Source organism: Arachis hypogaea, chromosome 3 (genome assembly GCF_003086295.3).
Source record: "Arachis hypogaea cultivar Tifrunner chromosome 3, arahy.Tifrunner.gnm2.J5K5, whole genome shotgun sequence".
Classification (NCBI taxonomy): Eukaryota; Viridiplantae; Streptophyta; class Magnoliopsida; order Fabales; family Fabaceae; genus Arachis; species Arachis hypogaea.
The window spans coordinates 126,483,921-126,624,139 of NC_092038.1; the positions used below are offsets into that span (position 1 = coordinate 126,483,921).

Sequence of the window (140,219 nt, forward strand, 5' to 3'; positions counted from 1 at the left end):
GACTAGTAGCTGGAAATTCTGACTCTAATATACATTGACGATCATGCCCCTATTTATAATTAGTTTTCAATTTATTTTTCTCCGTTGACCATTGGCTTACGAGAAAAAATAATTAAGGTTCCTTTATCTAAACATGAAAATATTGAGACATGAATGTTTGTGATGAGAAAAGGAATATGTATGTCATTTGTCACCACTCAATTAGAGGTTATTGAGGACAATTCAATAATTTTGATTTTTCCAAGTCCTCCAAAATACAACTAGCTAAGTTACAATGTCTAAGCGGACACAAATAGTATTGTTTGAGTTATTTAAACATCATATCTCGAATTCGATTTTTAAGATTGTCTCTGTGCAATAGGTTTTATAATCAGTTCACTTTTGATTAGAGTTTTTATTTTTAAAAATTTTTCGTATTTTCTATCACTCTTGAGATTTTGTAAGAAAATAAAAATAATCTCTCCATGTATTAATTTATTAAATTTTCTTTCAATACATCTAGAATTCCTTTTAACCTTATTCGTTAGGATAAGATTTTAATTATAAATACTGTTTATTTTGAATTTGGTATCCTCACTCACACTATTGTGATGAGTATGGCTACAAAACGGGGCTTTATGGGACAAATTGATGCAATTTCAATCGAAAACGATTATGATTGCATTCCAAAGGACAATCTCACAATTTGATGATGTATTCCAATGTCGTATGCATGCAAAATTAAATACTATCTTCCAATAGTTCAATCAAAATAATATTCAAACGTTATCACTCTGCCTTATGGTGCTTACTTCTATGTTGTCTTTTCATATTAGAGGGCCGCTGAAGTTACGTATATGTTTAGGGTAAATGATCAAACTCATATTCAAAAAAATATTTATTTTTTAAATTAATCCCTAAATTTTTTTTAATCAAATTTATCCTTCATACCACTTTTTAAACACTTCGTTTTGTTTATTCTCTTCCCCATAATTAATTTACATAACTGAATATCTAATAGTACCACTAGGTGTGAAGATAACGTTATTTTAATACTAGTTATCCACCATAATCATAATATATGCAAAGTTGAGAAATAAATCTTTGGATGTTAACCTCCTTCCACATGGTCTCATCAGCTGGCATATTAATAATTAAACAATTGTTGTGCGGTTTTCAAGGTTTAGTTTGCTGTTGTTTCATAGCATAAAATAAAACCTAAAGTCCACATGCAAATAATACTAGCTATGGTTATAGATTTATAGTATTAAAAAGTTTTTTAAATATATCGATATACCGGTATTTCAGTGATTTTTAATTGTTGATTTTAATTATATATATTATATATATTTTTTATAATTAAAATCAACAGTTAAAAATTACTGAAGTACCGATCAATACATTTAAAAATCTTTTTATAATATTAGGGTCCGTTTGGAAAACTTTAAAAGTAACTTTTTTTAACTTTTGATTTATGAAAAGTAATAGTATTAATGTCTGGTGCAATTTTCAAAACCAAATTGTAATTTTTTAAGAAGTTATTTAAGAGTTTATAAAGAAATTAAAAAAAATGACTTCTCTCATAATATTTCTATTTTTCATCACATTTCTATAAAATAAATACTTTTAGAGTTAAAAATCAAAATACAAAATAATTTATTTATAAGTTATTTTTAAAAAGAGTCATTTATTGTTTAAGTTATTTTATCAAAAAGAGCTTAATTAAATTAATTAACCAATCTGAGTCTTAGTATTTTCAAATTAAAATGATTAGTTTTAATTTTTTAAGAAAAATGTTACCGTATGAAATAAAACAGGGGATATAGTATGTATAGCAGAGTACACCATGAGATTTGCTTTAACTATGATTAGTTATTGATTCTATTAGTTTGTTTTTTTTCTTTTACCTTGTTGTCCATTAATTTTCTCTGAAACATGTTCAGTGGATTTTATATGTTGAAATATTCAACTAACTTTGATAAAATATTCAAACATGTTCAGCGGCAAATGATGTATTTTCAGAATATCTGCTGCATAAGACCTGATGATAATAATATATTAAAATCTTAGTTTTAGCTGGCTGATCTTCGCTAGTCCTAATCATAAAATAATTGTATATTGCATAATTTAATCTCCTTAATAATTAATTGGATATAAACTGCAACATGAATATTAATCTGCTCCTTCACCCAATCATTATAGGTCATACAAAAAGGAAAAACAAAGAACAGTTTTGAATAAGACAACCGTTTGTATGATGGATGACAAGCAGAAATTATATCATTGTAATTATTGAATGATAATGGTAGAGGGACAAAAAAATAAAGTCTAAGTTTGTTTAGAATTAATAAATATTAAATAAATTAAGTTTTAAACTACTTTTAGTTATTTTTTTTTTTGTTACCAAATATTTTTGTTACTAAAATGCAGAGAACTAAATGCTGCCTAATTATTCAATTCGTTATTGATTAACAATCTTAGACAGTGAGACAAAAGCACGATGCTGTAAACATTCTCTTTATTTGGTGATAATAAAAATCTTTCATCTGCAAACATATATACTAATATGTAAACAGAGCAGGTTTTAGTTAGCAAGATATAATTAAAATGTAGAAGAGATGGGAACAACATAATGTCATAAATTGAGTGAAAAGGAGCGAACTTGGATTCCAATACCATGTGCTTAGCAGGAAAGGACCATTCCAAGTATTTAAGAATTAAGTACCATGCAATGTTGTAATCAATGGTGATATACTCATATGTATATGCACAATTTGACGTTGACAAAGTTAATATATAAGTGCATATAGTTTTTCCTGGTAAATCATTATATAGCATTTACTACACACACTCTTGGGGAGCATTTACATGTTACAATGATGTTAGGTGAAGGACCAAGGGTCCCATGAAAGCATGTACATCGGTACATGTTACAAGGTTTGGTGTGCAGAGGCTCTTGATTGGTATCTAAACCGAATCTGATATAAATACAGAGATAAAAACGTAAAAATTTGTATTCTAGAATAGTTTCAAACTCGAAACATATTTTTGTGTATTCCGATTTATATATCTTCTTATGGTCTTTTATATTTGGACTACCAAATACAGTAATTTACGAGAATTAATTTGCACTGGACCATCACAAGAATCTTTGAAAATTCAATTCTAAAATAAGATTGAGACAACCATATGGTCTTCCATTGTCGCTTGTCTAAGAGAAGAACACCGTTTTTGACTGCAGAAATTGCAGTGATGTTAAAGCCAATAATGCAATCTACTGATGGAATTCAATAAGTGGTTTGCCTTTAATTTCTTCTGTGTTCATACGGTTGACGTTGACGTTGACTGGAAAAGTCTGCCAACTTATACGTACACATTCACTTGACTTGGAAAATTTGCAAGTGAAGACGACCCATTATAATATTAAGTTAATTAAATACGAGAAATGTTAAAGGATTATCAAAATTTATTACTTTTGATCATTCATTAATACTGTGTTTAGTAGTATAGTTGTGCTTGATGTGAGGGAAAAAAGAAAGTAAAAATAAGTTCCTATGGCGTATATAGTCCAATTCTGAGTCATAAAGAATCCAATAGTACTTTGGATTGTATATAATATGGAGGGTCCAAGTGGGAAATATAATTACGACATAAAAAATGAAGGTGACAAATGAGAATTGATAGGCTGATCATAAACAAACACACACCAAGCAACCCTATCATCATCGATTCTTCAATCCCGCACTTTCACATGCTTTTAATTAATTATTTTATTATTAGTCCAATATAACAAATTAACATAACCAAACAACTTACATCAAGATTTTTTGTTCTTAGAGGGATCGAATGTGGGACATATATAAAAGGGATTATTTGGAGATTGCGATTCTTAACTAAATCACCCAGGTGCGATTAAAAATTGGATAGCAAGTAGCAACGGTTGCTTATGAATAATTCAATTCTCGTTTTCTACAAGAGTGACATAAAAGCAGCAAACTTTTTTGTTGTTATCTCAGCTAGGTCTATATCATCTTGCATGGTTGGACCCACCCACTGTGATTCTCAAAGAAAGAAACACACAAGTTGGAGGAAGCTTCTTCCAAGTCCCCACACTATATACTGACGTTGTTGGACCCAATCACCTAAACTATTTACGTGAGGTAGATGTATATATATTGTAACAGATAGAATCACATGTACAAGTCATTTTCCCACAAACCTTACATAATGTATCATACGTGTTAATAATACTATGCTATTATGCATATATTGATAGATCAGAGAGCAGTTTTATTATGCAAGCACATACATACTGGATTTACCCTGTTTTTCTCCTAGGATCACAATAAGGATTATTATTGAATTAGCGGTCTCATGTGACATCACACATAATAATTAATTAGAACCTTGGTTTTATTGTTAGAAGATTTTAGATTTCGTACCGTGGTTCCATAAGCCAGTGATTGTTTGTGATCATTGACAACAATATCTCCGGTTTGACTTTTGTTTGAACCCAATCTACCTGAATTATTGTATGAATTTCAAGGCATGGTTCAAGTGTGAAGCCCTTTAAATATTTTATTAAATAATTAGCTAAAATTCATTTATAACTAATATACAGAAACACAATTGCATTTGCTAGCTGTTTTTCTAGAAGTACTGTATATAAAAGTTAATTAATATAATGTCAAATGTAAATATTTTCAAAAGTAGTAAAACGTTGTAAACGAATCTCTGAAGATATACCTGCTAAAGTATCAAGAAGTGTTGACTTTGCCACATCATATGTACATATTACATATGTATTATTAAAGGTATGTATGAATATTATTAGGGGTTTTTAAATTGATTTGGTTTTTTATTTAAAATGATCGATTCTAAATTGTAATTAATTGCATTGTAAACACCCAGCAGCCCAACACTCATTTGAAGTAGCTATTTTCAGATTTAAATATTTATATGGCTTAAAAATTTACTTAAAAGATGATGAAAGTATTATTTTAGTTTTTTTTTTTTGGAACACGAATGCCTGGTTTTGATTTTTTTGTTGTCATGTCTGGTTTTGATTTAACCCGGTAAATTGATTCCATTCTGATTTTGATTTTAATCCAAGTCTGGACATGGTTCAATATTGGTCCGTCTTAGGAATTATTGGGTTATGGGAAATCAAAGCCCAGTTCAGCCCATTTTCGTAAAAATCAAAACCTGTTCTCTATTGGTAGAGATGAGTTTTGTGGGACAAATAGTCTAATTACAAAAGTAAAAGAACATTTTGGAAACATAGTTAAATTATTTGTAACGACCAAAAAAAAAAATTTATTTGATCAAGATATGCATAAAGATTAGCCAAGACAGTGGATACCGGATACAATTATAAAAAATCAAACATATTACTATTTTCAAGTTGTATTGAAGACTCTCATTAGTTAAATTGAATCAAATATGCATCATTTTGTTAATATTTTTTTTAGGACTTATTTTGTTTTATTTTGTTTTTATTGTTTTAGGCTCAATTATAATTTGATCCATTTTATTTTAGTAAACTTATGAATTAGGATTTTGAAATTAAGAAATATAAAAACTTCTAAATTTTGTAGTATTTTTTCAATTTTGATGAATGAAATTTCTTTGAATTTCTTGAGAAATTTGGATATGAATATGAGAGGTAAAGTGATTCTCTTAATTGTTACATCTACTTAATATACTAAAACTGGGTTTTCACCCGACTGCTAAAGGTGACATGTCGATCTCTCATGCCTCCGTTTTCCCTCCAAAACGAAATTTTTTTTCTATTCTAAATTATTTTATTGTAATTATATTATTATAATTAATACTAAATGAATAGTATATAATTATACTAATTTAGTAACATATCTTTATTATAATTATATCAAATTAATATTTAATGCACTATTAAACTACTTATCAATTATCAATTATAAATACTTTTAATAATTTTAATGATAATAATAATATCAATAATAGTAATAATAATCTTTGTTACCCGTATATCAAATAATTTTTCTAAATTATTTTATAAAATAGATCTTTAATATAATTATATTATAATTACTGCTAAATAAATAATATATAATTATACTAATTTAGTAACATATTTTCATTATAATTATATCAAATTAATATTTAATACACTGTTAAACTACTTATCAGTTATCAATTAAAAATACTTTTAATAATTTTAATGATAATAATAATATCAATAATAGTAATAATAATAAAAAAATATTTGTTATTCGATTCAACGTATATCAAATAATTTTTTTAAATTATTTTATAAATAAGATTTTTAATATCATTATATTGTAATTAATATTTAATTAATAATATATAATTATATTAATTTAAAAACATATTTTCATTATAATTGTATCAAATCAAATTTAATACACTACTAAACTACTTATCAATTATCAATTAAAAATACTTTTTATTCAAATTATATTCCATTAAATTATTTTTGATACATAACAAAGATTAGGAACATATGTTCACTATACTAATTGATTATGGTTAATAATTTCATTAAAATTATTCATTATTGTTCCTAACTGTATTTATCATATATTTCAATCTATTTTGATTCACATTCAAATTATTGTACTAATCTTCGTTCCGGGATATGATGAAATTAATATATAATTATACTAATTTAAGAATATATATTTATTATAATTGTATTAAATTAATATTTAATGCATTATTAAAAAATTATTTTAATAATAGGTAATTTACATATTTATTTTTGTTTTACTAAATTCTATATATAGTGTTTTTCTATTGTACACGAATCTAAATTTGAGAGTCAATTCATAATTTTATATTTAGTGTTTTTTTTACTACTTCATAGAATAAGAATGTATTCTTCGATTTTTATTGAAGTTGATCCTTTTAAAGTACAATTTATATTTTTTATAATATTTTTCATATACTCATTATATGATATTATTCTTTTGATAATTTTTTATTTGTTGTTATTCTAAGTTATTCTTATCGTCTAATATTTCAGTTCGATTGTCTTTTGCCACAATCGTTTACAATGCATCACATCCATGAAATACCTCATCGAGTTGTCTTCACTGATTCGGGTTCCAACTACATGGATGTAAGTGTTCAAAGAAGAGGCAATAGTCTCTACTTTACCGAAAGATGGTTGGATCTACTCACCTATTATGACCAACCCAATGGAATGTGGTTAAAGTTAGATTTCTTAGGAGGAGCTCGATTTTTTATTGAGGAATTGCATCCACGGAACTTTATAGGGCAAGTTCAAGTTCCATCCCCTCCATGCTTTTTACGTCTGCCTGAAAATCTTCGAAGTGGAGCACATAATGAAATTGAATTCCCTCAGTTTCAGTTCAGTTTTGCTAAATTCGTGACAAATTCAGATATGCAATTTTAACGATTGATAGTATATTTAAAATTTCTTAGTTTAAACTATTCATTATTAGAATAATTTTTTAACATATTTTGATTTTTTTTTTCAGAAATTACCAACTTTCTTTTGCATGCATGCAATGCCATTGAGGGGAATAAGAGTTAGTTTGGTTTCTCGGTGTGGAAATTCTATACCTTGTCGCATTGCATGGATAGCGGATGATGAAGCTTATCTAACAAGAGGATGGTCTGAATTTGCACGAATTCTAAATATTGAAACTTACGATGTTATTTCAGTTGGTTGTCGTTACACGAATGATTCTATACTATACGTGACTAAGAACTAGAATAGGTTCAATATTGTTTAGATAATTTAGTTTTACTATTAGTATTTGATTAAATTATAATTATAGAATTTTAAATTATTGTATCAATTTATATATTACGATTATTTTTTGTGGATGTGCTATTTTTAAATAATTTAATACAATGAAGTAGTGTCCAATATTATTAAGTTTATTTTTATCCTTTATTTCTTTATTTGTATTTTCATTATATTTGACACAAAATAAATCTACACATATATTAAATCGTTGACCTAAAGACAATTTATTTGTCAATAAAAACAAATTTTATTTATAATTGGAATAAAATTTATTTACCAATAATCGGTGACAAAAGTTGAAATTCACCCGTGTTTTAAATTGTAATTTATCGAGAATTTATTTAAGACAGCATGTGATAACATATTTTGAAAATAAGATAAATTATAATGTTAAGATAATTTTATGGGCAATTTACTTATTTAAATAAAATGACAGAATTCTTTACCCAAATGTGCAAAACGGATTGTTGTTACGTGTTTGTGCAAAAATCCTATTCTATGTAATCCGTGATAACCCATCACGGTTTCTGAATTGTGCATAAACCGGCTGGGACGGTTTATGGGAAAACTTAGTTGCTTGTAAACTGTGAGAGGTTCCAGCGGTTTATGAAGGTGGCGTGGAAAGCATAAACCGTGGTAGGTCACCACGGTTTATAAAGAAGGTGAATTGGTCATAAACCCTTGTGGGTTACAACGGTTTATGTAGGTTCAATTATGGCCAGAAAACACACCGTTTATAGAGCTACAAATAGTATATAGGAGTACATAAAAAATACACAGACAGCAAGCATAGCTTCTTCAAAGATTTTTTTAATTATGAATTAAAAGAAAAGTCATATTTAATAATGGCAACCATTATTATCGTCTCCAAAAATACATAGGTACATCGGAATAAGTCATATTTAACAAGAATTTTTTAATTATAAATTAAAAAAATAACTATTTTCTAAAAATAATCCACTTCAAATATGTCAGATTGAAAAGTTAACAATAGTAACTATTATCATAGTCTCCAGAGTACATAAGAGTACCCAGTAATAAGTTGTATTTTATTTTTGGGAAATAGTTATTTTTTTAATTTATAATTAAAAAAATCCTTGTTAAATATTTATTTCGGTGTACCTGTATATTTTTTTGAGACTATAATAATGGTTGTCATTGTTAAATATGGCTTGTTTTTTTAATTTATAATTAAAAAAATACTTGAAGAAACCATGCTTATTGTCTGTGTATTTTTTGTGTATTCTTATATATTATTTGTAGATCTATATACTATTTTGGAGACAAAGATATGCATTTTAAAAATTTTGAGTGAAGCTTGCCGAGAATTAAAGTGAACTTGCTTATTTTTATAGAGTTCGCCGAACTCCAAATAAAAAAAAAGATAAATCTAAAAAATTAAAGTTAAAAAATCGTTTTTTGGAATTAATTAAAATTATAGAAAAAAAACTGGTAAGGCGCTTGTGTGATTTTTGTCATCATTCCTAGAAGCCACCTTTAATTCTCTACTGTTATAAAATTAAAATAAGGCACTTATTAACCCATGATGCCTTCTTTTCTTCACAAAAGGATCATTTTCTGGGTGGGATTTTATTAGAATCATTGTCACATAATCCATTGTTAGGAATAGTGAGGCACTTTTGGTTTTAAAATCAAAATTGTTATATTTATTTTTTTGTATTTTTTATATACCTTTTTTATTTTAAAAACAATTGGTAGAAATATTTGTTTTTTCTTTTCTAATACTCCATTTAAACACAGTCATGCCTAAATCGTTGTAACCCATAAGGGTTTATTACAAGCAACTCAGTTTTTCTATAAATCGTCCTAGCCTGCCACGGTTTATGCACACTTCAAAAACCGTGGTGGGTTGCCACGGATTACATAGAATAGGGTTTTTGCACATGCACGTAACAACAATCCGTTTTGCATATTTAGGTAAAGGTTTCGACTATTTTATTTAAATAAGTAAATTGCCCTAATTTTATATTTATAATTATTGTTTTAGATAATTATAATAAATTTAGATAATATAAAAATGCAATATAATCGAATATAAAATAAATCTAATTGAATTTTATATTGTTTTATATTACTTATCTCCCTAATAGTTTCTAATTTTACATTTTAAATTGAAATTCTAATTATAATATTAGTTTTAGAGAAATTTAATTAACCATATAGAAAATAATATACTAATAGTTTTAGTATATTATCTATGGCAAGCAAAATGATTTCGTCAGATTTTTTATTAAAATTGAAATTATAAATTGTTTAAAAAAAGGTTTATTAATAAAATTATTAATAGTCATATTTTTATACATATGATATATGTTTTTTATATATTATTTTAAAAATATAATGAAACATGAATAATGAATGAGTATGTTATTTTTTCGACCAGCTAATTAATGCAAAATTGAGTACCCTTTTTTATTTGATTGAGGCCATATTCTGATTGGTGAAAGTTTCAATCACCTTAATTAAATCCTGTCTTTGTGCCTTAACTTATACAGGTAGTAATATGTTACATATTATTTGGTATATCTAAGTAATTATTTTCCATAGTGGAGATGTAAAAAATCATATTAAGATTTATTGCCAAATAATTAGTTGATGAATAATAGTAGATTATATTATTTTGGGAAAGTATTTTCATTATAATTATATCAAATCAATATTTAAGTAAGATAAAATATGTTAATTATAATTATATCATAGAATTATAATAATTACGATATTTATGTTATATATTTTAATTATTTATGTATGTAAATAAAATAGAAATCAATCAAATTAAATTATCACGGTAAATAATATGTTGTATATTCTTATAATAAATAATTCGTAGATAAAATTTAAATTACACCTGTATCATATAATTATAATTTATTAATTGGTATAAAATAAAATTAGTAATAATCTAAATAATTATATCTTAACAAAATATAATTTAAAGTAATAGAATATTTTGTTAAAGGTAAATCAAATGAATAAGATTGAAAATTATATACCAATGAATAAGATTGAATAAATCAATGATTTTGTACTTTAATTAAGTAATTAATGCACGTGATAATGTTGTACTTTAATTTCGATAATGATTTCTAATAAAATCATTGATTAATTACGATAATGATTTGTAATAAAATTATAATTTCGATAATGATTTTGTTACATTTGCTAATACACGTTCATTATTTAGTAAATCAATAATTTTGTGGCATAAGGCAAGATATAATTTTACCTGTGATTCTTAGAGGCTCAAGGCAAGATATAATTCAGTCTTCTATTAATTCTTCATATTTGTAGCATAACTGTAAGGTTTTAAAGCTTAAAAAAAATATGAGATTGTCACTAGATGAAAACAACAACATACAAGAACATAGAAATTTTGCAGAATGGCTACTCAAAATTGGTGATGGTTTGGCTGGTGATACAACAGATGGTGAATCGATCGTTCATATACCATCTGACATTTTGATTAAGAACTCTGAGACAGCTTTGGATGACCTCATTGATTTCGTGTATCCAGATATGTTATCCAATTTATCCGTTGAAAATTATTTCAATGATAGAGCAATTCTTGCACCAATTTTGGATTGTGTCAGTGATGTCAACAACAAGATGACTGCAGGATTACTTGGACATGAAAGAGTCTACTTAAGTTCAGATTCTGTGTGTGCTGAAGAGGGAAATATGAAATTTGAGTTAGATGCTTTCTCGCTGGAGATTTTAAATGGAATAAATTGTTCAGGTCTACCACCACACAAGTTGGTTCTAAAGGTTGGCGCTCCTGTTATGTTGCTGCGGAATATAGACCAAACTAATGGTTTGTGCAATGGAACGAGGATGCAAGTTAGAAGAATGGGAAATCATGTGATAGAATGCAAGACTTTAACTGGTAACAAAGCTGGAAGTATTGTCCTTATCCCAAGACTGAATCTAATTCCAAATAATGAAACATTGCCGGTCAGATTTCAAAGAAGACAATTCCCAATTATTATGTCATTTGCAATGACAATAAATAAGTCTCAGGGACAAACTCTATCGAAAGTTGGAATTTACCTTCCAAGGCCAGTTTTCACCCATGGTCAATTGTATGTTGCGTTATCAAGAGTAACGAGTAAAGATGGTCTGCAAGTGCTGTTGCAAGATCATGGACACTTAGAAGATAACTGCACGATGAATGTGGTATATAGAAAAGTTTTTGAGAGCCTATAATAAAAAGGTAATAACAAAATGTCTTACTAAATCTATTTATTTATTAAACTTTATTACTATCACTTAAAAAAATTTAGAAATTCTAGGAACTAATAGATGAATTTTTATTGTATATTAATAGTTTGAGAATATTAAAATTATCCTAAAAATTCGTATAATTTTATTCTCTTGACAAATAATTTTATAATTACGTTAATCATATAATTTTATATACAAACATTGATACAGTGTTGTTTCATGTATATATTTTGCAGGTATCAAAGGATAGCATTGAATTGTTATTCATTAGATTTAAACTATTTATTGTTTATTACAAAACTTTCTGCATCAGGATTCCCTATTAATTTGTTCTTCATTTTAAGCTGATTTTGATATTTTCTTACTTCACAGTAAACTAACATATAAAATTTTGTTGGTAGATTTAAGTATTACTAGATTATTTATGGTCATATTGAGTATATATACCTGATTTATTGAAAAAAGTAGATTAAATAACTATTTTATAGTTAATACAATTAACACTATATTAAAAAAAGAAAAACAATGCATACAAGTTATTTTTTTATTAATTAAATTATTATAATTAAAATAAAATTTAACATAACAACTTAAAATTATAATTTCAATCTTATCACGTGCATGGCACGGATGATTAAGTTTGTTAAAAAATAAAATTGAGATAAAATGAGTCACTCTCTTTGATTTTTATCTTATCATAGATTCTGTTTCGTATTAGGTAGTTTGATCATAATCCCTTAAAAATTGAAACCAACATGACTTAGTCTAAGTAATTAGTTAATCCACTTTAACAAATTTCAGGATTTGAATTCTGCAGAGCAACTCATTCAATTCGCAACGGATTAATCCATGTTCTCTTTGGCCGCGTTCTCCAATCTCCGCAATCTTGTTTATAGTTGTAGGCGTGGAGATACAAACTCTACGCTCACTTGACCAAAGTAAAAAGTAAAAAAGAAACTCTACTCTCTCATCATCTCATGTTCTCTTTGAAAAGGAAAACATCCGAATCCAGGGGCCCGATTTGATACGCCCTGCTTCAATGGAGTTTCAATACTCCAAAAACAAAAGACAATGTAAAAGTATATATTTGGAGTTTTAAAGCTCCATAAATGGGAAAGAAGAGGAGAGTTTTTTTTGGGCTATAACTAGTGGACCTATGTTAAGTTGAATGGCCTTTTTTGTTAGTATTTCATATTATAGCGAGAAAAAAAATTTGGGCTAAGAGTTTTTTTTATTTGGTATATTTTATTTTTTCTTGGACTATTATACAATTAACCAAAAACATGAAAAAAAATTGAAAGACCTGAAATTATAATGACAACCTTTTAGAGTTAATTTTAAAAATTAAAATCTCTTTTAAAATCAGAGTAATTTATATTGAATTAGAAATATGATATAATTTTAAAAAGGAGTAAACTATAAAAATAAATATATATATTTAAAAAATTTGAAATGACAATTATATTGCTGTAAAGTTAATTTTAAAATTTAAAATCTATTATATATCTCTAATTTTATAATCAAAACGTGCTACATATTATTTTTTTATTGCAATTGGAATTAAATCTTTTCCTCTAAAATTAAGAAATTTTCTTTTTTTTTTACTAATTTTACAACCAAAATATGCCACATGTTACTCTCATTGTAGTTGAAATTAAATTTTTTCCTCCAAAATTAAAGAATTATTCCCTCATCCTTACTAATTTTACAACCAAAATGTGTCACATCTTACTCCCTCATTGCAATTGAAATCAAATCTTTCCCTCCAAAATTAAACAAATTTCTCCTCTTCCCTCTTTCCTCTTCCTTTCTCTATTTCTCTTATTCCGCCAACCACTCTATCTATTTTATATATCATTATCAATATCATTATATCAATGACTAATTACTAATTTGATAATCAAAATGTGCAACATGACATTCTTTAATTGCATTAAAATTAAAATTGAAATTGAAATACACCTATATTATGTATCATATGTTACTATCTAATTTAATAATCAAATGTGTGATATGACACTCTCTTGTTAAAATTGAGAAACATGTTTTTTTTTTCAAAATTAATAAACTACCTTCCTAAATTCTCTCATCTACCTCTCTCTATTTTTCAATTTCTCTCTACTATTTTTACTTTATATATAATTTATATTTTATATTATTAATTTGACAAATCAAAATATGTCATTCGATATTTTGTTACCGTTAAAATAAATTTTTTTCATCCAAAATTAACAAACTCTCACTCTCACGCTTACTCTCATTCTTCATCTTTATCTTTCTTTCTCTTTTCTCTCATTCTCTATTTTTTCTATCTTTCTATTTTACAGAAAACAAAATTAAAAAATAATATAATTTAAATAAAAAATATTATTATTGTTATTATATACATAGTTATTTAGTTTTTTTTATTTAGTTTTAAATTTTTACCGCTTCTCTTTTTAATTTATATTTTTATTTTTCTTCTTTCAAATATTTATTACATATAATTTGAATGTTATAATTAAAAGTTAGAATCAAGATTCAATTGTTTTAAAAAAAATAATTTTGAGTTAATTTTATAGCTATCAGTATAATTTTTTATGCGAATATCTAATTATATTTTTATATACACAAGGAGAAAAAATATTATTTTTAAATAGTAAGTATAAAAATTAATTATTTCTATTTGTGCAATAGATTTAATAGTTAATACCTAATTAAATGTAAAAGTATACACATTAAATTGCTTTAAATTTTAGATAACGAATGTTAAAATTAATTATTAATAAAAAATTAGACTTTTTCATATAAAAATAATAACTAAAAATTTTATTATTTAATTTTTAATCTACAGATACCTTGGTCTTCTTATTTAGAGATTTTTGTCAACCTACAACTTTTTTTTGTAAGAGTAGTTTGATTTTATAACTCTTGTGTGCCATGCATAATCTATACTATCAAAATAAAGTAGACCGTAATTTTAAAAAAAAAATTATATTCTCGTAATGTTATTACGTGTAAAAATACTAGTTTCTTTTAAAGTTATAATATTAAAGTTTAAATTTGAAACGAACAAAATTTGATAAAAACAAAATTCCTTCCATATCTAATACGTCACCCATGGTAGCCTAAGAACGTCATGTGTTTTTGATTACTTTAATTAAGTATTAGCGTTTTATAGTGAATTTAATTATAATATTTTTTAAATTTTTAAATTTAATTAGCTTAAGTATTTTGAGGTTTAAATTTAACTATTTATATTTAATTTATTCTATTATATAAAAATCTATTCTTATTATACATACTAAAGTTTAAGCTTAAATAATTAACTTATTGTGCTAATTCTCATTTTATTCATTTTACTTTAATTTGTATCATTCTTTTTCATGGTTACTTAATGAATGATAACATGTTATCTTAGTGCTTGTTCAGTTCATGTTATTAAAAAAATTAATCGAGAGTAATAATTTAAAAAATTGAAGAAAAAAAAGATAGAGCAAATAAACTGCATTTAATTATTTAAAAACTAACACACTTTTTTAAAATAAAATAAAAATTTCTTATTTATAACAAATTTTTTAGGATTCACTTGTTTTTACTTTTATAAAGTATTATGTGTTTGTTGGTCTAAAAATTGGTATTAAATTTTCATTTCTAAAATTTTAGTATTTCAGTATCTCCAAAAATTAGGATCACAAGAGACTGAAATTTTTAGAGACAGTGACTGCTACTTTAATAATATTTTGAGAAAAATGACAAATAGATCCTTGACCATCTTTTCTGCGGATATTTTTCCCCCCAAGGAGTGGAAAATACATTCATGTCCTTGACCCCACCAAAACGTGAACAACTTTACCCGTCCATTGTAGTGGCTCGGTTGGACCCGATGAAAAAGTCTGACGTGACTCCCGTGGTGCTGACCAAGCCATTACGGGAGCCTACGTGACATGTAGCTTTTGAAAATATGACTGAAGGTTGTGGTAGGTTTAGAGAATGGGGGTTGAATCTATACCTTTCTTTTAATTACTGAAATGACCTTTTAAAACAAACTTTTAATTCTGATTCTGTTTGAACTCAGCAGCGAAAATTTATGAGACAATTTTTTTTTGTCTCATGAATATCAGAAAATAGAACACAGCAGAGAAGAGAAAAGCTAACACCAGCATGTATCCTGGTTCGGTTGCCTTGTGCAATGCAACCTACGTCCAGTCTCCTCCACAACAATGGAAGAATTTCCACTATACTTAAAAGTATTACATACATCAATTCTACAGGATTGACACAATCCTTTCACACTCAAGTTCTAACCTAACTTGACATTGGCTATGCTAATACAGAAATAATGTGTTCACAGGAAATGCCAAAAGATTCCATACGCATGCATGAACAAGTGATTGCATTACCATTATCCACCCACTCAACCTCCCATACGTTGGCTAGTTTGGCATACCTACAAACATAATAAATTACACTATTGTCTCTGGTTTGGTAATCCACGACTCTCATTGCACCCGACCGAATAAGAATAGGCCTAAATAAAAAGAATACCTCCCTTGTGTAAGTATCAGCAGCACACATCTCAAGGGGTTCAATACAAGTTTGCATAACTGGAACTCCACGAGCAGATTCATATTCAGCATAAAATTTCCTAAACTGCATATGGCCCAACATTCGTTGGAAGTGCTCAATAAACTCGGATAAGTCATAATGAGGCTTAGTATACTTTCCAATTAATGAATGCAAACCCTCACAGTGTGATGTAGTCCTAAATCCAGCAAAAAACTTCCCTCGGATGTAACATGTTGCCCATGATCGATATTTCTCATAAATTTTATTTAGCCATTCCTTTTCCTCAACCCCAAATTTCTCTACCAATGTTTGCCACTTGTTACGGAACACTGAAATCTCGTAATCTCCTAACATGCAATCCTTAAACTTAGATGTGAAACGAGGACTACACATATTTGTCGTTGCATTACGCAGGAGATGCCAAGCACACAATCTGTGGTGAGTACCAGGCAATACTTCCTCAATCGCATTCTTCATTGTCCTTGCCCATCAGTTATCACAGAGGATGGGGTTTTACCATTCATTGCCTCCAAAAACTGTTGCAACACCCATATATAAGTATCATCGTCTCATCTGTTACAATGCATGCAGCAAAGACAACAATTTGGTTGTGATGGTTGACACCTGTGAATACAACAAAAGGACACTTATGTTTATTCTTATTGTATGTAGCATCAAACGCAACATTTTCAAACAATTCATAGTCCTCTCTGTATAAACCATCACACCAAAAGAGATTTAGTAACCTTCCATCCGTTGCCCGAAGCTTTTCGTAGTATAAAGATTTATCCTTTGCAGCCATCTCCTCCAAATACTTTAATGCTCTACCCACATTCTCTGGAATCTCACACCTCATCTTAGCTATCTGATTGTACATGTCTCTAGGGTCATAGTTCAACTTGTCAAAACCCCCCACTTTGACTTGCTAGCAAAGCATAAACCTAGGATGTGCTAATTTCCGACTTGCGCATGTTGTTCATGAGTGCAATTTCGGCTTTAGATATACTCCGATGACCTGGCAATAACCTGCTCAACCGGCCTTCCAATAGTTCGTGATTATGGATATTTGAAAATCGGGTTACATGCCATCTTCTAGTTACCCCTACAAACTTGACTTAGAATTGAGCTTCATACCCATTCTTGTCTCAGTCTTTGGTTCCCTTTTTCTGTTTGGCAAAGTGTACCACTTCTCTAATCGATATCCTTACCGAAAACACACAAATATCTGAATGTAGGTCTCGTCATTTGAGTTCTTCCAATTTTTGTCTTTTCTTGCACTGAAATCCTGGCTCTTTGCAAATTTGTTGTAAAATTCAAAAGCAATTGGTACGGTTCCAAAGTGAAACTTGTCAACTTCAACCTCACCAATGCTTAAAAAATCAAGTTTCAATAAATTCTCAATTGAATCCAATCCATATGCATCATCATAATCATAATCTGTCAATTCTTTAAATATCTCCTTATCGTCTAACTCATCACCAAATTTTTCTTCCTGCTGCAACTCATCTAAGTATGACTCATCACCTGAATACTTCTCATTATAAAAAATACTATCCTCATGCTCATACTCACATTTGTCCATGATCTCGTCCTCTCCCATGAATGAAATTCGCAAAGAAAAAATTCGTAATAAAAATTAAGATATGAGTACTAAGTACTACAAGACAAAATGCTTTCGGAAAAAGCTCCAAAAATTAAACTTACAAATAAAGAAATCAAACAACACCAAAATATGTGTTATTTATTTTTTGCCTAGTAAATTAAATACTACACAGTGATAATTAGGCATAAATTATTAACAAATCTTAATAATAAGTTGGTATCAGTTTACATAACATTATCTTTACAGACAAAAATTACTTATCAAATGACTAAAATTCATTATAGAAAAAGTCATATTTCTCGACCTCAAAGAAAAGCAATCAAATGAAAAAAGGAGTACAAAATTTTCATTACAAAAAATGCCGAGTTTAAATAATTTTGAGTCTATTCGATTAACAAACTTACAAATTTAGCGATCATGAATGAATGTCATATCATCACAATAGCTTACAACAACAGTAGGTTATGTGCCAGTTAAAAATCATTCTAAGTTTTAATTTTTATTTACATACTAGGAGAATAAAATTCAACATAACAAATATGACCATATAATAACCACAAATCAATACCAATACCAATATCACATTTAAAGTAGCATCAATTTACAAGCAAGACAAAATTTTAAAACATGCATTACTATCAAAATAATAGAACTAGTATCAACTAAGACAAATTGCCAAATCCCAAATGAAACAAGTATAAAACGAGTAAATAGGTATTACAATGCAAAAAATTTTATTTAACAATATTTAAAAATAAAAAAGCAGATAGACTATTGAAAAATTATTACACTTTAAAAAAAAAAAGAAGATAAAGTTTAAATTTTTTCCGATTCATCAGGTCTTCCAGATGCAAAACGGCATATATGGAACTCAATTTTGAACCTATGACGGCAAGAATATGATTAGCGGTGTCTTGTCGAAGCTCTCGATGACCATCGAAATATCACGACCGGAGAAGAAAACGCGTCAGGTATTGTAGTGGTACAGCAGTGGTCAGAGACTGACGGTGTCCTGGAAGAGTTGCGTGCAGTGATAGGCAGTGGCTTGGAACTCCCCTGCGGCAGGGATTTTGAACCTTGAGGTTATTGGGGAGGGAGTCTGCTTCAACATAGTGGTTGAAAAAGAAGTAGATTTACTGTTCAGATTTTGTTGTTGTATTTGGATCCGGTAGGTTTAGATTTTTTTGGGCTTTGCCCATGTCAAAAAAGAAAAACTGGTTAAATTTAAAATAATAATTAATTATAATATTAATAATATAAAAAAATTTTAAAATTCCAAATATTAGGGGAGTATTGTAGCATGTACCGAATCCAAGCTAACTGATGTAACAAAGATAATTTGTAACTCTAAATGGCTTTATCATGTTTTCTTAACCGCATTTAGGAACAAGTGACATCACTAGGAAACCGACACAATATGCTTATATATATGCACACCAATCTTGAAAACATAGTTAAGAAATTAAATGTGAACCGTGTTCTCCATGCATTGGATTCTATTGAATAATGTTGATCCAATATTATAAAATAACACAAATCTTTGAACCTTGAAAGCCTTCAGTAAGTGAAATAATAAATTCGGAATGAGAGCTTCAAATCTTTTGAGCTTTCTGTGCCTTCCAGGATGAGCCTATTGGATATGCAAATTCACATGTTTCCCATTGTGTAGCCATATCTACCTTTGGTTTTATTGACCCAACACCTTCACATCTTCACATAACACAAGGTTATAGATTTCCACCATTCACACCTTTAAAGTTTAAACCATTTATTTATTTACATCAAGTGGCTGAATCTTTAACCAACATAAAAGAGTAAAATCTACATCCTTAGCCACCCACTCGCGTGAAAATTAAGTGAAATAATCAATACATGTTTACAAGATGGTTATGCGTGTCTTTGACAAAATTTTAAATCATTGATTTCACCAATCACCGATTATACCTAAACACACTTTACTCTAGATAAGACAAATGTGTTATTTTAGAACTTGAAAAGCAAATAGTAATTAATAAAAGGAAGAAAACAAAAAAGTATATGCATCAATAAAAGAAAATGTTGGTGTATACATTCTTCATCAGCAGCAAGGAATTTACTATAAAGTATAAACAAAAAATCAGTAAAAGCCAAGAGCAAGCATTGCTAGAGACAAATAATGCAGATGGAAACTTCATCTATCGCTATCTTCTTTGCATACTCACATGCTTCCCACGGATTGAAGTGTCTGTCTTTCCCATGTGGTCACACACACTCATCCACAAATTCATAACAATAAAATATTTCTCAAGAATAATTCCAACAACACATCAAAATAGATATCTGTAATTAGTAATTAATTAACATTATTTGTTTGTCATATCATATAATATAATAATATAATAACTCTTTAAAAATCTACAACAAAGCTTTTATGGTATCATCACTACATCTTGTTACAAATCTCAACACGAAGCTGTGCTATTCTTGTCATGAAATGAAAACAGAAGAAACCAATTAGCAAAACTTGTAAGTCACTTATGTAAATATACAGTTAAAAAGAAAAGAAAAAAAAGAATCAGATTCATTCATGAATGCCAGATTCCACTGAACAAGCTGCGGAACCTGTTTGTGGATAGCTTCTTTGCAAGTTTCTTGGCATCAGAAGAAACTTGAGCATCTGCAAGCTTCTCAATGCTCTTTGCATAACCAGAACTAACAATCTTTTTCCTCCCACTATTGCAACTTGTCAATGACATTAAGATTGAGATTAAGTACTTTTTGTTACCTGAATTCCCCTCTTCAGGATCAAGCAATTGAAGGATAAGTGCAATGTTATGGTCATCCTGCACAAACCTCTTTCTGTTCTTAGGCAACATAACCAACCCAGAGAGTGCCTCAGCTGCCATTTCGCGAACCTCGAACGATTTCGCATTCAGGAATTTCACAAGCTCAGCCATGAAACCTGCATCCCCCATTGATTTCTTGGCCTCCTCGGACGTTCCAGACAATCGAAATGCCACTTTCAGCGCCAATTCTTGAATGGAAACCTCGCCATTTCGAACATAATACAGCAAACTATCCACAAAACCGTAACTAATCAAAGCACTCACAGAGCTAAGCGGAGAGAAAAACAAATTCTCAATAGCCCTTATTGAAATCTCCCTTGTTTTGTAAGAACAGGGCCATTTAGGATCAAGAACACGCAACAGAGCACGGATTCCACCTTCTCTAATCACCATCTGCTTAACCAATTCATCACCAGAGGCAATGTTCTGAATGAAGCCTATTGAATTCACTTGAATGGCTTCATCCCTGGACCTCACAAGCCTTATAAACGTAGAAACCGCACCTTCCTCAATCATAAACCTCTTAATCTCTTCAACACTAACAAGATTGCTTAACACACCGCACGCATGACCAATCAAATCTCCGTCACAACCACCATCATCACCATCACAAATTCTAAGCAACGCAGTGACACCACCATGTGCAGAAACACACCAAGCGTTATCAGAATTCTCAGTGAGCTTCACCAAACACCTCGCTGCAGCAACTTTCCCTTCTTCGCTCCCACAATCCAGCACCCTAACCAACGGCGCAACCACTCCTGAATTTACCAAATTGCCCTTGTAGCAACCAAATCCTGCAATCACAGAAACAACCTTTGCACTCTCCTCTTGGAGTCCCGATTCAGTTGAACCAAGAAACCCAACCAGCACATGAACCACGTCACCAACGTCCACAACGGCCTTAACGTACCTCTCATCCTCGACGACAACCTCGTACAGGTTCCTGAGAGCCACTTTCTTCATACCCAAATCCCCAATCTTCATCCTCGTTAATAGGTCCCTCACGTAGAACCTTATGTCTTCTCTTGAAGCGCCAAGACTCGGTTTTGAAACGACGAGGGCAGACCCATTCGCCAATATTCCCTTTTTGTAAATCTCCGAGAGGGTGCTGACGTGGCCGTCCAGCTTTGCGATCGCCACGTCCAAATCGCTCTGCATAAGGAGCTTCCCGCTGTAGGAGAGGTCGGAGCAACGGCGCGCCAAGTCGCGGCACTCTCCGGCGGTCGAAATCACCGATGGGAGGATGCCCGTGAGCTGTGGGTTCTCGCCGGAGTCGCAGTTCTCGGCGGCGATTAGGCCGGAGTGGAGCTCCTCGAGCTTGGTCCGGATGAGTTGCCATTTGGTGGCGAAGGCCCTGATCGAGAGGGAGAGGGAGAGCACGGTGGCAATGAGCTCCGCTGCTCGCCGGAGGAGGTTGGAAGTTCCGGCGGGTGCCTCCTTCCTAAAGGAGTTGGGTTCTCCGGCGAAGTCTTCTTCGTTACCCATATTCCCTATTAAATATTTTCAGAGTTATCAGTGGCTGTGGTGGAAACCCATTTCCGGTGAAAATATTGCGGCCAGGTCACGATGGTTAGAATCCGAGCAACGATCTTATCATAAAAGAAAACAAAGAGAGTCAGAGAAATAGAAAGAAGTTCTTTTTTTTTTCCGGCAGATCTGTGCTTATCCCTTAGATTGCAGCTGATACAGACTTGGATACTAGTAACTGATTACCGAAATACCCTCCTAGAATTCTCCCTAGAAAATGTAATCTTGTGCTTCAGTGGGGTAGTTGTGTCATTTAATGGTGAGTTGTTTCGTTGGAAGTTGAAGGGCAAATGGAAAAGAAAACCGAAATGAGACAGATGAGAGTGCCCTGTTTGGATTGACTTAAATTGGGAGATGGTTTTGTCCATATTACATTTGGAAACACACATAACATTACTATATTATAATAAAATTCTTAAAACATAGGACCCGAAAGGGAACTTAATTATGAAAAAAAAAAGCAACCAAACGAATAGGTAAGGTAAGCTACAAGCAAACAGAGCATGCATTACAAAATCTTGCACCTTTTTATAATTAATCTTATTTTTGTGATGGAAATGGAAGTTAGCAGTTAACAGTTATTTAGTAGCAGGATTAATCAGTTTACTGTTACTGAAGACGTAGTAGGTAGCTTAATAACCCCACTATTTTACTTGTCTAATTAAAAAGTTAGACACCAGTAAAGTGATTCTGATTCTGATTCTTCAGGGCATGGAAACATAAAGCGTTAGTATCTCTATCAAGACTAAAATTGTATTTAAAATTTGCATAATTATGAGATGCATATGTAGAAATTGCATCAGCCATATATTAAAGGGGTGATTATAAATAAGAGCGAGGATTGTGAATCAGTAGATAGGAAAGTGCAAGTGATGGACCACAGCTTAATATATAAGATGAGAAAAAGAAGTAGAAATGGGAAATGAGAGGGCCACCCATGTGAATCCCTTTGTTGGGTTGGATGCCTTGAGCAAGCAGAGACCTCCTTTTGAGTGAAATAACAATAACAAGAACTAATTCACACAAAAGTTTCTTTCTTTTCCACCCACTTTTCTTGTTCTCCCTTCTAAACCCTAGACAGTAAAACAAGAGTCCAAGGAAAGCCAAAGGAGTCTATAGCCGCATGCTCACCTCAGTCAAATTTTTAATTAAATTAAGAATATGATTTCGATCATCTTTATAAGTACATAATTCACACCCTTTGAATTAGCTTTTATGGTTGAGTTAAGTTTGTATAAGTTGAGTATAATACCAGAGTCTATCTTCTTGTAGTTGCTATACTTGAGCATACATAGATATCAGATCATTGTTTTTGGTGTAAAATAATATTTACTATTTAACCTAGCTTGGATTATCACTATAACACATAGTTTAAAGCGACAAAAGTAGGGTTCACGAGATATCATGAATAGAAGGGACCAAACGGTAATAGCATAGGGAGCAGGCTCAAAGCAAATTAGCAAAAGAGTAAATTAAAGCTGCCCCCGTGGTCATGACAATCCCGAATAAAAAAGCATTAAGATATTGACCATATCCCCACCAAGAATAGAAGATCACTTTTTATTTGCAGAATTTATGGGGGTTAGTTAGGGAATTATCTGAAGGGTAAAGGATGAAGCTGCATTTTTTCTTTTAATGACACGATATAACGAGACAATTAAGGTAAAACAAATTTGGATGACCCATCATGTCATTTGATGTCTAATTATTCACAAGCACTTATAGATTAAAGTCCAAAATAGCATTATTCTTTGCTGGTCACGGATTCTTATAGTCTTACATATAAATATAACGTGACAATAAAACTATGCTTTGACTAAACCCTTTAATTAATTAAGCTTAGTACCTTATAACATAACTTCTTCCAAAGCAATTCAGCATGGTTCTTTTTGTAAGCTAAGTAGTAATTTGTGATCATATATAGGTCCAACCTTGCTGGTTGAACGAAAACATCAACAGGTTGTCTCAAAAAAAAAAAAATAATAATAATAATAAATGTATTGCAAAATATTATTATACATATTTTATATACATTGATCCCCATAGAGTATAATTGCAATTTTCGCAAGTGTAGTGTACACATGCCTAAATGAAGGGGTCAGCGACCCTATATTGCATGTAAGTGACTCCATATCATGGAAGCAAAATGTGGGGTCTTTTTTTGCTCTAATTGATTTCATTGTGTCTTAGATCTGTGCACCACTACTCCTAAGTCACTTCATATATATAATAAAGCAGAACTGAATCTAGCTAGCTTATGATTCAATCTTAGATGCTTATTAAGGCTTCTAGCTACCACTAGGCACTGCTCACTGGATTGTGCTTTGTAACTAGTAATCATGCATGATCACTTTCTATAATTCATATAGGTTTGGTCTCAGATTTACTATTGAACCAAAAAGGGTTAATTTACTTACTGACTAAGCCCTTATTCGTTTGAGTCCAAAAGCAATGTGTTATTTTTGTTGTGTGATATGTATATGTTAGGTGGAGATGGCCATTCATATGTAAAAGCCATAAAACGCTACCTTTGAGTAGGGAAGAAGCGAAATTCAAGGCAGTAGAAAAAGTCTGAAAATGTCTTAGCTTTCAAGAGAAAAGTAGCTATATATAAATAAAAACAATAACACCTAATCTAATCTAATGTTCATCATCAACTCAAACAACTTCAATACCGGAGATTGCATGATATGACAATGTGGATTTGGTATTAATTCTTGTATAATACGAACAATATATTTAGTAATAAATATGTCACATAATGACTCCACCTATCATAAAGATGTGTTACATGGAAAATACATTAATTATTGTCATATGAATTTGTTGTGGGGTTTAAGCAATCAAATTGGTTTGAAGGAAACGCCAAGGGTTGTGTGATAAAATTAATATCAAACAAAGTACCTTTTCTTAAGTATGTTACTCAAAGATCCATAATAAGTATATAGTTTGAGAATAACATTTTTTTTGTCTTTAGGACCAATACAATTGACGTAACCTTAGCAAGAATTGAGAAGATACCAACCACGCTGTATCATCTGTTTGGTATATAACATTTTCTGTATCCCATCACTTTCACGTACGTCTCATTAACCATTCATGGGACTATAGCCAATAGCGTCTAACCAACAATATTATTATTAAGATAATAATACGTAATTTTTAATTAGACTATGCTATATATATACTAAAATCAGTTACCAGTATAAAATACATGTTAGAAGATAAATACATATTAAAAATAAATTAAATTATACATGTATTTATATATAAATATATTAGTGGCTGATTTTAATGTACGAATAGTATTTTTTGTTTTAATTAATAAAATTATTATTAGCTATTCTAATTTCTAGCGGTTGTAAAATTACCTTAACAATTTGAAATAAAAAGAATAATATTTTTTTCCAAAAAAAAAAAAGAAATCAAGAGTAGTAGTCTTCTTTTTCTTTAATTTTTCTAATAATATATATTTTGGCATATGCCTCAAGCTAAGCAAGAATGATGTCTCTACCACTACCACTATGGAAGCTGAGAAAATAGTGACTTGATGGGTAGAAACACATAGTAATGCAAATCAGACACCAAATAATATCCTTTTCACAATCTTGACCAAAATAAACATTAACATACATGATGATAATGGCTATATATGGAGTTATGGACTAGCTTGAGTGCCTTATTTTGCGACCACTACTATTAGCTACAAATTTTGAATATGATGCCTTACCAAAACTCTGTGCAGTTCCATGCCCTCTAATAATTCACTGATCAATTTGGATTGTTCAAGGGAATAACGCACGTTATTAATCATTACATTAGCTAAAAAGAAAGGGTAGAATTATAGTATAGATGAGAAAGATATATACATAAATTATATATTTCAATTTTTGGCAGACTTGTGAAGAAATTAAAATTTACATGTAATTACATATGATCATTGACTAGTACAACATTCTTTATAGATAATTAGTTAATTAATTAATTGCTACCTGATCAAATATTAAACATGTAATAGAAAAAAAAGATGTTTGAACAAACATCACTTTCAAGTTATCATAACTTTAATTGGAGTTAGAGAATGCGACTTGTGAAGTGAAATGATAACGGGTAACTTAGCTTAGCTTGATTACAATCAGATCTTTCATATATTATTAACAATCATTGTAGTATGAAAAGTACTTCTTTAAAACGGTGATTAGAGTATATTATGTTAGACACAGTTGAATTGACATTGGTTCATGACTAGAATCTATTTCATTGTTAATGATAAACTTCTGTAATTAAAAGGGAATGAATCATCAACTCATACCTATATGTTAAAAGACAATACACACATTTTTCACACGAAAAAGAAGAATACTAATATTACAAATTACTTTTCTAATGAATTTAATTATATATAATATAGTAAGCGTTTTTGTTTGAAGTAAATGTATGCTCAAGATAAATGTTTATCTTTTTAATTTAATTTTAAATTATCTCTATTATTAATTTATTATCATACTAACATATGCTTAACTACTAGACATGTTGAGTCACCAAAAAAAAAAAACTACTAGACATGTTGGGCCTTTCAAACCAAAAAAGATAACACAGTGTGACTTAACATGGAATAGAAAATTATTGAAATCCAATTTTTTTTTACTGTTTGAAGCTTTATGCTTTGTTATCTAGATTATTTTTTATTAATATAATATTAATAATAATTAATTATAGTAGGAGTACATAAGATTTTTTAAAATAAAAAAAATTAATTTTTTTTTCTTAACTTTCACTCCACCTAATCAAACTATTAACATCATAGCTTGAATAGTTTAGTATATAAGGTTTGGAAAATTATAATGTACAGATCTCCAATCTTTAAAGATTTACAGATTTTGGATGGGAAGAAAGCAATAACAATACGTGTCCATGAGCCATGCAAGTGGATGCAGCGTGGAATTGTGTGGAGAATGATTTGTGTCCACCAGAGAGCCGAGCTTCCTACGTTGAGGCAGGGGAAGGCTCCGTTTGGTTTAAAAAAAATTTTTTGGACAAGCTTTATATACATAAGTGGACCAATGCAAGCCTTTGCAATGAATGGATCTGAAGACCAAAAAAATGATCAAATGATGTTATATGAAGAACATATAATTGAAGGATTTCTGACCCAAATAAAAAAAATAAATATATATATATATAGAATAAAAATTTATTAATTTAATATAATAAATGTGAGTTAAACAATATTTAATATGTGGTTGGGCACGTTATATTAAAAAGAAAAGTATAAGTAACCAACAACAGTTTTGAATAATGTGTGAATAATGTGAATTAATAAAGTTAAAAGAGTAAATTAATCTTAAATTTAATTAGTAGTATTAAATTAGGGTGTAGTGTATTTTTATTTGATTAATGGTTGTTCATGTTGTTTAAGATGGTCATTGTTTACCTAGTCAATTTTGTCAAAAAAATTATAATGAAACATTTTAAAATTCTTTCTAAGTATTAATGTTAATTAAAAGAAGGACAAAGAAAAAATGAGCTTGGTTAGTATGGATGTGGCTATGCTTCCGATGTGAAAATAAAATTGTTGACGCGTGGAATGTAAAATAAAAAAACAGTCGGTCTTTAGTGTATTTTAAGTAGAGGTGATGAAATAGTGGTAGTTATGAAATAGTGAAAGAAGTAAGGACGAGACAAAAAATGAAGATGAGATTCATGATTAACGCAAACGAGTTGTTAATTTGTTGTGGTGAAAATAAAATGTCACATTAAACCGCAAATAGGAGAGCGTAAACACTCAACTATAAACTTGAGTCCAGAAACTTCAACCATGAGCCCTGAACCCCAAACAGAAAAAATCAAAAGAACGGAACTCGTATTCCCACTCCACAAAACACGATTTGTATACCCGTGAGAGACGAAATGATGTATACAAATTCTTAGAAGACGAATCTTGAACCGTAAAAAGTCAATTGATTTGCTTATTTCTTTTGGGGACAGAACACGGTAAGACTAATTCTGCCAGTTGAACCCCACATGCGCAACCCAAAAACTCCTTACCGCAAAAATGGTAACCAAATTCTATGAACACCATATCCAAAATCGTAAATCGCAGTTAATTTGTGTATCTCGTTTGGTGAAATAACACCGTAACACTGTATTAATACCAATAACAATATTAATTAGTTAAGACAAAAAATATTAATTAACTAAAATATGAATTTAATTTTAATTGTGAAGAGTTTGGAAAATTTCAAATTAATTTGATGATGATCAAATATTATTAAAATGTTTAATTATAAAATTATTAAGTTGAATTTTAATTCTTTTGTTGTGCAGATTTTGTTTTGAGCTGAAAAATGACAAGCCCAATATGAAGTTAATTTTCAGCCTTGTGCGAAAATGTTTAAATATAAGTGACTGAATTAATGCTATACTTGTTGGACTAGAAAAACTAATTTGAAGCCCAACAAAATGAGTGGTTCGAAATAAAAAAGGAAATGGAGCAAAGTGTTTCGATTACCCATTTAACATGGTGAAATCTAATTTTTAATTAAATGAAAAGCATGCCTTCCACGGATGCTTTTCTTAATGGGTTGTGAAATTCAAATTTGGATTAACTTGGATTTATTGCATGCTTTGGTAATATGAGAGAGAAAGCTCACATTAATTTGATTGCCATCATTACTCTCACACGTTACTAAGCAAGGGAAAGTGGGAAATTAATTCATTTTTAATTTCATTTCTCAATTACATTGAAAGTTTTCTCTCTTCTCTCTTATTGTTTCGGTCATGTCATAGAGAAGAAGAGGAAGCAAGTTATCAGAGATGATGCACTGTAGTAGTGAAGTTATGTGCAAGCAAGAGGTCATTGTGATGATGGTATTAGCAAAAAGAAAATCTACAGTATGGTGTAGCTGAGATCTTTGCCACTAATGGTAAGATGTGGTGAAGAAGTCTCAAGCTCTCCATACCCAAAAATGGAAGAAATTCATTTCGGTCAGAAAAAAAGATTCCTTGGGTATGGCTCGTCTCTACTTTCTGATCATCCATCACAGGAGGTAGCTACTGTAGCTACGTAGAGGAAGAAGCAGAAGATAGAGCAGATGGAGCTGTCAAGCATCAAGAACTCATCAAGAGTCAAAAATCCTTCTTGGGGAGTAAGTCAAGATGGAAGGCCCGGATTGATGAAGTTTGGTAAGAAGTGATGAAAAAGAGGTAACTGTATGTTGGATTTTGCATTCGATTCTCTCTCTTCTCTATCTGTCCGAACCGGTTTGATGTTTGAAAAAGAAGAAGTTGGCTCGATTCAACCGTTTCAACTTTGGAGGCTTCCCCTTAAAATTGTTAATAATAATACTAATAACATTTTATTTATTCAATTATGAAGTATATTTAAAAATTGGCATTATGTTTTCAATTATTTACAAACTTATTTAACTATTTTTTCTATTAATCTGCTAAATACTTTTAAAAGTCTAATAGTATTTAATTTATATATTGGTACATGTATTAAAATGGCTAAAAATACAAACAAAGAAAAATTTTATAATAAGAGTCTAATTATACAATGTTTATATACAAATGGTCTTTGGCTGTGACGGGCAGGAAAATTGACTTGATTTTTTTTATTTTAATTTGCAATTAAGTGAAATAATTACATGAGCGACAAAATTTAGAATAAAAAATTGGAGAGTTATGTATTTATAATGTACATCGTCTTTTATTCCTAGATTAAAAAATATAATTCAACTCCCTTATAATATTTTTTAATCGTATGTAAATTAATTAAAAAAGTATTTTAATTTTTTAAATTAAATTCAAAATTATAATTTTTATTATAATTAAAAAACTTTAATCCTAAAAATAATTACTTTAGGATATAAAAATTAAATATGAAGATCATGAACTCACCTTTGAATCAATACTCTGTTATTTTGATTTTATTTAATTAATAAATATTACATATTAGCTAATATGTACAATTTAGATACTGTGACAATAATTAATACAAGGGTAAATTATATTTTTTGTCTCTGAATTTTGACAAAAATACCTTTAAGTTTTATTTTGTTTTAATTTTGTCTTAAAAGTTTTCGATTTGCATCAAATATACCCCTATTAGCTAAATTTTCAAAAAAATTAAGACCAATCTAACAATAATGCATAAAAATTATGCTTGATTTGCTTGTATTGAGGGTTGTTCTTATGAAATTGTTATTGAATTAGTCTTAAATTTTTTAAAAAATTAGCCATTAGGGGTATGTTTGATGCAAATCAAAAACTTTTGGAATAAAATTGAGACAAAATAAAACTTAAGGATATTTTTAATTTTTGTTAAACTTTAGGGACAAAAAATATACTTTACCCTTAACACAAACAACTTAAAATGAGTTAAAGATAAAGTTTTTTAAAAGTTATAACAGAGAAAAGTGTATATTTTATAAATAGAAGAAAAAAAATATCATTTTAGTATCTTTTAAAGAAAAAAATAAATTTTTCTCTTAAATTTTATTAAACATATTTTTTAAATTTCTTAAATTTAATAATATCTTGAAGTTAAATATTGGATTTTTATGTGTAGTTCAAGAATAAAATTATTGAACTTGTATACCTGATTAACTAGTGATCAAGCTTAGTTTGAGAAAAGACTATATACTTGACGCAATAATAATATCTAATATTTTTGTATTTTTTAATAATTTAAATAATTGTTTAGGGTGAAAATTGTTGAAAAAATAATATGGTGTAACACTATTTTATAAAAAAATGATTTACAATGTACTATTAATTACAAGCTTCAACCAAAATGTATAGACCACCTCTAATATTGATTTATACTAAAGGAGCAAGTCAACCATTAAGAAATATAAACATAACGGGCCTGCTACACATACAAGTTTCCAAGTTTACAAGTTGGTCCAACCCAAATAGAAGTCACGCGCATGAAGAGAAATAACATGGCGCGTCAAAATCACGCGCTCAACACTCGAACGGTTACGTATGGCAGACTCTTCCACTTCTTCCACTTCTTCCACTTCTCAAAGCGCTTCAAAAAAAACAAGGAAACCCTCCCATTTTCGAGCGAAAATCAAAGTTCAAAATATACAAATCGTTCTTCGAAACCTCCATCAAAACACCATCAAACTCTCCGTGAAGAATCTGAAGAGAAAACAAAGCAACAATACTCAACATAAGTTCATTAAGATTCCTGTATATTTTACTTTTCTTCTACGTCGTTCTTCTAGGGTTTACTATTATTCTTGCTTCTTTGTTATACTGTTCTAAGTTCTACGTCGTTGTTCTAAGTTCTACGTCATTCTACGTTGTTGTTCTAAGTTCTCCTGCTATTTTTGTTGATTTTTAGGGGTTTATTCCGTAGATTGGGGAGTGTATACTGCTTAACCTTGTAATGTGGCTTGATATTGAAGCATGGTTGAGTGATATCTGACTGATATCTATATGGATGTATCTGAATAATATCTATGGGTGTATCTCACTGTAATCAATGGGTGTATCTTGTTGATATCTTTGGGTGTATCTGACTCATATATATGGGTGTATCTTACTGTTATCAATGGGTGTATCTTATTGTTATTAATGGGTGTATCTGAGTCATATATATATGGGTGTATCTTACTATATCTTTGGGTGTATTTTTAGTTTCAGAAAAAATGGCAGCAAGAAACCAAACAAAAGACCTTAAATGTGCTACACATCTCCTGAATGAGAAGTTTAGAAACATGACTGAGGAGAAGAAGGCCATTGTGAGGGATCTTGGATTCGGTGGGTTGATGCACATCCCACCACTAAGGGTGGATCACCAACTCTTAAGGGAGCTGGCAAACAACTTCAAACTTGGGGAGAACAAACTGAAGACAGGATATGGTTCTTTCCAAATAACAAAAAAAAAAAAATAGGTCATGCGCTTGGCATCAATGCAACAGGTAATTAGCTCAAAATTATAGGTGTATATTAAGTTGTTTCTTGGGTGTATATTAAGTTGATGCTTGGGTGTATTTGAACCAACTTGGATACTTTGTTGTCTTCCTTTTTGTAGGAGATCTATTTCCTGAGAAAGTTGAATATAAGAAACTTTCTGATGATGAGAAAATAATTTATAGAAGATTCTAGGGTAGGACCCTTAAAAGTCTTACCGATGAAATGATGAAAATTGGCGTTGGCAACGAAGAGGAACGCCTGATGTTCAAGAGGATATTCATCCTCTACATACAAATGGCATTCCTTTTGCCAACGACGATAAGCAAAATATCGCCCGTGCACCTGGCCCCAATTTTTAAGATGGACGGCATATCGGAGAGAAACTTGGGGGGGGGCATGTTTTGACCTTCATGATCAAGGGCATCACAGACTACAAGGAGAAGAAGAAGAAGGCAATTAATGGCTGCCTCTTCGCCCTGATGATAATCTACTTTCATCTTTCAAAAAATAAAGGCAAGAACAGGACTGAAAGACCACCAAAGCCCTGGATTGCCAACTGGACTAAGGAGCAGTTGGTGAAAAGAATGACTGCAGAAAGAGAGGAAATTTTGGTAAGTAAACATAATAAGTTGGGTGTATTTTATTTACCCGAATGCTGCTAACTAAAATATCTCATGTTTCAGGGGATTGTGAAGATGGCAGAGACAAGAGAAAAAATGAAAAAAAAAGAAAAAAGAAAAAAAAACAAGAAATCAAAAAAACAAAAAAAAGGAAGGCGAGCCCAACATCGTCTTCGGAGACAGAAATTACTGACAGTGACACTTCTACCTCTGAGTTTGAGGCTCAAGAAGACTCAGAGGATTCAGGAAGAAAACACCCCAGCAAAAAGGAGAAAAAGTAAGTACCATACTTGGGTGTAATTTCTTTTTCGGGTTGGGTGTATTTTGTTTGTTCACGTTGGGTGTATGTAGCATATTAAGCAGGATGTGTTTCGTTTGCTGCGTTGGGTGTATATTGTATATTCAGTTGGGTGTATCTCGTGAATTCATTTGGGTGTATTTTTAGTATGTTCTAAATGACAATTGTTTGCCTTCCAGAATGGACTCCAGAAAAAGAAAGCAGAGGCAAGAGGAGTCAGATTCTGATTCAGAATCTGAATTTGAACCAAATGATGAGTAATGTCCTGAAATTATTACTCCTTTCTTTTGGCTTCATTATAAAGATTTCGTGTATTAACTGAAGTGTCTATTATTGACTTATAGGAGCGAAGAATCATCACCTGTGGAGAAGGAGAAGAAAAAGAAAAAAACAAAAACAACACCAAAAAAGTAAGCACTTCTTTGGATAATATTCTGTGATAAAATTAATTTTTTATTTCTGATTGGTACTCTTTTTTTTCCACCCAGAACACAACAAAAAAAGAAAAAAGTTGTTGTGGAGGATTCACCTCCTGAAGAAGATCAATACTTTGATGGGTACAGTACCTCGTAAGCTATATTACGGTCTATCATCGTAATTATTTTTGTTAACGTCTTATTTTATGAATGTAGTGAGAGATATGAAATATCAAGTGACGAACTCGATGAATGGCTAAGGGAAAACGTTGATAAATCTGCTGCAGAGGGGTATGTCTTACTGGGCTGTGTATTTGAGATTTTGGTGTGTTTTGTTTGCTAATAATTGTATCTTGTTTCGCAGGGAGAACCAACCTGACCTGCGATCGACAGAAGGTTGCTATGTGTCCTCTGAAACGTAAGAAGCTTTATTATTTAATAAAATCTTGTTATTATTTGAGATTTAGATGTATTTTGTGAACCATTTGGGTGTATTTTGTGGATCAAGTTGGGTGTATGTCGTTTGTTTTGTTGGTGTATATTGTCCATTCGGTTGGTTGTGTCTCGTGCATTCATTTTGGTGTATTTTATACCTGTATCTTAATTTGTCTGAATAACATGAAATCTGTTTAGACTACCGGCTGTGAACTTGGGAAGTGATGATCCTTCCTCTCAAGGACGCACAGAACAGAGTAGTGTAAACCAGCCGTCACAGAGCATGTAATTTCTCTTTCAAATAACCGTTACTTTTGTTCTTCTATTACCTTCTACTTCTAATTCTGTATATATTTTTTTTTAGAAAAAAAAGCCCTTTATTATTTTATTCAAGAAAAAAAGGCAGCAAAAAAAAGCAAAAACTGCAAGTATGTAAGTTCTCAAAAAACAAAGCCCGTCTTCTTTTTGAATTGTTCGGGTGTATTTTTTGACCTTGTTTGGGTGTATTTTAGGTTGACTCCGACTGATTCGAATATGATGGTTGTTAGGGAACAAACACCGTCGGAAGCGCTTGCAATGTGAGTTTTCCAAGAATATTTCAACCTTATAACCTTATTATTTTCAAATACGTTGTTAACCTTTCATTTTTATTCTTGTTTAGAGTCCTGATCTAGGTTTTTGTGCCGGCATCCCAACAAACAACCACTGACACAGATTTCGAACCAACCCCTATGCTACAGATTGAAGGACTAGAGAAACGTAAGAAAATAATATTGGGTGTATATTTATTTAGAGTTTGGGTGTATATTTGCTAACAGTTTGGGTGTATATTGTTCCTGACCAATTTTTTTTTACGCCATGATTAATTTTGTGTAACTGTGCAGCACTCCTGAAACCCCCAAACAACTTCAAGAAACCACACCCATGATTCCCCCAGCTCCAACTAAAATGTAAGTTCATCAGACTAAAATCAATCTTTGCTTATCATCCGTATATTCTTATTCTTACTCTTATTGTTATACATCATGACGCAGTCATCCAGCCGCAGAAGACGCTGCTGCCCTGTTGATGATGGCACGGACAACAACCTATGTTCCTAAAACAGATCCAGGGATGCCATCATTCAGCCTTGGATTGACTGATTCAAGCCAGGAGGGGGCGTCAACGCAGGAGACAGAAAGGGAAAATCTCCAGAAACTGAAAGTATGCTAGAACAATTAGACAGTTTGGTCCAAAAATTAGCAAGCAGTGCGGCGAAGGGAAAAGACGAAAGTCCACAAATTCAGAGGGAGACTGGGGGAGAAAGTTCTGCAAAGTTTGAAACTCCTGGGGGAATAAATCGAATTCCAGATTATATGAAACAAAAGTGCTACATCTGGGGGACGAGACTGAAGGAAGACGCAAATGGCGATACTGACGAGTATGAGGAGATTTGCACTCTGATTGGACAAGGAGAATACATTTTGATGAGAATGCACCTTGCATCCCTCCAGGCAAAAAGTGATATAGAATCTCAGGTAATATTAGACTAACATTAATGTTTTTACACAAAAGTCAACTGCAATGTTTATTAATTTAAAATTGATTTCGGCATATATTTCTAGATTGTATCTGCCATCTGCCTCATCCTAAACCAGAAAAATGAAAAGAGGTTTCAGGAACAAATATACTATCTCCCCCCCGATATTGTGGTAAGTGTTACTTCTATGAACTTTGGGTGTATTTTTTGTATTGATGTGGGTGTATTTTTTAGGTTCGATTGGGTGTAAGTTCTGTATTTTCAGTATTTCATTTCTTGTTTCGCAATTCTTGCAGAGCATGGCACTTTCGGATCACCCATGGGGGGAATTCATATCCCCGAAAATGAAAAAGGAATTCAGGGTGGAAGCCTACCCGAGTTTCATTCACTTCATAGATAGAAAAAAATTAAGTTCGCATCCATATGTAAGTTTTCGTTTGCTAAATTTGTTAGTTCGCTTATTTACTTATATGCCAAATAAAATAACACACTGTTGAAATGTGGCAATCCTTCAGATTTTTGCTCCTGTTTGCCACTCGGGGCATTGGTGGTTATGGCTGATAAATACAACAAAGCGAAAATGTCAAATACTTGACCCGCTACACAAAAAAGCTCCAAGTGATGAGAGAAAGGACATTAATAAATTCACTGTAAGTTGCCTCTGTCTTTTTTACTTTAATAGATGGGTCTATTTCGTTAGTTGTGTTGGGTGTATATTGTGCACTCAGTTGGGTGTATCTTGTCCATTCATTGGGGTGTATTACTGATTTGTTTTGGTATTTAAGGGATATGTATTTTCAAGATTGATAACATATGCTGGCGGGGAACCTCTGGCAAAAGGGGAGAACGAGAAGAAAATTAAAGCATCATATGTTAAAATATCAGGGCAAAAAACAAGGTATAAATTTGTGACTCTGAACATTAAACTTTCCTAAATGAGATTTGTAATTTATTTTCTTCGTTTTCAGCTATGACTGCGCTATCTACGTAATGAAGTGGCTTGAGTTAATTGAGCCGGAAAACATTAAAAAGGGGAAGTATGAATGGGATAATTGGCCACAGGTAACTGTCTTTAGAACTATATAACTCTGTATTACTTTACTGAATTAATATTTCTGTTTAAACATAACATACTTTTTAATTGTAGGAGGAGGTGGACCACTATAGAGTGGAGTATGCTTCCCGGATACTATTTAGTGAGATGAATAAACAGAGAGATCGGGCAATTAGAGAGAGTAGTGCTATAAGGCTGTCGAAGCCATCCTCTGTATTATTGAGTCCGTTTTGTCAGATTAATTCTGCTGATATAGAAACTGGGTAATCCAACTGCTGGGTAGTTTGTAAATTGAACAAATAATGTAAATATTTGCCATTTATCAACAACTTCTATTCCATGTATATTTTTTCCCATAGTTAAACTATCTGTGCTAGTAAACTGCCTGTGATGTATTCAAAAGCTGTATTACAGGTGGTAAAATATGAAGCAAAAAATCAAGGCATATATAAACGTAAATTATAAACTGTTACACCCAAGGCAAGTCTAATAATACACCCAAGATTGAATAAAATATACACCCAACTGTCTGTGCTGTATTCAAAATGTATGAATTACATGTACTAAAATATGAAGAAAAATATCAAATGAAATATACGCCCATAACCTGCGAATTTTTACAGCTTTTGTTCTATATGTATCTATATAACTGTTACACCCAACGCAAGTCTAATAATACACCCAAGATTGAATAAAATATACACCCAACTGTCTGTGCTGTATTTAAAATGAATGAATTACATGTACTAAAATATGAAGAAAAACATCAAATGAAATATACGCCCATAACCTGTGAATTTTTACAGCTTTTGTTCTATATGTATCTATATATGTGTCTATATATTAATTGTGAATTATAAAAATACACCCAAAAAGAACAGTGCTTTTACACCCATATTCTATATAACTATACACCCAAAGAGTTATCCCCTGCTGCTGGTACCCTGAACTGATAATTTATAAGGTGTCCTTGATATTGGCTGCAATTTGAATGCGCCGCTGATGCAGCATCAAACATGTTTATCTGAATATAACACTCACACATTAGCTAAACTATTAACGAGAAAAATAAACTCAATCGCCACAAATTTAAAGAACATTACATTTACCTCACTTAAAACTTTCGTCTTCTTCTTCTTTGTGGCATTTGCAATCTGTTTCTCCAGCTTTGAACCTAGCCTGTTTTTTGGACGTCCTCTTGTTCGAATCCTTGGCGGGCTTTGAAGCTCGTTAACGGATTCCAAGTTGGCGTCTTCGTGGGATAAAGAAGATGTCCCCTTCCTTTTGGCTTTTAATGCTTCCATCTCGGCCATGACATTATCATACGCACGGTGCAGAATTGCAGTCAGCTCCTCCGATTCGGAGGCAAATTCGCAAATATTTTGCGAACGAAAAATCAATTGGTCGAACCTCTTGCTTCTTGGCTCCATTAGTGGCTCGTCGTGGCTGCTCTTGATGTGTGTGTGTCGCCTCTTTACCTTCTTGCTCTATCGTTCCAGTATATATCTAGGAGAAACTTGGCTTACTTGTTCGAAGCTTAACACGCTTAGTGCGTGACGGCACAGTATCCCTCTCGACTCGAATAATAAGCATTGGCATTTTACCTCGGCTGCAACTGAGTCGTAGGTAACCGAAAACTTGTTGAATATTGAGCTGGAAACTTGTTTCACGACTTCGTATACTGAATAGCCTAGAGCGGAATTCTTTAATCTGGTGATGCAATTCGCCTTTCCTCTGAATTGCGCTTGGACTTCTCTAAACTTTGCGTGAGTGTACGCATCTTGAAACTGAGTTTCAATGGAGGATTTGGTTGCACACGGTATGACCGTATGAAAATCTGCAGCATCTGATTCTCTCTCTGCTTGCTCCCTGCTTCCGAGGCAATTATCGTACTGTTTGACGAACTGAATAAGCGAGCTGTTCCGGGTGATGTACTTGTTAAAAAATGAATGCATGCTCTCGCTCCTTTGTGTGCTTCTCATCCCTGCCCAGAAGTGGTGATCCAGATAGATAGGAACCCATATGTGACGGTCTTCGTACAGATCTGCATAATACACCCAAACACAGACTGTAAAATACACCCGAGAGATCATACAATTTACACCTCTGCTGCAGATTTTAAAAACACATTACCTGAAAGCCACTTGTTGTCCGCAAGACCAAAATTCAGCAGAAAATCGTTCCAATTCCTATCGAATGAGTCTTTGCTATGAGAGTTCCAAACAACATGGCTCATTTATTGTTCGATATCGGCATGTCCCTTGTACCCGTTTAACTTGCTTGGAATCTTCTTCATGATGTGCCAAATACACCAGCGGTGAACTGTTGTTGGCATACAGGCCTCTAAAGCCCTTTTCATTGATGCGCACTGATCGGTGAGAAACCCTTTCGGAGCGTTTCCTCCCATGCAACGAAGCCAGCATTGAAATAACCATTTGAATGATTCAATTTCTTCGTTCTTCATCAAAGAGCATCCGAGAAGTGTTGACTGACCGTGGTGATTCACCCCGACAAAAGAACCACAGACCAAATTATACCTGAAACAAATTACCATGGTCCAGAATACAAAATCATTAGGTACACCCCAACAAATGCTTCTAATACACCCAATGAAACAGCCAATATACACCTCTGCCGCGGATTCGTAAAAATAAATTAATTTAGCATCATAAACAGGGACAGTTTGTTACCTGTTTGTATTGTAGGTGGTGTCGAATGAAATGACGTCTCCGAAATACTCAAAGGCGGCTCTGCTTCTTGCATCGGCCCAAAAAGCCAGCTTAATGATTGATCCTCCTCGAGTTCGAGCTCAAAAAAAAAATTCGGATTCTTCTCTTTCATTCTTAAGAAATATTTCCCGAATTCCTTTGCATCTTCTTGTTCGAAAACATTCCGCACTTCCCTGGTAATGTAATTCCTCACGTAATTTAACTCGCGGTGACCCCCGGCAGCCGCAACAAATGATTGGTAGGTTTTGCTTGGTCTGATACCGGCCTCATCGTTATTCTCTATCGTACGACGAATGGACATGCTTAGTTCCCTGTGCTGTTTGAGCATCTCTGCTTTGCTTGGACAGCAGGGGTGTGAATGATCCAGCACAACATTTGAAATGATCCAAGCACCGACATCCTTCAATGTGTGTATATAAATTCTTGCAGGACAGTTTAAACCGGCTGTCGGATTGGTCTTCTCGGTTGGAGATATTTTAGATTTCCATTTTCCCTCTCTGCTACATGTAATCAGTTGATTCTTAATCTCGTTTCCCTTCCTATTTGTGCACCGAACTCTTGTAGAGAAACCTGCAGCCTTGGTGTAGTTCCTGTAAAATTTTCCGGCATCTTCAAGGGTGGTAAAGGTCATTCCGACTTTCGGAACAAGCTCGTCATCAACAACTGAGAGAGGCTGCACAATACACCGTGTCAGAACTGTGAATACTCCCATAGATATGATTCAAATACACCCAATCATGTCTAATATGATACACCCGAACCACAACAACTCAACTACAGAATGACCTTTAAAGCCATAAACTGTCAATACACAGGCTGCAGAATACACCATGTCAAAAACTAAAAACACACCCAATCATGTCTGATATAATACACCTGAACAACAACAACTCAATTAAAAATAACAAAAAACCAGTAAAGTGTATATACACCCACACTTCTAGCTAAAATACACCCAAAGAAGAATTGATCTACACCCGAGCATCTGCTATAAATTCCAGGTAATTAATCACAACTAATACATTGAATCGACAGATTCATGTTAACGTGTTACTTTCACAGTCAATGTTCAGCAATTTTTAAACTACACAATGCTATACAAATTACTGTAAATCAAACCTCAGGAACTTCGTTAGATTCAAATTCATAATCCACTTCGCCTGGATTCAGCAGACAATCTGAGCTTGAATGATCCATTATCTTCAAAACGAGTTCAAACTTTGATTTCAGAAAACAACAAATCAAAAGAGAAAACGAAGCTCGAGTTGCAGAAAGAGAAAAAGGTAACGTAAACGAAGAACATACCAGTGAGAAAAGGAGAGGAAAAGATCGATGGAGAAGAATGAGGGAAGACGCGCGAGAAGAAGAACAACCAAATCTCAAAATAATGAAAACGAAGAAGGAAACAAATATTTTAAATTTGGAAGTTAGATATACGCGGGATGTTATATAGCGCGTGTAATCAACGTACGTGGAGCAGCGCATATTTTGATTTTATTGTTTAATAAACTTGTAAAGCATACAAGCCCTAATGGCTTGTATGCAGAGCTTTTCCGTAAACATAAATGATCATTAAAAAAAATAAGACACTCTTTTCGCAATAAATATTTAATCAATAATTTTGTGCTGAATAAAATTATATATTCAACTACCACTCAAAAATTAAAACAGTAATTTATATGTTTTCAAGCTCTAGATGTACATTCAACTACCACTCTTTTCCTTATAATAACATGCATCACACAACTGCATACTGTAACCAACGAAATGTGTGATGTTTTAGAACCCGTTTGATTTGACTTCACGCCACCAAGCCAGTTCCGTTGCACCTTTTATAAGCTTTGGTCATTTTCTCTGAGCCAACTGCATAGTGCAACATAGGACCAATTCGTGTCAACATATAAAATAAAATGACAAAAAATCTGTATATCTGTATGTACTTTAATCTGTACACTAGTACGACCCATAAGGTTTTTCTTCATGCACGAATATTAATTGCTCATAGCATGAAATCAAAAGAAAAGCCTATTATGCTTTCGGCCATCACAAAAACAAAGGCCTACAGCCTGCCCAATACAGAAGTAAAAAAAAAAAAAAAAACTAGAAAGAGAGCTTGCAAATGGGAAAAGCCCAAATGTGGTACACAGAACTAGCAGAAACTTTAATAAGAAATCCTAGTTTAACAGATTAAGCAAGAGTTCCACTATGTATCAGGATACTATTAAATATAAAATTCACTGGGTACGTACAATGTATTGTTAGTTATGAAAATCGTTTACCATATAACTAACTAGTACATGCATGCAGGGAAATCATACTAAGGATTAATAAAGAATCAATAACTAAATCAAGCACTGATTCATTTTAGTATGAATATATTACGGTAATTATTGATAATTATAATTTTTTTATTAATGTTTCTTTTATAAATATTATTTAAAAAAGTATAACAAAAATATAAAAAAATATAATTATGTTTTTAACAACACTTATATAGTCATCATAGTTAGTATAATATAGTCATATTAAGTTCGAGCAGTGCTATATTACTAACAAATATTTTTTTTGCCAGTACTTACATTTATATTTATATAGGTTTTATATACACGAAATATATAATTTATATTCATATTTATTAGAATTTTACGCACATGAATCAATACGGTTTATTCCTATAATTTTTCAAAATTTATACTTATTAATTAATAAAATTTATTTATTAAATATAATTTAATATTTATATTGATAACAAAAAAATATTAAAAATTATTGACCCTTCTTAAAATCCACCTCAAATAAGTTAAACAATACATATTAAAAATATACAGAATTATTCTAGTTATTAATTTTTTTTGTTATGCTCGTAGTATTTTTGAGTGAGCACCTAACCCTAAAACAATGCTCTAAAATAAATTTTTTTAGACATGTAATAGTTAAATCTTTTTATAAATATCAAAGAAACTTTACATAAGTAACTATTTTGATAGAAAAAGTTAGGGGCAGCAATTTTATTGCATTTTGCCCAGCATGTAACTAGTAGAAAAAAGTGAGTCATTGGATGAAATCTCACACCATCAAATCATCATTGATGGCTAGTTAATGGCTACCAATCACAAATATTGCTGGCCCTAGCATTGCTCATTTTGATAAAACACTCGTTATTACGTCATATACTATATTTATATAAAAGCGTCTTTTTATTCTTAGGTTTTGTGGTTGTTTGGGCCATTATTTTGTTAAAAAAAAGATCTTAACGTATTTGATAAATTTTTAGTAATAAAAATAAAAGTATTAAAAAAATAAAAAATATATTTTTTAAAAAACTGTAATTTACATTTTTTTAAATTTTTTTTAAAAAAAGATATTTTTTATGTAATAAATAAACAAAAAAGTACTTTTATATTGTTATACATACCCAAATATAATTGATAGATAAAAATATCTTTTTGCATGAGATATCCAAATATAAAATTACTTTTACTTTTCTATAAGATCTTTTAAAAAAAGATAACTCGAAAAAAGATTTTTACATGGAAGCTCACCCAAACAAACTCTTTATATATCTATAACCTTTTTTAGCATTTTTCAAAGGTAAGATGGAAAAAAAATCATAAATTTATATAAATAAAAAATGTTAAAAAATTTTTAATTTATTTTATTTAATATTAATTTTAATAATAATTAATAAATACCAAATAAAATAAATTTTGGTTGATTTTAATTTTTTTGGTATCAAATATTTTAATATTAGATATTACTTTATGTAATATTATATTGTAACACATGATTTTGGTTAAGTTATAGAGAGTACAATGGTTTAGGCCTTTAGTTACAATACTGGCCACCTATAAATTCATGATGAAATGAAATTCCCAATGCAGAAGCGACAACACTCACTCATGCTATAAATAAGTTCCAACAAATTTAAAAATACTACCAAAAAAAATTATATATTAAATATATTTTAAAAACTAATTTGAGATTAATTTTTGATAAAAAATTTTGTAATCATTATTAAAAAATTAAATTTTTTATTTTTAAAATTTAGTAATTTTTGTCAAGTGAATTGAAAAATATTGTGAATAATCATATTTTTTTAAAAAATAAAAAAATTTAAAGATCAAATTTTATCTTAATTTTTTCTGTATAATTTCTAAATATTTATTCAAATATTGCCACAAAAATTTAAATTTAGTGAATAAGTCATTTGCAAAATATAAAAGTTTTTTTTTGTTAGTTACATAAATTATAATATGTATTAGTTCCTTTTTATCCTATTTTTAAATAATTCATAGACTATTTTGTCCTATCAAAAATTTTTGTTGTGAGTGACTGAATCTTTCGTATACCAAATTAATAATTAACTCGAAAATAAAAATTAATAAAAAAAAGTAGGCTTTAATGCTCACGCTGTATAAACGTTTTGTGGTTTATATATTAATATTTTTATTTATATATAATAGCAATATGGAAATAAATAGGTATAAACAAGTGTATTAACCTGTGCCATGCACGCGAGAAAATTAAAATTATAATTTTAAATTATTTTGTTAAGATTAATTTAAATGATAATAATTTGATTAATAAAAATATAACATGTTATGTATTATTTATTTTTTTTTAATCTAGTGTTAAATATATTAACTCTAAAATAGTTATTAATTGGTTTTAGTAATCTACTTTTTTCAATAAATCAAACATATATACTCAATGTGACCATAAATAACTTAATAATATTTAGACCTATCAACAAATTTTTATATGTTGTTTTACAGTCAAGTAAGACCATATCAAAATTAGCTCAAAATAAATAATAAATTATTAGAGAATTCTAATGCACAAAATTTTCTAATAAATAATAAATAATTTAAATCTACTAAAAAATAACTCAACACTTTTCTTTGATGCCTGCAAAACAGATACTTGAAATAATATTATATCAATGTTAGTATACAGTTTTACAATCATCGACCGTATTTACTATACATGACTCCTTCTTAAAAGTTATTCTACACACGTGTACAGTCGGAAGATAAATTACTGGACTTTATTTTATTTTTTTAAATTATTATAATTATGCATTATTCATTAAATGCTAATTGTAATATTGTAATATAATTATTAATAAAGATATTTTTCTAAAATAAATTTAGAAGAGAGAATAGTACTTTCATTTTGGAGGAAAAATGAATTCATGAGAAATTGACACCTCACTTTTATTAGTTGATAATGTATTAAATATTGATTTTATATAATTATAATAAAAATATTTTTCTAAATTAGTATAATCATGCATTATTCGTTAAATGTTAATTGTAATATAATTATAATAAATATATTTTTCTAAAATAAATTTAGAAAAAATAGTGATTTCATTTTAGAGAAAAAATAAATTTATAAGGAATTAACACCTCACTTTTATTAGTCGGAGAAAAAATCCGGTTTTAGTATATTTTGTCATTATTATACATTTTTCTCTAATTATATATCCACTGTTTTCTTTTCTTTGTTTCAGCATTTTGAACCTGGGTTTAACTTCTCGTAGTTCTCACTTCTTAGTCATTCTATTAGATGTAGTTAATAACTATTGAAATTCTTCGATTAATATAGGAGACAAATATATTATTATATGATAGAATTAATATGAGTATATTTTATTATTAAATAAACAAAGTTAATATAAAATAAAATTATACATAAAAAAGCAAAGAAAATAAAATTAAAATAGAAAAGTGATAAAAAGATTATTTTTATAATTTTGTTTTATCATTTTTATGTATAGAAGATTAGAAAATAGTAAATTTTTAACTAAATTAATTTATATTTGTTGTATTCAATTTAAATAAGTAATAAATTATCTTATTTTAATTTATTCCTTAAATTTATATATCATAAAAATTAAATCAAATAATTAATATACATAATTTTAAATTGTGTGATACTTAAATATCTATTCAAATCAATTAGTTGATATAATTAATTCATCATAATGAATTGTCTTTAATGAGTTAAACAAAATAAAGCAGAAGCATGCTACGTTGATTCTATTGTTAAAGGTAAAAATTCGATTTTTATATAATATAATAGATAGAACAGATAATATAATAGACGGCAAGAAAGAGAAAGATAAACATTTTAGATCCTAAGTTGTTTCATTTGGATGTTGCAATGTGGGTATCACATTATTTTACTTATTCTACCCTATGGACTCTTTTGTAATTTTATTTCAGTATCAATGGAATTTCACTACCTTTGAGTACTAAATTAAAATTCAAAATGAAACTAAAAAAAAAAGTAAAGAGTATAAAATTATTGATTGAAAAACACTCTAAATAATGAAAAGTCAAATTAAATTTAATATTAAATTCATTAATATGAATTTAATTTTATATAATAGTTAGATAATAGATTAGTAAAAACAAAAGAAAGAATGGCTTTAATTAGTATTTGATAACATATTCATTTAGAATAACTAAAAAATATAAAATTATGATATTATTAAAAATAATACATTTTTATGTTAAAAGAATTATATTTAAATAAAATATTTATAAAATATAAAATTTAGAGTAACATAGCTTCATGAATATTAATCATTAATCAATTATGAACAAACATAAAATTATAATATAATTTATTTATAAAAAAAAATCAATAATTAATATTAATAAATATAAAAATCATCCAAACAATTTGATTAAAAATATGAGTGGTTAATTATTATTCATTATTAATAATATTTTGTTCATAACAAAAACTGAAAATATAATTATTCATATTTAGATTTTAGAAAAATAAACGTATAAGTAACAAATGATCTATTTTATCGTGTATATTATAAATTAATAAATTAAACTAAGTGATGTAATGAATTATAATCAATTAATTGGTATAAATTATAATAAATTATATGATATTTAAAAAGAAAATAAAATGAATAAAAAATAAAAAATAGAAGAATAGAAGACTACAATAAAATAAATTGAATGTGAGTTTTTTTTTTACAAATTTTATATCACATCCACTTCAATAATAATAAATAAAAATACATCAACTTAATATCTAAGAGAAAATGATGAGATAAAATCATAACACAATTTTAAAATAAAAGCTTAAATTAAACCATAATATCATTGCACAACACAAATTGAAAGTAATTTTACACTACAATATACCACACAAATAGGTAAATGACTTAAGCTTAATTACGAATTTTTTTTATTTATGCATACATGATAATACCATGGTCTATAAATGCTTGATGGATAACATATCATATATTGCTTTGAATGATGAGCACGGGAGTTGAAGAGTGTGTGTTAATTTGTGTCCATGATAGTTGCCTTCTTGTGACGACTCCTCATAGGAAGAAAAAAAAATTGTTGTAAAAGCTACTCAATAAAAGAGTAATTGGTAAATAAATGATATTTTCTTCTAGCCTATATGATCTTTTATTGTGGTAAAATAAAAATGGAAGGAATAAAATTTTGTATTTTTATATTAGAAATAAAATTTGATATTTATCCTAATAAAATTAAATAACTAATTAGTTATATTTAAATAAATAAAATAAAAATATTTTTAAGAATTAATCAAATCAATTAGTCAATACAAATAATTAGTATAATTAATTTTATTTGATTTATTGAATTCAAAAAATAAATTAGAAAATAATTGATTGAATTAATTAGTTGATATAATTAATTTATTATAATTGATTGGATTTAATGAATTAAAAAAATAAATAGAAAAACATAGGAGATAATGATTTTTGTTAACTAAATTAATATGTATTTATTGTATTTAATCAGTATAAGTAACAAATCATCTATGTTATTATGTATCTTATAAATTAATGAATTAAAATAATTGATATAATAAATTACAATTATTTGATTGACATAAATTATAATAAATCATGTGATATTTAAATACCTAATTAAATTAATTAGTTGATATAATTAATTTACTGTAATAAATTGTATTCAATGAGTTATAAAAAATAAATTAAGAAACACGCTAAGAAGTATGCTATGCCCATCATGAAGTGCAAAAATTCAATTTTTATATAATAAAAATATACATTCTTATATATGTTATAGAAATATGATTTGATTCCATTAACTTGCTTATTTTTTTTAACTTGCCACTTATATTTAGCATGAAATTTTAATTTTTCTAAAATAAATTTAGAAGAGATAATATTACTTTCATTTTGGATAGAAAATAAATTCATGAAGAATTGACACCTCCCTTTCATTAGTTGATAATGCATTAAATATTAATTTTATATAATTATAATAAATATATTTTTCTAAATTAGCATAATCATACATTATTCATTAAATGTTAATTGTAATATAAATATAATAAAGATATTTTTCTAAAATAAATTTAGAAGAGAGAATAGTGTTTTTATTTTAGAAGAAAAATGAATTTATGAAAAATTGACACCTCACTTCAATTAGTCAGAAAAAAAATACAATTTTAGTATATTAAGTAGAAGTATGTTATTATTATTGTTGTTGTTGTTGTTGTTGTTGTTGTTGTTGTTGTTGTTGTTGTTGTTATTATTATTATTAAAATAATTAAAAATATTTCCGATTGATAATTGATAAGTAGTTTAATAATGTATTAAATATGGATTTTATATACTTATAATAAAGATATTTTTCTAAATTAGTATAATTATGCATTATTTATTAAATGCATTCATTTTGGAGGGCAAATGAATTCATGAGAAATTCACACCTCACTCTCGGAGAAAAATTTTAATTTTAATATATTAAGTAAATTATATAAATAGAAATACTTGCTAAGTATATATAAAAGAGGAGATATATAATTATATATAATATAATTGCTATATATGTAACAGATATAAATTGTTATAATTATAGAGACTTACTATAATTATATTAAATTTAATTATGAATGTAAATAAATAAAAGTGATAATAATTAATATTATTTTTTTCTTTTTATATTTAATATTTACTGTAAATACAAAAAATATTGAGAAAAAAGTAGATACTGACTTTATTTTATTTTATTTTACTTCATTGATTTCTTTACTAAAATTAATGGAGAAAAAAATCTTTATGATTATATATCAATCTCAATCACAATATATAAGATGAATCGGTTGAGCAACTAACAAATTTAACGAGTAAATGTTATTTTTTATTTATGAAAAAAATGAGGTAACATGCATGCGTATATTAATATAAGAAAAATATATACTCACAGCTTTAAAATCTTCAAAAATATTTGATTGTATTATCTTTCAAGGCAAAAAATTCATCTTTTATTTTTATTAAATATTTATATTAATTCAATTAAATGAATATTTTAATAAAATAAAAGATTATTATTATTATTATTATTATTATTATTATTATTATTATTATTGAATAATAACAATAATTATTGTTATTAATATTAAATTGGTTATTAATATATATATTGAATTATCATTAATATTAAATTAGTTATATATATATATATATATATATATATATATATATATATATATATATATATATATATATATATATTGTTCCTTCTACAATCGTGCAATAATATTTCCTTTTATTTGTTAATTAATTAAACTTAATTATTTATATTAAATATATTTAATGATTACTAAAAATTAATCGTATAATTATTATTATTAATAATTAATTTATATTTCTCTAAAATATAATTTTTTATCTTTTTTTATTATTATTATTATTAATATATAGGTCACTATTAAGATAATAACTTGTTACTAATAAAATTTTAGGATAATGAATAAAAAATAAAATTATATTAATATAAATAAAATTAATATAATTAAAATAGTTAAAAATATTTCTGATTGATAATTAGGTTAATAATGCATTAATTATTGATTTTATATAATTATAATAGAGATATTTTTTAAATTAGTATAATTATGAATTATTCATTAAATGCTAAGTATAATATTATTATATAATTATAATTAAGATAATTTTCTGAAATAAATTTAAAAGAGATTATTATAGTTATAATAAAGAGATTATCTTAAATTAGTATAATTATGGATCATTCATGAAATACTAATTATAATATAATTATATCAATTAAAGATAATTTTTAAAAATAAATTTAAAAGAGAGAAATAGTGCAATCATTTTGGAGGAAAAATATATTCACGAGAAAATGATATCTCACCATCATAAGTTGGGGGAAAACTCAGTTTAGTATATTAAGTAGATTTGTATAAATTATAATAAATTATATAACATTTAAAAAGAAAATAAAATGAATAAGAAGAAAATAAAAATAAATAGAAGACTACAATAAAATAAATTGAATGTGGGAATTTTTTTTGGTATATTTTATATCACATCCGTTTCAATAATAATAAAAAAAAATACGTCAACTTGATATCTAAGAAAAAATGATGAGATAAAATCATAATACAGTTATGAAGTAAAAGCTTAAATTAAAACACAATATCATTACACAACACATATTGAAAGTAATTTCACACTACAATATACCACAAACAGATAAATGACTTAAATTTAAATACGAAACATTTTTTATTTATGTATACATGATAACACCATGGTCTATAAATACTTCATAGATAGCATATCTTATATAACTCCGAATGATAAGCACGAAAGTTGGAGAGTGTGGTAGTTTGTATCCACGATAGTTGCCTTCTTGTAATGACGCCTCATAGGAAGAAAAAGAATTGTTAGAAAAGCTATCAAATGAAAGAGTAATTGGCAAAGGAATGATATTTTCTTCTAGCATACATAGTCTTTTATAGTGAAAAAAATAAAAATGGAAAGAATTAAATTTTATATTTTTATATTAGTAATAGAATTTGATATTTATCCTAATAAAATTATTATTATTATTATCAATATAAATGGGTTAACAACTTGCCACTAATAAAATCATTGGATAATGAATAAGAATTAGAAGGATATCAATATAATTAAAATATTTAAAAATATTTTTGATTGATAAGTAGTTTAATAATGCATTAAATTTTGATTTTATATAATTATAATAAAGATATTTTTCTAAATTAGTATAATTATGTATTATTCATTAAAATAATTAAAAATATTTTTTATTAATAATTGATAAATAGTTTAATAATGAATTAAATATTGATTTTATATAATTATAATAAAGATATTTTCTTAAATTAGTATAATTATACATTATTTATTAAATGCATTCATTTTGGAGGAAAAATGAGTTCACGAGGAAGTGACACTTCACTTTCATTAGTCGGGAAAAAATCCAGTTTTAATATATTAAGTAGATAAGTAGATTTATTATATATTATTAAAATCAGTTTTCTTTAATTAATAGTATAGCTGAAGGGTTGATGTGGTATATTTGTGAAAGTATTTTCTGTTTATTTTATTTAATTTATTTAAATATATTAATTAATTAATTACTTAATTTAATTTGATTGAGATAAATATTTTATTTGTTCATATTAATTATAATTATGGACAATTTACTCATTTAAATTGTTTGAAAAAATACGTTACTATATTGCACGTACACTCTGTCGTGATTTACGTTAAATAGTGTACGTGCAGAAATTGCTGCATCCTGTGGTGATTTATCTTGTGGTGATTTATGAAGAAATTGGTGTGCGAAGAAACCAAATTTTATTAATATATATCTATTGTAAATTAATTATTGGAACGTCAAACTAAAAGATAATATTATAAAAAATAATAAAAAATAGTTTATTTTAGAATTGATATACATATATTTGTTTTATTTAATTTTTTTAAATATATATTAATTGATATATATTAATAAAAAATAGTTTATTAATATATATTTGTTTTATTTAATTTTTTTAAATAAAATTTTTTAATAAATGTTGTATTGTACTTTTTAAAGTACTAAATATACATTTTCTAAATTAAATACTTCAACAAGGTTAAGCTTTTAATATTTTGCAGTATATTTATTAAAAAATTTTAAATAAGGTTAAGCTTTTAATATTTTATAGTATATTTATTAAAATTTTTTAAATATTTATTTTAAATAATAGTGACGAGTGTGTTTAGAAAACATAATCTTAGTAAGATCCATCCATAAATAATATTTTTAGCAATTTCATTTAAAAAAAATCTCACTAAGAAAATTATAGAGATAATTAACGTGGTTCTTTTCCAAAATTTTAAGAAGCTCCTCAATTTAAAATTGTAAATCAAATATATAATTGTTTTGGGGTTTAGGATTTACTTGAAATTGGGTGATTGGGATCAAATGGAAGGCCCAAACGTTAAAGGATGGTGATTTCCGATTTGTTCGCGTCCAGAAGCCGACGTCCGAGTTGTATGAATACGGTTGAATATGTGGGGGTGGTACCGGCAAGGTACTCCGATATTTAAGTTAGCAAATGATTAAATAGGTTTTGTGTATTGGAACTTATCTTTACCTAAGTGTGTCAGTGTATTTATAGGGGATGAACCAATAACTACCGTTGAAATAGTTCCACATCTGAGGGTGGATAACCGTCCCTTTATTTTAGGGTTGTTGAGATCTCTCTTTTAGAAGTAGGCGAGAGATTCTGGCAGCCAGTTACTCACGTAGTTAAGTGTGAGTTGCTTGTTTAATATGTTCCGACCTCGTAGAAGAGCTCGGATATGTGGACGAGGCCGTCCTACTGGATCGAGCCTTTTATTCGCATTGGGTCTGGCTTACATTTTGGGTCAAGGTATGAACAATGCCCATACTTGAGTCCGATCTCTTTATTTGAGTCGGATTCGAGTATTAGATAAGGTCAGAGAGTCGTAAATCGACAGTTCTTTTTCAAGTTATAAAACCAACGTGATTTGTATTAAAAACTGATGTGATCTCATGTTGTGAACCCTGTAGGCTTTTCAGCTTTGACACGTGGAGGACAGTAACATTGGTAACGGCTCATCTCTTTAATGAGTGGGTTATTTTACGACTTGCCCCTGACATCTTATAAATACTTTCCCCCTCTTTCTCTTTCTTCTTTTTCATCTTCTCTTCGAACTTTCACGCTTTCTTCATCCATACATCTTGGTGCTTTGGTGTTTCGCTCGCTCCATTTCTGCATACAACTTCCTTTTCTACAAAAAGGTTAGTTTCTTGCTGTATTTCTTCCTTCTTGGCTTTTACAGCATTTTCTTTGTTTCTGTTAAGTGAACTGAATGATTGAGAGGGAGACTCTGAGTAGGCTTTATTGTTCACAGTAGGAGACTTTGAGATTTTTATTCACAAGAATCGTTTCTTTTGTGGTTGTTGACTGTTCTTTTGCTTTATTTGGAGAGGACTGTTTTGTTTCGAACTTGTTTTTGATGATTTCTTTCCTCTACGTTGCAGGTATATCCCCTTATATATCTTTTCTTGTTTCTGAAAAAAATGTCTTCTCGAGTTTCTGAGGCTCTATTGGGATGGGTAGACTCCTCAGTCCTTTCTAAACATCCTATAGTAGATGGCGTCTTTATAACCGAACTCCGTAAACAACATAGGATTTGTAGTTCCGATGCTGACGAAATCAAGTACGAAATAGTGGCTCTTGACCCAGAGGACCGAGTTTGTTGTGGGAGAATTAACGACTCTGATATGCATTTTTTCTTTATGTATGACTGTCTGTTTACCTGTTTGGGAGTTACCTTTCCTTTCTCTGATTTTGAGATAGAGGTGTTGTCCCATTGTAGGGTAGCTCTTTCCTAACTTTATCCCAATTCCTGGGATTTTCTCAAAATTTATCGACTCGTCAGCCATGAACTCGGATTTTTTGTTTCTTTAAAAATCTTTTTCTATCTTTTTCATTTGACAAAGTCTTTTAGTGCTAAAAATAAGCAACAGTGGGTTTCTTTATGAGTTATTCAAGGCCGGAAAGTTTTTCCTATTTTCAACGAGTCGTTCCACGACTTTAAGAATTTCTTTTTAAAAATCCAAGCTGTTGAAGGTTATCATCTCTTTTTCTTGAATGAGAACAATGAACCTTTCTTTCCCTTGCACTGGGTAGAGATAGCCCCCGTGGAAAAATACAACCTAGTAGACTTGGAGGAGGTAGAGGAGGCGGTAGTTGAGTTTTTCCGAGAGGTTTGGGGCAGGCTCCAAACCTTGACACTAAGAGATTTCTTCTTGGATCTCCGAGCTTTATCCGGACCGAGCTAGGTAGCTTTTTTTTATTTTATAGGTTTTTTGTATTTTTTCGATTTGTTCTCCCAACTTGTGTGCTAATTGTTTCTCATTTTTTCTGAGAAAAAATGAAAAGTGGGTCAAAGACAGCCTATCTTAAAGTGTAGGAGGCAAAAAAGAATGCACGCGTCCGAGCTGCTCAGGTGCAGGAGGGCGGGATGTCGGCTACTTCTTCTCCTCCCAAGTCGGAGGCGGGGACGGCTTTTCTGGCTAGGTCGGTAAATTTTCTCACTCCTCCTCCTCATCCTCCTCCTCCTCCTCCTCCTCCTCCTCCTCCTTTTGTGCCTACTCCTCCCGTTCTTCCCTCCTCGGATCCTATTTCCAAGAAGCGTAAGACCTTGGAAGCTGGTGCCTCTAATGTTGGCGACACCAGCATTGATGGGGTGAAGTTCAGTAAGAAGCACATCATCCCCTATTGTTCTTTTGGAATGGATGATGATTCTATCCAAACTCACCTCCAGGTTTTGATCCGGGGAGGGATTCAGACTACGGGGGTTTACACCTCTCTTCTCGAGGAGTTGGAGAAGACTCTTTTGAGAGCGACTCAGCACTCTTTGAAGAATCTCCACGGGAGAATTGCCATGTATCAAGAAGATGAGAAGAGGCTGCAGGAGAAGAATGTTCGATTGAAGGAAGAACTCTCCCGAGCTCGGGAAAGAGAGAAGCAGTTAATAGGCTCCTGTGCAATGGCTGAGGGCTTGAAGGAGAAGGCTGAACAGAACTACATCAGGATTTTTTCGGCCAATATTGATTTGAAAAAAAAGAGATGGAACAACTTTGGGAGGGTTATCAGGACTTGGAGGACTCCATTGTTAAGGGCACTGAAGAGGGGTTCAGGGTGCTGAAACAACAGGTCGGAGTTATTGCTCCCGACTTGGACCTGTCACCTCTTCATCCTGACAAGGTTGTCAATAGAGAGATAGTTTTTCCACCTCGTCCTGAAATAGACTCCGAGTTGAAGACGGTGGGGCAACGTATAATTGAGTCCCCCCTCGTGAAGTAAAATTGCCGAGTTCTTCGGCAGCTCCTGAGGTGGTTCCAACTTCTAATGCCAAAGAGATCTCGCCGACCCCTCCGAGTCCTGCAGCTGAACCGATCTTCTCTCCTACTGACGACTCAAATCCTCTCCTTGGTCCAAAATGATGATGTTACTAAGGCCCGACTTGTGGGCTCTTTTATGAACACTTTATGCATTTTTGTTGATGGTTTCTAACACTTGGTCCTTTTTAATAGGATCTTTTAACAATAACTTAATCGTTTTTTGGTCCTTTTTGAATAGGACTTTTTAACAAAGTAGCTGTTTTTTGTTCATGCGGTGAAGCTTTTGTTGAGCTTTACTTTTACGAAGCTTTTGAGAAAGCTTTTGCCAGATGGTCTCTAATTAATTTCGCTATTATCCAGTGCAAGGCTTTTGAGAAAAACTTTTTGCTAAACAATCTCTATTTTGATAAGGCGTTTATGAGAACACCTTTACCTCCGATCCTCTAAGGGACTTTCGTATTTCTTGCTTTCCATTATTTTGTTCGCATACGTTCAACTTTGCTTTGCTTATTGAATTGTTTTCATAACATAAGTTATTTTTGCAATGCATTTTGCTCTGTTCGAGGCTTTTCGACTTATAAGTCAATTGCCTTTCATTGCTGAGTTGTTATGCTTGTCTTTTTACAACCTCTTTACATTTGTACCTCGTCATTTTATCTTGCCGACCACCTAGGTCGGGCAACGGATTTTTGCGCTTTTTCGAGCTTAAGTCGGTGCGTATCGTAGTAATGGTAAATGGAAATTCAAAAGAAAAAGATAATAAAGGGAGGGATATTATTGATGAAATGTAACTTTACAAGGATGCTTTGGCTACTAAGGGAATAAATTTCATTCCCTTAACCCTCGTTTTGATGCCTCGTTAAAACCCCTCCAGGAAAACCCTCTTTAGAAAAAAACCATGAAGTCGAAAAAAGGAGTATATCAGGGAGTGATGTTCGCTTCTAGTTGTAATATCTCTTCATATTGCAAGCGTGCCATGACCTTGGGAGCTCGGAACCTTCTAGGTCGGATACTTTATAGTAGCCCTTGCCCAAGACCTCAACTATCTTGTATGGTCCCTTCCAGTTTGCAGCGACTTTTCCTTCTTCCGACTTGTTCACCCCGATGTCATTACGGATGAGAACTAAGTCGTCTGAGGCAAAACTTCTTCGAATGACTCTTTGGTTGTACCTTGTTGCCATCCTTTGTTTTAACGCTACTTCTCTTATCCAGGCTTGCTTGGACTTCTAGGAGTAGTTCGAGTTTTCTTTGTGGGCTTGAACGTTTCCGACCTCATCGTAGAATCTCACCCTTGGACTTTGCTCATTGACCTCAACAAGAATCATGACTTCTATGTCATAAGCAAGTTAGAAAGGTGTTTCACCAGTGGTTGAATGAGGTGTAGTTCGGTAAGCCCATAGCACTTGAGGGAGCTCTTCCGCCCAGGCCCCCTTTACTTCTTGAAGTATTTTCTTTAATCCTGTCAATATAACCTTATTGGCTGCCTCAGCTTGTCCATTTGCTCGGGGATGCTCAATCGAAGTGAATTGGTGCTTGATTTTCATACTAGCCACCAAGTTCTTGAATGTAGAATCAATAAATTGTGTGCCATTATCTGTGGTGAAAGAGTGATCCCAAACCAGGTGATTATGTTCTTGTAGAGGAACCTCCGACTTCTCTGTGCTGTTATAGTGGCCAGCGGCTCTGCTTCTATCCACTTGGTGAAGTAATACTCTCCTACAATCAGGTATTTGACCTAATCTGGTGCTTAGGGAAACGCTCTGAGTAGGTCCAATCTCCATTTTGCAAATGGCCACGGAGAGGTTACACTAATGAGCTTTTCGAGGGGAGCGACGTGGAAGTTTGCATGTATTTGACCAGGCTGGAACTTTTTAACGAAGTCGGTAGCATCCTTTTGCAAAGTCAGCCAAAAGAACTCGACTCGTATCACCTTTCTGGCTAAAGACCTTGCTCCGAGGTGATTTCCACAAATCCCATTATGTACCTCTTCCAGGACTTCTTTTGTTTTAGAGGTCGGGACGCCCTTCAGTAATGGTGTAGATATCCCTCTTCTATAAAGGACATTCCGTACCAAAGTATAGTTCTGTGCTTTCCTTCGGAGTTTTTGGGCCTTCTTTTGCTCCTCGGGAAGGATGTCGAATTTCAGATATTTGACTAGGGGGGTTATCCATCCGAGGTCTAAGCCGGAGATAGGGAAGACGTTTGGCTTGCTATCCGTCTTTATGACTAAAGGCTCCTGGAGAGTTTCTTGTATCAGACTCATATTATTTCCCCTGGCTTGGTACTTGCTAGTTTGGAAAGAGCATCGGCTCTGCTGTTGAGCTCTCTTGCTATATGTCTAACTTCAGTTTCAAGGAACTGCCTAAGATGCTCAAGTGTTTTTTCTAAGTACCTTTTCATGTTGGGATCTTTTGACTGGTACTCTCCATTAATTTGGGAAGTTACTACTTGAGAGTCGCTGAAGAATATCACCTTGGTAGCACCAACCTCTTTGGCCAACTTTAGCCCGTCAATCAGAGCTTCATATTTAGCCTGGTTATTAGAAGTAAGAAACTCGAATTTCAAGAATACTTCTATTTGGGTTCCCTCTTAGTAGAACAATATTATACCAGCTCCGCTCCCAACCTTATTGGAGGATCCATCCACGTACAACTCCCATGTTGTGGAAGTTTCCACTTGGTCGCCTGTGTATTCTGCTATGAAGTCAGCAAGACATTGAGCTTTGATGCGTGAGCATCCTTTCTATCTTTTCCTAGTGAATTTACATTTGAATTACTAAGTTTAATCAAGATTTAATTACTTTTAGCCACTTTGATTGCTACTTTGAGTTGTTTGCAATTTCTGTTTATTTCAGGTAGCATTTGGATGGATTTGACAGAATTTTGTAGCAGAAAAGAAAGAAAGCGAATGATGCTGTCAACCCTGACCTCCTTTCACTCAAACAAAAATAACTTAAGCTATAGAGGTCCAATTGATGTGATTATAGTGGCATTGAAAAGCTAACTTTCAGAGCTTTCCAACGATATATAATAGTATACCCTTTTCTTTCATTTTGTTCAGCCATCTCCACGCCGAACTTGGCTCCTTCAAAGGGGAAATGCGCACACCATTCCACGCTGAACTTGGCTCCTTCCAAGTTCTGCGCCAGCTTGAAGACTCCAAAGGGGAAATGCACACACCATTCCATGCTGAACTTAGTTTAATCCAAGTTTGGCATGGATTCAAGGAAAACAAATGAAACACACTGCCTCATCCACGCTGAACTTGAGAATTTCCAAGTTCAGCATGGACCCTAATGAATCAAGTGGTCCCCAATTCGTCCAAAGGCTGCACGGTTCAATTTGAAATAGTTTTGATTTAAAATTTTATTTTATTTATATTTAGGAAAATATATTATTTAGTTTAGGAATTATATTTTACATTAATTAGGATTAGATATAAAAGGGAAAAGAATCAGCCCTTCGGGCTCTTCTCTTCTCTTCTACCTCATTCCGCATTTTATAGTTTTTACCTGAATCCTAGTTTTCTCTCTGAAACATGAGTAACTAAACCTCCACTGTTAAGGTTAGGAGCTTTGTCTATTGTATGGATTGATACTATTATTTTTCTATTTTAATTCATGTACTGATTTATAATTCAAAAATTGTTTTCGTTCTTTATCTTATGAATTGGGGTGGAATAGAAGTACGACCCTTGTTCTAATTGAGTTCTTGTATAACTTGGGAAAGTTCTTTACTTGAACAACAGCTTGAAAACATATTCTCCTAAATTTCTAATTATCTGGACTTAACGGGATACGTGACATATAATCCTCTTGTATTTGGGTAATTAGGGTTTTTGTGGCATATAAACTAGAATTGAACTTCAACCTCTAGCTGAAATTAAGTGACCAAGGAATTGGCGGTTGATGAATTTTAGAGTTGACTAAAAAGGTCTAAGAAATTAGGGTTTAGTCACATATAGTTTGCCATGAATTAAATCTTGCATGATTAAAATAGTTAGTGAAAAAAGTCAATCCGGAAAATAGATATTTCTGAAGCCTTAACTGTTTCTCTATATATTATTCACAACTTGTTTACTGCTTGCTTTCTGATATTCTGAACTACTATTTAGTGCTTTTGAACTCTCAAACACCATTTTCTATTCGTCTAACTAAGTAAATCACTTAACCATTATTGCTCAGTCCATCAATCCTCGTGGGATCGACCCTCATTCATCTGAGGTACTACTTGGTACCATTGTTGTCAGAACCGCACCGATCCGGCCGCTTGGACCGAAAAACCAGTGAATCGGTCCGGGTAGAACAAGGGACCGGACAAGGAAAAAAACCAATGTGAACCGGTTTAACCCGGTCGTTTCTAAGAAAAACAGCTGAATCGGCGAGTTTAAAAAACCGAACCGGTTCGATTTTTATTTTTTTTAAACGCCTTCCACGAAAACGACGCCGTTACCCCACTCTTTTTTTTTTTTTTTGGAAAAATTAAACCCCTAACGGATCCCCATTCTCCTTCACTCTCTCTGACTCAATCTCACAACTCACAAGTCACAGAGGCAAAGGTCTTAGCATCTCATTCTCTTACTCAGTTTGTCACTGCCACCGCACGTCGTTGGTTTCTTTGCATAGTCTTGTCGTCTCCTGTGCATCTCATCCACTGCGCCGTCACCTATGTCTGTGGTTTGCCTTCACCGCGTTGGCGCATCTCCTTGCTCTTATGCGTCTCTGTCATCATCGCTGCGTCATCGTTCGGCGTGCTCTCTGTTGCTTCTGCCTCCCCCTTGCCAGTTTTTGCTTTGTCGTGCTTGGTTGCCCTATTCTTTGCGCGTGTTCTGCCTCTGCCTTATGCCTGTCTTGTGCCTTCTCTATTTCTGCTTCTGGCCCTCTCCATCTCATGCCTCCTCTGACTTTGGCTCTATGATGGGAACAGATTGAAACACTGTGAGATAGTTCTGATTTTGGACTTATATTTTTTTGTTATTGTATATTGATTTTTAAAACTTGATTGTTGTTGTTTAATTGTAGATTTAGAATAAATAAATTAATGTTTATTAGAATTTATATAGAGTGACATTTTAAAGCAAATTTGAAAGCAATTGGAATTTGATGCTGGTGTTGTCGTTTTAAACTTTTGATGCTAATTGGAATTTGTATAGAATACTTGATTGTTGTTGGATTAAAACTTGATTGTTGCTTGTTTAATGTAAATTTAATACTTAATTGTTATTGTATAGAATACTTGATACTTGATTGTTGCTGGTTTAATATTTGATTGTTACTGATTTATTGTAAATTTAATACTTAATTGTTACCATATTAATATTTGATTATTGTTGTTTTAATGTAGATTTAATATTTGATTGTTATTCTTATTGCTACAGTTGCATGAGTGTTTAAATATAGATTTAATGTTAATCAGAATTCTTTTATTAGCTATTTTTAGAAATTAAAATTTGTTGGTAGAATGTTAGTGGAGATCTTTTTTTAATATAGATTTAATGTTTATTAATTGATTATTTTATATTTTTATTTAAATGGGACCGGGTTAATCGGTTCAACCAGTGACTCAACGGTTGAACCACTAATTGTTCTTACCCTAGGTCGAGCTGTCTGACCCGAGATGTTCTACAGACAAAGCGACCAACCTCTTTAGGTCAAGCGGACCGACTTCTTCGCAAAGAACTCGGTCCAAATCGACAGGAAAGCCCAAAGAAGGGCCCAACTCAAGGAATACGATTCCGATCCAAGGGCAGCCCAAGCCTATAGAGATAAGGGCGGTTCCATGGAAGATAAGCTGACCTCGACAAAAGATAAGATAAGATAAGATAACTAACTTATCTTATCTAAAGAAGGTCACATCTCACCATTATAAATACACTGGAGCACCCAGGTATAACTGATACTCTGATTCTACTCAATACCTGTTTAATACCCATGCTAACTTAAGCATCGGAGTCCCTTACAGGTACCCCCACCCTTCGGTGACAAGGGATCAGCAGCATTCTTAGTTCCACAAGTCGGACACACCAGCTCCGGCTGCTACACACCTGCCAGACACGTCGGCTCCGACCAGCACAGAAGTTATCGTCCGAGATCAACCTACAGTTTCAGGTAAACCCTCGGAACATTGGCCATGGAAGATAAGCTGACCTCGACAAAAGATAAGATAAGATAAGATAACTAACTTATCTTATCTAAAGAAGGTCACATCTCACCATTATAAATACACTGGAGCACCCAGGTATAACTGATACTCTGATTCTACTCAATACCTGTTTAATACCCTTGCTAATTTAAGCATCAGAGTCCCTTGTAGGTACCCCCACCCTTCGATGACAAGAGATCAGCAACATTCTTAGTTCCACAAGTCGAACACACCAGCTCTGGCTGCTACACACCTGCCGGACACGTCGGCTCCGACCAGCACAGAAGATATCATCCGAGATCGACCTACAGTTTCAGGTAAACCCTTGGAACATTGGCGCCATTGCCGGGGATCCTGGAAGTCATCCCATCACCATGGCGGATGACCATGACAACGACCATGATTCAGGTTTGGAAGATAGAAAGCCGCACAAGAACGTGGATGTTACACTCAAAGATACTCTGGAGCCCAACGGGGACAAAAATTCATCAAATCCAGGAGTGATAGAGGTGCTTCAAGATCGATTAAAGCAACTCGAGAAAGAAGCCCAACACCAACGCGAAAAAGAAGAGGATCTGCATCGGGAGATAAGGCGACGCCGAGAATTAGAAGATAAACTTGTAAAACTCGAAGCCGATCTCAAAACTAAAGCTACTCGATCCACTCCAGAGGATAGCTCTTGCAAGGATCAAGATCCATTCACCAAGGAAATTATGAAGACCAAAATCCCAAAGGACTTCAAACTTCCGGATATGAATCTGTATGACGGCACTTCAGACCCCAACCATCATCTTAGCAATTTCATAAGTAGAATGTACCTCACTGATGCCTCGGATGCAGTTTTCTGCAAGGCCTTTCCAACAACTCTTACCAAGACAGCCATTAGATGGTTCGACAGCCTACCTCCAAAGTCCATCTCAAGCTTCGACGACCTGGTCAAAAAGTTCTTGGCCAGATTTTCCATACAAAAAGATAAGGCTAAACACGCACCCAGCCTACTAGGAATCAAGCAAGGAGATCGGGAGAGTCTTCATAACTACATGGAAAGATTCAACAAAACATGCATGGGCATACAAAGTCTACCAACAGAAGCTGCCATTATGGGCCTTATAAATGGCCTACGAGAAGGACCGTTTAGCCAATCTATATCAAAGAAGTACCATGCATCCCTGGACGGAGTACAAGAACGGGCGCAGAAGTACATCAAGATGGAGGAGAATTCTCGACTTGGGGAAGCCTCGAGGTTTGGTTCCGCCTACCGAGATAAAAATAAAAAATCCAAGAAAAAGGAAGATCGCTCCGGGGAAAAAATCAAAAAATATCATAACTACACCCCTCTTAGGGTATCCTTGGTAGGTGTTTACAAAGAAGTCTGCCATACAGAAAAAATACCCCCAACTCGGCCACTCAAAGGCAAAAGAGGAGGAGGAAATCGGAACGAATACTGTGAGTATCATCGAGTCCAAGGACATTCCACTAACGAATGCTTTGACTTGAAAAATGTCATAGAAAAATTAGTAAGAGAAGGAAAACTAGATCGGTTTTTGGCCAACCGGGACGAAGAGCCAAGAAAAAGAAGAAGGGATGAAGATGTCGGACGGTCTGAGCGATCACCTCGCACACCGGAGAGACACGTCCACGTGATACACGGCAGATTTGCGGGAGGAGGAATCTCCAAATCATCTCGCAAGCGACACCTCAAAGAAGCATACCATGTCAAAGGAAAGAAGGAGGCGCCAGACATCCCAGCAATCACGTTTACCAAAAAAGACGCATCCGGAATCATCTCAGGACACGACGACTCTATGGTCATCACTATCATACTGGCAAACGCCAACCTCCACCGTACATTAATTGACCAAGGAAGCTCCGCCGACATCTTATTCAAAACTGCCTTCGACAAGCTCGGCTTAGAAGAAAAAGAGCTAAGAGCATACCCGTACAGCCAGTTCGGACTTGGGGATACCCCAGTACAACCACTGGGATACGTATCGCTACATACAACCTTTAGAAAGGGGAACCAATCCAGAACACTCAAGATAGACTACATTGTGGTCGACATAAGCTCAGCCTACAATACCTTAATAGGTCAGACAACGTTAAACCAACTCGGTACAATAGTTTCAACTCCACATCTATGTATGAAATTCCCAACTGCAGAAGGAATAGCTACAATAAAAGCAGATCAAAAGATGGTGCGTCGCTGTTATAACGAAAGTCTAAACCTCAGAGGCGAAGGAGGAGAGTTCCACACAATCGAACTTGGTGGAGTTCAGAGGCAAGAAGAACTCTGTCCACAACCCGAAGGTGAAGTAAAGAAAGTTCAGATCGGAGACAACTCGAATAAGACAACTAATATTGGCATGATCTTGAAAGGAGATGCAAAGGAATCACTCATACAGTTCCTACGAGATAATGTTGATCTCTTCGCATGGAAAGCTGCCGACATGCCAGGCATAGATCCCGAACTGATGAGCCACAAGTTGGCAGTCTATCCGGGATCCCGGCCAGTACCACAAAAACGAAGAAAACTCGGGCCAGAACAGTCTCAGACTGTAGCAGAACAGGTGCAAGCACTACTAGAGGCAGGGTTCATAAGAGAAGTTAAGTTCCCACTATGGCTAGCAAATGTCGTCTTGGTGAGAAAGTCAAATGGGAAGTGGCGAATGTGCACCGACTACACCGACCTCAGCAAAGCCTGCCTAAAAGACCCTTATCCACTCCCAAGCATCGATGCTCTACTAGATGCCTCATCGGGATATAAGTATCTCTCGTTTATGGACGCATACTCGGGGTACAACCAGATCCCAATGTATCCACCGGATCAAGAAAAAACCTCATTTTTAACACCCAAAGCAAACTATTGTTACATCGTAATGCCTTTCAGCCTTAAGAACGTGGGAGCTACTTATCAGAGGCTAATGAATAAGGTCTTCACAGATCACATCGGAAAAATCATGGAGGTCTACGTGGATGACATGCTGATAAAGACACAAAGTGAAGAAACATTACTGTCCAACTTGGTTCAAGTATTCGACACCATACGGAAGCATGGCATGCGACTTAACCCAGCTAAATGCACCTTCGCCTTGGAAGCAGGTAAGTTCTTGGGCTTCATGCTCACACAAAGAGGAATCGAGGCAAATCCAGATAAATGCCAGGCCATACTCAACATGAAGAGCCCAACCTGCGTCAAAGAGGTACAACAACTCAATGGGAGATTGGCGGCCTTGTCCAGATTCCTAGCAGGGTCAGCGATAAGATCCCTCCCTTTCTACGCTACTTTAAGGAAGGGAAAGAACTTCGAGTGGACAACGGAATGTGAGCAAGCCTTCCGAGACTTCAAAGAATTCTTGGAACTGCCACCTATCCTATCTCGACGACGAGAAGGAGAACCACTCATATTGTACCTCGCAGTAAGAAGCCGGGCAATAGCCTCAGCACTAATTAGAGAAGACGAGGGTGGGCAACAACCTGTTTACTTCATTAACAAAGCACTGCAGGGGTCAGAACTGAACTACCAGAAAATAGAGAAGTTTGCATACGCTCTCATACTCACATCCCGACGACTTCACCCGTACTTCCAAGCGCATACCATTAAGGTTCGGACCAACCAGTCCATAAAGGGGATATTGCAGAAAACAGATCTAGCAGAAAGAATCTTACAGTGGGCAATCGAGTTGTCCGAGTTTGACCTCCAATACGAGGCGCGAACAGCCATTAAATCACAATACCTAGATGACTTCATTGCAGAATTCACAGACACCCCGGAGATCCCCATAGAGTGGAATATATACGTGGACGGCTCCTCGAATAAAATCAGAAGTAGTGCAGGTGTGATAATCGAAAGCAACCAAGGAACCCAACTTGAGCTTTCCCTCAAATTCGGATTCTCGGCCTCAAACAACCAGGCAAAATATGAAGCGTTATTAGCTGGTTTGAAGCTGGCTAGAGAAGTTGGAGCTCGGAAACTCAACATCTACAGCGATTCATAAGTCGTTACCTCACAAATAACAGGGAGCTACTAAGCCAAAGATCCTACAATGAAAAAGTATTTGGATAAAACTAAGGAACAGCTCAGACAACTCGGGGAATATAGGATCTGCTACATACCCCACGAGCAAAACGTCCGAGCTGACGCACTCTCAAAACTAGCCAGCACCAAACCAGGGGGCAACAATAGAAGCCTCATCCAGGAAATACTGCAGAACCCATCAATATCGGGAGAAGAAAAAGTCCTAGCCATAACAGGTCGGGATCAAGGATGGATGACCCCCATAATTAATTACCTCAAAACAGAAGCTCTCCCTACAGATGAAAAAGAGGCAAAGAGGTTAAAAAGGGAGGCACAGTACTACACCATCATAAACAACACCATGTACAAAAGAGGGATCTCAATACCATTGTTAAAGTGCGTACCGACCTCCAAAACAAAGGAAGTCTTGGAGGAAGTACACAGCGGCATTTGCGGCAATCATCTTGGAGCGTAAGCTCTCATCAAAAAGGTACTTCGGGCGGGATTCTATTGGCCAAATCTACGAAAGGAAGCTACAGAATTTGTAAAGACATGTCGACCATGCCAGAAGTATGCCAACTTTAACATCGCCCCGTCGGAAAAACTCATCAGTGTAACCTCACCCTGGCCATTTGCAAAGTGGGGACTCGATCTTCTCGGACCCTTTCCACAGGGATCGGGACAAGTAAAATTCCTCATAGTAGGGGTAGATTATTTCACAAAATGGATCGAGGCAGAACCCCTAGCCAACGCCACTGCTCAAAGAAGTCGGAAATTCCTATATAGGAACATCGTTACAAGGTTTAAGGGTCCCATACTCCATCACCACACACAATGGCACCCAATTCACAGATGCAGGCTTCAGAAAACTAGTGGCCGACTTGAATATAAAACACCAGTTCACCTCCGTCGAACATCCCCAAGCCAATGGACAAGCCGAAGCGGCCAACAAAGTCATATTGGCCGGGCTGAAGCGGAGACTGCAAGAAGCAAATGGAACTTAGGCCGAGGAACTTCCACAAGTCCTATGGGCGTATCGAACAACCCCCCATTCTATTACAAACGAATCACCATTTCGATTAGCATACGGAGTGGAGGCAATGATTCCAATAGAAGTCGAGGAAGGGTCTCCCCGAGCAGTCCACTACAGTGAAAAAACCAACTCTCAACTTCAAAGAGAAGAGCTCGACTTACTTCCAGAAATCCAAGAAAGAGCTCGGATCAGAGAAGAAGCACTAAAGCGGCGAATGGCTTCCAGGTATAATCAAAAGGTAGTGCCAAGAGGTTTTGCTGAGAATGATCTCATCTTAATCCGAAATGATATTGGAACAATCGACCTGGAGAAGGAAAGCTGGTAGCCAACTGGAAAGGACCCTACCGAGTCACAGAAGTGCTCGGGAAGGGCTACTACAGACTGTCCAAACTCGAGGGACGAGAACTCCCCAGATCATGGCACGCCTGTAACCTAAGAAGGTACTATAGCTAGGACAGGTAAAAGATCTCATCACAAGATGCATTCTTTTTCCTAAAAAAGTTTTTTAATGAGGCGTCAAGATTGAGATTTAATCCGACTTAAGGGTACGGAAAACTCCCGCATGTATATATTTGCACTTTCTTTGAATAAAATACATTTCAGATATTCTACAAATTCCCAAGACGCATTAATCTAAAGCATTCATCATCCGATTATAAAGCAACGGATCAACAGAAAGTGAAGAACAGATTCACTGTACAATCTTGATAGGAATGATCGACTGACAAAGGTGAAAATGCGATTCACCTAAATGACGATCAAACCGGGACAAAAACCACCATCTACAAATCGGCAAAGATGAACACAGAATAATGCAAGAAGTTATCGAAAGTGATCCCAAAAAGAACCTGACGAGGTCTTATGGATTGCTATATAATAACTTAAAAAGACTGGCCGACACTAAAAAGTCAGACCAAGTCAACCCAAGTTATCAGTAAATCCCTGGAAAGAGGTCTGGCCAACCCTATTAAAGAGGAATTGCCATAACTTAGAAGAGATCGACCTAACGAAGTCGGTCCCCTACAAGACAAGTTATAAAAGTAATTCCTGAAAGAGACCTGACAAAGGTCCAAGAAAGAGGATTACAAAAATAACTTAGAAGAGATCGACCTAACGAAGTCGGTCTCCTACAAGACAAGTTATTAAAGTAATCCCTGAAAGAGACCTGACAAAGGTCTAAGAAAGAGGATTACAAAAATAACTTAGAAGAGATCGACCTAACGAAGTCGGTCTCCTACAAGACAAGTTATAAAAGTAATCCCTTAAAGAGACCTGACAAAGGTCCAAGAAAGAGGATTACAAAAATAACTTAGAAGAGATCGACCTAACGAAGTCGGTCTCCTACAAGACAAGTTATAAAAGTAATCCCTTAAAGAGACCTGACAAAGGTCCAAGAAAGAGGATTACAAAAATAACTTAGAAGAGATCGACCTAACGAAGTCGGTCTCCTACAAGACAAGTTATAAAAGTAATCCCTGAAAGAGACCTGACGAAGGTCCAAGAAAGAGGATTACAAAAATAACTTAGAAGAGATCGACCTAACGAAGTCGGTCTCCTACAAGACAAGTTATAAAAGTAATTCCTGAAAGAGACCTGACAAAGGTCCAAGAAAGAGGATTACAAAAATAACTTAGAAGGGGACCAACATAAAGAAATCGGTTATGTGACGCTAAAAATACAAGCAAAAGCGAGAAAACCGAGAAACAAGTTGGACCCATACAGTCACGGCCTCAAAGGATCCAAGTTACAAACAATAAGTGCAAAAGCAATCCAAAGAGGTCAAGCAGCAAGATTCTAACACTCTCAGAAGCCAGAAGAGATACCATGTTAAAGCGCAATGGAAGCATAGTATAATAAAGCTTCAAGAGGCTACCAAAATCTACCTCAGAAAGCTACTTTTGTTTTTCAAAGTAAAAGTTGCCAGGTAGGAAACTAAAAAGCGTCAGCAGTTAAACAAAACAATAAAGTTCAAAAGCCCACAAACCGGGCTATTTACACAAATACTTAAAAAGAAGATCAGCAAAGATCGGGAGCCTTCCCGGTAGCATCAGTACGGGGAGAAGGAGGGCGAGTCTGAATAGGCACAGCATCTACAGTTCCATCATCCCGGTTCAGAATCTGACAATCCGGATCAGACATAACTAGAGGAACCGAGGAGGTCAACACCTTGATAGAAGGCACTGGGGGAGGTTCAACATCATCATCGGGATCATCTGGGACAATCTTGCCATCCTTTACTACGTTATCAAGACTAACCAGAGTCAAATTGGCATCAGGAGCAACAATCCGGAACTGCTCCATCAGGTTCTCAGAGGCGGCAGTCACGCTGCCCACAAGGTGACCCTGAAGCTCGGCATAATTAACCCGAGCAGTTTCCAAATCATCCCGGAGATGCATCAACTCCCTATAAGCTAAGACATAGCTATCCTTGTGCTTCAGTGCCATGTCCTCAGCCAACTTCAAAGAAGCAGCCAAGGCAATAGAGCTGGCCTTCTCACCCTCCAGTTCCTTCTCTACCTTTACCAACTTCACCTCCAACTCATCCTTCAGACCCTTGATCCGATCAAATTCTGATTTGGCCTCCTCCATGAAAGATTTTGTGGCATGAATCGGGATCCCCTGAACAGTTCGGAAAATAGCCGCACCCATATGTGCCATTTTCACACTACTTTTGGTGATAAAATCTAGATGCTGAAGAAGAGACACATCGTCCATGGAGAGCCCACCATAGGGGGCAATTTGCTGGTCAACAAACTCGACAGCATCAAAATCCGGGGTATCCAGGTTAAAGGGCTCGGATGTTTTTTACTTTTTTAAGGGAGGAGCACCAGAAGCAACGGCAGAAGTCTGTGGAGGATTGACCTGACAAAACCGAGGAGTAGGAATTGCTTTCCTCGGCTCGGGGGAACTCGACACAGGAGGCTTCATTGGGACCTGAGAAGATCCCTCTCCGGCCACCTTGCCCGAGATGTTCAGAGCAGCAGTTGCCTTCTTTGCCTTTTTAAAGGCCTTCATGGAGTCGTTGTTCTTTGACATCTCTGCAAATACAGAATCAGCCACAGTAAAGAGTTACAATTACAATAAAAGGAAGAAAAAATTAAGAAACAAGTCAGACAAGTACCCAAAACAGTCCAAACCAAGGACGGGTCATTCAAAAACCTTTTTGTATCAAGATGGGGTGGTTCCCCCCATAGATCCTCAAGAACAACAACAAAGGCACGCTCAACATCATCAAGCATCTCCCAGGTATAGCGAGACACTCTCACATCCCTCTGCCACTCTAGAGGGAAAGAAGGCTCATCATTTTCATCAAGAAAAAAGGGGCGGGCTCCCTCGACAGCACGAACCCTAAAGAAGTAATTCTTGAAGTCCTTAAAGGACTCATCATACATAGCAAAAACTTTATGGCCCTGGGCGGACCTGAAAGAAACCCAAGAAGCTTTCTTTTTTGAAGAACCGCCAGGCTTGGTGGAAACAAACAAATATAGGAAAAGAGTCTGAGAGGGTGTTACATCTAATTCTCGGCAGAGAAGCTGAAAATTTTTAATAAAACCCCAGGAATTTGGGTGAAGCTGGGATGGGGCAATATTACACAACCACAACAGGTCGGTCTCGAAAGCAGTAAAAGAAAAAGTAACGTTCAACTGACTGAAGAAGTATTCATAGGCATAGAAGAAGGGACGCTTCCTCTCGAAGGAAGTCAGAAAACAAACTCTCTTATCAGAATCAGGAGCAACAAGCTCATAATCCTCCTCATGAGCACTGTTACCACAAATCCTATGGCGCTTCCTCAGCTCTGTGCAAAATTCAGCATCTACAATAGAAACACACAATAAAACAAGGGAGTCCAGCCAATCGGACATCCCCTCGAGAACTCTGGAAGACATCTCTATAATGTTATTTCGAGAAGAGATGAGGCCAACTACTCCTACAAGTAAGAAAAGAAGATGGGGTTACTAAAAACATCTCGGACAAAGGAGAAAACAACTCAATACGATACAGGCGAACACACAGAAAAGGAAAACCCCAAGACTCAAACCAAAGTCCTGGGGCATCTTTTGGAGGCAATAATAAAGCAAGGTTTCTAGGAAAAATCTACTTCTCGCATCCTAGCACCTCTCAAAACAAGAAAAGAAGGCTTCAAATAACAAGCATTTTTCCATCAAAGCAAAACACAAAAAGTCATAAAAAACATTGCCTTACAGTCTAAACTAGCAAAAACCATCCCTAAAACATCAAACACGCCAAGCAGAGACCATTAAAGATGCAACCCTTTTCAGAATCAAGTAAAAGCAAAAAGGATCATGCAGAAGATGGAGAAACTCCCAGAACGCACATTTCAACAAATCTAGGGCACAATGGAAACAGAAAGATCCAAACTTTCTCTAAAAGGAGGATCAAAATCAAAACCTCATCACGAAAACAAAAACAAAGAGAAAGCACGAAATGGGACTAACCTGGAGACAAAAGAAGCTACGAGAAAGAAAAATGGAGGCACAGAAATGAAAGCTGCCCAGAAAATCGCCAAACAAAAGCCGCAACATAAGAAAGCAGAAGCACAAAACAGAGAGCGAAGAGAGCGGAGAAAAGAAGTTATGAAAAGGGCGAAGGAGAGAAACCGTTTTTGGGTTTTCAAAATCAAAAAATAAAGAGCCTAAGGGAAACAGGGCAATTAATGTTAAAATTAATGAAGGCATTAAACCCTCGCACGTTTCCAAAGTGCCGATACAAAAGCGCGCGCTTTTAGAGGAAAAACGTTCTACATTCAAAAGCTTCTACAAAGGAATCGACAAAATGCTTGAGTTCGGCTTCACTAGAGAAGGACCGAAGTCCAGGACTCGACCTCAACAAAAAGACCGAGCTCAAGCAGGGGCACTGTTCATACCCTGGGTCGAGCTGTCCAACCCGGGATGTTCTACAGACAAAGCGACCGACCTCTTTAGGTCAAGCGGACCGACTTCTTCGCAAAGAACTCGGTCCAAATCGACAGGAAAGCCCAAAGAAGGGCCCAACTCAAGGAATACGATCCCGATCCAAGGGCAGCCCAAGCCTATAGAGATAAGGGCGGTTCCATGGAAGATAAGCTGACCTCGACAAAAGATAAGATAAGATAAGATAACTAACTTATCTTATCTAAAGAAGGTCACATCTCACCATTATAAATACACTGGAGCACCCAGGTATAACTGATACTCTGATTCTACTCAATACCTGTTTAATACCCTTGCTAACTTAAGCATTGGAGTCCCTTGCAGGTACCCTTACCCTTCGGTGACAAGGGATCAGCAGCATTCTTAGTTCCACAAGTCGGACACACCAGCTCCAGCTGCTACACACCTGCCGGACACGTCGGCTCCGACCAGCACAGAAGATCTCGTCCGAGATTGACCTACAGTTTCAGGTAAACCCTCGGAATAATCCATTGACCCAATAGTCTGACCGAGTCGATCACCGGTTCGGTTCTGACAACTATGCTTGGTATGACCCGATGCACTTGCCAGTTAGTTTGTGGTTAGAAATTTCGCACCAAACTTTGATTGCTGTCGGAGTTTCATATTTCAGGTTGAACATAGATAGCTCTATAGCCCATTGAACTATCCTGCCTGCAACATCTACTTTTCGAAGGATTTGCTTCATGGACTGGTTCATTTGAACTGTTATGGTGTGAGTTTGAAAATAAGGCCGGAGCCTTCTGGACGCTACGATTAAGGCATATGCAAACTTTTCAAGTTTTTGATACCTTAATTCAAGTCCTTGTAGCGCCTTGCTAGTGAAGTAGATGGGATATTGTCCATCCTCATCTTCCCGTATTAATGCTGGCGCTGCAGCCTTTTCGGCGACAACTAGATATAATACGAGTTCTTCCCCTGCTTTTGGCCGAGTAAGGATAGGAGGTTGGCTCAGAAATCTTTTGAACTTCTCAAAGGCCTCTTTGCATTCAAGGGTCCATTCGAAGTGGCATCATTTTCTAAGCAGCAAGAAAAGTGGTAAGGATCTTAGTGCTGATCCTGCCAAGAATCTAGATAAAGCTGTAGGTCGGCCATTCAGCTGTTGAACTTCTTTTAAACAGGTTAGACTTTTCATTTCTAGGATTGCTCTGCACTTATCGGGGTTGGCTTCAATTTCCCTTTATGTTAGCATGAATCCTAGAAATTTTCCAGCTTCCACTGCAAAAGTGCACTTGGTGGGATTTAACGTCATCCCGTGCCCTCTTATGGTGTTGAAGACTTGTGAGAGGTCAGTCAGGAGGTTAGTCTCATCCTTGGTCTTTACCAACATGTCATCCACATACACTTTCATTAATTTTCGAAAGTGAGGTGCGAACACCTTATTCATCAGCCTTGATATGTGGCCCTTGCATTTTTTAATCCGAAAGGCATGACCACGTAGCAAAAGTTCGCTTTAGGGGTGATGAAGGACGTCTTCTCCTGGTCCGGCTTGTACCTTGGAATTTGGTTATATCTCGAGTAGGCATCCATGAATGACAAATATTGATATCCCGAACTGGAATCTACTAGGGCGTCAATATTAGGTATAGGATATGGGTCTTTTGGGTATGCTTTATTGAGGTCGATATAGTCGACCACATCCTCCACTTCCCATTTTGTTTTTTAACTAGCAGCACATTTGCCAACTAGGCCGGGTACTTGAATTCTCTGATAAACCCTACCTCTAGCAAGGCTTGCACTTGTTCTTCGACCACTTGAGCCTGTTCGGGTCTGAACTTTTGTCTCCTCTATTGAACAGGTCGGGATCTCGGGTAGACAGTCAGCCTGTGTGACATGAGCTCCGGATTATCCTAGGCATGTTGGAGGCTTTTCAGGCGAAGAGGTCAGAGTTCTGTTGTAGGTGCTTTACTAGTTCTTGCTTCAGATCTTGTGCTAGGTTAGCTCCTATGTTGGTGGTCTTTCCAACCTCTTGGCCAATCTGGACTTCTTCCGTCTTTCCTCCGGGTTGTGGTCGTAGTTCCTCTCTTACTCGGACTCCGCCGAGTTCAATGGTATTGACTTCCTTGCCTTTACCTCTTAGGTTTAGGCTCTCATTGTAGCACTTCCTCGCCGGCTTCTGATCTCCCCTGATGATAGCAATCCCTTCTTGTGTTGGAAACTTCATGCAGAGGTGAGGGGTGGAAACAACCACTCTCAGCCGATTTAACATCGTCCGGCCTATCAGGGCGTTATAAGTGGAGGCTACATCGACAACAATGAAGTCGATGCTTAAAGTCTTAGACTTAACTCCCCTTTCAAAAGTTGTGTGTATGGAGATGAAGCCTACTGGCGTGATAAGAGCATCCCCTAACCCCAACTTATCAAATGCCGGCTTGAATAATATATTGGCTGAACTCTCTTGATCCACCAGAATTCTGTGTAAGTGAGCATTGGCGAGGATCATTGTAATTACCGGATCGTCGTGCCCGGGTATGATTCCCTATCCATCTTTTTTGGTGAAAGAGATGGTTGGGAGGTCGGGTCCATCGCTCCCGACTTAGTAGACTTCTTTCAGATGTCTTTTCCGAGACGATTTGGTCAGCCCTCTTCCAGCAAACCTTCCTGATATCATATGAATATGTCGTTTTGGAGTCTGAGGGGGCGGGCTTCTCCATTCGTGGCCTTCGTCGTCTCTCTTTCTTTTCCCATGATTGTCCGACCTTTCCATGAGATATCTATCTAGCCGACCTTCTCTGACCAGCTTTTCAATCAAATTTTTAAGGTCGTATCAATCATTTGTGGAATGCCCATACAATTTGTGATATTCACAGTATTCATTACGGCTTCCACCCTTTTTGTTCTTAATGTGACGCGGAGGAGGAAGCTTTTCAGTATGACAGATCTCCTTATAGACATCCACTAAGGAAACTTCTAGAGGAGTATAAGTGTGATATCTTCTAGGCTTCTCAGGTTCGACTTCTTCTTTTCCCTTGGGCTCCTTTTCATTTTCCTTTGGCTGGTGGGGGTGCCCTAGTTACCAACTTGGTTCTCGAAACCTGGCATTTTCCACCATATTAATGTACTTTTCAGCTCGCTCTTGTACGTCGCTCAAAGAAGTTGGATGTCTCTTTGAGATGGATTGACAGAAGGGTCCTTCTCAGAGTCCATTGACAAGTCCCATTATTACTGCCTCCGTAAGCAGGTCTTGAATCTCTAAGCATGCTTTGTTAAACTTTCCATGTAGTCTCTCTGGGGCTCTCCAACCTCTTGTTTTACTCCGAGTAGATTAGGGCATGCTTGACCTTATATTATGAATTTAAAATCGCGTAAGAAACTTACGCGAGAGGTTGTCAAAGCTGGTGACCAACCTAGGGAGAAGGCTATCAAACCACTTCATGGTCGCCTTTGTTAAGTTCGTCGGGAAGGCCTTGCAGTGAGTAGCAGCCGATGCGTTAGCTAAGTACATCCGACTTTTGAAGTTATTGAGGTGATGCTTCGGGTTAGTTGTCCCGTCATACAGGCTCATATAAGGGCTTTTGAAGTTTCTGGGAACTTTAGCTCTCATGATATCTTCAGTGAACGGGTCTTCTTCCCCCAATGGGGTATCCTCCTGATCTGCGCGAGAATCCTTATTTTGGAGATTGGATTCCAGCTTCGAAAGCTTTTCTTCAAGCTCTTTTCGTCGTTCCATTTCTTTCCTTAGGCTCCTCTCCGCTTCATGCTGTCGCTCCAGCTCTTGTTCTAGTTGCTCGAGTCGACCTTGGTGGCCATGTAGTAACCCCATAAGGTCGGTGGAATGAGATTATCCCTCTCTTCCGGGCTGATGAACCTCAGAGGAGATTTCCTTTGGTCCCTGAGCACCTGAGGGGCCTTCACCACGCGGTCCCTCTGTTCTTGATAGAGGTATTATTGCTTGGTCATTATTGACCGTGTCCTGATGCTCTTGATCTGACTCAGATGCAATGTGCTCGTCTTCATGTTGGTCATCTACCATTGTGCATTGATCTCCGGGTCCCTGGCAACGGCACTAATGTTCTGGGATTTACCTGAAACCGGGTGATTGGGCTCAAATGGAAGGCCCAAACGTTGAAGGATGGAGGTCTCCGACTTGTTCGCGTCCAGAAGCCTCCGTCCGAGTTGTTGAATAGGTGGGGAGTGGTACCTTCAAGACACTCCGATGCCTAAGTTAGCAAAGGATTAAACAGGTTTTGTGTATTGGAACTTATCTTTACCTGAGTGTGTCAGTGTATTTATAGGGGATGAACCAATAACCACCGTTCAAGTAGTTCCACTTCTGATGGTGAATAACTGTCCCTTTATTTTAGGGTTGTTGAGATCTTTTTTCTAGAAGTAGGCGGAAGATTCTGGAAGGCAGTTACTTACGTAGTTAAGTGTGAGTTGCTTATTTAATATGTTCCGACCTCTTAGAAGAGGTCGGATATGTGGACGAGGCCGTTCTACTGGATCGGGCCTTTTTTTCGCATTGGGCCTGGGTTACATTTTAGGATAGGATATGAACAATAGTCTTTCTTTTAATCACCAAATTAACATTATAAACACAAAAAATTTACTGACATGTTAAGAAATATAAATAATATTCAAAATGATTCCTCTAGTCTTTTAAATTAATTAAAGTAATCTTTTCATTCTCTTTTAAAATAGAGCTTATAAACTATAAATAAGCAACAATTTATATAACTAAATTCAATATTTCATAGATAAAGGATTGTATATTCAACCTGAAGACTTTTGGCTGTAAGAGAAAGACTACACAAGTTGTAATATAAATTATACACAGGAAATCAAATATTCTATGTAAAATTTAAAAAGCCTTATACATATGTAAATAAAATCCCGTACAAAATAAAATAAGTATCTAAAAGAACAATAAATTAGTTAGTTCTTCTTTCTTGATAATTTAAAATTTGGAGTTGAAATAAATTTCATAAAATTAATCTCTTAAAATTTTAAAGATCCTGATTGAATTGAAATATTAAATTTTTTTTTTTACCAAATTTTAAAAACTTTTCAAATGAATAATCTGCTATTGCCTCAAGCGGATTTTATACTCATATCATTTTCGAAGTAACTGTTAGAGATTGTCGCGATTTTTTCACGCACTAATTTTTTTTATAAACCGCTACAAAATGCATCAATTTTTGTATGCACACCATTGAACATAAATCGCGATAGAATGTAGCGGTTTACATGCAACCTAATCTGTGGGAGAGTATTACGTTTATATATAATTACGAAAGTTGTATTGCATTTGGATATTTAAAAAGTTGTAATTCGGTAATGTATTTCTCCAAACAATTAAAATAAGTAAATTGCCCTATAATTATTTAATTAAGCATATTAATTATTTGATTTGACTAAACATTAACTTTTGGTCATATATATTTTGAGTCATAATTAATTATTTATTTGATTTGATTGAAAAAATATTAAATTATTTCATACTTTGTTTCATCAGATTAACTTTAATTAATCAATTATATTAATTATTTGATTTGACGGAAATAAATAAGTTAATTTTGTTTTAATTTGTATTATTTTTTGTCTTATTTATTTTGATTAATCATTTTTAAAAGTGATTTAATTGTTACATAATATATTTATAAGATATTTTTTATTTATTTTTAAGTTACTTTATTTAGCCAAACAATTATAGTTAATTTGTTATATGAATTATTTAATTTAATTAATTTAAATATATGTTATTTGATTCAATTTAGTGTGAAGTTAATGTTCGAATCGTTATTTATCAAAAGTTTCTCTTAATTTTTTTATCTTAAATATTTTGATTTTAAATTTCTGATTTTTATTCATTGTGTATATTTATTTTTATTTTAATATCAAATATAATATTTTTATTAATATTTTTTTACACTTTATTATCTAATAGTTATATGCACATCATCAATTAATTATATGATCGTGAATATTTTTTTAATTTATTAAAAATTTTATTCTTTTTTTTATTTTATCTATATCTATATTTCATAAATTATTCACTATAAAAGGCCATATATGCTAGAAGAGAATCTCATTTATTATCGATTGCTCTTCTATTCAGTAATATATTTTTTTTCTCTTATGATGCTTTGATTTTTTTTATAAACTATAAAACATTATTATTTGCTATTATACTCTATCTCTTTTATTTCTTTTATTTTGTTCCTATTTTTTAAGTTTTTATATTTTTTATTATAAATTTTATCTTTTTTCACACAAGTTAATTTATCATAATTATTTACATATTAAATCTTCTCAATGTTTAAATTATGAGTCCCGCGGAAGCCAATGAAATATCATCTCATGTTATAAAATCACTTATCCCAAACGTTTAAGCTAATTTTGGGATTCAGCAAAGATTGAACTCTTGACTGTTCGGATCTAAAGCTCTGATACCATGTCATAATACTATTCGTCCTAAAAATTTCAACTAATAGAAAAAAATAATACTAATAGTTATATTTCTAATACAGAATCAGACATCTTTACACTTCTATTATATACATTGTACAAATATTTCATTAACTCTCTATACTTCCTCTTAAATTATATTCCTTATGTGCTTAATTTTATTTCTAATTTAGGAGATTGTGTGATAAAATAATATCTATAAAGGCTTTGTGCATCTTTTTTTTCGTACTTTTGACTTATCTCTCATTTCGTAGGATCATGAATATTTATATACTATGATATTTATACATGAAAGATAAGTATAAATTATATCTGAGAATAGAGATTACCCTGAAAAAAATAAAATACTAAAAGACTATCAGAATTTATTATTTTTGACAAATATAGAATAAAATATATTATTAAATTACTAAACTAAAAAAATTATGTTAATAGCTAAATAATGGCAAATAAATTTTAATAACTTCTAACATTTCTCCCAAAAAAAAAAGATAGAAAACTCTCTTTAAGAGGAGGTAGTAGTCACCAACACCAAGTTATTCAGCGATTTAGTAAAACATGTCAACAATGGCACTATAATTTGTCCTCTGATACAGTGATACATATATGACTTCTCTCTGTGTAAAATAAATAATAATAAATAATCTCATTAATTTCCATGGATTTCCTCCATTATCAGAAGCGAAAGCTATTCTTTCATGAATAAATAATTAAATTGGCAGAAGAAAAAAAAATGTCTTGAATAAGCATCAAGATAGACCAGATCCACGACTACCTCATCTTCTGGCATGATCTGATCTGATCTGATCGTCATGTGGATATTGTTGAGAATGATTGGTGTTGTTCTTAATGTGCTCATCTAGTCTCCACTGTGTGTGGGTCCCACTTGGTACAATTATTATAGCAACTAAAAAAAGTGGACTTTGCAGTGTCTCGCTTGAGTCTTGAACCTTTTCTCTCGTCCTTGCTCCTTCGATTTGATGTACCAACAACACAACAATCAATCTATGGATAAGCCCCAACTACTTCCAACATCATTCAACTTGTAACATTGCAGAACCCTCTCTCTTTTTCTTCAAATTATTGATGCTATTCGTCATCAATTTGCAGATTTTGTCCCCTGGGTAGTACACATCAAAATCTAAATTATTACTTACACATGGGATTAATGAAGGGTGAAAATAAAAATACAAACTTTAATTTGTTGCTTGAGGGTTCTGATTTCTGAACACTAATCTAGCATAGCACGCCACATAAATTTTTGGAATGATGCTACTACTTTCAGTTAGATTGTTATAGGTTTGATGTGATCCCTACATGGATACCGAACCATGCAATTGGTAAAGCGTATAATGTATGATGCAGAACAAGCCTATTATGTTTTACCAGTCATCTAACTTTCAAGGAGTAGGATCATATTCATGAGAAACAATAGAACATGTCACATTTAATGCAAATCAATGGACTTGTGGTGTGTCAATGAGTGCTTAGTAGTCTATATTGAATTAGAGAGAGAGAGAGAGATTACAGAGCACTTAGAGAGTGAGAACAAATGGAGGAGCATCCCTTCTGGGTCCAGCAACGGAACGATACACATAGACCCTTTCGGCTTGGCTATCATCGCTGCCGTCTTCCTTTATTACCTCAACATTCAACCTTGGCATTTCCTTAGCCAACAATCTACATCCATTCATTGTCACTTTGCAATCTGACATCCACAGCGACCTCATCGACTCGTACTTTTCCAACCCCGAAAGAAGTGCAGCATTCCCAAATGGGCAGTCCCTTATCTCAAGTTTCCTCAGCTTCGGACACCCTTCTAGTACACACTGCATACCCCAATCACTGCTTCCAGCAAAGGCAACTGAAAGAGTTTCCAAGTTTTTTGCATACTTCCCTATGTACTCAAATGTAAGGTCGGTCAGTAAACCAGATATTGCAAGCCTCTGGAGTTTGCTGCAAGTCTTAACAACTGCTCCAAAAGCCTCATCCATCGGTTCGCTTGTCCGGTAATCCGGTTGGCCGGGGTTCATAATACAGAGCCGGAAATGAGTGAAGTCAGGGCAGTTTTGCACAACAGTGGCAACAGCAGCATTGGTCATGTGCCGGCAAAAGTAGAGGACATAGTGAAGATTTCGGCATCCTTGAGAGACAGCAATAAAGCCCGAGTCAGTAACACCGCGGGCATCACCCTCAGCAAAGGGATCTGCAGGAAATACACGCAGTTCCTCAAGCAGTGGGCAGTGTGTTCCTACAGCTTCCAACCCCTTATCTTCAATTGTGTCCACAACCTGTATCAGATATTTAGCTAGTGAGACAGAAACAACACTTCATTTTCATTTGCATTAACGGGAAACTGTATAAACATTCCACCCATGCACCTTCAATTGGACAATTACAACCAAGTTAAACACATTTGTGCATGATGCTAAATCTTTGGTTGTGTGAATGTGCATGTCAGAAACAAAGGACACCAATAATACATGAATTAATTCAGAAGAAAAGCATGCCGCATAGGTCTTTAGTAGTAGAAACTTCAATATAAATTAGAAACTATGTAACAAGGAACACTAGGCAAAAAGATTCGTACCCATAGGCGCCGAATATTGGCGCAATGAACAAGAAGCTTAGCAATATCATCACTGTCCAGGGGAGCATAACTAAAATTCAAGAAAGTCAGATTTGCGCATGCGGGGTACAGAACTGGGAGATACTGCGGTGTAACTACCCATAATCCAGAAAGGGTGTTAAGATTTTTACAATTGCTGAAGGCGCTTTCAAGCTCCGAGTACTGCTGTGTTGTCAGCTCTTGTGAAAATGAGCCAGTACCAAGCTCACATAACTGGGGAGCTCTAAAAAGTAGCCTTTGTAACTGTTCCAGTGTTATACTTTTATTAAGCTTCAAAGTCTTCAATGATTTGCACCTAGCAACAAGCTTCTCAAGTGCATCAAAATTTACATCATTGTGAAGGATGGAAAAGTTCAGTACTTCCAGCGATGTGAAGCTTTCCGGGAAGCAAGTCAACCAATTATCATTTTTATCATCAATGACATTCTCTTGTATGTCAAGCTCAGTTAAATTCCTACAACCAAGTAGAGTGCAGAAAATTATTGATGGGGCAATTGAAGAATTCTGAAAATAATGCAACATAATGGAACTAATATCTATTTTTTCTAAAATTACTGGACATGATGATATCATGACACAAGATTTCTTAGGTTCATAAGTGAAAAAGCTTGGAGAAAAGTATTGATATAAATATTGTAATCACACTTTTCACACTGCTACTGCTTTCACTTATACGCACTGTTCGAATTACACTAGGTCCCTTGTGAAAGCACAAATTTTAAATCAAACATCTGAAAGTAGAATTACAAGGCTGTCCTATTATATCAGAAGATAAGCATGTAAATGATAAGAAATTCAAATTCTACATAATGTTTTTTAGATTCCCTATTCATCAGTGAGTTTCAATCAACCAATTCATGAACTAATAGGAAGTTTAACATTCTTGCATAGCATTATAATTACTCATAGAGCAATATGCAATATCCATATGAACTTTGCTCCAAAATCAGCCATAAAATTAACCTCTACCAAGCCTATTCTCATTCCCAGCATCCCACTTTCTAGATCATTAAAATTTAAAAGTTAGTTGATTCCCTGAGTCAGAGCTATGTTCCCATTCAAGGAATATCACCATATTCCCATTCTATTGATTCTAAAATGTTAATTGCATCATGCAGAAAAAGAAGTGGCCCTTATAAAAAAAAGGGCTCTATAGTGGGATTCTGTTTCCACTGGGAACCATAATTCACAAACATCTCACTAGTAGGAATTCCTGTCAAAGCAAAGCAAAGCACATCATGTGCGAATGGAAAACAAGTAAGACCCCTCAAAAAGATAAGAATCTAACAAAAGGATGAATCGCTAATCTAGGGGGAGATATAAATCAAACTGAAAGTCAAAACTACAAGAGTAAATAAAGTATTATTCAAATTTGTTGGAAAGGTTAATTTAAACTAGATAATAAAGTCTATAATTGTTGTAAACACATCAATTAACCTGATTACATCATCCAGAGCAGAAAAAGGGCAAAGGATTTCACATCAAAACAGTAAACATCACCGAATTATTAAAAACTGAAATTCATGCAAAGAAGAACATGAAGAAAACTCCATCAGCAGGGAACATACCAAGAAGAACAATAATCTTTTTACCTCTGAGGAAAATTAAATATACGTTAGAAATGAAAATTCAACAAATTAAAAGCCTGAAAAAACAAAAACTGAAAAGAAGAAAGCAAAGAAGTTTATGTACTATGTTCTTACTTGCAATCAGCAGCAATTGCAGCCAAACCATCAGTGCTGAAACCATCACAATTTTGAAGGGAAATAGCTTTGAAGTTCGGAAAAGAGCGCGCCAAGAACTTCAAACTCTCATCAGTAACAGTCATCCTCTTAAGCCTAAGCTCCTCAAGAAAAGGGTACTTTTCAGCAAACACCACAAGCCAAAAGTGAATATCAGCACCCCAATTTGCAGGAACCAAGTTGAAATCAGAGAAACGTGGCTTCCCTTTCAGTGTAACACTTCTTATGTTTGGGAACCTTCGGGTTAAGATCTCAGGGGACACAGAGTAGCAGTTACCTATGAACACGTTCCTCCTTGACCATCTCTCAGCGTTGTACCACTCCTTGCAAACCAGTGACACAGAGCTTCTGTCCTTTCTTGATTTCAGCATCCCAATAACACGTTCAAGAACCTCATCTGGAAAACACGATGAACCTCTTCTGTTCATGAAGTTCGATTCCGGAGATTCCTTCATCATCCTCCTCTTGTTGCAGCACTCCATAAAAGATTGAGACTTTAGAGGACCCTTATGGTTCAACAATGAGATTTGGAAGCAATAACCAAGTTGGTAAGGTAAAGTATTATGGTTAAGGACTAGGAGATAATGAAGCTTCAGTAAAAGTGAAAGAACAAGTGCTCTGGAAAATAATAATTAAAAAAAAAGCTGTGAAAAAGGAAAAGGTGTTCAGTGTTCACAGTAGATACAGAAAATTTTTGACAAGTACTAGAAAGAAATAAAAGCAATCTTATTTGTCCTAAGAAGTGCTTTTCAAAGCTGAAAACTTGTTGATATGTACCCTCTTGACCCTTTGAGGCTTTGACTGCAACAACTCTGCATGCTTTCTACCATGTTAACTCTCTCAAAGGAACTAAAAAAGAAAGACACACATTGAAGAGGTTTCAGGAAAATACAACTCAGAGAGAACCAATAATATTACACACCCAATGAAAGGAATATTATTTATTATTATTATTACTATTATAAGAAAGACCTCTGAATCTGAGATCCGGTAAATGGGAAGAACCAGATGAGGAAGATCCAATTGATATAATATATAATTGATGAGGATATGAGAGAGGAAGAAGAGTGATGGCAGAGAAAAAGATTGGGTTCACTCAAAGCTGTACCAAAGAAGCTCTCAAATGAAATCACTTTTGTTGGCTTATGATGAGGCCAAAGGAGCAGAGGAACTCGCCACCAATGGCGTATTATAGCAAATGGGAGCAAGAAATGGATTGAAGGAAGAAAGAAAATGCTTAATTATTGCAAACAAACAAAAGTTACTGTCATAGAAATGTTTTCTTTAAAGCACTTTCTCCCACAATCGCCTCACTCTGCTTGGCTGCATTTGTACTTCATTTTCAGCGAGGGAAATCAGTTTTGCATTTTTGTTGTAAGATATCAACACCGTATATAAATACAAGTATAAATATGCATTATGAATTTATCATATAATATTTTTTACATGTATACTAAATACAGGTCAAAATTAATTATTAGTATAAAATATATATTAAAAATAAATTAAATTACATATATATTTATATAAAATCACATAATAAATAATTTAAATAACTAATTTTAGTATACAAATAATTATTTTATATCTTTTAATTTAGTTTTTATAATATAATGAAAAAAGTTTAGTGCAAAACATTTTGTCGTTTACAAAATGTTAGAAAAAAGAAATAAATAAAAAAATTCGTTCTTAAAATATTATTTATTTTTAAATTAGTTTATAATTTTTTTAATTAAATTCGTTCTTCACAAATTTTAAATTAGTTATATTTATTTTTTGTCACTTTTATTATTGATAATATCAAATTTGATAATATTATATATTAAGTGACATCATACGTACTGACACATACTTAACAGTTTTAATTAATTAATAATAAGATAAATTTATAAAATTAAATCAAATTAATCATAATTAAAAAGATCTTGAGGTATTATAATTTTTTAATTTTAGATTAGTTTAATTTAATTTTATAAATTTATTATATAAAATTAATTAAGACTATAAAATGTATGTTGTAATATTATTTAATACGTCACATCAATAAATTTTAACGTATTTAATTAAAAAATCTTTTAATAACTAATGATCATATTAGACAAATTTAATTATTTATTCAGAAAATAAATTATATACACTAAATATAATAGTATGTATAACTAGACTCATTACTGTATTTACGATGGACTGCGATTGTTAAATTAGTTCATAAGAATTAGTTAATCCAAAAAATATAACTCATTTAAAAGTAAATAATTTTGGCTCAATTATATAACTCACAAGTTAAATGAATTTGAGATTAAAATTTCATTTTTATCAATAAAAAATACAAAAGATATGCTACAATGTGATTTAAATATTATTTTTCTAAACAAAAGTATCCAGATAAAAAATTTGAAAAAATATGTTTATACAGTGTAAAAGATAAAATTTTTAAATTTTGTTAATTATTTTTAATACTATATATATATATATATATATATATATATATATATATATATATATAATTCTAAAAAGGAATAAAATGCAGCATCCATGGCTATTTATGTAACTTGAAGCAAATTAAAGGTCGCAGTAAATATTTTCAATCCATTGTAACCTCTAATTGGTTTGGAGACTATGAATTATAAACACGGGAGTGTTAATGGTCAATAAATTGTTAATTATTAATTAGTTATTATTAATATTTTTAATAATGTAAAATTATATTTAATAATGTGAAATTACTTACTTTTTTGTGTTGATTAAATACTTATCAAATTTTAATAAATTTTTTATGAATAGTAAACTTTAATGGATAGCCTAATATGATTCTGCGAACTTGTCTTTTTATAATTTTTTTTATTTTTTCTTTCATTTTATATTGGTCACACAGAAATAATAATAAATCAAGTATATAATTAAATAAATAAATAATCTATATTAGAATAATTATTTGTTATCACAGAAGTTTCGGTCCGATCTAGTTGGCGCAATGTCCTGGCCCAGGCGGCCAACCCGGCGAGCGCGTGACACCTGAACCGAGGGGAACACTCGGACAATTCCTCTCCTCCAGCAAGGCACACGATAGCTGGGATGAAAATTTTTTTGGAAGGCAGGTCTGCCCCTGTGGGACCCGCCTTAGGCACAGAATATATAAGGGGAGGGCCTACCCTTCTTCCACGGTACGTCACTAATCCCTCACTTTTACTGCCACCTTGTACAGATTCTGATTTGGGCGTCGGAGTCCCTTTTGCAGTTGGCTCCCCCCTTCTTCACCGCAACAACTCGGGAGGTCGCGTAGCCCTTTCACTCACCTTCCGGTGTCAACCCAGGAAGCCCAGTCACGTTCCAGCTTCCCGGATCCAAGTCCCCTATTTCCTTCACACTCTGTATACCTGACCCGTTCGATACCGACGAGACGAACATTGGCGCCATCTGTGGGGATCTTGCTGAGGTGGCCTGAATGGACTTCCTGTTGGGCCCAGTGGAAGGACAAGGTGGAGGCGAGCCACGCGTAGAGGAGAACGCCCCCTGGACCAGCAGGGCGGCGTCTCTGGTTTCTTCCTGCAAACGCATGAAATCCCCCTTCCGCGGGGCTGAGCTCCCCTCCCGTTCCCGGGAAAGGTGTCCTTTCGGAGTAACGGGAAGCGACAGCGCAAGAATAATGCAGGAGCTGTACCACTGGGTGCAAAATCTGGAGAGGGAGTTGGCAGCCTGGGAACGCTACCACCCCGGCCCGAGCCAACCTCGCTCCCGGTCTCCTCGAAGGAGAGGGGAGGCCCGAGGAAGAAGACCCCGGAGGCACCACGCCAGACGCACAACGGGATCCCGATTCCCCTCGATCCATGCAGAGTCGGAGAGCCAGGGGGAAAGCAGGGAAGTGCCGAAGAGATGATAAGACCCTATAATCTATACTCGACCCTTAGCAAGATGCATTGAGGAAGAAGACCGCGAAGAAAGCAGGGAGAGACCGAGAAGGCAACAAAACCCCATAATCATGGGAGCAACGCCTTTCCACTACACCATTCTCAAAGTCCGGCTGTCGAAACACTTCGACAAGCCAACGGACATGAGATATGACGGAACCCAGGACCTCCAGGAACACCTAACGGCCTTTGAGGCCAGGATGAACCTGGAGGGTATGTGTGATAAGGTGAGATGTCGCGCCTTTCCCGTAACCCTGGCGGGACCGGCAATTCGGTGGTTCAACGCACTCCCTCAGGGGTCCATGACGACCTTCGTGGACATAACCCGGGGCTTTCTAGCACAGTTTACCACACGTATTGCCAAGGCTAAACACCCGATCAACCTTCTGGGGTGATCCAGAGAAGCGGTGAACCGACCAGAAAGTATCTGGATAGGTTCAACAACAAATGTCTAGAGATTGACGGCCTGACCGATTCGGTGGCCAACCTTTACCTGACGAACAGGCTGTTGAATGAAGACTTCAGGAAACACCTTACCACCAAACCTGTGTGTATAATGCAGGAAATTCAAAATGTGGAGAGAGAGTACATTAACGACGAGGAGGTCAGCCAAGTGGACGCAGCCAATAAACGGCAGCCGCCTACCATCCTGCTTGTCAACCCGGGAACAGGGAGAGACCTAAGGAGCACTCCAAAGATGGAGGGCCAACTAAACCCTTCAAGCCGTTCTCCCGGGTAAGGAAGTTCACTAACTATACCCCTTTAACGGCCTCGATCATTGAGGTGTACCAACAGATAGTCGACAAAGGTATCTTATTGAATCCCCGTCAGCTCAAGGATAGAACTGGAGGGAAAAACAACCTCTACTGTGACTACCACAAGGGTTTTGGCCATAAAACCTAGGATTGCTTCGACTTGAAGGACGCTTTGGAGCAGGCGATCCGTGAAGGTAAGCTGGTGGAGTTCTCGCTGTTCATAAGAGAACCCAGGAGACGAGAGCGTGATCGATCTGACGACGACAGAAGCCGAGTTGTGAAGCCAGGACCTGAACCCGAAGAGGACAACGACCGCGGCCTCACTATTGTGAATGTCGTAGTCAGGAGAGACGCTGCACCGAGATCGAAGTTGGCAGCAAAGAAAGACACTAAAATCTTGGCCGTGTCATCAGCTAGTCATGCGCCCTGCCCCAAGAGAGTCCCAACAATATCATTCGGGCCAGAGGATCAATGGTTCCATGATGTACCGGAGAACCTTCCCATGGTAATAATAACACCAAGAGTGGGAACTGGTTTGGTCAAGCGAATTCTCGTTGACACCGGAGCCGACTCGAACATTATGTTTCGAAATGTGTTTGATGCCCTGAGCCTCCAAGAAGCCGACCTGAAAACTCACCAGCACGGGATGGTCGGCGTAGGGGATAATTTTATCAAGCTTGATGGAACAATCTCCCTCCCGGTCTCCATAGGAGGAGGTCAAGGAAAGAGGTCTTTAATGGCGGAGTTTGTTGTTCTAAGGGACTCCACGGCCTACAACCTTATCTTGGGAAGGAAAACAATCAATGAGTTCGGGGCAGTAATATGTACCAAGTTGCTGATGATGAAGTTTGTGGCTGACGATGGGTCGGTGGGATCCATTAGGGGAGATCTGGAAACGGCGGTCGCGTGCGACAATGCCAGCCTCTCCCTAAGTAAGAAGTCAAAAGAGGCATCTGGGGTTTTCCTAGCTGATCTGGACACTATGATTGACAACAAACTGAGACCAGAGCTTGAAGGAGACCTAGAAAAGTTTAGGGTCAGTGAGTCGGAAGACAAGTTCACCTTTGTGAACAGAAACCTCCCTCATAACTTGAAAGAGCCGATGGTGGAGATGATTCGAGCAAATGGCGATTTGTTCGCCTGGACACCAGCTGACATGCCCGGGATCGACCCCCAGTTCATGTCACACCACCTGGCTGTAAAGGCAGAGGCCAAGCCCGTAGCACAAAGACGAAGGAAAATGTCCCAGGAGAGAGCCGATGAGGTGGCCAAGCAAATGGCCAGCTTGTTAGAAGCAGGATTCATTCGAGAACTAGACTACTCGACCTGGCTGTCGAACGTAGTCCTGGTTAAGAAGGCCAACAGGAAGTGGAGGATGTGTGTAGACTATTCTGACCTCAACAAGGCATGTCCTAAGGACTCCTTCCCCCTCCCTAACATTGATGCTCTAGTGGACGCGGCCGCGGGGTATCGTTTTCTGAGTTTCATGGACGCATACTCTGGTTACAACCAGATACCGATGCATCAGTCAGACGAGGAGAAAACGCTATTCATAACACCAGGGGGAACATACTGCTATAAGGTAATGCCATTTGGACTAAAGAACGCATGAGCTACTTATCAAAGGATGATGAATAAGGTGTTCAGTAACCTTATCGGTAGGTCTGTAGAAGTGTATGTCGATGACATCCTGGTGAAGACCTCGTTGGCGACCTAGAAGTCCACAACAGAGGATTAATCCTCTCAAGTGCGCTTTGCCATGGAGACCGGGAAGTTCTTGGGTTTCATGATAACCCAGAGAGGAGTCGAAGCCAACCCTGAGAAGTGCGAAGCAATCTTGTGAATGACGAGCCCAGGATGTGTTAAGGATGTGCAAAGGCTCGCAAGAAGACTCACGACCCTATCCCGATTTCTCGGTGCGTCGACGGCTAAAGCTCTTCTGTTCTTCAACTTGATGAAAAAGGAATAGTTTTCGAGTGGACCCCAGCGTGCGACGAGGCCTTCAACCACTTCAAAAGCATAATCTCGACATCTCCAGTCCTCAGCAAACCCAGGGATGGCAAAAAGCTGTTCTTATACTTGGCAGTAACGGACGAGGCCTTGGCAGCCGTCTTGGTACGGGAAGAAGGGAAAATCCTGCAGCTGGTCTACTTCGTGAGCAAAGCGTTGCAAGGGGGCAGAGTTAAGATATAGTAAACTGGAAAAGCTGGCATATGCGCTTTTGACCTCATCCCGAAGGTTGCGGCAATACTTCGAGGGACACCAGGTAATCGTCAAAATGGATCAAGCGATCCGCCAAGTCTTGCAAAAGCCCGACCTGGTGGGAAGGATGATGACTTGGGCAATCAAGCTGTCTCAGTATGATTTTCAATATGAACCCAGACATGCAATCAAGGCCCAGGTGATGGCCAATTTCCTGGTGGAAGTGACGGGAAACCCTCACGAAGTACCGAGCACACGGTGGAAACCCCATGTGGACAGAGCTTCCAACCAAACATTTGGAGGAGCAGGGATCATCCTAGAGATCCCAATCGAAGTGGTATACGAGCAATCAATCAAATTCGAGTTCCCGGTGTCCAATAACCAAGCAGAGTATGAAGCCCTTATTGGTGTCCTACTCTTAGCAAGGGAAGTTGGGGCAACCAAAGTGGAGGTGTGCAGCGACTCTCAGGTCGTCACATCCCAGATTAATGGAATGTATCAAGCCCGGGATTTCCTGCTGCAAAAATACTTGAAAAAGGTAAAAAAGATGAGCGAAGAATTCTATGAAGTCGCGGTGCAACACATTCCAAGGGAGAGGAATACCAAAGCTGATCTCCTATCAAAGCTGGCGAGCACGAAGCCAGGGATGGGGAACCGATCTCTAATACAGGGCTTAGTGAAGGAACCAACAGTCATTTTACATATAACCCAAACAGCCAACATCCTCTCATGGATGGATCCGATTACCGACTTCTTAGAAAAGGGTAAGCTCCCTGATGACGACAAGGCTGCAAAAGCGCTAAGAAGAGAGGTGAGCCAAGTATACAATAATACAAGGCCAGCTATTTAAGAAAGGACTGAACCAACCTCTGTTGAAGTACCTACGCCACGACTAGACAGACTACGTGTTAAGCGAAGTCCACGAAGGGTGTTGCGATCACCATATTGGGGGGGAGGCCTTAGCCCAGAAGCTTGTCAGGGCCGGCTACTTTTGGCCCTCAATGATGTCAGATTTTCAAGAGTTTGTAAAGAAATGTAGGAAATGCCAGGAAAACGCCAACTTTCACAAAGTGCCAGCGGCGGAGCTGAACATGCTGATGGCCTCCCGACCCTACTCCCAATGGGGAGTCGACCTATTGGGACCTTTTCCAGTCGGTCCTGGATAGGTCAAGTACCTAATTGTGGCCATCGACCATTACACAAAGTGGGTGGAGGCTGAGCCGTTGGCCAGCATATCCTCGGCAAACTGCCGAAGGTTTATGTGGAGACAAGTAATCTCCAGATTCGGAGTCCCTGAGGTCGTCGTCTTGGACAATGGGACACAGTTTACCGACAAAAAGTTCCGAGAGTTCCTTGACGGCTTAGGGATAAAGCAGAAGTTCTCATCTGTCAAGCAACCACAGACTAACGGCCAAGTCGAAGCGGCAAACAAGGTCATCCTACAGGGCCTTAAGAAGCAACTTGACCAAAAGAAAGGAGCCTGGGTAAACGAACTAGCATCAGTCCTATGGTCCTATCGCACAATGCAGTAGTCTTCCACCGGGGAGACGCCCTACCGGCTCACCTACGGGGTCGACGCGGTAATACCTGTGAAAATTGGAGAACCGAGCCCACGACTACTCCTGGATGGAGTCGAGGAAGCCGTGAATAAGGACTTAGTTGATGAGAACAGAGAGATAGCCCACTTGTCAGAGACGGCGTTGAAACAAAGAATAGCCTTGCATTACAACGCTAAAGTGCTAAAAAGAAATTTTGAACCAAACGACATGATCTTGCGATGTAACGATGTGGGGATGCCGACACCAGGAGAAGGGAAGTTAGCGGCAAATTGGGAAGGCCCGTACATGATAAAGGAAGTAGTCGGAAATGGAGCCTATAAGTTGAAGCGACTGGACGACAGGAAAGTTCCGAGAACGTGGAATGTGGGAAACCTAAGGAGGTTCTACTTTTAGAAGCCTAGACATACCTGGCGGACAGCTATTATCTCGATTTAGTAAGGCCCGTTTTGTTTTATGGTCACACTATATTTCCATTCGTTGCTTACCTAAATCACGACTTAGCATGATAAAATTATGTTTAGAATACACTAACTGTTCCCTTCTCATTTCCAAGTTAATGTTTTAATGCACTATTTAGATCACTTTGCCTTGTTAATTAACCAATTCGATAAGAATACGGCACCTCGGGACTGATCACCCCGGGAGCCATCGAAGTCGCAAACGCTACGATAAACGGCTACTAAATAAGGCCAGAATTCAGATACTTAAACATAAAAGCAACAACTCGGCTTCGTTTTTTGTCATGACAAATTGTTTCAAAGAGAAATAATTACAAACATAAAAGCCATAAGTCGGCTTGAGAACGTCAAAATGGTAGAACGGCAAAAGTTGTGTCTTACAAGCTACCGAGCAAAAAACAAAGATCTAAAAATGGAGGCCACAATGGCCCAAAAACTAAAGTACAAACAATTCATTTCTTGGAGAGGTCGATAATTTTCCCATCCTTGATGGTCTTGAAGGCACCAACAGCAAACACATCGAATTCGGGAGCCAAGGGCTTCACCTAGGCCTTAATCGCCTTGTCAGTGGCCATGATGGTGTCCCTAGCCTCCTTCAAGGTCTCTTTATCCTTCTTCTTTAGAGCAGTAATCTCGGCCTTGGCAGCATCAGCCGAGGCCATCAAAGCAGCCAGCTCCTTTTCCAGCTCGGCCACCCGACCTTGCGTAGCAGTAACCTGGCCCTCCAGGGTGAGCTCACGCTCAAAAAGTCAGGTGGCCGCCGCATCAGAAGTCCACAATTTCTCCTCAGAAGTGGCTAGCTAGGCCTTCAAGGTGGTCACCTCTGCCTTCATCTTCTTCATAGACATAACAGCTCCTTGAAGCTTGCCCTCCAGGCTTCGGGCGCCAGCCAAAATGGGCTCTGCTTTCCTCGCTATCGCGGCAGCTCGGAGCAAAGTGCAATATACCCACTTGGTCTGGGAGGCAAGGTCCCCTACCATCGAATAACTCCTCAGTTCCCGGGAGAAGCTGGGTGTCAATAAAGTAACTGGCATCAAAGTTCTTCTCCATGACGGTGAGTGCTCCCTCTTGGGAAGAAGTCGGCTTCCTCTTATTGGGGTTGTCGATGATAGTGACTTCTGGTCCCGCTCCCTCCCCAAGGCCTCTTCCACCGGGGGAACTGGGTTAGTGCTGGTTCGAGCAACTTCCCCCTGGGGAGCGCAAGACTGAACCTCAGGACTGGGAGCAGTCGGGGGATCGACGGGCGGGGTGGTGGAGCTGTCCTCGTCATCCCCAAGGAGGAATTTGGACATCAAGTAATCGAGACCAACCTGATCGGCAGCCATGGATACTGCAAAGTCAAAAACAAAAACACCAGTTAAAATCATGATAAAACGAAAATGAACAATAATAGAGGGTAGGGGTCAACGACCACCCGATGACTCACAAATGTAGGTTTTGCCCATCTCAGGATCCTCCATCAAGAGGTGGGGATTAACGTGATTCTTTCCAAACATAGCCAACAACACGTCGGCAATATTTTTGTTTTCTGGGGACAACCCTTTATACGTCACTTTTGTGAATGCATTGGCCCCCGTCCCAAAGCTCCAGTAGGTCGGGATGCAGCGTTCCCCCCTCCAGAGTTAGCCAGAAGGGATGCCGACATGTGGCGGAGCGAACCTTGAAGTACTTATCTTTGAAGCCATGGTAGGAATCCTCGAACAGGCCAAAGATCCTCCAACCTTGGGCTGATCGAAATGACATGAATCCTTTCTTGGCCCTTCCCTCTTTGGAATGATTTGTTAAAACAAAAAGGAATAAGAAAACCTCCATGGAGGCCAGTAACTCAAGATACTCACAAACCATCTTGAAACAGCGGATAGAGGCCCAGCTGTTCGGATGCAGTTGAGACGGCGCCATGTCACACCGGTTCAGTAGCACCATTTGGAAGGGGGAGAAGGGAATGCGAATTCCCAAGTTGGTAAACATCGCCTTGTACATCCAGATCCAATCGGCAGCCCAGGGGGTGTGCAGGTTTAAATGACATATCCGTTCCCGATCAGCAGGAACAAAAACCTCATAGTTATCCTCCTCGGGACCTCCCCCACAAAGGTAATCCGCCTGACAGAACTCCGTGAGTTCCTTTAAAGTCATCTGGAAAGGGGTGTCCTTCACATCCGAGGTCACCTAGGCGTACCGGTCTACAGGAGCTCTCACAATAAGAACCCTCACAACAGGACGCTGAGCTATACCTACAGTGGGGGTACCACTCAAAGTCAGACTATGAGGTCGGGAGACCGGAAAAATTGGAACCAACACTATATACTACAGTGAACCTATCTACAGTTAAGCGAAGGATAAGTCTATAGTTAAACGAAGCCTAAAAACCAGAAACCTAAATGGTAACCCCTTTAGTATCTACCTAACATTGGTACAACTCAAACATGCAACCCAACAAATATGCAGTATATGCACGACATGAAACTAAGAAGAAGCAGCATAAGCACAAAATGAAACTAAGAAGCAGGGAAGAAAGAGGGAACTTACCAGAATGATGATGATGATAAAAAGGAACTAGGGAATCTCGAAGGAACTTGGATGAAACAGGGGCGATTCGGAGTTAAGAACTTCAGAGAATGTGAAAAGGAAATGAGGAATGTGTGACAATAATTTGGGAGTGGGAAACTGAAACGAAAAAGCAAAGGAAAACTGAATAGTAACTGACGCCCAGAAGCGCGAAAGGTAAGGGTAAGATGGACATTTTGCTCAGGGTTCAAATCAGCAATTAAGAGCATTAAATGCCCAGCGCAAAGAACGAGGCGACAAATGACATCCCTTCGAAGCGATGAAACCCACTCGTGCGTAGGGGGCACGTCCCTATCACGAGCGGCCAACCAAGCGACAAGACAACCGAAGGCGACTAATAACGTGCCAACCACAGCGCTCGCGACCCTAGCTGGCGCGTTGGAGGCACTATTCCAGCCCAGGCGGCCGACCCGGCGAGCGCGTGACACCTAAACCGACAGGAACACCCGGACATTTCCTCTCCTCCAACAAGGCACATGGCAGCTAGGATAGAAAATTTTCTGGAAGATAGGTCTGTCCCTGTGGGACCCGCCCTAGGCGCAGAATATATAAGGGGAGGGCCCTACCCCTCATCCACGGTACGTCACTATCCCCTCACTTTTATTGCCACCTTGTACAGATTCTGACTTGGGCGTCGGAGTCCCTTTTGCAGGTGGCTCCCCCTCTCTTCACTGCAACAACTCGGGAGGTCGCGTAGCCCTTTCACTCACCCTCCGGTGTCAGCCTAGGAAGCCCAGCCGCGTTCCAGCGTCCTGGATCCAAGTCCCCCATTTTCTTCACACACTCTGTATACCTGACCCATTCGATACCGACGAGATGAACAACAGACCTCTGGAAAAAATTTTCTAAAATAAAAAATGGTTAAAATGAGCAATTAAAAATAAAAAATATTATGCACAAACAAAAAATTAATTATTGTGTATTTATAAATAAATATATATTATTTAATTTATTTTTAATATATATTTTGTATAAATAATATAATTGATAAAAGTTTAATTACCATTTAAATTTATATCTTTTAATATATTTTATCGTCTTAATGTATAAAAGTGATTATTGATAAGAATCTCATAAACAGTCACTAACAAATCAATACTTTCTTCAAGTTTAGTTAGAGACAAGTGGTTCTGTTCATTTGATTTTATATATGAGTAATGTGACAAATAAGTTTTTAAAAATATATTTTAGACAAATTAATTTTTTAAAAAAATAATAAAATTCTCTATGATAATAAATATAAATAAATTATATTTAAATTAAATTCTTTTATCTTAATTATATATATAGATTAATTTGTTATAATGTGTTTACATCTAATAGCATAATAAAAAAATTTATTAAAATTTAATTTATTCGAAGTATAAATTTTTAAAAATTTATTTATCTGATCTTTAATCTTTTCATTTATCTATTAGTTTTTTATATTTTCTTGTCATTCGGATTAAACTCGCCAAATCTCAAGAGCTCAAAGCTGAAATTGATTTCTATTTTTGATGATTGATATATAGTAATTAAAGGTTCATGCACGATGTATTCCCTATTTCTATTCCCATAAGTCCACGCTATATACGGGGGAGAAAAAAGACCCATCATAATTCATAGATACATCATAAAGGTTGCGCGATAAAATAAAGATTTCGAAAGGATCAGAAAGCAAGATATATCATATTTTTAAACAAATATGTTGGAGACCTACCATAAAATCTATTTAATGATAGCATAGAAGTCATATAAAAAATATTAGATGATATCTTATTCTAAAACATTAGAACTAATTTGTCAGCTTTTTTAAATTAAGAACTAATTAGTATGAAACCACAAAAATATATATTGGAGATCAATTTTAAGTACTATTGTTGAAAAATATTTCATTTTAGCTAGATATCTTGGAGGTAACTAATTAATTTCTCTAACTACTCCTAAGGACAAGGAATGAAGGCAGTAATGATGATGTCATACATATATTATTTAATTTATTTTTAAATATATTTTATATTTTAATATGTATTTTTTATAAATAATTGAATTTTTGTGTATACCCAACATAATTGACTTGTTAAATATGACAAAAAGAGAAATTAAAAAGAAAATTTGTTGAATATTCTTCACTTCAATCCCGAACATGAACATAAGTATTCTTCACCTCCATTGAATACAAAGCGTTATAAAATTGGGCAGCTAAAATTTCATCTCATATGCTGCATTAAAAAATTAGGGCACAGAAAGGTGAAGTTCCACCCATTGAATAAAAAAAAAAAGCTACCTGGCCATGGGAACTGTCGCATATGGCATATACATTGTGGATTCATGTGGGGGTGGTGATGGTGGGGACTTCACTCTTCATTTATTGGGTAGGGTTAGGTTAAAGAAAGCACATGCACCCAACCTTCTTTGGAATTCTAATAAGATGTAAAGATCCACTGTGTAATCCCAAGAGTATCAATTATTTAGAGTAAATTTCTTAGTGCTATCAAGGATCTGCGGCTAATATAAAATCATAATTGGTAGCAATATGTAAATACTGCTAACGTTTGCAAGTTGGTGCCTCCACTATAACGTTGGTCAATATATTCCTATCAAATCATTCTTGTAACTTAGTCTTTAAAAATTATTTAAATCACTATTTAGCAAAACTAGTGGTGCCCCTTCTCTCTTTAATTCAATGACTGAATGGATGTGGCATCCTTTTTCTTTTGTTGCTTATATGTATAGGGTTTGAGTAAGAGTTAGGTAACACAAAATTGGAGGGGAAAAAAAACTTCACCAACATTGTGGGATAAGGTTGAATGGTTGATCAAAGCTAATTGGATTGCAAGTCTAACTAATACCAACTCATCACTAATGTTGGTTGGCAATCATGGTGATTATAGATATTATAAGATCAAGCCTCTCTAATTGAGGCTCCAAAGCCTTCAGTTTGGTGCAAAAGATAAGATATGAAATGAAATGACTCATTGGATGGATCAAGTCCTTAAATGAAATACACCAATACAACCAGTACCCTTTCTAAATAAATAGTACTACTCAGTACAAATGTATTATTATAAAACTGTTGATCCCAAAAAGTAAAATTGAAGATAAAAAAAAAAAAAGTAATTGTAAAGGGTTGTTGATCACTTTCAATTGAAGTAGACCCGTACCCATTTGTTCCCCAAATTTTAAGAAGGCCATGTTCTAAATTCTAATACTTATGCCGAACCGTCCCCTTCTTTTCAATAATCCATGTCATGTCTAATCTATACTTTTGCCTAAGAGATATATTGTGGCATAGTCCGGGTTCAACACGTGTCCATTTTCAGCTGTAGGATTAATTGGCCCCCCTGATATAATTAGCCATTCATCCCTTTCTATCTTCACCTCTGAAACAGTACTGCTGCTCATGCGTATTGACCTACGTTTATTCTATATATGTTTTACTTTTACTTTTATTTATTTTATGAAAATTAAACTGCTGCAGAAAAATTGTTATTGAAAGCATTTATATTATAGAAAAATTTTCAATATAATTGAGATTAATAGGTAAAAGTATTAGAATATCAGTTTTAGATATATTTAAAAGAATTCTTTATATTATAAATTAAGGTATAAGACATCTCAAAAGAAATATAATATTTTTCACCAGCTAGCGACATATAATTTTTTTATTTAAGAATAAAAATAATATATAAACATAATTCTACTACTAACAATAAAACTTTTTATGTAAATTTTATTTTAGCATGAGATCAAACTGAACTGCTATAAATTGTCTAAATATTTAAAAATTAAAAAGTTTTCAAATATATATTTCAATAATCTTAATAGTTGATTTTAATTAATATATATTATATATTTTTAATAATTAAAATTTTAATACTAATATATTTGATATAGTTAATTTTTTTAAAAGTTAAAATTGACCATAATTATTGGCCATTGAATAGTCAATTATCTAAATTACTTAATATTTGTTGTACTTTTATGTCTAGACGTGAGAGTATCTCTACTAAGTACTAATACCTCACCTTTTCTTGGCCTCTAAGTTTGTGTTCCATTTCTTTCCAAATAATTATAATCTCGTTACGATATTAACAGCAATTTTTATCAACTCTTATTTATGATTATATTTAATAAAAATATTTTTATAAATATATTTAATAAAAATTTTTTTATTATATCTAATAAAAATGTTTTTATAATTTATATATATATATATATTTTTAGATATATTTTTTTATAAAATATAATAATTAATTATTATTACCAACAAATTAACAAATAGTATATTAGTATCTATATTTTTTTTTACGGTAAAATATTTAATACGCATGAAGAAAAGTTTTCCCATATGTGGTGAAATATTCCTTTGAGATTCCCATAATGTGGTTGATTAATTTGCACATAGGTTACACAACAAACTGGATTCTATAACAAACGGTATAGTCCAACGAATTTGTAACATCCTCTTAGTTTCTGCCACCATCAATATTCTTTCAGTGCATTGACCCTTCATGTTAACATATAAATCCCACTGTTTGTGACTGTGATAATGATAAGACCCTATTGATTAACAACTACTTTTTCATGAAAATTGGCCTCACATACACTGAAAGTGGACAAATTAAAGCTCCATCTGTATATGAACATGACCCAACATATTTCATGGTTTACGGAGGATGTTTCTTATGTCGGCGAAGCCAAAAGCCCAAGGGGGATTGTATTCTCTCACCAATGCACAAAAGCATCACCATATTTTAACTAGCTAGGTAACAGTAACACCCACCGCTTAAAATTGTAGGAACCAATTTATTGAAGCTATAGCGACGTCGTATTTACATTAATTAAGGCACTGCATATAGTTTATCAGCGATTGAATCTGAAAATCAAACTAGCTTCTGGCTATAGTTTATGGACATCATCACTGCATCGGAGAATCTAATTTAGATGTACAAAATCAATCTATTATTAAGGATTAACATCCAATTCAAAAAAAAAAAAATCTAAATAATCAATTCGATTGAGTAATATTTAAATTTTCTTTATTTTTTCTTTTCTATCAGAAAGTACTTTTTGGTGGTTGAACGGTAGATGTTTATTCTTCTTTAACCAAGTATCTATGGTTTAAAGCTCATCTTGAGCATGAAAATACTTTAAAATTTTGGACCAGCTACTCCATTTATTAAGATATCTACGATCTAACGAAAAATTAATCACTGAAGCGGTAAGAAAATATTCCAACTGTGAAACAAAAGTGGAAGAATGATATAAAGACTTGGGATTTCATATTGGAACGCAAAGGTATTTAAAACTAGAATATGTCATCCTTCAAAATTAGCTTTTCAACTGTCAATTCTTGAAAACATGTTATCGTAAGACGTCAACGGTTGATTAAATTGTTATTGCCAAAGCACGCCGCATCAATCTATTATGCTATAGAAGCAACCTATTTTTTGTATTTGTTTTAACGTAAATTTCAGACAATTCGAAGGGATGAAATTCAAATCCTCAACAAAGCAAGTACGGTTGCTGACTAATGCCTTTTTTGACGATTCATTTATGGATTAACACACAAGATATGAGAAACAAAATGATTCATTCCAGACAAAGAACTCATCTGTGTCTCCGTCAACTTATTGTTATTTCCTTGAGCAACAAATTCAACAAATGGGAATACATAACATAACTATAGTCTGTATTCATCGCATGAATGATAAGGCCTAAGGCCTTTGAAAGGCTAAAGTCACCAAGCATCTCCGAAATACAACAGCAAAACTCGGAGACCCACTAATGCTGCGAGTGGTAAAAAGCATGATGAGAGAAAAGAGCAGCTGTGCCTGTGACATGGGAACTGCCAGTGCATTTATTCAAAGAATCAGGAATTGAACACAAAAATTTTCCTACATCAAAGTAAACTCAAGATTGAACAGCCCTGCAATATTGCCATTACAGTTTTGACTTAAAGATTTATGACGATGCTCTCAGATTTGACTCGAGTCCCTTCCAAAAATAAAACGCCTTGTCCAGTCTGATACAACTAATGCCCGTGTGCGCCAGCTAACTTGCTTGCTGTTCAAGGCAAACAAAAGCATTAATAATTCAGTATTCTGAATGTCTTAAGAGCAGTTTTAAGGATATAATAATGAGACCAAAAGGAACACACAACAATACCTTGCATAGACAGAATACCAAAGCCATTGAGTGCTATGACCAATTGAAACCCAATCACCAGGAAGCTGTGCAGCTGCCTGCTCTCCTCCCAGAGGAGCAAATTGACCTAAATGCTTGTACCTTGAGGCACAATCAACCATGCACTAATAAGTAAATCCTTCAACTATGGAGACCCTTTGATCATATTCATCAATGTATAAACATAAAGAGAAAGATAAAAGAACTAAGAGCAAGTAAGCTAATATGATACCTGAAGGGTTTGAACCTATGGCGTCCTTCTCCCCTGAACCTGATAGGACCCTCTGGATTCTTTTCACACTCTTCCATCCGATTAAAGCACTTGGCAAGGTAGGTGCCTTGCTGAGATGCAACCTAATACGAGAGTGCCAAAAAAAAAAAAACAAGTCATGTCACCGAGGAGACATCATCAGATAGAAAGCCTACAGGCAACTAATTAACATGCCATGCACCTGTGCTGTAGCAGGAAGAAACTTCATTTGAGAATCCACTTTAGAAAGTGCAGTTTTTAGTTCTTCGATACTCAGCTCAATAGATTCCTTTGCAACATCTCCCTTGGCTTCTTTCAACAGATCAGCAATATCATTCATTTGTCTAGTCTTCAGATACAGTTCTACCTGAGGGTATCTCTCACAGATATCATCCAATACCTCTTGAAATTCTTTGACCGTGAGGGTTCCTGAGTTGTCTTTGTCCGCCTTCTTAAAGATTGCTGCAATATCTTCCTACAATGCCGAGAATGAAATTCACTATTAAAGAAAAAAAAGATTATTTGAAATTCAAATAATTGTCTTTCTCATACTAAAACACAAGTCCCAGATATTGAATGAGTGCATCTTAATTTAGAATGCATTGACAGATTCACTTAACTTGAAAAAGAACAAATACAGCACAAATTTATTCAGCAAGATGAGTTTTAATAAAGACTTACTATGTCTATCACTCTACAAAAGAAAAATAGAGATTTTACTATTTCATCAAAATTATGTAGTGGTGTTACACACTTACACTAATGATGGAGAGAACAACAAAACTCTGAAGAAATGCCAAATGTAAACCTAGTATAATTGAATCCAATTACTCAACCCATATCAATGGAATAGGCAAATGGCAATATACATACTATTGGTAATGCTAAAGTGAATGCATAAATTATGGAGAAATAGTATGAGATACCATGACTTTTCGCTGGTTTATTGTAGCACAATCTCCAAGTGCATACACATTGTTGGTTCCCTCAACTCTCAACCATTCATCGGTAGCAACAGCACGCCTGTTAATCTGCTTAGAATGGTACGTGTCAAATGAATAGTACTAAAACATATAGGCTTCAAGAGACAAGGTAAAAATCATAAATCAGAATAAATGTAATGTCAAATTTCCCAAACACAAACCTGGCCAATTTGTGTCATAAAATCTCTAATAAATGGACGAGTTCCAATGCCAGTTGACCAGACAGCCATTCCATATGGCATTGTAGTGATTTCTCCTCCATTTTTCATTTCTTTAGTCGAAATTTCTTTATCAGATACCTTCACAACCATGGATCCAGTTTTCACATCGATGCCATCTCTTCGGAACTTGTCCTCAGCAAAAGAAGTGATTCTTTTGTCAAACCTGAAAAATGAGCAAAAACACACATCACCTTTGACGAAAGTTTTATGGTCAAATTAGGTATTTAACAATGAATAATACAACAACTTCATAACTTTTATGAGCATTGCCTACTTTACATGAAATAAACCTACCATTATTAAGGAACAAGAACCATTCTCATTGTCTATCTCTTCAAATAACTATCTTAAATTCTTGTAGTTGTGTTGTGCTTCCAAGATTTTTACTATGTAAAACACAAGATTGTAAGCAGAATGTTATATATGTTTCCAATTGTTCCCTCTTAAACACTTCGGCTTGTCAACTTTTCAACCCAATGATTTCACATCCTACTCAACACTAGTAGCTGGTTTCTTTGAGTCTAACATGTGCATATCAGGTACACTACAACACCTTCTATTGAACCATGTCATTATGTTACTGAAATCACGAGTTATTACCAAATTTTAAACAAACAAAACCACCACCCACATATATAAAAATCCATGATTTAGTCAAATACTTCAGATGCCTACTCATAAAACGCAAATTGGATGGTAAGGCATTGTTCATCAATTTGCTAATAATGAAAGCAAAGGAATAATGAGAGTTAGATGCTCACATGCTCAAAATATGTTCCCCTGCCTCCAGAAGCGTAATCTTAACCAAATCTTTTATACCGGGATATAATTTGACCAAATCTTCATTGACGAAGTCATGAAGAGAGGCTGCAAACTCCACCCCGGTCGGACCACCTCCAACAATAGCAAAATGAAGGATTCTCTTCTTCTCTTCCTCACTTACACTAGGCAAGCTTGCTCTCTCAAAGCAGTCAATAACTGTTCTTCTGATCTTCTGTGCATCTTCAACTTCCTGCACAGTGTATACACACATCCATGAAAATATTAAAATATAAAATAATAAAAAAAATACACATGCATAAACAGAATCCAGTCACATTTTATACGTAAGAGCTTTGGGACTTAATGGCTTTCAGTACGAGGTTAGAAAGGGACTAACCTTCAAGAAATGGCAATTCTCCACCACCCCGGGAGTATTGAATGTGTTTACATTTGCTCCCACGGCTATGATGAGGAAGTCATAGTCCACAACAAATTCATCTTTTTCATTCGAATTATTGCTTATACTTGACCGACAGTAAACTTTCCTGTTTGCTGCGTCAATCTTGAGACATTCTGCTTCACTGAAGTCTACTTTCACATTTTTCTGCTAGGAGGAAAACGTGAAAAAGCTGGCATTAAGCAGGTTTCTATACCAGTAACCTAATTATCAGAATATGTGTAAATTTATTCTAAGGTGATAACAGTCTTGACATATTTGACTAAATTGTTTTTAACAGTTTTCAATTATTAGCTTCATATGGAAACAATTGAATTGGACGTGAGTTTCCACCTTATTCTAATAATAAATATCATCATCACACAAACATTTTCCTAATACAAGAGTGAAGTCAAATTACAGTGACAAGACCCTAACATAAGACCAAAGCGCCTTGTATTCATAATTTTATAATAATAATAGTAATAACTCTAGAAAGTTAAAACAATGTGTATAAACTTATATAGCAAATATATATTACGCGTATGTACTTTTCTCAAGACTCTGGTGCTCGGTTTAAAAAACCGTTGACAGCCATTAGCTATTCTAAACAAATTTGCTTGCAATAGGACTGAATTAGTGAAATGGAATGATAGTAGTATCTAAAATACAATCATAATAATGATATTCGCACATAATCAGAAAAAGTATATACCCGAATTTTATATTAGTCGTGTATAAAAACTTATTAAACTTAATTAACAAGTTATTACCTTCCTAAAGATGTTGCGAACGGGTTCAACGATGCTACGGGCCTCGACGGTGCCGCACGTGACACTAGGAAGCAAAGGTGTGAAGGCAAAATAGTTGCGAGGAGACACCACGTGGACCTCATATCTGGGATTCTCCAGATTCTTCAAGAAGCTCGTCCCTGCCCAACCTGTCCCCAGCACCACCACCTTCTTCTTCTCCTCCTTCACTACCGCCGCTTCCGATTGAGCTACCGCCTCGCCGTATGCCAAAAGTCCACCACCGCTGCATCATATACAACAAATACACCCTTCAGTATTCAACTCTTCATATTTTATAATTTGTGATCTGAATCTGACACATCTCAACTACATAATTCTTGTTTGTTAGATCTATTCACTCAATATTTTAGTTTATTTTCCAATTTAACTTAATTGCAACTTGCAAGGAATCTCAATAAGAGAGCATGGTTTGGTGCAGAGGATGGGAGTAGGACAACGGATCAGAGAATAATTAGCAAAATTGATTATAGGAATTATGTTTAAATTAAAATCCGGGTTTGGTGAGTATATGTGGATCTACCTTGGAAGAGAAGAAACGTTGAATCCATGATAATAGAAATGAAAACATCAAGTGGTAATAGGAATAAGCAAGAGAAGAGGGAAAAGGAAAATGGAATGAAGTAGATGGAGAGGTACCTAACGGTGGTGCAGAGGAGTACAAGCTTGAAGTGGGAGTCGTAGCCATGGAAAGCTTTAGAAAGACGCTGGAAGAAAGTGAAAGTGCGCATTGTGGTTGTTTGGAGCAGCGAAGATCGGGGATTCCAAAATTCCGGGAAGTTGAAAAGCGAGTGGGGGATGTTCTGACGGGTACGTAATTACAAGAATGTGAGAGAGAGAATGGGGTCAACCGTCAAAGAGAACGAGGGAGGGAAAGAACCAGAGGAAGCTACCAAGCACAAAAATTGGAACTGCGTGTCTTCTAGGCTTTCGCCTTTTCTAGTTTTCTTTTCTTCTCTTTTTTTTTTCAGTCACGTTCTGACTTTTGACTCATTTGTAAAAAAAAATTAAAAAGTAAGAAAAATTTTAACGGCGAGTCAAATTTAATTTTATTTACTAAATTAAAAAACAGTGAATTAAGTATCATCAAATAGTAATACTGTTTTATATTTTATAATTTCATTGTTCAATTATAGTTCGCCAAAAAAAAATTATTCCATTTTATCGAATCACCCATGCCCAAACATATTATTTTCTTTTATTAAGTGACTGGTCAATGTCTAAACAAGTTCTGAATTAAAAAAATCTAGACGTTAAAATAATTTGATTTTTATTCACATCATTTTTTTAATTATATTATTTTATTATAATGTCACTTATAAAATGGCCGCCGACGAAGGGTATGCTTTAGCAGCTAGTTTTTCCTTTATTGAAGTCGTTTGTGATGTGCTGGAAGCAGATTAGCAAAATAAAGGTGGCACGCATAAAATGACGTGTTACTAGGTTTGTTTTTCATCCTCGTCGATTGGTAATAACGCATACAAAGTTACAAACATAAAATGATTTGTTTAACAGTTTAAGCCATTCGGTTGAAGATGGGATAGGATAACTGTGACCCTGACCAAAAATCTGAAAAAAGTGTGCACATGCTTTTCTTTGGATGTCACATTTTGTTGGTGGTGGTAGTCATTATTAACTTAACTTTCCGTTTATATTAAAGGTAAAAATTGATATCCTTTTTGCTTTCAGGTAAAATTTTTTTAATATTTAAAAATTAAATAATAATTTAATTAAATTTATTAAATTAGTTATAATGGTTAATTTTATATAAAAATAAGTGTATATAAATTTTTATTTTATATTGATTATATTCTATTTTTATATTAACTTCCACACCAAATTTAAAATAATAAGACTTTACAGCACTATTATTGTTATTTTTTTTATATTTATATTAAATATATACTAAAATCAATAATCAAGTTAATCATCAGAATTGAATATATATTAAAATATAAAATATATATTAAAAATAAATTAAATTACATATATATATATACACACGAATACATAGCTATTAGTTTTAGTGTGTAAATAATTTTTAATTTTTTTAATATCTTTCTAGTCTTTTTCTTGAATAACAATTAACAACAATATTACCTCACCTTGCATACAATATTGCATGATCAACGTGCTCTCAGCCTCTCACGCAAATTTTATTCTGAAAAATGACAAACAACAGCTAGATTTGTTTCTATATTACTACCTATGCCTCTAAATACTCATCTACAAATTAAAACAAAGTAGTTATTCATATCTTTGGATCAATTTAATCGACAAATATCATTATTCTTCTTCATTGTTTTAAATGTATGCAAAATAACGTTGGTTTCTGTTTTCTCCTAGACTCGTTCTAATGTTGTTTTCTTTTCTCTTGTAGCTTAAATCCCACTTATGCAACAACAAAAACGATATTAGTAAGTTTTTCGTCTGCAAAGCTTTCATTTATTTCTTCAAAAGAATTTAGAAATGTCAGTTTAATTTTTATTCAGTGATGATGCCATGTGATTAACATGTTAAAAGGATATCACCCAAATGGATTTAAAAAAAAAAAGAAAAAAAGAAAAAAGGAGAGAGAAGAGCTTATTAGGTGGAGGTGACTAAATACCCATTTTGGTCCCTGAGATTCACGCGATTACTCATTTTGCTCCCCGAAATTCAAAATTATCTATACTGGTAGATTCAAGTTTTGGCACCAATATGATCCCTCGACTCTTTCTGGTGATGATTAGGCAAATAGAATGCTGAGATGACACCCTTTCTATCACGTTGGACGCTGTAACGGCTAGTTAATGTGGCGAGGGTTGTATTTGTATCCAATTTAGTCCATGAAATCCTAATTATCTTATTATTTATCTGAGTTATAATGACAAAGTTTTAATAAGAGGGACTAAATTGGATACAAATACAACCCTCGCCACATTAACTAGTCATTACAGCGTCCAACGTGACAGGAAGGGTGTCATCTCAGCACTCCATTTGCCTAATTATCACCGGAAAGAGTCGAAGGACCATATTGGTGCCAAAACTTGAATCTGGAGGACCAGTATAGATAATTTTAAATTTCGGGAACCAAAATGAATAATCGCGTGAATCTCAAGGACCAAAATAGGGATTTAGTCTGTGGAGGTTGCTATAAACTGAAGAATTTTCGCCGCCTAGGCAAACAAGGATGAATTAGTATTGGGTACTAAGCAATAATACTAACGACAACTATTTTATGGGGCCTGGCTGCTGAAATGATATACATTAATTGAGTGGAATAATAAGCTCATGATTTCTAGAAGAATGTGAGGTTGTTGGGTATAAACGAAAGTCAAACACTAAAGATACAAGGGATACAGACTGTTCTCTAAACATCCCTAATCTTTACCATCTTTCTTTCTTAATTATCTTTGTTGGGTCTTAGACCGTTAATTTTTTATTTTCGGCTTATGGTCTTGTATATTTTTATTTTTTGGTTAAGTTTGATAAAAATTTATGGATTGAAATCATTATCCAGACAAACAATATCTTGTACTTAACCATTGATCAAACCCAAGCCCAAAAACTCCGAGCAACCTACCAAAAACCTGAAATTTATACGTATACCAAATACCTGACATCCATGACGACCAAAAAACAAAAATCATGGACATCCGAATAAAAACATATATAGTTATTATTGTACACAAAAAAAAAAAATACACAATTATTATCACTAATTTAAATTGATCTAGTAATTAACTCACTAATTCCTTTAAACTGGATTTGGAGATTTGAATCCTCTCATAATTCATGAGTAAAACTTTTAACTTTTCTTACTCTTATGTTAAAACCTATTCGGGTAAGTACAATTTAATAGAAAATAAAATTTATCATTAAATTATTTTTTTATTATCATAGCAAAAAAAAAATAATTATGGAGAATTATTTTTATTAAAATATATCTAAATTTTTTTTTTTACGTTAACACTCTACCAAAACTACTAAAAATAGGATGAATGTATAATATATTATCTTAATGATGGCAAGTTTATTGGAGCAAAATAATTTATAATATTTTTTATTTTAAGATAGATAATAAAAATTTATTACTAAAAGAAAATAGGATATAATTTATACCTATTTTTTATGCATAAGTATCATAGTATATAAGTATTCATGATCCCTATGAAATGGGAAATAAGCCAAAAAGACGAAGAAGAAAATGCATAATAGTCTTTATTAATGTTATTTCATCATACAATCTCCTAAATTAGAAATAAAATTAAGCAGGCAAGGAATATAATTTAAACATTAAGAAGACTCAACATGTGAATAATTATGATAAATTAACTTGTGTAAAAAAATAATAAAATTTATAATAAAAATATAAAAACTTAAAAAATAGGAACAAAATAAAAGAAATAAAAGAGATTGAGAACAATAATAAATAATAATGTTTGATAGTTTATAAAAAAATTAAAGACTAGAAATAATGCATCATACGAGAAAAAAATATATTATTGAATAGAAGAGTAATAATCGATAAAAAAATGAGATTCTCTTCTAGCATATATAGCCATTTACAGTGAAAAATTTAGGTTAAATTACATAGTTAGTCCCTACACTTTCAGTGAAATTGCAAATTGGTCCCTATAGTTTAAAAGTTTGTAATTGGGTCCCTGAACAAAATTAAAATTTGTAATTAGGTCCCTACCGTTCAAATACCGTTTGATTTAACAGAATATTCCTCAGTATATTCGCTATTTTAAACATGTGAATTGCACGTGTTTAGCAGTAAAGACTAATTTGCAATTTTAGTAAAAATATAGGACCAACACTATAATTTAACTATTTAAAAATAACCGAAAAATTCCTAACCCACCCCACCCCCTCCCCAGCCTTCTCACTATCACTTCTCCATGCCCAAAATGAAGCACCTCCTTCGAAAGCTTCACATCGGTGGCGCCAGCACCACCACTTCCACCACCGCTATCCACCACGTGCCGCCGCCGCCGCCGATTATCGCTCCCTCTACTTCTTCCGCTTCCTCTTCCGCTCTCCCCTCTCCCACTCCAGTCGTCGTGGATCTATTTCAAACCCTAGCAGCACCACCACCACCAGCATCAGCAACAATGAAAACGGCATCGTTAGTGATTTCAGTTTGTTGGAGCAAGAGGAGTTTAAGATGCAATTGGCTCTTGCGATCAACGCCTCTGATCCCGATGTCCATAAGGACCCTGAATCTGCGCAGATCGATGCTGCTAAATAGATCAGCCTCAGATATGAAGGATATGTGCTATCGTTCAGTTTCAGTCCCTTCGTTACTGGGCACTCTCTCTCTCTCTCTCACACACACACAAAGAGTAGCAGATACATTAGTAGTCTCTAATTACTGATACATCAATAGCTAGAAAGGATTAATATGACTATTGATTGTCTTGGTTAGGATTAATGTGGGTAAATGGTTCTCTTTTTTTCTTGGTTGATATGATTGTTATTCTTATAATTACTATACTCAATCACTGAGGGAGAACGTTATGGATTGTACTTATCTGTTGTTATATGGACGTTTTTTATTTAGAGTGAAGTTTATTGCCATTAGTGTTGGGCATTTCCATTCATGGTTTTATACTTTCGTGGTCGTTATGGGAAATTTTTTTGCTGCTGTGTCGATGTAGTTGTTGTTCTGGAGTCTGCTGAAAATACTAATTTGCTTTGCAGAACACAACTTTATTGGAGTTAATGAATTCATTCCCTCCGATGAAAAAATAGCTCTTATTACTAGAAGGTTTAGGTTCATGATTCCATCTGCACTTGACATGAAACCTGATAGTAACATGGTGGCAGCTGTTGTGGTGGTTGATGCCATGGCCATGGCTGCCAGTGAAGAAGGGAGGGAAAGAGGGGAAGAGAAAGGATAATGGAAGAAAAGGAAAAAGAAGAAGTGGACATTATGGTAAATGTGTGTTTTTTTTACAGTAAACGTTATTGAGGACCTAATTAGAAATTTTAATTTTCTTCAAGGACTCAATTACAAAATTTTAAATTATAGGGACTAATTTGTAATTTCATTGAAAGTGTAGAGACTAATTGTGTAATTTAACCTTATTATAAAATCTAGAGTAAATGACATTTTCGTCCCTGGCCTTTTTTGTGTGGACATTTTCGTCCTCAAGCAACGGAAAATACATTAAAGCCCCTAACCCCTGAAAAACGTGGACATTTATGTCCTTCCGTTGAATGCAGCCATTTGTAGTGGACAGAAAAGGCTGAGCTGGCAGAGGTGGTGATGAGGTGGCACGTAACGGAGGCCAGGTGGCATGGAGCTTTTTGTAACAGGACATATAAGTCCCTGGAGACGAAAACGACGCTGTTTCGTCTCCTCTCCCAATCTTTCAAATTCGTCTTCTCCAATCTCTCGTCTGCACAGAAATGGCGAAGTGGGTGTTGTGGGGAGTGGGGGCAAAAAGGAAGTTCTTCCTTCCATGGCATCTGAAGGGGTATCATCAAGTTGGAGAAGAAGTGGAGGTCAGGTCGGCTCGAGCTCACATCCTAAGGAGAAGGACGGCAAGCATGGCGTCTCACCAAAGTGCTTCTGTGGAGAAAACGCAATCCTTTTCATGTCGAAGACGCGAAGCAATCTGGACAGATTGTTTTTGGGCTATCCCTTTTACAAGGTATGGTAACGAAATGTGATCCACGTGTGGTTGAAGATGTGTTAGGGTTACTAGTTTTTAGTTCTTGAATTATGTGGGTTGACATGCTGCAGGCAAGACAACCCTATTACAAATTTTTTTTGTGACTTGATGAGCACGTTGCTAGACTTGGATTGACAGAAACAAAGTATATAGGAGAGAAGGAATTTTTCGATGTAGAAGATTATCACAGGTAGTATGACATGAAAATGAGGATCAGCTGCTTGGAGAAGAGGATATTAGCTCTAGAGATGAAAAGAAAGCCAATAAGATGGTGTATCTGTGTCATTGTTATTGTGTTTATTTTTGCTGTTCTAAGTTGTAAGAGTTGATAAAGGAATGAAAAAGTGTGTTGTATTGTTGCAGCAATTATCAAAATTCAGTGTCATTTATATGAATGATTGCATTGCCCTGTACATGTTGTGTAAGGTGTGGACGAAATTAAAGTTGTTTCCCTAATAGATAACATACCATTGCATTAGTGATAAAAAAAATTGGTTTAGTTAACATCCATATTCATCTGACCTACAAAGGGTGTTCAAAAATCATTACATAGACAAAGGGCGTTCAACAACCATTACATAGACAAAAAATTGTCACAAAAAGCACTTAATGATAGTAGTCTTCACTCTTTCGAGTCGTTTATTTTTGGAGAAGTTGGCAAATTTGGGGGTGGAGCTTCTTGATTCGGAGCTGCAGATGGGATGGTAGATGGAGTTGGCTCTTGTGTATTAGGATGGATTGTGGAGGTAGCGATTGGAGCCGGCGGCCTGAAGATCTTCTGCTTTGGTCTGAACCTGGACTGTTGTGGGCGAGCGGTGTTATTGGCTTTTCCTGGAGGTTTAAATCGACAGCCTATAGTTGGGGCTGGTGGCCTGGTTTGAGTAGTTGTTGGCCCTAGAGGTAAAATGACAAGTGTGGATCTTGTCACCATTGTTGGAGCTGGTGGCATAGGTGGATTGCACGGGGCAGGTGATTCTACAACAGTGGGGTTTGGGGAACTGCTTGGTTGGCTTCTGGATGCATCTTGGAAATATGCATGAAAGATGTGAACAGAATAGTACTATTAAGACAGATTAGTCCCTAATCATAATAGCACTAATACAGAATAGTCCCTAGTCATAGCAGTAATAAGACAGATTAGTCCTTCATTATTTCTATACTAAGACAGATTAATCCCTAACCATAATTGTACTAATACAAATTAGTCCCTATAATACAAGATTCCACTGTATGGTTGTTACCTCTGAACCTGGAGCAGATTGTGACATTGGAAGCACAATCAGTGACTGGGAGGTGGTAGCTGCTTTCTTCCTAGGGAGCCTTGTCTTCGGCTTCCAGTTTGGGTTAGAAGGGGCTCCCTTACATGTTTTGTAGTTGTGGCCTTTCTCGCCACACTTGCTGTAGGATACAACGAATGACCTCTTCAGTTTTCCTTCTTGCATGAGTGGCTCAACCGGATTCTTTTGCCTATTATGAACCTTTGGCCATCCAATTGGCCTTTTGATAATAGGTGGGTCTGGCTTCAAGAAATCAGTTCTTACCCAAAATTTAGGACTTGGAACAGGCTTAATACAGTGTGCATACGTCCTCCTGATGGACTCCATGCATAGCCAAGGGTGAACATAGTCTTGAGGTGTGTCATATCTCTTCCTAATGGCAGCAAATGCATGTAAACAGGACATGCCTGAGGTAATACAGCGAAAGTGAGTAATATAACCAAAATAATAGTAAAGGGGATTCAAATCAAAATAACAAAGAAACTGAATCAAGTATTGTACAGGAGTTACCAGTCAGTTGCCATCGATTGCATGAGCAAGTGTGCCTAATGAGGTCCACATCCACCTTGGTTTATTTGCGAGATACCTAAAACCTCTTTCGTTCATTGTCACAACCCATTCAGCCGTCCACTTGGTGCTAAGGTTTACCAGCTTCTCCAACCTCTTTTCCTGAACTGGTGCTAGCCTCCCTGAGTGATTCTCCAAGACCCGTTTATGATTCACCATCCGCCTCATGAGATAACATCTAATCTCTTCACACATGGTTAGTACAGGCTTGTAGCGGTAGTTAACTATTTTAGCATTAAAAACCTCACACATGTTGTTTGTGAGGTTATCCACTTTTGGCCCATGGGAGAAGTAAGCCTTGACCCATGTCTCAGGTTCAAATTTGCTGAGGTACTCTCAGGCACCCTGGTTAACTGTCTTCAACTTATCCATGCATTCCTTGAATTCAGCCACAGTCGTGCACCTGGCACACTCCCACACAACTTGAATTCAGTAGCCTCCTTTGTATTCATGTGTGGTTGAGTGGACATCCATTTTTCAATCTTCTTACATAGCCAGTGTTGATCAGCAGTGTTACTGCCCAAAACCCTCACACAAGTGTGTTCTGGATGGTAAGTCTTTACTTGATAACACCGCAGGCTTTTGTTGTATGACAAGTGCACCAAGTAAGGACACTCATTATCCCCACACCCTACTCTCACTCTCTCTGTCATTTTTTATCCATTTCACTTCCGACCCTCAGCAATGAAAGAATCTTTAACTACCTCCTTGAACCTGTCCACAGTGGCAAACCTAGTTCTTAGCTCAAACCTGCCCTCACCAGGAGCATACTCATCATCAAACTCTGGAAACTTTTCACCTCTACCTTCATCATCAGATGGTATGGGAGTATGTAAGTCTTCAGACTCATACTCAATCATGATCTCCTTCACCTCCGTGGGGAGCTCACTAACATAAAACCCACCCCTGACTGCATAATCCGGCTGGACATCAGGTCCTTGATCCCCTGTTTCACCACGTGCATCAGTCCCATTCCCACTGCCTTCCCCTCTTTCATTAACCCTTGTGCCAAATTGTCTTTTCTTCTTCCCTTGCTTCTTCGGTGTAACTACCTTCTTCCTTGGAGTAACAACCTTCTTCTTCGGTGTAACTACCTTCTTCTTCGGCGTAAGGACCTTCTTCTTACTCTTGACACCTCTTTTCCTCTTCCCAGCAGTTACCCCACCATTGCTGTCACTCTCAATTCCAGCCGGTGGAGGTTTGTACAAGACATCCTCCGTGCTCTCGTACCCGTCATCAGATGAAGAGGAAGAATTCAATTCCTCTGCAGTTTCATCCACTTTTCCTGCAGTATCTCTGTCCTGGGCAGCTTCCTCAACAACCTCCGGCTCGTCGACAGGATGGTCAAAGTATATATGGAACTCACCTCGTCTTGGATGCTTCATTAGATTCTCTCGCATTGAGTTGATCCCTGCATCCCCAGTCAATATGTTCATCCCGGATTCAAAGTCAATGCTTGATGGATCATACCAGTATACTGCCTTGTATGACTGGTAGCCCAAACCCTTAAATAGTGTCACCAAGTCTCCGAAATTAACAAAGTCTAGGTCCATCTCGGGAACCTCTCCTCCTTTCCATTCTGATAAACCATTTTTCCACCAACTCCTCTTACGAAGTTCCCTCCATGATGAAAGACCGGAACCACAAACACATCAACCATCTGAAATTAACCAGTGCATAACTAGGATTAAAAATAGGAAACAACACAACATATGAATGAAACTACATTGTCCGAACATAATCCCTCCCCCTAATCCTCCACAGGATACAATACACCACTTTTTCACATTCTTTCTTACACTGTAAATAGGCAAAGACATTGCCTTCCTAGCTAAGCATCGCAATCTTACCTTGTGCCGAAGACACCAGCCACGACCTCAGACCAAGCTTCTCCTCAACTTTTGCCACCAACGTCAACCCCTAGCCTTGTGCTCTTCTACGTATTGTATTTTTTGGAGGGAGAAACAGAGACGAAAGAGTTTGATCGTCTTTGGCTTAGGGTTTTCTGTAATTTTCTCACTCAAGTGTGGGTCTTCTAGGTATTGTATATGGGGATTCAACTGCGTTTGGAGAGGAGGAGACGAAACGGCGTCGTTTTCGTCTCCAGGGACTTATATGTCCTGTTACGAAAAGCTCCATGCCACCTGGCCTCCGTTATGTGCCACCTCATCGCCACCTCTGCCAGCTCAGCCTTTTTCGTTCAGTGCAAATGGCTGCATTCAACGGAAGGACATAAATGTCCACGTTTTTCAGGGGTCAGGGGCTTTAATGTATTTTCCGTTGCTTGAGAACGAAAATGTCCACGAAAAAAAAATCAGAGACAAAAATGTCTTAGGTAAAATAAAAAAAAAAGAAATAAAATTTTTAATAAATTAAAGAAATATTCACGATAATATAATTAATTGATTAATTGATAATGTGTATATAACTATTAGATAATAAATTATTGTATTTGATATTAAAATAAAAAATAAATATAAACAATGAATAAAAATAAAAAATTTAAAATTAAAATAAATATTCAATATCAAAGAAAAAAATAAAAAAAAACTTTTAATAAATAACGATTCGAAGATTAACTTCACAATAAATTGAATCAAATAACATATATTTAAATTAATTAAATTAAATAATTGATATAACAAATTAACTATAATTGTTCGGCTAAATACAGTAACTTAAATAAATAAAAAATATCTAATGAATATATTAGGTAACAATTAAACCACTTTTAAAAATTATTAATCAAAATAAATAAAACGAAAAAATAAATACAAATTAAAATAAAATTAATTTATTTATTTTCAATCAAATCAAACAATTAATATAATTGATTAACTAAAATAATTATGACTCAAAATATATAAGACAAAAATTAATATAAATTAAAATAAAATAAAATTATTTATTTTAGTCAAATCAAATCATTAATATAATTAATTAATTATAGTTAATGTGAACAAATAAAATATTAAATAATTTGATATTTATTTTAATTAAATCAAATTAATTAATTAATTAATGTATTTAAAAAAAATTAAATAAAATAAACCAAAAAATACTTTCAAAAATATATAAATATTCTTTGAAAATTTCTTTAAATAAAAGTTTATTCTTCCGAAGAAAAAAAAGATTAAAATGAAGAGACTTAAATTATTTGTAAAAATTGTATTCTTTAAATTATTTTCTTGATACATATACATCATTCTTTAAATTTATTATGTATACATATCAATCGAAGTAAAATATTAATCTAATTCCAATTAACCTTTATGAGGTGGTATACTCTGTTCATATCTAAAGAAGTTCTCCGGGTCAACTCTGGTTTTGACCTGCACCAGTCTATCAAAATTCTCTCTAAAAAACTTGGCGCCGTAAATTCGAGCGGCATCGACGTTGGTTGTTCCATTGCTTGGACAGGCTCCAATATCTCTATCCCTGTAGTTAAAGAAAGCCTCCCTTGGCGATTTGGAAACAAAAGGAGTCATAAACTTATATATGGACCTTAACAAATTCAAGTTATGATTAGCAACACGTTCCTCATCTTGTAACCAAGTTATGTAGTACGAAATCTTGAACAAGTTTCCTGCTCTATGAGGAAACGGAGTAGCGGAAGTTGGAATCTCCCACATTCTTCCACCATAGGGGCTCCATTGCATAATAATTATCTCACTCTCGATGAGCTTGTTCCATATGGATTGCAACCCCTTTTTCGAAATAACGTTCTTCACATAATCTGACTTGCTCTTGGAATAAGACCAAGCAGGGTCTTTTGCTTCGAATAGCAACGCTTCTGCTGGGGTTCCGATTGGGTATTCTGAATAGAAAAGAGTGCTGTTCACCCAAGGCATTTCAACGCAATCACTTTCGGTTAATCCCAGTTCAGGAAAATTCTTTTTCATCAAACTCAAGAGTCTATCGGTTCGTCCCAAGAACTCGGCGATGAAGGTAACTTGAACCCTCTTGTGATGCACCTCGTGCTGGAGTCTGATGAAAAGATCCCTGTCGATCTTTGGTGCAACATGTTGCCACTTGTAAACAAGGTCCGTGACGCCTTGCTCCAAGGTCCTATTCACCTTGAACACCGTCACCAATGGAGGAACCTCCACCAGCTTCATCGTCCATGAGAGAATCACACCGAAACTGGCACCTCCACCTCCTCTAATGGCCCAGAACAGATCCTCCCCCATTGATTTTCTGTCAAGGATATTACCATTTACATCCACGATTTTTGCGTCGATGATGTTGTCCACGGAGAGACCATATTTTCTCATGAGGTTGCCGTAGCCACCGCCGCTGAAGTGACCGCCGGTGCCTACAGAAGGACAGACTCCGGCAGCGATGGCATGAACATTGCTGTTCCGTGCGACTTTATAATAAAGTTGGCCAAGTGTTGCACCAGCCTCAATCAAAGCGGTGCCGTTTTGGATGTTGACGTGAATAGATTTAAGAGTGTACATGTCGAGAAGAACGAAGGGAACATCTGATATAAAGGAGAAGCCTTCATAGTCATGGCCGCCGCTTCGGATTCTGAGCTGAAATTTGCTGGCTTTGGAGCATATAATGGCTGCCTGAACGTGAGATTCATGGAAAGGGGTTATGATGGCAATGGGTTCGGGTGTGTTTGGTCTATTGAACCTCTTGTTACGAATATGGAGGTTGAGGATGTAAGAGAAGGATGAATTGTGCCTAGTGTAAAGTGCTCCAGTGACGCTAACAGGAGCTGATGGGTTTTTCCATCTGTTGTTTGAGAGACAAGCGTGAAAGTAAGCATCTGGATTTGCATGTGAAACAGGAGACTGAAGAAGAAGAATGGTGAGTGCTAGCAGAGTTGAAAGGAGAGAAAATGGCGACGGTGATGATGATGTCGCCATTAGTGTTTGTTACTTGCTATGTTGTTAGCGTTGCATTCGGCATTTATAATGTAAGTGTTATTGCATTCAATTCTTAGATTCTTTGCTGGTCAATTAGTCATCGGAAAAATCTAGTCACATTTAAGAATTTTCCTTGAATGCATTATGTCTTTGACTGGCACAATAGGAATACGCAACATATGGGTAGCTACAAAATTTTTTTTTTTTTGGTGACTTGGTAGCTACAAAATTAAACTTAATACAAAATTCCGTTGGTCTTTAAAAAAGTTATTGGCCCTAAATTTTTTCTAATTTTAATATTTAAAAAATATGTTAGGTGAATACTAAATAAGTTATTTTTTTAGATAAAAACTAATATGCAATTTTTTTAATATAAAATTATTAATTAAAAATCATTAAATAATTTAATATATTTGATTAAATTGTTATCTAACTATCTTAATTAATAATTTTATATAAAGAATAATTACATATAAATTTTTAATTTTTTAACCAAATCTAAATAAGATTTTCATTATCTTATCTCTATTATTCTTTTTTTAATTAAAATATTTTGTTATTAATACTTAAACAACTGGATCAATTTAATTAAAATTAGTTACCAAAATAACTTGGTCATATAATATTATCTATTCAATTAAATTTGTCTATTCAAAAGATATTTTAAATGGTCAATTCAAAAATTAATTTTTTATAATATGATAAGATATAATTAGATATTTATGTAAATTTATTATATTTTTGTTAGTGTATGAAATTAAATTAAAAATAGATGTCATAAAACATAAAAGCAATCATAATTTTTTTTAATTTGTAACGTTAACGTGTGGTCTTGTGGCACATATTAGTCAAATTCTAAAATTTAAAATAATAATAATAAAAAATAAAAATTTTGATTATACTAAAAGCAACTCCAATATTAACTTACAATTCAATTTTATTTTAGGTCCAATAAAATACCACATTAATATTTATAGGATCATATGTTATAAATATTAATTTAAAACTAAATGTAAGATGTGTCACTGCTTAGTTTTAATTCAATTTTAATTTTATATTATGTGTAATTATTTCATCAAAATAACTATATAAATAACAAAATTTTATTGATTTTCCATCAAGACCATATATATTCTCTGTCTAAACTTAAACTAATTTCATTTCATCTACACAAATTTCAATTATAAATTAGTTCTCTTGTAATTATAAAAAATAATAATCCAAAATTATTTCATTATAGATACGTTGTTCTAAGAATTATAATCAATTATATAATAAATTCTAAAAATAATATAATCAATTATATTATTTAGAGAATGAAAAATATGAGTCTTTATAAAATGTTGATATTTTTAATTTTGTGAATTAAATTAGTCTTTTAAATATTATAAATTAATCAATTTTTGTTTATTTGTTATTTTATTAACAATTTTTATCAACCATAGATGATATGAAATAAATATATTTATGAAAATCTATTAATTTAAATTGCTCATTTGCGATGATTGGGATAAAATTGGCGCTAAGCGGAAACAACTATGGCAGCGGCTCTTTCGTTGCACTGACCGCCACAATATTTTTATTTTGTAGTGGGATCAGACCGCCGCGAAATATCAACATAATTGTAATATCCAAAATCGTTGTAATAATTGCTGCTGAATTTCCTTTTGTAATGGTTTTAGTTAACCGTTGTAAGAAAATTACTGTTTTGTATCGAATTTCTTGTAATGTTTTATAGTATATGTGGGTGTGTGTATAACCATAAAAAGAAAATACAAAATTTCCCTAACAAAAATACAGTATAAAATTTAAGTGACTCAACATTTTGATGATCCAACTCACTGAATTAATGATTTTTGTGGATAAAGGATTAAAATGAAGATACTTTAATTATTTGGAAAAACTTTATTCTTTGAATGATTTTTTTGATATATATACTATTGTTTAAATTTATTATGAATACAGGTGGAAACTCAACTTCATATAAAATTAATAATTTATAGTCGTTTGATAACAAATTTAATCAAACTTTATTTAACGACTATGAACACCTGAATTTCCCCTAATACATATTAATCCAAGTAAAATATGAATTCAAATTCAGTTAATATTTGTGAGGTGGTATACTCTGTTCATATCTAAAGAAGTTCTCAGGGTCAACTTTGGTTTTGACCTGCACCAGTTTATCAAAATTCTCTTTGAAAAACTTGGCTCCATAAATTCGAGCGGCGTCAACGTTGGTTGTTCCATTGCTTGGATTGGCTCCAATATCTCTGTCCCTGTAGTTAAGGTAAGCCTGTCTTGGCGATTTCGAAACAAAAGGAGTCATAATCTTATACATGGACCTTAAAATATTAAAGTTATGATTAATGGCATCTTCTCCATCTTGATACCAAGTTATCATGTACTGAATCTGGAACAAGTTCCCTGTTCTATGAGGAAACGGAGTAGCCGAAGCTGGAATGTCCCACATTCTTCCACCATAGGGGTTCCATTCCATGATTATTACCTCACTCTCGATGAACTTTTTCCATACAGATTGCAAACCCTCTTTTGAAATAACTTTCTGCACATAATCTGATTTACCCTTAAAATAGGACTCAGCAGGTCTTGATGATTCGTATAGCAACGCTTCTGCTACTGTTCCGATTGGGTATTCTGCAAAGAAAAGAGTGCTGTTGACCCAAGGCAATTCAAAGCAATCACTTTTGGTTAATCCCAGTTCTGGAAAACTTTTTTCCATCAAACTCAGAAGTCTATCGACTCGTCCCAAGAACTCGCAGACGAAGGAAACTCGAACCGTCTTTTGACGCACCTCGATCTGGAGTCTGATGAAAATATCCCTGTGGAGATTCGGTGCAACATGTTGCCACTTGTAAACAAGGTCCGAGCCGCCTTGTTCCAAGGTCCTGTTCAACCTGAACACCGTCACCACTGGAGGTACTTCCACCAGCTTCATTGTCCACGAGAGAATCACACCGAAACTGGCACCTCCACCTCCTCTTATGGCCCAGAACAGATCCTCCCCCATTGATTTTCTGTCAAGGATATTACCATTTACATCCACGATTTTGGCATCAATTATATTGTCTACGGCGAGGCCATATTTTCTCATGACGTTGCCATAGCCACCGCCGCCGAAGTGGCCGCCGGTGCCGACGGACGGACAGATTCCGCCAGGAACGCCGTGAACGTGGCTATTCTGCGCGACTTTGTAATAAAGCTGTCCAAGTGATGCGCCGGCCTCAACCAAAGCGGTGGCATTTTGAATGTTGACGTGAATGGATTTAAAAGTGTACATGTCGAGAAGAACGAAGGGAACATCTGATACGTAGGAGTAGCCTTCGTAGTCATGGCCGCCGCTTCGGATTCTGAGTTGAAAGTTGCTGTCTTTGGAGCATACAACCGCCGCCTGAATGTGCGATTCGTGAAAAGGGGTTATGATGGCGATGGGTTTGGGCGTGTATGGTCTGTTGAACCTCTTGTTGCGGGTGTGGAGGCTGAGAATGTCGAAAAAGGATGAGTTGTCTCTGGTGTATAGCGCTCCGGTCACGCTAACAGGAGCTGATGGGTTTTTCCATCTCTTGTTTGAGAGACAAGTGTGAAAGTAAGCATCTGGGTTTGCATGTAAAACGGAAGATTGAAGAAGAAGAACAATAGTGGGTGCTAGCAGAGTTGAAAGGAGAAGAAATGACAATGATGATGTTGATGATGTCACCATTATTGTTATGAAATGAAAGTGGTGTTTGTTACTTGCCGCATTGTTAGCGTTGCATTCAGTATATATAACACAAAATAAATTTAAGAAGAAAAGTATAGGGAGCCAATAGTCTAAGTCTACGAACAATAGAGATTTAAGAAGTATTAGAGGTATGATTATTAGTGTTATATTATCCTTTCAGGTTATGTTTTTGGGATAAGTGGGTTCATGACATGATATTAGAATTTTAGATACGAAAGGTCAAGGGTTCGATTTTTGGTGAACTCCAAAATCAATTTATATGGACCAAAGATTTAGTTTATTGTATACATTGTATGCTTAAACCATTGACTCTTAGCACTATCCTAAAAATAAATTAATATATTTTAATATATTTTTATATATTTTAAAATAAATTAGTAAATAATTTTAATGATCGATTAGTGTTATTATAGTTAATTGTTCAGATTCTTTGATGGTCAATTAGTCATGGAAAATGTCTAGTCACATTTAAAAATTGTCCTTTTTGACTCATATATACAATAGGAATACATATCGAATGGATTGCTTCTGTCAAAAAAAAATGAATGGATAGCTTGAAAATTAAATTTATTACAAAAATCAGTTGGTCTTGGATCCAACAGATAAAAAGTTTATTTTTAATAAATATTTTAAATAGAACTCAATATCGCGCTGAATTAGTCTTTAGTCTGTTGGATTAAGGGATATTATAGAAAAAAAAGACAATTTACATGAATAACATATTTAAATTTTTTTTATTATATTACAACTTTATAAAATATTAGAATCAGACATAATTGTAACTTTTTTATTTATATATAAATCACGACATCTTAACGCGGATAATATATAATTAAATATTTATATAACGTAGTTTACATTATTTCTATTAGTGTTTGGAAAGTAAATTAAAAAAATAAATATTATAAAAAATTAAAAATAATCATAAATATTTAAAATTTTAAAAAATAATTATAATACTCACGTTACATTTTTTGATGATTTGAAACATTTAAATAATATTGATGTGTATTTAGTTTATTCACGTATTTTATCCTTAAATTCATATTTTAAAGGAAATAAAAAATACAGATACTCCATATGTTTCTTCTTCTTAAGCTATTTTAATAATTACTTTAAACTATTTTCTTACGATCTGTCCTTATCTATCTAAGTCGATATAAGAGTCATTGTTTATCGGACTATAAAGTTTATGAAATCTATCTTTTGTACATAAAAGATAATAAACAACTATTACATTTATGCTCTAAAAAATTTAAATTTGAGTTAGAAATGTCATTAAAGTAATAAATTTTATACTTATTCTCATAAATTAAATAATAATTTAATCAGGGGCTAAACTAAAATAAACTTTAAAGAAGAACAAAAATTAATTTTATGATATAAAAAAGATTAATTAAATATTTTAGAAGACTAAATTAAAATTTTTATCTAATTAATAAGAAAAAATTGAGATTTAGGAAGGACTATTGTCCCCTTTCCTTAGACGAGGCTTCACCTCTAAATTTAATTGATATAATATTTTAATTATTTTTTAAATTATATATTATATAAATATAATTAATCATTTTATATTGTATAATTATCTGTTATTTTTTACGCTGAAAAAATTTAAATTTTAATTCTTATGTCATCTTAAAAGGCTAAATTTTAATTTATATTAATTTTTTAATATCAAAAGTCCCAATAATTATTTTTTAGATACTAATGAGTCAAAGGATAATTTTTAATGAATTTTAAAAAACTTGTTATTATTTCGTTTTAAATTTCTAAGTTTATAAAAATATAAATCTTTTAAAATTTAAACTAAAACACAAAAATTAAATTTTTATTCTTATTTATTTTGATTTTTTTATATTTTATTTAAAACCAAATAGGAGATAATCCTAATTGACATTTTTTCAATGTTAACTTTAAAATATATATAATTTAAAAATAAAAATATCAATAATCTTATCAGTATAAATAGTAAATCAATCAATTAGATTCGATTTACATGTATATACTGTAGGAATAATAAATTAAATCCACATTAAAAATATATAAATCGAATTTAATTGTTTTGATTTATATAAATTTGTTGGTGTAATTTTGATCCTCGAATAAATTTGTTTGTGTAAAATGAACCAATATAATGAGTATAATTAACATGTGTATTAAAAAGCACATTAAAATTATTATTAATAAATACATTATAAGAAACACGCTGAACAGCGGCAATTTTTTGATGGATTTGCGACAATTTTAAACTGTCGCAAAATAACATACCAGCCGTTATTGATAAATTTACGCATAACACAAGTTAATAAAACTATCATGTATGTTAAGCTGTACTTTTTCAATTAGTTGAAAATTGAGGGCAAAAGCTAATGAAGTATAGATTAGGCATTCAAAACAAAATTCTTTTGTTAACAATAAAAAACAAAAATGTACTCGGGAACAAAATTGTTGGCACAAAATTAAACTTCAATGTGATGTTTAAGACTCTTCTTGCATTTTTTTTTAAACTTCTTTACTTTTTGGGCAGAATTTAAGGGTGATATTTTTTCATCGATAGCATCCTGCTTGAGTGTTGTTAGTTCTTCTTCACTTTCCCTCTTCTTTGCATTCATATGCAGTTTTTGAAGATAAGTAAAGCACAAATATATATACCTTCAAAAGTATACAAATAAATTAAAAAATACAAACATGTTAGTATGGGATTGGAAATTAATTTAGAATCCAAATCCACATTAATAAAAAAAAAGTGGTAAGCATTTTCATCTAAAGAGCAAAGACTTACTTTTGAGGATTTTTATCTAGTAGTTGTTACCGTTCTTCCTGATTGAGAACCATTGAAAAAGAAAACATGCAGAAAATTAAAGTTACAATGCAGAGGTTGAAATTATGACCTTTTTATTTTTCAATGAAATATATTCTATTGAAAAATAAATTAATATAGCAGAATTTCAATATTTTTTTTGTGAACATGAATATTCATCAAAAAAATTCTAAGTCACTTATACAGTAAAAAATACTCATTGATTATAAGCATATTCTATAAGTCAAACTTTCTTACAACAAATGCCCAGAAAAATTCTTGCTATTTAAATCTTAATATTGAGTTTGTGAACATAAGTGTGAGTATGAATCATGTGCAAGGTTTTGCAGCACAGAAACACATTTCAGTCAACTGAAATGCAAAACAGAAATATAATGCTTTAGGGAGAAGATGATCTGGATACCTGTGCCTCGGAGCGGAAATACATAAAGGGTGTATAATATAAGAAATTAGACACCCTAAAAGAATAAAATCAGCATACCTAAAATTGAAATAAATTAATGCACCTCATTTTTAAGAAATCAGTATGATATAGATAAAAAGGGGCATCAAGAAGAAAGTATATACTTCTCAATTTGTCTCATCAAGTGAATTTCTTCGCTAAATCCTCTATCAAGATGGTAAGCTGGTGCACTCCCATCCAAACAAACTGCAGAATAATTTTTAGGAAGAAAAAGTTACCAAAATTTATGCCATGAGTTAGCAATAAGAATAATAAGAACACATGTTAAAGGAAAAATTTTTGTTTACCAAAATTGGATGAATTAATTTATGCCATCTTGCCAATCATGAAGGTGGAAATGTGTAACCTTATCAATTTGGAATAAATGTACAAATCAAAACCGAAATATAATAATAAAAGTAGTGATGAAGCATCTATGTTTTGTTGGACATTCTTTCCAGCTTTAGAAGCAGGCGGAAGGATATTCTTGCGATAGGTCTTACCATTAACTTGAACAGCACCTTTGTCTCCTATGATTTTCAGTAATGCAACAGGTGAACCTCCACGTTGTGTAGAATAACAACCATGATCAGTAATCTAAAATAGTAATTACCCAAAATACATCATACAAATGACTCATTTTCTATAACCAAAATGCAAACTAGATAGATCATTAGCAACTCAGCCACCTATTTGGAATTGCATAAAATAGAAAGTGAAACATCTACCTCGATGTTACTCAACTTGCGTAAAATATTGCCAACAGTTGTATTTTTAAGCCATAAATTGCACTGACGACCTTGTCCAATGATAAAGATAGGATCAAACATAGGCTGGTGAGGAATCTGGAGAAGAAAAAAAACAAATATGATTAATTTTAGATTGAAATGACTAATGAAAACACAATCAGCTCATAATTCTCCTTATTTTAAGCCCAAAAAAGCAAAAGATACTTCAAAGTAGATGTCTCACTTACTCATGTCAAGCATGGTAGCACCTATATCTTTTATGGTGAAATCACACACAACATTGCTTTTATCAGGTAATGCAAAATTTTTAGCGGAACATATCACTAACTGTGGCATGATATTGCAAGAAACAAAATTTTCTCTAGCTAGAACAATACAACAACAACTAAGCCATATCTCATTAGGTTGGGTGCACTAAATGAATCAAACATTGCCATCCATATTATCCTTATCATATATCATATCTGCATAGAACTTTAAAACATGTTCAAAACACTTGACATATTGTTGAACACTTGGCAAGCAAAAGCATAAACAACACAAAATAACACTAAAAAGCATTCTTTGCAACACCAATTCAAAATTCAGCACCAATGACATAAAAAGTCAGTAGCATTTTGTAGTTACTCAACAAAGCATCAATCAATCAATCTAAACAAATTGAAATTCAAACTCAAGAAGCTCTTAATAGCATGTTTAACTATGTATAAACTAACACTAATTCTAATCAGAAAATCCTAATTATAACCTAAACTCAACTAACAGCAGCAAATAATTCTACGCAAATCAAATTAACACTAGAATCAACATATAACTAATCCTAAATTAACTAAAATAGAGAAGAAAAGGTGATATGAGAACCTGAGTCAAATTAATTCTAGAGTTGCTCTATTCTAATTCAGTGACTGGGAATGAGAGAGGCATGGGTGAGCCAGAGAGCCACAGACCCATAGTGCGAGGTTGTAAGGAGGGGAAGAATATGGTCGCGGCGGCGCTAGATGGTAACCGGCAGCGAGATAGAAAAGGCAGGAGACAGGAAAAGAGAAAGAGAGAAAGAGTTTTTGCGGTGGTTGTTCGGCGAAGAAGGTGGTGGTGGTTCTGTGGTTATGACGGAGACGCTGGGGGTGATGGTCGATGGTGGTGCTGCGTAGGGGGTCGAAAAGAAGCTAGGGCTGGAAAAGGGGGAGTGATTCAGACTTCAGTGTTCTAGACTTCAGCGAGTGATGGGACACTTAGAGATGGCTCTCTTCTTGGTTTGATTTGCAGCCGTTGAAAAACTAACAGCTGCTATCTTGGTTCTTTTTGTAGCGAGCCCAAATCGCTATCCTATTGGCCGTTATCTTGCCAATTTGCTACGATTTGATAAACAACCGCTAATTAGGGGGATGCACTTGCAAAGACACTCCGACGCTCAAGTCAGAATGGATCTAAAAGGTATAAGGTGTGAGGAATGAATGAGTACCTAGAGGGACATGGGTCCTCTATTTATAGGTGATGGTGACTTATCTTATCTTATCTTTGTTTGGCTAAGATAAGGGGAACGTTTGAATTTGATTGTTGGTTAGAGGCTCTAATGGGCCGGTTTCGGGCCTTTTAGATAGGTGGAGCGGGTCGGACCCGGGTATCCGAGTTTTGAGATCGTTCTTGGTGTATAATCCGTGGTCCGGATCCGTAATAGTTGCTCCCGCGGCGGGAGAACGAGTGAGGTCGGTCTCTGTCGCTAGAGGATATGGTTTTGGCCATTTTGTGGCCTTCTTTGGTTTCTCAGATCGTAGTTTAATGGATTTGTCTCTTAGCGGGGAAGGTCGATATGTCGGCCCCGAGTTTTATGGTTAGGCCGAGGTTCGCCTGGTCGTTTGATTAACGCGACCTTTCTGCATTCTTGCGTCCGTTGCATTTTTTGAGGTGTGTTTGTCAGTTTCATTTTTCCAAGGGAGCATTTATTGCGAGGGAATGTTTGGGTTGCTTTCCCTTTTCTGCCCCTGCGTGCCATGTTTATCATTAGGGCTATTTACATCTTTTCGCCCTTTCGAAATCCGTTTTGGCTTTCCTACTTTACTTCCCTCGTTTGCTTCATTTCCTACTTGCTTTTGCCTCTTCTCTGTGGACTTCTCTTTCTTCTCTCTTTCATTTTGGGTGTTCTTCCTGCTTCTTTGCTGTCGTGCTTTCTGCTTCTTTGCTGTCTTCAAGTTTTCATTCGCATTATCAGGTTGGTGTTCTTCCACTTTGCCCTCGTAATCTGTATTGCCCTGCTCCTTTGTGTTTTTGCTTTATTTCTTTCTTTGGTTTAGTGGGGATTAGGGTTGTATTCTGTTTCTAGGGGGTAGTGAGTTTTTGAAGGGGGTGAGCACCACTGTGTTGTTGGCAGTAGGTAGTGGCGTGTGTTTTGATTTTTTCCTTTAGTTATTGCCGCACGTTTTTTGGGCTGATGGTGGTGCTCGCCTCTATTTTAGGTATGGCACGGTGGAGGACTAAGGGTGCGCGCGTTCTGGTGGTTCCCGCTAGTGGCGTTCCCTCCCTTTATTCTTGGGTGAACAGTGACGTTTGGGGGACGCTGTCTCGAGTGACGGAAGCGGACCTTCAGCGGCTCCGTGACCAGGGGGCTATTGTGGAGGGGGTGATGCCGAGCGCGAGTATGAGCTCGCTCTTCCGGGAGGTGATGAGAGCGTTGTTATACCAACCTCGACTCGCCGACCGTCCCGGATTAGATGTGGGTTTACGAGGTGATGTTCACCCGACTTGGTGTGCGGCTTCCGTTTTCTCCATTCGTGCAGCAACTTTTGAGCCGATGTTCCGTGGCGCCGCCTAAGCTACATCCAAATAGTTGGGCGGCAGTACGGATGTTCGAGCTCGTTTGCGAGTTCCTGGAGCTTCTGGCTTCAGTGAATGATTTTCCTTTACTCTTCTTATGCACCTTACCGACTAAGGAGGGGAAGCATAAGAAGGGGTATATGTCCTTTAGGGCTCAACCCCACCGTCGGGTCTTCGGTTTATATGAGGACTCTTTTCATGGCTTTAAGAGTAGGTACTTCAAGGTTCGCCCTGCTATGGGGCACCACCCTTTCTAGTTGATGTTGGAGGGAGAGTGTCGGTTTCCCACGTACTGGAATTTTGGTGAGGGGCCTTCCGTTTTGACGTGGGTGACGCAGGAGTTTTTGTCTCCGGAAGATCGGGATGTGGCCCTCATCCTTTGGCATTTGTTTGGGGAACGTCCTCTTAATCCTAGGGATGTAATGGGTGATCCGGTTGCTTGCCGGACTTATGTTGGTGTGTGGTTGTCTCTCCCTTTTTTTTGTCGTTGTTCCGAGTTGAGTACTTATGCTTTTTCTTGCTTTCTTCTGCAGTTGAAATGCCTGGCGATTTGACGACTCTTGCTAGGTTGAAGGCTCAACTGTCCCAGGGAACTCCCTCTGGCAGTTCTCCGTCCACTCCTACCTCCCGACCCGTCGATGATACGAGGGCGGTTTTTCAAGATCTTATTGACGATCGGATTTCTATCGGTAAAGAAATTCACAAATATAATCGAGTTGTAAGTATAATTTCTAAACCAACAGAGAATTCTTTCGTGCAAAAGTTTTGGTTGTCACAAGTAACAAAACCCAATAAAATTTATAAACCGAAGTATTTAAACCTCGGGTCGTCTTCTCAAGGAATTGCAGGGAGGTGTGTTTTATTATTGGTTATGGAAAACAATATTTTTGGGTTTTTGAAAGGTTTGAACAAGAGAAATAAATTGCAGGAATTAATAAATCAATAGCTAAGAAAACTCTTGGAAAGGTATGAAAATTAGAAGTTCTATCCTAGTTATCTTTATCAATTGTGATGAGAATTTCTCGTTGCTCCCACTTAGTCAACCTCTAACTATGAAGGTAGGTCAAGTGGATAAATCAATATGAATCCTCAAGTCCTAGTCAATTCCCAAAGAAAGACTAGAGTTAGTAAAATTCAAGTCAATTAGCAACTTCCAATTATCAATTAACAAGAGAGTTTGATAATTCAAGAGTCTCTAATTACTTAACCAAAGCCAAAAGGGGAAAATATCTTAAATTAAATAAAAGCATCATAAATAGAATAAGACAATCATCAATTTGAAATACCTCAAATTATATTAATTAAGAAAATCCTAACATGAATGGTTCATAAGCCAAATTGAAAAGATAAAAACAATTAAAGTAATAGAATAAATAAAAGTAGAAAATAAATTAAAAGAACATTGAACCTGTAATAGAAATCCTAAATCCTAATCCTAAGAGAGAGGAGGAACCTCTCTCTCTAAAAACTATATCTAAAAATCTAAAATTATGAATTATGAGTGAATGATGATGAATGAATGGATTCTCCCACTTTATAGTCTCTAATCTGTGTTTTCTGGATCGAAAATTAGGTCAAAAACAGCCCAGAAATCGCTGATTGCGAATTCTGATACGCTGATTTTCGTCACTGCGATGCGTCTGCGTGGAGCACGCATTCGCGTTGCCTAACTGTACTGGCACTATAACAAATTATATATCATTTCGAAGCCCCGGACGTTAGCTTTCCATTGCAACTGAAACAGTATCATTTGGATCTCTATAGCTCAAGTTATGACCATTTGAGTGCGAAGAGGTCAGGGCTGACAGCTTTGCCATTCTTTCAATTTCTTTTATTCCTTCCACTTTTACATGCTTCTTTTCCCTCCTCTAAGTCATTCCTGCTCTGTAATATCTAAAATCACTTAAGGCACATATCACGGCATCGAATAGTAATAAGAGAAGATTAATATTAGCAAATATAAGGCCAAAGAATTATGGTTTCAATCATAGCACAAAATCAGGAAGGAAAAATGTAAAACCATGCAAATAGTATGAATAAGTGGGTAAAGAGTTGATAAAAATCACTCAATTGAGCACAAGATAAATCATGAAATAGTGATTTATCAACCTTCCCACACTTAAACATTAGTATTTCCTCATGCTAAGCTCAAGAGAACTAAAAGAGTGAAGGGGAATGGTAGAATGTATGAAATGCAACCTATCTATATGAATGCAACTACATGCAAAAAAATGATTCTACCTACTTGGTGAAAAGTAAATAAATCTTCAAGAATAAATATGAACTGGATTTCACTAATTCAAATCACAAAATAAAGTACAAGTAAACTTGCAGAAGAAAATAGCTCATGAAAGCCGGGAACAAAGAATCGAGCATCGAACCCTCACTAGAAGTGAATACACTCTAGTCGCTCTGGTGTTTAAGGTTCGATCTCTCAATTCTCTACTAATCTTGCTTTCTAAGACTTGCTTTTTAAGGGTTGTAATGGGGTCAAGGTCAAGGTAGGATTGTATTTGGTCAAGTAGACTGAAATCTGAATCCTTAATTAACATAAAATTCTCACTTAGCCTAAGACATTCCATGTAATTACAATGCAAAACCTAACTGCCCATTAACTATGTTTATCACATATTCATGCATCCCAAATTCAAGTACAATTCATATGCATTGATATTATTACTTTACTTGGGGCATTTTGTCCCCTTTTTTTATTTATTTGCTCTTTTTTCTTCTTATTATTTTTTTTGTATTTATTTTTTTCTTTTATTTTTCTCAATGCATATGATTAAGGTATTGCATGCATAAACATGTGTTTAACATTCTTTTTCACATTTTATCAAGAATATACAATACCCAATTCTCAAACCAAATATTTTCAATCCCAATTTCCCCACACTTAATTCGTGAGCACTTTCACTAGTCTAAGCTAACCAAGGATTCAAATTAGGGACATTATTGTTTTCCGCTTAGAGTTAATAATGTGCTAAAATAAAGAACAAATGGGGTAAAATAGGCTCAAATTAGTTTGCAAAGAATAATGAAAGGTAAGGCCATATGGGTATGTAAGCTTAGTGAAATAAGGCCTCAATCATATAAGTGCATGCATACATCAGATAATGGAAATATAGAATTAAGCAAGATAAATATTACAATTTTAGAGAGAACAACACACACCAAAAATAAAATATTAGTTGATAAGATGCAACCAATCAATTAGGCTCAAAATCTCACGGGTTTTGTGTGTTCGAGCTCTAAACCATGTTTCAAAATAATATTTCTTCAAACAAGTTTTTAAAAAAGTTTAATTCAAATTAGAGAAATGCTATAAAAAGTTTCTTGAAAAAGAAAATATTACTTCAACCAAGTGGTAAAATATGCACAAAATCAAACAAATATGCAATCAAACATGCAAATGCAACAATGAACAAACAAAAAATAAAACATTGGTATTGAGAAGAAGGTAACTAACCCACGGAAGTCGGTATCGACCTCCCCACACTTAAAGATTGCACCGTCCTCGGTGCATATAGAGATGTACAAGTGGACGGGTGGTTCCGCAGCTAGTGCTCTTTTTTTTCCTTTCCTTGCTGATGGTTTGGGAGTAGCTTTCTCTTTTCCTTTCTTAGTGGCCATCCTAAAAAGGAAAAAAATAAGTACATGTAAAGCTAAGGGTTCGAGCAAGGGAGATGATAGTATAGGTGATAATCAATGCATGGTAAAGAGGGATGTCATTAACACATGGTCATGACTTCATGTGAAGAGTTCATCAATGAAAATATAGCAAGTGCATGTAATGACAATTAAATGTAAGATGTTTATTGGCATGCTGGCAAAGGCATGAGTAGCATAGATCAAGCACTAAATGTCCAAGTTAGATTATCATCTCTTTCAAACTAACAATCTGTTTGTATTGACAATTATATTTAATTAATAAAATATAAAAGGAGTTTTGTGAAAAACAGGCATTAAAGTAGTAGGATAACATAAAAGTAGTGCATGATGCCATATGGGTTTTTTCACAAACACTTAGCATGCATGGTAAATAAGTTATTGAAAGTATTAAATTGAACATGCAAGCAACCCTATAAAAAGTAATATATAATTGTCAAACAATTCCTTAATAATCCACAAGCAAAATATAGAAAATAATGACTGATGAGCGGATAATTTGTACGCTTTTTGGCATTGTTTTTAGTATGTTTTTAGTATGATCCAGTTGGTTTTTAGTATATTTTATTATTTTTTAGTTAAAATTCACTTTTCTGGACTTTACTATGAGTTTGTGTGTTTTTCTGTGATTTCAGGTATTTTCTGGCTGAAATTGAGGGACCTGAGCAAAAATCTGATTCAGAGACTAAAAAGGACTGCAGATGCTGTTGGATTCTGACCTCCCTGCACTCGAAGTGGATTTCTGGAGCTACAGAAGCCAAATTGGCGCGCTCTCAACGGCGTTGGAAAGTAGACATCCTGGGCTTTCTAGCAATATATGATAGTCCATACTTTGCCCAAGATTTGAAGGCCCAAACCGGCGTTCAAAGTCACCCTCAGAATTTCCAGCGTTAAACGCCGGAACTGGCACCAAAATGGGAGTTAAACGCCCAAACTGGCACAAAAGCTGGCGTTTAACTCCAAGAAGAGTCTCTACACGAAAATGCTTCAATTCTCAGCCCAAGCACACACCAAGTGGGCCCGGAAGTGGATTTTTATGTCATTTACTCATCTATGTACACCCTAGGCTACTAGTTTTCTATAAGTAGGACCTTTTACTATTGTATTAGGGAGATCTTTCAATCTTTGGATCTTTTGATCATGTTTTGATGATTGAACCCTCATTGGGAGGCTGGCCATTCGGCCATGCCTAAACCTTGTTCTTATGTATTTTCAACGGTGGAGTTTCTACACACCATAGATTAAGGTGTGGAGCTCTGCTGTACCTCGAGTATTAATGCAATTACTATTGTTCTTCTATTCAATTCCGCTTGTTCTTGTTCTAAGATTTCACTTGTTCTTCAACTTGATGAATGTGATGATCCGTGACACTCATCATCATTCTCACCTATGAACGTGTGACTGACAACCACCTCCGTTCTACCTTCGAGTGGGTGAATATCTCTTGGATTCCTGATACACGATGCATGGTTGATCGCCTGACAACCGAGTGCTCGCCTGACAAACGAGCCAGCCATTCCGTGAGATCAGAGTCTTCGTGGTATAGGCTAGAACTGATGGCGGCATTCAAGAGAATCTGGAAGGTCTAACCTTGTCTGTGGTATTCTGAGTAGGATTCAATGATTGAATGACTGTGACGTGCTTCAAACTCCTGAAGGCGGGGCGTTAGTGACAGACGCAAAAGAATCACTGGATTCTATTCCGGCCTGATCGAGAACCGACAGATGGATAGCCGTGCCGTGACAGGGTGCGTTGAACATTTCCACTGAGAGGATGGGAGGTAGCCACTGACAACGGTGAAATCCTTGCATAAGCTTGCCATGGAAAGGAGTAAGAAGGATTGGATGAAGACAGTAGGAAAGCAGAGAGACGGAAGGGACAGCATCTTCATACGCTTATCTGAAATTCCTATCAATGAATTACATAAGTATTTCTATCTTTATCTTTATAGTTTTATTCGTATATCACCATACCCATTTGAGTTTGCCTGACTGAGATTTACAAGGTGACCATAGCTTGCTTCATACCAACAATCTCTGTGGGATCGACCCTTACTCGCGTAAGGTTTATTACTTGGACGACCCAGTACACTTGCTGGTTAGTTGTGCGAAGTTGTGTTTATGCCATGGTATTGAACACCAAGTTTTTGGTTTCATCACCGGGGATTATTTGAGTTGTGAAAAGTATTGATCATAATTTCGTGCACCAAGTTTTTGGCGCCGTTGCCGGGGATTGTTGAGTTTGGACAACTGACGATTCATCTTGTTGCTTAGATTAGGTATTTTCTTTCTTCAGAGTTCTTAAGAATGAATTCTAGTGTTTCAAGGTGATGTTCTTATCATCACCAAAGCTGATTGATCTTCATCAATTTAGCTCTTGAATGCAATGTTCTGCTGAAGCTTGGCTGACCATGTCTAATTCCTTTAGACTGAAGCTTTAGACTAACATTGCATGATTCCTGGAATTCTCATTAAGAATTTTGATACATTTTTCCACTTTATTTTTGAAAAAAAGCACAAAAAATTTTACAAAATCATAAAATCCAAAAATATTTTTGAGTCTAGTGTTTCATTTTAAGTTTGGTGTCAATTGCATACATTCATTCATGTGTCTTAAGGATCTTCAAGTAATTCTTGATGATTTCTTACTCTGATCTTTGAATTCTTTTGACTTGAGTGTTTATGTGTCTCATTAGTGTCAGCAGTATACAAACTGCTAAGTTTGGTGTCTTGCATGCATTGTTATTTGATTTTAGTTGCATTTTGATTATTCCTTATTATTAAAAATCCAAAAATATTTTTAATTTGTGTCTTTTCAAGTCAACAATACAGAGAATTGAAGATTCAGAACATACTGCAGAGGAATTGCACAGAAAAAGCTGGGCGTTCAAAACGCCCAGTAAGGAAGACAGACTGGCGTTTAAACGCCAGCCAGGGTACCTGGCTGGGCATTTAACGCCCAAAAGGGTAGATTTTTGGGCGTTAAACGCCAGAATGTGCACCATTCTGGGCGTTTAACGCCAGGATGGCACAAGAGGGAAGATTCTGTTTTCAAATCAAATTTTTTTTCAGGTTTTCAAAGTTTTTCAAAATAAAATCTTTTTCAAATCATATCTTTTCAATCATATGCTTTCAAAATCAATTTCTTTCCTTTTTCAAAGATACTTGCTATCAATTAATGATTTGATTCAACATTTCAAGTATGTTGCCTTTTCTGTTGAGAAAGGTTTAATGTTTGAATCATATCTTTTCTTGATAGCCAAGTCATTAATTTTCAAAATCAAATCTTTTAAAATGTTTTTCAAATCATATCTTCTCAATCACATCTTTTTAAAATCAATCATATCTTCTTAACCACATCCTTTTCAAAATAGTTTTCAATCAAATCTTTTTTATTTCTAATTTCAAAATCTTTTTCAAAAATCACTTGATTTCTTTTCCACTCTTGGTTTTCGAAAATCAATTAGTATTTTTCAAAATGTTTTCAAAATCTTTTACTTAATTTTCGAAAATTGCTTCCCTTCTTCTCACATCCTTCTATTTATGGACTAACACTATTCCTTGATGCAAAATTCGAACTCCATCTTCTTTGACAAGTTCGAATTTTCTACTTCTGCCTTCCATTTTCTTTTCCTCTGACACCTCAAGGAATCTCTATACTGTGACATAGAGGATTCCATATTTTCTTGTTCTCTTCTCTTTCTTATGAGCAGGAGCAAGGACAAAAGCATTCTTGTTGAGGCTGACCCTGAACCTGAAAGGACCTTGAAGCGAAAGCTAAGAGAAGCTAAGGCACAACTCTCTGTAGAGGACCTAAACGAATTCTTCAAAGAAGAAGAACACATGGCAGTCGAAAACAACAACAATGCCAACAATGCAAGGAAGGTGCTGGGTGACTTTATTGCACCTACTCCCGACTTCTATGGGAGAAACATCTCTATCCCTGCCATTGGAGCAAACAACTTTGAGCTTAAGCCTCAATTAGCTTCTCTAATGCAACAGAATTGCAAGTTCCATGGACTTCCATTAGAAGATCCTCATCAGTTCTTAGCTGAATTCTTGCAAATCTGTGACACTGTCAAGACTAATAGGGTTGACCCTGAGGTCTACAGACTTATGCTATTCCCTTTTGCTGTAAGAGACAGAGCTAGGACATGGTTGGACTCACAACCTAAAGAAAGCCTGAACTCTTGGGAAAAGCTAGTCAATGCCTTCTTGGCAAAGTTCTTTCCACCTCAAAAATTGAGTAAGCTTAGAGTGGAAATCCAAACCTTCAGACAGAAGGAAGGAGAATCCCTCTATGAAGCTTGGGAAAGATACAAACAATTAATCAGAAAGTGTCCCTCTGACATGCTTTCTGAATGGAGCATCATAGGTATTTTCTATGATGGTCTCTCTGAACTATCCAAAATGTCTTTGGATAGCTCTGCTGGAGGATCTCTTCATCTGAAGAAGACGCCTACAGAAGCTCAAGAGCTGATTGAAATGGTTGCAAATAACCAATTCATGTACACTTCTGAAAGGAATCCTGTGAACAATGGGACTAGTCAGAAGAAAGGTGTTCTTGAGATTGACACTCTGAATGCCATATTGGCCCAGAATAAAATATTGACTCAACAAGTCAATTTGATTTCTCAAAGTCTGTCTGGAATGCAAAATGCACCAAGCAGTACTAAGGAAGCTTCATCTGAGGAAGAAGCTTATGATCCTGAGAACCCTTCAATGGAAGAGGTGAATTACATGGGAGAACCCTATGGAAACACCTATAATCCTTCATGGAGAAATCATCCAAATTTCTCATGGAAGGATCAACAGAGACCTCAACAAGGTTTCAATAATAATAATGGTGGAAGAAACAGGTTTGGCAATAGCAAGCCTTCTCCATCATCTTCTCAACAACAGACAGAGAGTTCTAAGCAGAACACTTCTGACTTAGCAACCATGGTCTCTGATCTGATCAAAATCACTCAAAGTTTCATGACTGAAACAAGATCCTCCATTAGAAATTTGGAGGCACAAGTGGGTCAGCTGAGCAAGAGAATTACTGAACTCCCTCCTAGTACTCTTCCAAGTAATACAGAAGAAAATCCAAAAGGAGAGTGCAAAGCCATCAACATGGCCGAATTTGGAGAGGAAGGAGAGGCAGTGAACGCCACTGAGGAAGACCTCAATGGACGTCCACTGGCCTCCAATGAGTTCCCCAATGAGGAACCATGGGAATCTGAGGCTCAAAATGAGACCATAGAGATTCCATTGGACTTACTTCTGCCATTCATGAGCTCTGATGAGTATTCTTCCTCTGAAGAGGATGAGTATGTCACTGAAGAGCAAGTTGCTAAATACCTTGGAGCAATCATGAAGCTAAATGACAAGTTATTTGGTAATGAGACTTGGGAGGATGAACCCCCTTTGCTCACCAAAGAACTGGATGACTTGTCTAGGCAAAAATTACCTCAAAAGAGACAAGACCCTGGGAAGTTTTCAATACCTTGTACCATAGGCACCATGACCTTCAAGAAGGCCTTGTGTGACTTAGGGGTCAAGTGTAAACCTCATGCCTCTCTCTGTAATGGAGAAGCTAGGGATCTTTGAGGTGCAAGCTGCAAAAATCTCATTAGAGATGGCAGACAACTCAAGAAAACAAGCTTATGGACTTGTAGAAGATGTTCTGGTAAAGGTTGAAGACCATTACATCCCTACTGATTTCATAGTCCTAGAGACTGGGAAATGCATGGATGAATCCATCATCCTTGGCAGACCCTTCCTAGCCACAGCAAAGGCTGCGATTGATGTTGATAGAGGAGAATTAATCATTCAAGTGAATGAAGAATCCTTTGTGTTTAAGGCTCAAGGATATCCCTCTGTCACCATGGAGAGGAAGCATGAAGAGCTTCTCTCAAAACAGAGCCAAACAGAGCCCCCACAGTCAAACTCTAAGTTTGGTGTTGGGAGGCCACAACCAACTTCTAAGTTTGGTGTTGAACCCCCACATTCAAACTCTAAGTTTGGTGTTGGGAGGTTCCAACATAGCTGTGAGCATTTCTGAGGCTCCATGAGAGTCCTCTGTCAAGCTAATGACATTAAAGAAGCGCTTGTTGGGAGGCAACCCAATGTTATATTTTATCTATTCTCTTTTGTTATTTTATGTCTTTTGTAGGTTGATGATCATGAGAAGTCACAAAATCAATGAAAAAAGCAAAAACAGAATGAAAAACAGAAAGAAAAACAGCACACCCTGGAGGAGAGCGTGCTGGTGTTTAAACGCCAGTGAGGCTAGCAGATGGGCGTTTAACGCCCAGTCTGGCACCATTCTGGGCGTTTAACGCCAGAAAGGGGCACCAGACTGGCGTTAAACGCCAGAAAAGGGCACCAGACTGGCGTTAAACGCCAGAAAAGGGCAAGAAGCTGGCGTTAAACGCCAGAAATGGGCACCAGCCCGGCGTTTAACGTCAGAATTGGCTAAAAACGCATTTTTGCTTGCCATTTGGTGCAGGGATGACTTTTCCTTGACACCTCAGGATCTGTGGACCCCACAGGATCCCCACCTACCCCACCACTCTCTCTCTTCTTCACCCATTCACCAATCACCTCAACACCTCTTCCCCAAAAACCCTTCACCTATCAAATCCCATCTTTCTCTTCACCACTCACATCCATCCTTCATAAAACCCCACCTACCTCACCCTTCAAATTCAAACCACTTTCCCTCCCAAACCCTCCCATACATGACCGAACCAAGCCCCTCCCCACTTCTATATAAACCCATCTTCCCTCCTTCATTTTCACACAACCTAAACACCACTTCTTCCCTTTTGGCCGAACACAAAGCCATTCCCTTCTTCCTCATTTCTTCTTCTTCTACTCTCTTCTTTCTTCTTTTGCTCGAGGACGAGCAAACCTTTTAAGTTTGGTGTGGTAAAAGCATTGCTTTTTGTTTTTCCATAACCATTTATGGCATCCAAGGCCGGAGAAACCTCTAGAAAGAGGAAAGGGAAGGCAAAAGCTTCTACCTCCGAGTCATGGGAGATGGAGAGATTCATCTCAAGGGTGCATCAAGACCACTTCTATGAAATTGTGACCTTGAAGAAGGTGATCCCCGAGATCCCTTTCAAACTCAAAAAGGGTCAACTTTGATCAAAGGTTGGACCAAGTCCTCATAGACATCTGTGAAGAGGGCGCTCAATGGAAGAGAAAGGGAAGCCAAGTCAACTAAGAAGGAATGACCTCAAGCCCATCACTAAGAAAAGGATGGAGCAAACAAGAGACCCATCTCATCATCAAATCCCTGAGATACCTCAAGGGATGCACTTTCCTCCACAAAACTATTGGGAGCAACTAAACACCTCCCTAGGAGAATTGAGTTCCAACATGGGACAACTAAGGGTGGAGCACCAAGAACACTCCATCATCCTCCATGAAATTAGAGAAGATCAAAGAATCATGAGAGAGGAGCAACAAAGACAAGAAAGAGACATTGAGGAGCTCAAGCACTCCATAGGATCTTCAAGAGGAAGAACAAACCGCCATCACTAAGGTGGACCCGTTCTTTAATTTTCTTGTTCTTTATTTTCCTGTTTTTTCGAATTTTAGTGCTTATGTTTATCTATGTTTGTGTCTTGTGATCATTAGTGTCTTAGTGTCTATGCCTTAAAGTTATGAATGTCCTATGAATCCATCACCTCTCTTAAAAAAAAAATAAATAATAAATGGTCTTAATTGAAAAAGAGAAGAATGCATGAATTTTAAATTTTATAATAGTTTAATTATTTTGATGTGGTGGCAATACTTTTGTTTTCTGAATGTATGATTAAACAGTGCATATGTCTTTTGAATTTGTGGTTCATGAATATTGGCTCTTGAAAGAATGATGAAAAAGGAGACATGTTACTGAGGATCTGAAAAATCATTAAAATGATTCTTGAAGCAAGAAAAAGCAGTGAAAAAAAAAGAGAAAAAAAAAAGAGAAAAAAAAATAGAGAAAAGAAAGAAATAAAGTTGTGATCCAAGGCAAAAAGAGTGTGCTTAAGAACCCTGGACACCTCTAGTTGGGGACTCTAGCAAAGCTGAGTCACAATCTGAAAAGGTTCACCCAATTATGTGTCTGTGGCATGTATGTATCCGGTGGTAATACTGGAAGACAGAGTGCTTTGGGCCACGGCCAAGACTCAATAAAGTAGCTATGTTCAAGAATCATCATACTTAACTAGGAGAATCAATAACACTATCTGGATTCTGAGTTCCTAAAGAAGCCAATCATTCTGAATTTCAAAGGATAGAGTGAGATGCCAAAACTGTTCAGAGGCAAAAAGCTAAAAGCCCCGCTCATCTAATTAATACTGATCTTCATAGATGTTTTTGGAATTCATTGCATATTCTCTTCTTTTTTATCTTATTTGATTTTCAGTTGCTTGAGGACAAGCAACAATTTAAGTTTGGTGTTGTGATGAGCGAATAATTGTACGCTTTTTGGCATTGTTTTTAGTATGTTTTTAGTATGATCTAGTTGGTTTTTAGTATATTTTTATTAGTTTTAGTTAAAATTCACTTTTCTGGACTTTACTATGAGTTTGTGTGTTTTTCTGTGATTTCAAGTATTTTCTGGCTGAAATTGAGGGACCTGAGCAAAAATCTGATTCAGAGACTAAAAAGGACTGCAGATGCTGTTGGATTCTGACCTCCCTGCACTCGAAGTGGAATTTCTGGATCTACAGAAGCCCAATTGGCGCGCTCTCAACGGCGTTGGAAAGTAGACATCCTGGGCTTTCCAGCAATATATGATAGTCCATACTTTGCCCAAGATTTGAAGGCCCAAACCGGCGTTCAAAGTCACCCTCAGAATTTCCAACGTTAAACGCCGGAACTGGCACCAAAATGGGAGTTAAACGCCCAAACTGGCACAAAAGCTGGCGTTTAACTCCAAGAAGAGTCTCTACACGAAAATGCTTCAATGCTCAGCCCAAGCACACACCAAGTGGCCCGGAAGTGGATTTTTATGTCATTTACTCATCTATGTACACCCTAGGCTACTAGTTTTCTATAAGTAGGACCTTTTACTATTGTATTAGGAGATCTTTCAATCTTTGGATCTTTTGATCATGTTTTGATGATTGAACCCTCATTGGGAGGCTGGCCATTCGGCCATGCCTAGACCTTGTTCTTATGTATTTTCAACGTGGAGTTTCTACACACCATAGATTAAGGTGTGGAGCTCTGCTGTACCTCGAGTATTAATGCAATTACTATTGTCTTCATCAATTCCGCTTTTTGTTCTAGATTACTTGTCTCAACTTGATGAATTGATATCCGTGACACTCATCATCATTCTCACCCTATGAACGTGTGACTGACAACCACCTCCGTTCTACCTTCGAGTGGGTGAATATCTCTTGGATTCCTGATACACGATGCATGGTTGATCGCCTGACAACCGAGTGCTCGCCTGACAAACGAGCCAGCCATTCCGTGAATCAGAGTCTTCGTGAAGGCTAGAACTGATGGCGCATCAAGAGAATCCGGAAGGTCTACCTTGGTCTGTGGTATTCTGAGAGGATCAATGATTGAATGATGTGACGTGCTTCAAACTCCGAAGGCGGGGCGTTAGTGACAGACGTAAAAGAATCATTGATTCTATTCCGCCTGATCGAGAACCGACAGATGGATAGCCGTGCCGTGACAGGGTGCGTGAAACCAAAGATAACATACAACTGAATGAAAGCGATAAATAAGAAGGAGATAAGACAGTAGGAACAAAACGGACAGCATCTTCATACGCTTATCTGAAATTCCTACCAATGAATTACATAAGTATTTCTATCTTTATCTTTATAGTTTTATTCGTATATCACCATACCCATTTGAGTT

At 34.8% G+C, this 140,219-nt stretch overlaps 8 protein-coding genes, 1 non-coding gene and 1 pseudogene across 11 annotated transcripts; 2 read left to right on the plus strand and 8 right to left on the minus strand.

Moving 5' to 3' along the window:
- The first annotated feature begins 11,104 nt into the window (after nucleotides 1-11,104).
- LOC140183589 (uncharacterized) lies at nucleotides 11,105-11,983 on the plus strand. The gene has a single exon (XM_072232047.1). The coding sequence runs from the start codon at nucleotides 11,105-11,107 to the stop codon at nucleotides 11,981-11,983; it is 879 nt and encodes a 292-aa protein (XP_072088148.1).
- Nucleotides 11,984-16,303: 4,320 nt separating this feature from the next.
- LOC140183590 (protein FAR1-RELATED SEQUENCE 5-like) lies at nucleotides 16,304-17,026 on the minus strand. Its single transcript, XM_072232048.1, has one exon. It carries the CDS (start codon nucleotides 17,024-17,026, stop codon nucleotides 16,304-16,306), a length of 723 nt encoding a protein of 240 aa, XP_072088149.1.
- A 3,419-nt stretch (nucleotides 17,027-20,445) lies between these two features.
- Nucleotides 20,446-23,470, minus strand: LOC112791377 (protein CELLULOSE SYNTHASE INTERACTIVE 1). Its single transcript, XM_025834184.3, has one exon. It carries the CDS (start codon nucleotides 22,463-22,465, stop codon nucleotides 20,717-20,719), a length of 1,749 nt encoding a protein of 582 aa, XP_025689969.1. The 5' UTR covers nucleotides 22,466-23,470; the 3' UTR covers nucleotides 20,446-20,716.
- A 54,344-nt stretch (nucleotides 23,471-77,814) lies between these two features.
- LOC112791378 (protein TRANSPORT INHIBITOR RESPONSE 1) lies at nucleotides 77,815-83,096 on the minus strand. 3 transcript variants are annotated; one of them, XM_025834188.3, is made up of 6 exons: nucleotides 82,639-83,047; nucleotides 82,444-82,515; nucleotides 81,628-82,172; nucleotides 79,886-80,378; nucleotides 78,824-79,586; nucleotides 77,815-78,415 (listed from the first exon to the last, which is right to left on the minus strand). In XM_025834188.3, the coding sequence occupies exons 3-5, from the start codon at nucleotides 82,146-82,148 to the stop codon at nucleotides 78,831-78,833; spliced, it is 1,770 nt and encodes a 589-aa protein (XP_025689973.1). In that variant the 5' UTR covers nucleotides 82,149-82,172; nucleotides 82,444-82,515; nucleotides 82,639-83,047; the 3' UTR covers nucleotides 77,815-78,415; nucleotides 78,824-78,830. The 3 variants fall into 3 exon arrangements, with proteins under 3 accessions (XP_025689973.1, XP_025689971.1, XP_025689970.1); XM_025834186.3 differs by having other exon boundaries at nucleotides 81,628-82,515; nucleotides 82,639-83,042; XM_025834185.3 differs by having other exon boundaries at nucleotides 81,628-83,096.
- A 5,511-nt stretch (nucleotides 83,097-88,607) lies between these two features.
- On the plus strand, nucleotides 88,608-90,483 carry LOC140183591 (uncharacterized). The gene is made up of 3 exons (XM_072232049.1): nucleotides 88,608-89,342; nucleotides 89,698-90,015; nucleotides 90,064-90,483. The coding sequence occupies exons 1-3, from the start codon at nucleotides 88,608-88,610 to the stop codon at nucleotides 90,481-90,483; spliced, it is 1,473 nt and encodes a 490-aa protein (XP_072088150.1).
- An 8,188-nt stretch (nucleotides 90,484-98,671) lies between these two features.
- On the minus strand, nucleotides 98,672-103,700 carry LOC112791379 (external alternative NAD(P)H-ubiquinone oxidoreductase B3, mitochondrial). The gene is made up of 10 exons (XM_025834189.3): nucleotides 103,382-103,700; nucleotides 102,707-102,968; nucleotides 101,895-102,101; nucleotides 101,497-101,747; nucleotides 100,676-100,898; nucleotides 100,458-100,562; nucleotides 99,734-100,006; nucleotides 99,514-99,635; nucleotides 99,264-99,383; nucleotides 98,672-99,161 (listed from the first exon to the last, which is right to left on the minus strand). Exons 1-10 carry the CDS (start codon nucleotides 103,471-103,473, stop codon nucleotides 99,074-99,076), a joined length of 1,743 nt encoding a protein of 580 aa, XP_025689974.1. The 5' UTR covers nucleotides 103,474-103,700; the 3' UTR covers nucleotides 98,672-99,073.
- A 10,814-nt stretch (nucleotides 103,701-114,514) lies between these two features.
- On the minus strand, nucleotides 114,515-116,130 carry LOC112791380 (berberine bridge enzyme-like 17). Its single transcript, XM_025834190.3, has one exon. It carries the CDS (start codon nucleotides 116,123-116,125, stop codon nucleotides 114,515-114,517), a length of 1,611 nt encoding a protein of 536 aa, XP_025689975.1. The 5' UTR covers nucleotides 116,126-116,130.
- Nucleotides 116,131-118,229: 2,099 nt separating this feature from the next.
- On the minus strand, nucleotides 118,230-119,859 carry LOC112791381 (berberine bridge enzyme-like 17). Its single transcript, XM_025834191.3, has one exon. It carries the CDS (start codon nucleotides 119,844-119,846, stop codon nucleotides 118,230-118,232), a length of 1,617 nt encoding a protein of 538 aa, XP_025689976.1. The 5' UTR covers nucleotides 119,847-119,859.
- A 3,138-nt stretch (nucleotides 119,860-122,997) lies between these two features.
- Nucleotides 122,998-140,219, minus strand: part of LOC112781939 (berberine bridge enzyme-like 4) — a 24,101-nt pseudogene continuing 6,879 nt past the window's right edge.
- On the minus strand, nucleotides 134,607-134,714 carry LOC112793080 (small nucleolar RNA R71). Its single transcript, XR_003197789.1, has one exon. It is a non-coding gene; the product is annotated as a small nucleolar RNA R71 (small nucleolar RNA).

Bases quoted from the DNA above. Each gene is read 5' to 3' on its own strand.
- LOC140183589 (XM_072232047.1), top strand. From the start codon at position 11,105: ATGAGATTGTCACTAGATGAAAACAACAACATACAAGAACATAGAAAT.
- LOC140183590 (XM_072232048.1), bottom strand. From the start codon at position 17,026: ATGAAGAATGCGATTGAGGAAGTATTGCCTGGTACTCACCACAGATTG.
- LOC112791377 (XM_025834184.3), bottom strand. From the start codon at position 22,465: ATGGGTAACGAAGAAGACTTCGCCGGAGAACCCAACTCCTTTAGGAAG.
- LOC112791378 (XM_025834185.3), bottom strand. From the start codon at position 82,148: ATGGAGTGCTGCAACAAGAGGAGGATGATGAAGGAATCTCCGGAATCG. The intron at 80,379-81,627 runs GTAAGAACATAG...ACTTGGTTGTAG, and splicing joins GCAATTGCTGCTGATTGCAA to GAATTTAACTGAGCTTGACA. The intron at 79,587-79,885 runs GTACGAATCTTT...TATCTGATACAG, and splicing joins CCAATATTCGGCGCCTATGG to GTTGTGGACACAATTGAAGA.
- LOC140183591 (XM_072232049.1), top strand. From the start codon at position 88,608: ATGGATCAAGCGATCCGCCAAGTCTTGCAAAAGCCCGACCTGGTGGGA. The intron at 89,343-89,697 runs GTGAGCCAAGTA...GGTCCTGGATAG, and splicing joins CAAAAGCGCTAAGAAGAGAG to GTCAAGTACCTAATTGTGGC. The intron at 90,016-90,063 runs GTAAACGAACTA...ACAATGCAGTAG, and splicing joins ACCAAAAGAAAGGAGCCTGG to TCTTCCACCGGGGAGACGCC.
- LOC112791379 (XM_025834189.3), bottom strand. From the start codon at position 103,473: ATGCGCACTTTCACTTTCTTCCAGCGTCTTTCTAAAGCTTTCCATGGC. The intron at 100,899-101,496 runs GTGAGCATCTAA...CTCATTTTTCAG, and splicing joins GGGGAACATATTTTGAGCAT to GTTTGACAAAAGAATCACTT. The intron at 100,007-100,457 runs GTATCTCATACT...TCGGCATTGTAG, and splicing joins TAAACCAGCGAAAAGTCATG to GAAGATATTGCAGCAATCTT.
- LOC112791380 (XM_025834190.3), bottom strand. From the start codon at position 116,125: ATGGCGACATCATCATCACCGTCGCCATTTTCTCTCCTTTCAACTCTG.
- LOC112791381 (XM_025834191.3), bottom strand. From the start codon at position 119,846: ATGGTGACATCATCAACATCATCATTGTCATTTCTTCTCCTTTCAACT.